Here is a 144,179-nt window from a genome sequence, read left to right on the forward strand (position 1 = left end):
GTGGGCTAGTGTGGGCTTGTGAGGATAGTATGGATAGTGTGGATAGTGTGGATAGTGTGGATAGTGAGGATAGTGTGGGCTAGTGTGGATAGTGTGTGCTAGTGAGGATAGTGTGGATATTGTGGATAGGTAGGATAGTGTGGGCTAGTGTGGATAGCGTGGATAGTGAGGATAGTGTGGATAGTGAGGATAGTGTGGGCTAGTGTGGATAGTGTGCGCTAGTGAGGATAGTGTGGGCTAATGTGGATAGTGTGGATAGTTTGGGCTTGTGTGGGCTAGTGTGGATAGTGTGCGATAGTGTGGATAGTGTGGGCTAGTGTGGATAGTGTGCGATAGTGTGGATAGTGTGGATAGTGTGGGCTAGTGTGGATAGTGTGGATAGTTTGGGCTAGTGTGTGCTAGTGTGGATAGTGTGCGATAGTGTGGATAGTGTGGATAGTGAGGGTTCCTGCACCAAAACAAAACAGTATGTAAAATTATGAAATTATAAAAAATAAACAAAAACAAAATTCCAGGCGGAGTGGTGTGACTCGCCTGTGTACCCGTGACGTGTGTTTGTGTATGTGAGTATAAGATAGGTGATTAAAATTCAGATCCATGGTTCTGTTTCAGACTCTGGAGATGTAATCTTAAAGAGAAGAGCTGCTTCTATCTGGCCTCTGCTCTGACCTCACACTCCTCAAGTCTCAGACTGCTGGATTTAACTAACAATGAACTGCTGGACTCAGGAGTGAAACTTCTATGTACAGCTCTTTTTCATCATAATTTCAGACTGGAGGAACTACAGTAAGTATCAGTGAGTTTGGGAGAGAAAGAGTGTGCATGGCGAAAGGCAAGTGTTGTTCCTAGCTTACACCCAACACAGTGATCATCAGGGTTCTAAATTAACTTTTTTGATCACCAGCCAATGTGGCTGGTAACTTTCTAAAGTTACTAGCCAATTAGAATTTCTATTAGCCATTTTTTTTTCCGGTGAAAATAAGAGAATTATGAGTTTATGAGATGAGTGTCACTGAATGCATTTGGTCATTGTATTAACATTGTTGCCATGAATACATACCACAAAATATACACAGAAGTGCACTTCACTTCATTTCATGTTTGGGATCTATCTATCTATTTCTCTGTCGATATCCTCATCCCCTGCTTCATTCCTATTCTCGCCCCCATCAGTCTGTACCAACCACTGCCGCATTTAGTTTAATCTTAACTTAATAAAAAGGAGATATCAATTATCATCAACAATGACAAGCCAGCTAGAACCTGCCACTCGTTTTCTCTCCCTCTCCTGCACACTCAGACGCATTCTCAATTAAATGGAGTAGCATAGGGCCTATGTTCAAGTTCGATCGATCTTTATAGAGAGGACCCGAAAAGTATCATCTTTATGTAACATGCTGTTGGTGCATGTTGACATTGTATACTTTCTCTAACAAGAGTGAAAAACAGTTTGCAGTACAGCTACTGTTTATTGGCTAAATATTGGTCCCTCTTCTGTCTCTTGGTGCCCTATGCACAGTGCGTGATGCGTGTGGTGGTGGTGATAACTGATCAGGCTACCTTTTTAAAACTGAAAATGTTCGCCTACAAGCTCCTCACGTTCCATCTTCAGCTAACTCCATAGACAATAAAATAAACGATCTTGCTGCTTCAGGTTTTGCGGCCTCCGTTACATGACATCAGCCTCCCACAAAGGAAATAGGTAAACACAATGCGTTAATTGCGTTAATATTTCGTAATGTATTATGCATTTGTGTTATGTACATGTGTTAGGTATACTTTTTACTTTACTTTACTGGCTAACTCCCTCCTCTTTGAGTCTATGCTCCCTGCTCTGGCTCCGCTCGTTCTTCTAATTCCTTGTGTTTTCTGGTAGACGCTCCGTTCGTTTCCATGATCTCTCGCGCTGGTTTCACTGCAAACTGCGTGCAGCCGACGTAGCATACGGCACAGTGGTCATGGGAAATGTAGGAAGTACTGCCGGGGATATATGACCGAAACAGAGCCTTACTGTATGTATCATGCATTTAATGCCTTATGCATCACCGGCCAAACTGGCTAGTAAGTTTTTATTATCACCCGCCAAAATGAATTTTAACCCGCATTTGGCGGGTTGGCGGGTGTTAATTTAGAACCCTGGTGATCATTATGCCATCAAGTGCACGAGTTGACAAGCTGTCAAATGAACTTTGCACAAGTGTGGACAGGCACATGATCAAATTTTTTTAACGCTACTGATAACACCACTGGCCAAGAAAAACCTGGTCTAAAGTGAAAGGCGTATAACCCACAGCTATTTTGCAGGTACACTGTCATAAAAACGTAATAATTGTCCTAGGCAACAACCGGTCTGCTTGGATCGGATTTGTCCTTACTCATTTTTAGTCAGTCATTTGAATATTATTAGTTTAAGTTGTGCTTTTTCAGGCCATGTTTTTGATTGTAACCCCATGTCAGTCAGTAGAGAGTAAATAAAGTAGATAACTAAGTGTAAGACTTAGACCTGTACTCTGCCCATGTCAGTCAGTAGAGAGTAAATAAAGTAAATAACTAAGTGTAAGACTTAGACCTGTACTCTGCCCATGTCAGTCAGTAGAGAGTAAATAAAGTAGATAACTAAGTGTAAGACTTAGACCTGTACTCTGCCCATGTCAGTCAGTAGAGAGTAAATAAAGTAAATAACTAAGTGTAAGACTTAGACCTGTACTCTGCCCATGTCAGTCAGTAGAGAGTAAATAAAGTAAATAACTAAGTGTAAGACTTAGACCTATACTCTGCTTGTCTCACACGCATATTTTAGGAAAAAAAGCTTTAGTAGAATCATGCTGTTGCATACACGGTCTTGCGTGCACATAGAAACCTTCTGCAGCGATGGGCTCACTTGTCGTCAAAATGCCAACACGCTGATTGATTTTGCGCCCCTTGTTCTTATAGAGAATGGCAGATGTCACTCCCTTTGATTACTCCTAAGACACCAACCATTTTGAACTATACACCTGACGCATAGACAGCTTTCACCGTTCTCAAGATACAGTAGCATGTTTCGATTCAGACACGCCTTAAATGATCATGAAGACAGAAAATGGAGGAGTGTCTATGTGTGTGTGGGAGGGAGAGAGTGTGTGTGTGTGTATTTTTGGTGTGGCGGGGCAATGTGTTTTATTAAGGAGAGGGGTGTTCATTTGGAGAGTGAGGGGTAGCTGTACTAGCACTTTTTTACACGGCGGAAATATTTCGGCACAAAATAGACGTGCGCTTTCATGAGCAGTTTTCGTACATACAGTACAGGGGAATGGCACTGATTACACTGCGTTCGCAAATGTTCGTAAATAACACCCTCAGTACAGGGAGTGTAGGGAACAAATGTTCGTAAATAACACCCTCAGTACAGGGAGTGTAGGGAACAATTTTGGGAAAATGTGTAATGGTGACAAATTTTACTATTTGATTTGTAATATAAGCTTTGAAAGTCAAGCTGCAATTTTAATATTCACTATATCAGTGTTTCTTAACTGGTGGGTCGGGACCCAAAAGTGGGTCGCGGAACCATTCTGGGTGGGTCGTGGAGCTTGTGGGTAACAAAATAAATAAATAATCACCCATTTTAAGTGCTACTTTGTCAGATCTACAGTACTATCTTAATATCCTGAAGACTTCACAAATGTAATGCCAAACATCAGCATGTTCTAAACAAGTACTACAGGCACTTTGCGTGTCTTACCATGTAGCTCACCTTATCTGTTGGCTTGAACACTAAAAAAAAAATATGGGTCACGACTAGTGTTAATTTTGTCACCTATTTTTAATTTAGTCTTGTGATGAAATGTCCTTTTTAGTCTTTGTCATATTTAGTCATTCAAATATCATTTTTGTTAGTCAAGTTTTAGTCGACTAAAAGTCTCGTCATTTTAGTCTAGTTTTAGTTAAAAGAAAACTAAAGCTATCTTAGTCTTAATCAGTTTTAGTCAAAACATATCTTTTTTTATAACAAATTATTTCTGATTACCATTTCAGTCAAATAGTGTTTCACACATCTCAATTTTCTAACAATATTGTGTGTCCACAGGGCTACTCGACTGTTATAATTACTCATTCTGATTTTTTTGTCAGTCAGTACATGCACAGGTAAGTCGAGCTACAGTTCTAGCTCGGCTGGGATTTAGCCATAGACAGTAAAAGATTTGACTGGACCACTGTCATGATCTTCATAGACCAGTGTTTCACAAAGTGTGGTCCGGGGACCACTGGTGGTCCGCAAGCTATCCCAAGTGGTCCACGAGCAGACGTGGTAAAATATAATATAGATGAGTTGTTTGCAATGTTGAACCAACTTGTATGTAAATTCAAACTGTTCTACAACACTGTCTATGTCAGATATGCCAGTTTAAATCATATGAATCCTCTGACACAATTAAACAAAGTGCAAAGACAATAAGCAAGGTGGTTCAGTGAGTATTGTGTAGGCTAATATACTGCTAGGTCTATTTTTTTTTAGCTAGGTGGTCCGTGCGTTTCTTTTTTATTGATTAGTTAAGTGGTCCTTCATCTGAAAAAGTTTGAGAAACACTGTCTTGGACCCAAGTATGAATGTTTTACTCCGCCACGCTAGATGGCGATATGCGCCCAAACGCAACACAAACTCTCAATCTTAGCTAACTTGCTAGCGAACTTTTCATATTAGCTTACTTGCTGGCAAACTTTGCATCATCAGTGTAACTAGTTAAATAGTTGACATTACTTGCTGAACATTTTCGTATGGACATTCTGGGGGATGTTAATTTGTATATGTATGAGAGAAGCTTCAACTTCTGGGTATGTAGCATTGTGGCATAAAGCCTAACTCTGGCAGAAATCTCCGGTGTTCTTGTTCCATGTAGTTTCCTGCTGCAGCCACAGGGTTGCAGCAACAGCACGTAGACTAGCCTACAGGAAAGCTGCTGCGTATGAACCATGAACTCATTCGGAATATTTTGAAAAGGTAACAGCTAGATATTCTGTCTTCTCATTTTGTAGACGAAAATGGAAGAGAAATTTTATCTTAGTTTTTATTTCATGCAAAACATTTTAGTCTCGTCTTTTTTCGTCAACAATAATGCATCTTAAGATAGTCTTAGTCAGTGTTTCAGGACATTAGTGCAGTCTCGTCATCGTCTCCTCTTAGTCATGGAAAAAAAGGTTGTTGACGAACATTTTTCCTCTCGTCTCGTCTGATGAAATTAACACTAGTCGCGACTAAATGAACATGGGAAATTGTGGGTCCCAAAGCCAGACCAGTTAAGAACCATATAACAAATTACAAACTACCCCAAGACCAGCACTGCTTCTGCTGGCCCTTTTTACTTTACTTTACAATCGTCATACATGGCAAGATGCCTGTGGTGCTTCACTATGTTGCATTAGGACAGATAGATGCCTGTGGTGCTTCACATTGGGCTACATTCACTATGTTGCCTGTGATAGTAGCGTTGTTTGCTTGTTTGTACAAGCAAAATACTCACAAATAATCAAATAATAAAGTTTGCTTGTTTGTACAAGCAAAATACTCACAAATAATCAGACTTGAGCTGCATGACTACAGTATTGCAACTTGCTAGTCGGGTTAGATAGATAGATAGATAGATAGATAGATACTTTATTGATCCCCAAAGGGAAATTCAAGGTCTGGAAGAGTGTGTGAGGTGGGGTGTGTGTGTGTTTGTGACAGAGAGCGAGAGAGAGAGAGAATAAGTGAGAGAATATGTGATTAATATTCTGATCATTCTATTTCAGCCTGGGTGTCTGTAATCTGACAGAGAAGAGCTGTTCCTATCTGGCCTCTGCTCTGATATCACACTCCTCAAGTCTCAGACTGCTGGACCTGAGGGGCAATGAGCTGCTGGACTCAGGGGTGGAACTTTTGTGTTCTGCTCTTGGTAATCAAAACTGCAAACTGGAGGAACTACAGTAAGTATCACTTCATGCAGCCAATTTGTGTGGGGGGCAAAACAGTGTGTGTGTGTGTGCTTGTGTGGGTACAGGACACTCCCTGTGGGGCTCCAGTGGTGGTAGTGGAGGTTGTTACAGACCCACTCAAAATGAGTGTGGCCTGATTGACTGTGGGAGTTTCCTGATCATCTGAGGGCGCTGGACGGTGTTGAAGGCACAAATGAAGTCAATGAAGTTACCAGTCATCTCCAGGTGATGCAGGAGGGAGGAAAGGAGCCACAGCATCCTCAGTCCCCCTTTGGCCTTGTAAGTGAACTGATGAGAGTCCAGTTGAGGTTTGCCACAGCATCCTCAGTCCCCCTTTGGCCTTGTAAGTGAACTGATGAGTGTACAGTTTGATGGAGGGAAGGGTCATTTTGAGCATCGCTCTTTCCAGGAAGCAGCCGACTGTGCCAAACTAAGGTATTATTTAGGTCCTCAGATAATAAGTTTAAAAAAATGAGTCTGTGAGTTTTTTTTATTTTCGTAAAGGCTTGTGTGTGTGGGGGGGGGGGGGGGTAATTAAGGATTGTGTGTGTGTGAGTGTGTGGGGGGATCCTTAGGATATATGAGTGTAAGGAAGTAAGGAAGGGAGTTGTGTTAGGTGTGTGGGGGGGGGGGCGAGTGTGTGTGTGTTTGTGAGAGTTGTGAGAGGAGGAAAAAGGTGAGAGAGAGAAAATCTGTGATTATTATTCCAATCATTCTGTTTCAGCTTGATTGGCTGTGATCTGACAGAGGAGGGCTGTTCCTATCTGACCTCTGCTCTGACCTCACACTCCTCAAGTCTCATACTGCTGGATCTACAGGGCAACAATCTGAGTGAATCAGCTGTAGCACAGCTCTCTGCTCTAGTGAAGGACCCACACTGTAAACTGGAGAAACTAGAGTGAGTAAATATCTAAACTCTGTTACTTAGGTCTTTAGGACACAAGACTCAAAACCTGTTTTTTATTTTGTGTCCTCTCTGTCTTTTTTCCTCTATGTTGCTCTGCTTTTACTCATCCATTCATCTTCAATCTCTCTCTCTCTCTACTTCTCTCTCCCCTTTCCTTGCCCACCCTCTCTGTCTCTATTCAATCCATTCTATTTCTGACTGATCATATTTTGTTTTTATTTCTTTCTTTACTTTATCGTTATCACTCTCTGAAAATGGTTGTCTAATGGCCTGAGCAATATGGCAAAGATCTTCTTCATCTTTTACTCCTCATGTGTGTGTGTTTGGTTGTGTCCTCATCAAGGTAGGAATTTCACGGCGGCCTTGACGGCCATGGCCGTCGTTGCCCCTTGTGTTGGCCGTGATGCCCCTTTGAAAATCAGAGGTTTACAGGCCACAGTGGCCTTGGTGCCTCCTTCTTTCAATATTCTGCTTTGTGTCCGACTAATCGCGATTTTTATTTAGCCTATGGCCTGTCAAAATAATCTTAGCATTCACAGCGCAAATTAATTGAATCTTTTACGCAGTGGAGAAAGTGACAGCGCACGGCAAGAAAGAAAGTGCGTCCAAATTCACCCATTCTTCTCAGTTGAGCTACTGGCGAAGTAGCCTACTCATCAGACAGACATCACAAGTATCACATCACATGAAAGAGCTTTTTCTCAGCTTTTAAACGATGTTAGCCGCTAATTGCTGTGGTGAACGGTTTTCGAGAAAAGTAAATAATATGATTACATTGAATCATAAATTCTGCATAAGGTTCTGTGCCCATCTCCCTACCCATTCATCTCGGTGGAATACTTCACAAACCCTTCGTTCAACACATGACAAACCATGTATCAGAATAAACAGCAGACCTTACCGAACACAAGGTGTAAAGCAGTCCCCTATACAGTTAGCCATTCCAGAGTAATCCGGTTTTGAATATGCAGCAAATATTGACATGCATGTCTACAAATTTGGGCTTTAAGTTTCACAATGACAAATTGTTCTACATGATTTCATAATAGGCCAAATACAAAATAAATGTTACAAATATCCCTATCGGTAAATATTAAAATCAGATGATGTACAGCTGACTTTGAGTTTGTAAAGTAGCCTTAATGTAGCCTGGGTGATCTCGCGATCTTGGTGATCTTGATTCACACTGCTAAGGCAGCTTGGAAACTACCGCCCTAATTTTTGCCTCAGATAGGGAACCAATCACAGAACAGGGGGGAAAGCAAGACGATGATGAGCTATGCACAGACGCATTTGATAAACATCCGTGGCACCCAATAAACGGATCTGGGCATTTTTTTTTTTTAAATACGAGAAAATGAACGTTTGGTTCCCAGACCACGTCTCATTGAGAAGTGGTGGCGCTAGCCAGGCTAGCCTTAATGATCACAAAATGTTAAACATGCATCTAGGCTATTTGAGTTTCTTGATGTCGAGCTGTGCTTGATTGGAGCTGTGCTTAAATTGCTCAATACATGATTTCATAACAGACCAAATCTAAAATAAATGTTAAATATAGCCTAGATATCTGTAAATATGAGATGATCAGATGATTTACAGTTCTATGTAATATGTCATGTTTCATGTTATGGTAATGTATCATACAGTGAGGCAGCTCTACTGCAGTGAATAGGCTAAATACAACTTTGATCATGTTTATAGGCTACTTCTGTATAGTTAACTTTGGCCTTGGTGTCCTGACATGTGGCCTTTGTGCCCCCCACTAAATATGCCCAACTGAAGGCCAAGTGGCCTTGCCCCTAAAATGGTGAAATTCCAAGCCTGGTCCTCATCTTGTACTCCTCATATGTGTGTGTTTGGTTGTGTCATCATCTTTTATTTCTCTTGTGTGCGTGTTTGGTTGTGTCCTCATCTTTTATTTATCTTGTGTGCGTGTTTGGTTGTGTCCTCATCTTTTATTTATCTTGTGTGCGTGTTTGGTTGTGTCCTCATCTTTTATTTATCTTGTGTGCGTGTTTGGTTGTGTCATCATCTTTTATTTCTCTTGTGTGCGTGTTTGGTTGTGTCCTTCTGCTTCAGTCCCCGCCACCCTTCCTCTTGTCATTCATTTCTTTCTTCAATATTTGTCTTTCTTTCTGTCTGTCATTCTGTTTTTTTTTTTTGAAATAACAAATGTTTCAGTGTAAACACAAATCCAATATGCTGTAGAGCCAGTGATAGTCCTAATCCTATAGATCTTTAATGTGTCAGGCTCTGATACCCAAGGTCACAGGTTCAAGTCCAGTGAGGGACTGTTTAACACAAAGCAGGTTACAAACACCATGAAGGGAATGTGCAGTCAAGTTACACTGGGCCCAAGTTTGGTGGCAATGTCTCCATGTCATAAAGGCTTTTCTCCCGTTGAGGTTAGATTCCCTGGAGATAACCCATGGAAATAAATCTAACATAGGGGTGTGTTATGCCCTGTGTACTTTAACATTTATTTATTTATTTATTTATGATACATTATTTTAAGGAACATTTATTTATTTACAATACATTCTACATTCAGAAAGAAAATTGGTGTCTAAAAAAATTTTATTCCTCTTTTTAGTCAACTTTAGCATGGGTGTGTAAACTCATGCACACCACTGTAGATGAACAGCCTGGTCGGATGGTATTTAACTTAAAAGCTACAACAATGTTTTCATGATTTTAATTGTTTTTGAAGAGCAGAATAAACACAAGGCCTACATATTATTCTTTGAAAAAACTATTCAGATGCACAATAATGGGATTTCAAAGATATCGTTTGACACATTCCATATATAGGTATTGCTCAAAACTGATATTGGTGGTCAGTTCATCAAAACATTTTTTTTAATTGATTCTAACCTGGCTCAGCCCACTTATTGCGTTTGATCACACCTTCCTGCTGGCAATTTTCTGGTGCAATACTACGCATGCTCTACCATATTCACCAATAATACCACCTCGGCGCCTAAAAGTGCTTGTGATTAGACCAGTGGTGTTGGGCTTTTTAGCTCCACCCTTACTGAGTCGGACGCCACTCTCTAAGTGCTTGTGATTAGACCAGTGGTGTTGGACTTTTTAGCTCCACCCTTACTGTTTCTGCTGCAGTGTGTCAAATGTGTGAATTTGTTTCTTATGGCTTCTGTTAGTGATGTCACAATAGAGCCTTCTGTCTCTCATGCAGTCTGGCTCACTGGGAGACGGTTGTCATGGACACTGATTGATGATCATCTTCTCTACTTTATTCTACAGATGGTGTTCTTTGTGAACAGACACACATACACACACACACACACACACACACACCACACACTCACCAGCAGCATACAGGAAACAGCCTTTTTCTGAGGTGAGCACAACAGACAGACACACACACACACACACACACACACACACACACACACATACACATACACACACGCACACACACACACACACACACACACACACACACACACCAGAAGCACACAGGAAACAGCCTTTTCTTGACTCACAACAGTGAGTTAAATGGTGAATGGAGGCGTGTCTTGATCAGCCAGAGATGATTGACAGCATGCAGCATGGACTCGCAGACAGATGAGGACCAGTCACTCTTCAACATGTGCACAGCTGGACATATGGACCACACAGACTGGAGAGGACATGTTATGAATGTCAGTATCTGTTGTATGTATTTAATATTGTCTTGGCATGTATGAAGCCATATGGACACACACTGCCAGTTCCTACAAGGGCAGGGACATCCCTCTCCATTTTCAAAAAACTCCTGAAGACCCAGCTCTTTAGAGAACATCTCCTCTCATAGCAACACTTACAACAAGTCTTGCTGTTCCTAGCACTCACCAGCCGTCTTAAACTGACACGTAACTGTTAAAAACAGCACTCACTGATGCACTTATTCTTACTGTACTCTAATGTTTTTTTTAAATTGTCCTAATATTGTTGAGAATTGCTCTAAACTTAAACTGTTTACCATGTTGTTAGTCGCTTTGGCTAAAAATGCGTCAGCCAAATGTAATGTAATGTAATGTAATGTAATGTAATGTAATATGGAATAGGGTACACACTATATTAAAGTGCCCATATCATGACTATTTTTCAACAAGTTAAAATAGGTCTACAAGTTCCAGAAAACATGTTTCTGTATGAAGCTGCTGCTGTTGATCCACACAGGATGTGGGGAAGGGGGAGCATCTAGTGGCCATGGAGAGACTAGCACAGGCCAGCAGCATTACCATGACACGTGATGAAGACGATGGAGAGGTTACTATAGGCAGCATTAACATGACACATGATGAGACCATGGAGAGGCTAGCACAGGCCAGCAGCATTAACATGACACGTGATGAAGACCATGGAAAGACTAGCACAGGCCAGCAGCATTAACATGACACATGATGAGACCATGGAGAGGCTTCTATAGGCCAGCAGCGTTAATGTTGTGTGATGGCTGAAGGAGGACAAATTGTCCTCGATGATCTTTGGCTCCAGCTCCAATCCCAGCCCCTTGTCGTCCTCCGGTGCCAGCCCCATGCTGTGAAGTCCCTCCGAGCTCCAGTCCCGAGTCCCTGCGCTCTCTAGCGCCTCTGAGCTCCAGTCCCGAGTCCCTGCGCTCTCTAATGCCTCCGAAGCTCCGTCCTGAGTCCCCAACTCCCGAGCCAGACGGTCTGGCCTGCGGCATGGCCGCCCTCCCAAGCTACCCCGACGGTCTGCCCTGAGGTTTGCCTGCCCTGAGGTTTGCCTGCCCTCCAGAGCGGTTCCGCCGGTCCACCCATCACCCTGGTAGTCCACCTGAGCTGCCCAGCCAGAGGGCTCCGGCCTCCAGGCTCCCTCTACCCAACCTGTTTGGACCTAGTTTTTGCTTGGGACGTCTGGAAGCCCTCCCTTAAGGGGGGGTACTGTCACGGTTTGGGGTTTGTGTTTTGATTTTGGGACTCTTAGTTTATAGTTTGATGTGTTTCTTTTGTTTACTTCCTGTTGTCTTTGTTACTTCCTGTGTCCTGTGCCATGTGTTTTTGTTCCCTGTCTCTTGTCTCCGCCCCTCAGTTATTAGTGTTATTAGTGGCTTGTTCCATATTCACCTGTGTCTCCTTGTTTTTGCCCTATTGTCTTTTGATTACCTTCCTGTGTATTTAACGTCTTGTGGTTGTCTTTGCCTTTGCTGGGTCATTGTGGTATGTTACGTGGTGCTTCTGTTTCTCTTGTGTGACTAAGTAAGTAAAGCCTAGCCGGCATCCTGACAACATCTCCATTACTCTTGAGAGTTTTTCTTTCTTTGAGGCCCTGCTCACATGAATCACAGTCACACACACAGCTCTTCTAGTTCTATGTTAGTCTCAGTGAAATACATTTAGAACAAGTAGAACACACACAGCTATTCTAGTTGTACAGCAGGTGTTCTAGTTCTATTCTAATTCTACTGCAGGTCTAATCTGATATCTTTATGAACTAAAGCCACACCGATACAGCTATTCTAGTTCTACTGCAGGTGTTCTAGTTCTAGTTCTATTCTAGTTCTACTGCAGGTGTAATCTGATATCTTTATTACTCTTGAGTGTTTTTCTTTGAGGCCCTGCTCACATGAACCAGTCACACACACAGCTATTCTAGTTCTACTGTAATCTCAGAGCAACACATTTAGAACAAGTAGAACAAGAACATTCAGGCTGCTGTAGACCTCCACCCCTATAATTGGTCAGAAGTAAGAAAGTGAAAGAATCAGGACTGAAGCTGAAGGCCCCACGCACACACACACTGATTATTGCACTGATTGGTGCTGTTGTGAAACTGCATTTCCCATTGGGATGAATAAAGTATTTCTTATTTTATCTTTAAGAGCACCTCTAGGGGAGAACTCCAAACTGCAAAGGCATACCAGTGTAGAGAGTGCTGATGAGTGTCCCTAGTGGCAAACAGGGAAGAGAGTGCTGAAGAGTGTCCCTAGTGGCCAACAGGGAAACTGCAAAGGCATACCAATGTAGAGATTGCTGAAGAGTGGCCCTAGTGGCAAACAGGGAAACTGCAGAGGCGTGCCAGTGTAGAGAGTGCTGAAGAGTGCCCCTAGTGGCAAACAGTGAAACTGCAAAGGCATGCCAGTGTAGAGAGTGCTGATGAGTGCCTCTAGTGGCAAACAGGGAAACTGCAAAGGCATGCCAGTGTAGATAGTGCTGATGAGTGCCTCTAGTGGCAAACAGGGAAACTGCATAGGCATAGGCATGCCAGTGTAGAGAGTGCTGAAGAGTGCCACTAGTGGAAAACATGGAAACTGCAAAGGCATGCCAGTGTAGAGAGTGCTGAGGAGGAAGGAATGGATGGAGGAAGGGAGGTTTGACCAATAAGAAGGGAGGAGTGGAGGAAGGAAGTGAGGTTTGACCAATAAGAAGGGAGGAGTGGAGGAAGGAAGGGAGGTTTGACCAATAAGAAACATGAGAATAAGCTGTTTTGTCTACTGACAGTGATTTTTACAGCTCAGAAAATCATCGGCTGCTCTCTCCCCTCCCTAGAGGACATCTACAGTACACACTGCCTCAGAAGAGCATGCAGCATCCTCAAAGATCTATCTCACCACGGACATCACCTGATTTAACTGGAAAGAGTTATAGGGCAATTACACCACAGACGAACAGGCCGAAACATTATGCCATAACTGCACTTAATATGAACTCACAACTTACAATATGAATAGTATCAGAAAACAGCATCAATATTTATTAATTTATGTATTTTAATCCGACTTTTATGCAGCCTGCTCTGGTGAGGACAAATGCCCCATTTCACAGATACAGACACACACACACACACACACACACACACACACACACACACACACACACACACACACGCCATAAACCAACCCTTTGTTCATCTGATCAGATCTGAGATCAGTAGCAGTGTGTGCCTGTAGGATTTAATCTGATCTGACTGAAGGTGAGAGACTGACTCCAGACCAGCCTGGGGTGACATTCCCCCTAATACCCTTCAACACAGTGATATGTGGTGCCTGTGTGGATTGCTGATTTTGGTGTTACTGTGAGAGGGAACCCAAAGGTTCAGTCCCAAACACCAACAACACCTACACCATGTTACTATGAGAGTGAATGTGATCTGTATACCCAAAGGTTCAGTCCCAAACACCAACAGCACCTGCACCATGTTACTGTGTCTTTAAGCAAACAATCTCGAGGCTGTCGGATAGACTTTAGCTCTCTAGTCATCTAAGCTGTAAAACCTTTTACGACTTGTTACAGGAACATAACGTTCACTCTGAAGAAGTACAGGTGAAAAATACCTGCGTAGGTTCAAATGATCACAAGGTAAGTGTGTTTACTTGTTTACTTTGTATAGGAGTTTATATATATTGGAGTATCTCGATACATTCTTTTTTCTGTAGTTTTATGATATAATAAAGTGCAAGAGTCTAAACTAAACACCAAAGAAAGGTCTTCTCAAAAATTGTAGGCTAACCAGGAAGAAGCTCTCAGTCAGGAATTGGCATATCAGAGTAAAATATTACTGCAAGGCTGGCCAACAGCATTGTCTCTGACCCATACTACTAAATTATGAATGATAATCAATAGTGTCAAAACGGATACATGGTTCAGAATTGAACACCATTGCACCATTGATATCATCATAGCATAACATGCTGGATATATTAACATGAAGCAACATGTTCAGATTATTGTTACTGTCAGCTATATAAAGACATGCTCTTAACACAATCTGAGACGGTCAGGGTAGATGAATGCCCACTGATGGAGGTTTGCATTAGCTCATGGTATGTGACGTGTACATTAGCTCATGGTATTTGACATATCCATTAGGTGTACATTAGCTCATGGTATGTGACATATCCATTATACTGTAGGTGTACATTAGCTCATGGTATGTGGAATATCCATTAGGTGTACATTAGCTCATGGTATGTGACATATCCATTATACTGTAGGTGTACATTAGCTAATGGTATGTGACATATCCATTATACTGTAGGTGTACATTAGCTCATGGTATGTGACATATCCTACAGAACTTACAGTACCTGCTCCAGCTTCTAGCATTCAGGTTTCAGTAGTTCAGTGTGTACTAGTATTTTAGATGTTTCAGGAACTTTTTTTCTGCTGTCACTTTTTTTTTTTTTTTTTTTTGCTGCGGTAACAATGCAGTTCTCAGCTACGGAACAAATAAAGGATTATCTTCACCTTAAATAGGTCTCCACTTTAGTACATGGTTATGTCTGGTGATTAGGGGAAGGTATCAGTATGGCTTTCTTATATAGATGTTGAGTAAAATTCACACAGTATATTGGGTATAGATTCAACCCAAACCACTGGGTTTCATCAACAGAACTGCTAGTTAAAATTACCAGTTGTCGGGTTTTCCAAACCCAGTATTTGGGTTGCATTGAGAGAAAATGGCCAACAAATAGCCATGCAATGAAATAAAACAGTTCGACATAATTATTTATTTGACAGTTTACTTTATTTCTGAACGGATAGCCTACTCTAAAAGCATGTGATAAGTTACTTCCATGAAGGCAGCTAGATTCCACAGTCCATTTGGGGGTCAGCCCTGTCAATCAAAGAAAGAAAAAGAGTGAATTAATCACTGCTATTGACAGAACTTTATATCAAGACTTTCACGAACCATTATTAGTGAATGATGTTGACAAACATTAAAAATCCCCCAGGAGACAAATATTAGCGCAACAACCTCGGACACCATAACCACCTCATGGAGTTGTTTAACATTAGCAGACTGACAAACATACTGTGACAGAGTGCACCGTGTCACTGTCACTGGGCCTGGCGCATTCCCGCCAGTTGTAGAACAATGGGACCGGAGTTTGTGTTAAAAAAATGGACATTATATACGGTTACGGACTGGTGCGGTGGATGTTTCTTTGATGCATGTGGAAAAAAAGAATGATGATGTATTGTATTGAAATGTCATACGCGGTCATGGTATCGCTAAATGGTCTGATGCAAAGCATAGCGTTGGGGCGGTTGTGAGGGTTTCATGTGCGCACTTTGTACATCTTTGTGAGATCGCTCCAACTGTGCCTGTATGTTATACTAAAAGTAGAAATTTGGAGCAGCACAGATGTAGTAGCTATAAACTTTAATTAAGGTGCACAAAAGGGACTAACGTTTCGATGCTTCATGCATCTTCCTCAGAGTCCTTGCATAGCATGGACAGGAGTGCCCATTATGTGAAAACAGAATCACAATCAGGTGTAGAAGGCGTGGCAGATCTTGGGCCTCCCTCCAAGGGCTGCACTCAATAAGTACGTTAGCCAAAAGAAAAATACAAGTAAAACTTTTTTTTATACACATAAGCTTTACAATGAAACAATGACTAAATGAACCAACAAGAGAAACAAAAGAAAAGGAAAAGAAAGAGAAGACACTAGTTGCTAAACATTTCATGGGGATGAGAAAACTCGCTAGTAATTTTAAAAAGACTACTTTTCAATCTATTTTATTTTTATTTTTATTTTAAGAGAGTCAATGGCTAAATTGTGACTCTGTTTTCACATAATGGGCGCTCCTGTCCTGTCACGCTGTGCTGAGGTCAGTGCTGTGTGTCTGTGGGAGCACCAGAGGAGAGAAGCCGACTCCCAGTTAGCATGGTGACTCACATAGTGTCTTGCCTTGCCATGAGAGAGTCGGGAAGGATTAAGTGCTGGTAGACAACAGCACACTCAGGACACTATCAGTTATGGAACTCTGCTTGCTGCAGGATCAATATAACACATTTAAGCAGATGTATCTTAAAACAAATGTGTGGTGTGTAAAAAAGGACAACAAGCTATGCAATGTAGACCTACAATGGGCCTTCACAGAGTAGACCTGCCCATTTCTCGTAGACTGACGAGCCAGACCCACATTAAAATGTAGGGTCTGGGCACTCACCGTTCGCAGTGCTCAGTCTAAGGGGCAGGATAATCGGTTGTCTTTCAAATTCCCTCTGCACGCAATAGGACAGCCCTGAGTCCCATGCGTTTTCCCACCAGCGGAGCTAGTTGGCTAGTTCAAACTTTTGCCAACTTAAAACAAGCTTAACTCGTGTCACACTGTCCGGCCAACAGGAACATCCATCTTATTTGTTTTTTAAGTAGCAGGGAATTCAAGCCAAACCGTTGCAACTCTGCCATCAATCATTATGTTAAGCCCGCCTAACGACTCTATACACGATTTGATTGGCCTGATAGAAGTTTAATTTTTTGAGCTCACAAGTCAACGGAGAGTTGCTAGACTAGCCCTGGAAGCAAATGTAATTTGCTGCCGCTAGGGTGCGTCTAGATTTCTAGGCTACATTTCTCGATGATGTAAGTTGAGAAATAGCCGAGAACATGGAGACACATCAGGCTATCCTCACTTGAAAGAGAGAGCAGGCCCACAGCGCCTCTCACATAGATGATCTCAGCTGTTTTCCTGTTGATTGTGTGTGAACAATGGACAGACTGGTGAAGAGTTAAATGATAATGTTATTATTACAAACTTGATTAATCTGACTCCATTTAATTAATAATTTGTATCTCAAATTTTACCAAGTAACTAGTTTATCAGCTATGGCAGAGCATGGCATGGTATACTATGAGAATGATAGATATACGATTGGTAAGCAGGTTAACAATTTGTTTAGGCATTAAGCCATACATGGTAAATGTAATCGATATGACTTCAGTTAAGTGTAAAGGTAAACTCACATAGTCTACTGTAACAAGTAAAGTAACAAAGTAGCAAACAGTAACAAAGGGAAGTTAACCAACTCACAGAGGTAAACATAACAAATAACAAGTTAAGAATAACAGATACAACAGATAAAAAAATATACCAAATAAGATTACAAATCCAACTATTAAAGGATAGAAAGAGAGAGGGAATGAGAGGGATAGAGAGAAAGAGAGGAGGAAGAGCCAGCGAGGCAGAAGAGCAAGATCAAGAGCAAGAGTGTGAGCTTGACAAGATTTTTCTGTTTTATCATTCACTTGGGCCACCCCTGACTCATCAGGACCTTTGTTATCTGAGGGAGATGGGTGTGGCCCAGGTGGATATCATACCTTTAGACTATAGTGTAGTTCTTAGTCTACAACTATGCACAGATATGTTAAATTTGAATGAAACCATGATCAGACTATTGCCCACATTGCAAGTATTAATTCAAGACCAAACATGAATTATTCACAACATAGATTGACAGTAATTTCAGAGGTAACCATCAAGTTTCCACTGTATGAAGAAATGAGATGAGAGGTTGCTTGGTAGAGGGCTAGGAACTGAAGCCAAATGGCAACACTGTATGCATGAGCGGCGGATCGAACACAAGTACCCACACAGATGTAAATTGACTGCAAAAGGCATTCTTTAGAAATGCAAAAGGAGTGACCAAAAAGCTGGTCTTGGAGGAGAAGCTATGTGTATAGAGCTATGTGTTGGGTGTGGAGGACAAGCTATGTTTATAAAGTATAAAGCATACATACTCTTTTGATCCTGTGAGGGAAATTTGGTCTCTGCATTTATCCCAATCCGTGAATTAGACACACACAGCTCACAGTGAACACACAGTGAGGTGAAGCACACACAAACCCAGAGCAGTGAGCTGCAGCGGTGCTCGGGGAGCAGTGAGGGGTTAGGTGGCTTGCTCAAGGGCACTTCAGGCGCGGATGTGGGCATGGGAGAGCAGTGCTCAACCACTTCCCCCGCCCACATCGAACTGTGGGGATCGAACCGGCAACCCTGCAGTTACAAGCCTGAAGCCCTAACCAGTAGGCCACGGCTGCCCCTATAGAGCTATGTATTGGGTGTGGAGGAGAAGTGATCATTAAACAAAAAGGTCTTGAGATGTGCTTTGAAGAAAGGAAGACAAGGACAGTCACAAAGAGGTTGGCGGAGGGAGTTCCAGAGTTTGGGGGCCAAGGCACTGAAGGACCTGCCACCCAGGGTGGAGAGTCTGGTGCGGAGGATAGCTAGGAGATTTTGGTCAGAGAATCTGAGTGAGCGGGAAGGTGTGTAAGGGGTCAAGAGGTTGCAGATGTAGGGAGGAGCAAGGTTGTGAAGGGCTTTGAAGGTGAGTAGTAGTATTTTGTATTTAATCTGGGATGGAACTGGTATCCAGTGGAGTTGATGGAGAATGGGGGTGATGTGTGCGGAATGTTTGGTATGGATAAGGAGCCTGAGTTTTTAATATGTAATCTTTGAAGGGATTTAGTGGGGAGACCAAAGAAAACTGAATTGGAGTAATCTAGATGGGAGATGATGAAGGAGTGAACCAAAGTCTGTACATCACTAATAGAGAGGAAGGGTCGGAGGCGTGCAATGTTACGGGGGTGAAAGAAGGCAGTCTTAGTGAGTATTTGATATGAGGATCGAAGATAAGGGTGGAGTCAAGTTGTATGCCAAGGTTTTTTGACAACATGAGTAGAATAATGTCTTAATTATCAGAAGAAGAGCAAGACACACACACACGCAATTCATGTTTCAAATTTATTCACAATCCTAAAATATAAGTACAACCAAGCCAACCCACACAACACAACCTGGTCTACAACTTCACTATGGGCAATTTATATTAGGGAGGGGACTGGCCATTTACCCAGGCCGGGGGCTAACTGAACCTAGACTACAGTGAATTACCAGCTCAAGGGGAGTAGGCTACTGAAGCAGCCCGAAGGCAAAAGTTCAATAGTACAGCGAGCGTTCAAAATGGCAAATGTCCAACAGTGAGAACTCCATGGCCTACTATACAGCATAAGTCCACAACGCAAGTCCAGGGCATGGATTCGCATGTCCGTACCATAGTCCATCGTCCTACCCCCGCAACCTGGTTTCAGCTTGTGTTTTATCTCACCACAATTACTGGCAGCAAGCCTCCGGTGTGCCACTCACCTGCGGCCAGTCTGTCAGTCAATCAATCAGTCTGTCAGTCAGTCAATGTGGGCGTGGCCGACACGACCAGTAAACAGAGTTTACTACACTAGAGTGGACAGGTGAACCATTGATGTTGAGAGTGAGACTGTGAGATTTAGAGAGCATGCTTTTAGGGCCATTCGGCAGAATTAGCATAATTGTGTCTGTGTAGAAAAAAATCTTTTGCAGAGAAATTCTTTTGTAGAGAAAATTCTTTTGCATCTATAATTTTAAGTCAGTGAGGGAGCGTGCTGGGGGGTCAGAGGGAGAGGGAGTGGTAAGATAAAATAAGGTAAGATAACAATGTTTTTGAGACCATATATGCTGTTACTCAGTTGTTGTGGATCTGAAAGGACTTGTGCATGTAAACTGCACCTAATTCAGAATATTACCTCAAGCAGAATATGGACTTGTGCATGTAAACCGCACCTAATTCAGAATATTACTTCAAGCAGAATATGGACTTGTGCGTGTAAACCACACCTTATTCAGAATATTACTTCAAGCAGAATATGGACTTTGCACAGAATACGGTGAGCAGGTAAATGTAATCATTGACAAAAAACTTCAATAAGTTGCAGGCTTTTTAAACATCTTCAAAGCAGGATGCTTTGAAAAGTAGCACTGTCAAGCCCTGAAACACTAATTTATTTTAAGAAGTCAGTATAATGTTGATGTGGCCTATAAGCCTTCCCTAATCAACTGTCCTAAAGCCATATGCTAGAGTGGCAGAAGCCCTCAATCAGTACTAAGGAATTAACTTTGGCCTATAGGCCTACACCCTAACATATAAAGTATTTTGGGGCAGCCGTGGCCCACTGGTTAGCACTCTGGACTTGTAACCAGAGGGTTGCCGGTTCGAGCCCCTACCAGTGGGCCGCGGCTGAAGTGCCCTTGAGCAAGGCACCTAACCCCTCACTGCTCCCCGAGCGCCGCCGTTGTAGCAGGCAGCTCACTGCGCCGGGATTAGTGTGTGCTGCACCTCACTGTGTGTTCACTGTGTGCTGTTTGTGTTTTACTAATTCACCGATTAGGTTAAATGCAGAGACCAAATTTCCCTCATGGGATCAAAAAAGTATATATACTTATACTATACTTAAACAGGTATTAATATTGTGCATAATAATCATGGCGTTATATCTCATGTAGAGATTTTAGAAAATAGGTTTTAGGGTGTTTAATCTGTTTTCCCTGGACAATAATAAAATATATCCCCTTTACACTAGATTCGCCTATACAGCATAGAGGGCAATGCATTGTGTATTCATGGAGGAAGATGGGACATGTCTTAACTGGTGTTATATCTCATCTGCAGGTTATATGCTTTCAGAAAATATATACAGTAGTTTAGGATGTTTAATTTGTTTCTCCTGTACTGTACATGCCAAAATGTATCAGCAGAGTATGCATTATGCAAGGTGGGGTGGAAGATGGGAACATAAGTTGATTGATGTTATTGATGTACAGGGTATATGCTTTTAGAATATATATAGTTCTGGTTGTTCTATGACTTTAGTGAACCATAACCCATGCATAGGCATGCATTATATATTTGTCACATCAAAAATATATATTTGTCACAAACAGCTCCTCAGAACATACACATTTACATGCATATACACAGAAACAGAAGACATATGCGGTAGAGGAAGAGTGAGACCTGGATTCTGATATCAGTGTTATTATGACCGCCGCGCAGCGAAGCGGCGGTCATATAGGTTTAGTCAGATTTTTTTTTCCGCATGCCCAAATTTCCGTCAATGATTCCCGGGACACTGAAAGACCGGGGTACACGAAACTTGGTGGGCATGTAACCCCACATGGATAGCATGGAACCATCGTTTTTCGTTTTGATCTGTAGCCCCCCCGCTGGACTGGACCCCCCGAAAGGAGGGTAGGGCAGACACAGTTTTCTGTGAATATCTCGAAAACCGTAGGGTTTAGGAGGACCATTTTTTTTTTGTATGTTGATCTCAAGGGGCCATGTCAACCCATTCCATAACCACTCATTTCATGTATAGCGCCACCTAGTTAAACACAAAAAAGTAAAAATGAGGTGTTGTAATTGAAGGTATCTGTGACCTAACATAGTCAAAACTGCACGAAATTGGAAGTGTAGGATCATTATGACACCCTCTGAATGCACGCCAAGTTTCGTGGAATTCCGTTCATGGGGGGCCACACAATAAATTAATTTATGTTACTATACACCAACTGGCCTGTAGGTGGCCGGAGACCGTTTTCTGTGAATATCTCGAGAACCGTAGGGCCTAGGAGGTCCACCTTTTTTATGTATGTTGGTCTTAAGGGGGCACGTCAACCCATCCCATTACCACTTATTTAATGTATAGCGCCACCTAGTTAAAAATTCAAAAGCAAAAAATTAGGTGTTTTCATCACAATATCTCTGGCTGACAAGGTCAAAACTGCACAAAATTAAAAGTGTAGGATCATTATGACACCCTCCGAATGTATGCCAAGTTTTGTGTACTTTCGTTCATGGGGGGCCTTACAATAAAATAATTTATGTGTACATTTAGTGACGTACACCAACAAGGATTCCCGGGATACTGAAAGACCGGGGTACACAAAACTTGGTGGGCATGTACCCCCACATGGATAGCATGGAACCGTCATTTTTCGTTTTGATCTGTATCCCCCCCGCTGGACTGGACCCCCCGAAAGGAGGGTAGGGCAGACACAGTTCTCTGTGAATATCTTGAGAACTGTAGGGCCTAGGATGACCATTTTTTTCCGTATATTTGTCTCCAGGGGTCATGTTAACCCATTTCATGTGCACACATGTGCACAAACAGATACACACACACACACACATTCACAGTAATCATACGTATGACACATACTCACACAGTAGACATATGTACGCTTGCTTGCACAGGCACATACGCAGGCACACACACAAGCACGCACACACACACACACACACACACACGCACACACACACACACACACACACATAACATAAACATAACACAAAAAGTCAAGAATTTCTCAGAATTATGAACAGGCAAGATGGAGATGGGGTTGTATAAAATGAATTTTACATGTGAAATCTATGAACTAATCATGTTTTGGTACTTGTTGTCTAGCAGATACCAGTGAGAATTGAGTGTGGATAATGCAATTTAGTGAGACAGTTAGAATCATATAGGCCTTTCAGCGTGATTTCTTTTTGTGGAAAAAATGTGCTGGACTGGGCGGCGGTCATATTTTGTACCGCTCTGCGGTACATCTTGTTTTCATTCATACAGTACTTGCTATATGACTATAACTAGAAGAGACAAATGAATGGGAAGGAAAGAGTTAAACATTCATGACAACATGAGTTGCTTTGTTGTTAATCGTATCAACACACCTTAACCTCCTGATACAGAACAAGTCCAGCCAGTTCTCCACACGGAGCGTTTGAGACTCAAGGAAATGACAAGAGAATAAAACTCTAAACTGTAAGTTCCTTCGTTTACTATATATGACGTGTATGCACTATACAATTTCTCTTGAGTTTTGGAGATGTTTGTATGTAACATGTGTATGTAATGTTTGTATGGAGTCCTATTTGTGGCCCTAGCAGTTTAAGGTAAGAGCAGAATGGCAATCTCAGTGTCCATACATTTCCAAATATTGATCCTGTTATAGAATACAAAAGCAACATGGTCACAGTGGTTAGATCTATTAGTACTTCACAGAAAGAAGTCTGAGTTCAACTCTACCATGTAGATGTAAATGTGAAATGTTAAATGTAAATCAGGTTTATATAAGTATACTTGCATATACAATCAATTTGGTCTCTGCATTTATCCCATCTGTGAATTAGTGAAATACACAGAGCACACATTGAACAAACAGTGTAGTGAAGCACATACTAACCTGGAGCAGTGAGCTGCCTTGCTACAGTGATGCTCGGGGAGCAGTGAGGGGTTAGGTGCCTTGCTCAAGGGCACTTCAGCCATGGATGTGGGCATGAGAGAGCAGTGCTCAACCACTTCCCCCGCCCTCATTTTTCCTGCTGGTCTGGAATCAAACCAGCAACCCTTTGGTTTCAAGCTTGAAGCCCTAACCAGTAGGCCACGGCTGCCTACCACCTATTGTTTTGAATTATGGAAGATGCAACCTGTGTAGTTGTTCTGATAGTTCCTTAATGTTATTAAAATGTATTTTTTTTATCAAACTCACTGTTACTTGATCAAAATGTGTGGCATAAAAAGAGGGTGTTAGAGAGAGGATGTAAATGATAATGATAAGGAGGGCGGAAATAAGAACAGCACATTTTCATGGTGTGTGTGATGTGATTTGTCAGTCATTTGTGTGAGGAAAGAGTAAAATATTCATGACGAGATTTTGCTCTCGCTAGTATCACCACACCTGACCGAACAAGTCCATCCAGTTCTCTACAGAACTGTGAGATCCCTCCCTTCATATGAGTTGTAGACGATGTTCAGCACATTTCTCTTGAAGTCTGTTTGTAATTAAAGGTCCTATTTGTGGCCCTTTTAGCAGTTTGAAATAAGAGCAGAATGGTATAATACACTTTCACTTGGATGGTTCTAGTCAGACTGTACAGTTTCAGAAATACACCTTACAATTAAGTATAGTATAAGTATATATACTCTTTTGATCCCGTGAGGGAAATTTGGTCTCTGCATTTATCCCAATCCGTGAATTAGTGAAACACACTCAGCACACAGTGAACACACAGTGAGGTGCAGCACACACTAATCCTGGCGCAGTGAGCTGCCTGCAACAACAGCGGCGCTTGGGGAGCAGTGAGGGGTTAAGTGCCTTGCTCAAGGGCACTTCAGCCGTGCCTACTGGTCGGGGCCGGAGTGCTAACCATTGGGCCACGGCTGCCCAAAGACAATTAAGGCAATTTTCAGTCAGAAAACTTTACTTTGATTTTTAGTTTGTTTATGTTTGCTCTCTGTTGCTTTATGTCAGTGTTGCACATTCACAAGTCAGCAGCATACAGACATCACACACAACATGCACTTACAGCAGAACAAGTTATATAAGTATATAAATAGGAACCTTAGAATGAAACGAGACATTGTGGAAACACTCAGCTGTCAGTGAAAAGTCACTGGAGTGGAATCAGACATCAGTTTAAACACACAGCCTTGGTCCCTTATAAGTGGAGTAGTGGAGTAAGACATCAGTTTAAACACACAGCCTTGATCCCTTACACATTAAGGGGCTTCTGAGTCGGCTACATTATAACAGCCTAAGCTCTAATCAAAGATCCTTGATTACTCTTGAACCCTCTCTTATTTTACACCTGCTCGTGGACATTCCTCTCTGCTCTAATGTCCTGACCTGGACAAATCAGTCCACTATTTCACATGTTCCTGTTTCTGTGACTTGTTGTTGAGCTTCTTTCGTAATTTCATATTTGTTCTGTTTCTTCACCTTGTCACAGTGCTAAAAACAAAGATGGTGGTTTATGTTTAGCTACAGCTATAATCTATAGTATGCGGTGACACATGAAACAAGACGTAAAGCTGCATTTGTCTAATTTACATTCCCAGAAAGACTCTCCCACTGCTGCTAGGATGAGTGTCTCTCAGGAGAGAGAGGAGGGTGCAGGTCACAGTGAGACACTCAGACCAGAGTCTGCAGCACACAGCTGTGTGCAACAAAGCAGCAAACCAACACACTCTGATGGAGGGTAAGTTAATCCACAGATACAGTACACATCATACCTGTCCCCACACACTCTGATGGAGGGTAAGTTAATCCACAGATACAGTACACATCATACCTGTCCCCACACACTCTGATGGAGGATAAGTTAAAGGAGAAGTTTGGTGTGACATTGACAAAGTGTGTTCAAACAAGACACCAAGTGTGAACTTTTGTCTCATAGCTCATTTCAGCTTGTCCCCTGCACTCGGCGCTAGGTAGCCGATGCTACCAACAGGTTTTCAATGGGGGTGCCTCGGGCATCAGGCTAGCCATGCAAATAAATCACTGTTTTACACCATTTACGAGGCTCAAAGTAGCTCCACACTTCATTGGTAGACTTCGGAGGGCCCTGACATTTAAAACGAGACATTGAGAACTTTGAAAAAGCACTGGTAGTTTATTTACAAGATTTATACAGACAGTACCTTCAGGAAATTTACCGTTCGCCGCCATCTTGAATTTAGTCAAGATAAGGCGAGCGATGAGTACGAATGAACAGGTATGATAAGGGATCAGATTCCAAAAATAATTCAGTGGAAATGCATGGATTGCAGTTGCTTCCAGTAGCTACTATTTTGATATTCTATCCTCTTATGGTGTTACTTTTAATTTGAAAAATGTGCAAAAACAGATAAATGGACTGGATTAATTAACTGACAACACCACAAGTTTTGATAATTGGTTTGTCTGCCTTGATTCATATATGTTGATCATGCAGTAGTAATACTAGCCTGGAAAATCCAGACCCTGGTAATCTAGAAAGATTAAGGGTTTGACCATGCACAAGGGGCGGTAACAAGCATGCATTTAAAAATCTCACTGCAAGCAGTTGGATAACACTATACCATGTTTACTCTGAATGATTTCGGTCTTCGACGCAATCGGATAACACTACGACCAATGTGTACTAGTGTTGTCACGATACCAAAATTAATGTTTCGATACCGATACCAAGTCAAGAATTGCGATTTCGATACTTCTTCGATGCTTTTTAAAAAAATTATTTGATTTGGGGGCCCCACCACCTTGACATCATCATCAGTAATATTGAATATACTGTAGTGTGATCATTCACACCAGTGGCTATCCCAGATTCTGCTTGACTCTCTCCACACAAACACACATGGAAAATGATGGCTTATGTCATATTTTATATATTCTGCATAATTACTAGTAAATATATTTAGCAATTTGAAAACTATTCTAAAACTATAACCATTTTTAAACTATTACACTTAGGCATATGGGTGTGTATGTCTAATTGAGTGCACATTGGTGATGTAGGTGTAATTGAGTGCCTGTCACTTTAAGAGATAGGCTACGTGAGAGTAATTTACCTTGTCTCACGGTTTTAGTCTAGTGAATAAAAGTTGCACATAGCGCATAAGGATATGTGGATGCAATTAATTATGTTTTGTATGTCATTAGATAAAATAAATGTTCAGAAATGTACAAGAAAATCTTTCTGGGATCATAGAAGAGATAAGTGTCTTGCAATGTTCATTAATGATTTTAGCGAGCACTATTGTCAAACGTGACCTGAGCTAGCGGGATAGTTAGCAAGGATCTCTCTTCAGATGTAAAAGTTTGCCATGGTTGCTTAGCCTATTTCTAAATTACATTGAACCGAAATAGTAGGCCTAAATGACCAAAATCCCATAGCTTAGGTAGGTAAGCAACACAAACTTGAGAGATGCAAGTGAGCAAATCAACTTGATATTAGCCTATTATTATGTGTTACCATAGCATCACTTGAACTAGCAGCCATCTCTCGCTGTTTATAGCACGACAGCTGCGCTTACGTGTGTGAGGAGAAAAGACGCACAGCTACAGGTTAGGGGAGGAGGCGCTAGAAGCATGCCTTGTGCACACGCATGTTACTTCAAAAGAACACGGTCATTCTCAAAAGTATCGATACTAATAAAATTAGGCATCGTAACATTTTTAATTTCAGGGTATTGCGATACTTTTGTAGTATCGGTGCACCGTGCAACACTAATGTGTACTGTCCTCCTTGCAGCACTGTCTTGATCAGTTTAGCTGGTTCCCCGGAATGCAAGGGGTAAAAGTAACGTGCATCATTGCCAGAGTGTCTCGCAGAGACAATTCCATTGTGCTCTCGTGAGAACTCTGGATTTCCAGGGTAGTGAAATACTATATTAGGCCTACTATCTGTGGATAGGCTGGTTGGAAATAATATAGTGAACTAACGTTGTCTATGTATGGGTTTTGTAGCCTAGCCTATGTTTTAGAATACGGAGTGTCTATTCGTACCCCTGGTACGAATAGCCTTGGCCACACAACTGGGCTATTCACACCCTGTTACAGGGGCGGACTGGGACCAAAAATCGGCCCTGGCATATTTGGCCCAAGTGGCCCTCAAATCGGTTGGGCACACCTAATTAAATACACAATCTTGCATTACCCTTAAATATGCATATATGTTCAAGTGTCATGGAGCACTGAAAGTGATGTAGGCCTCACTGGCTATCACCCTGACCGATGAGAGATAGCCATAGAGCACATGATCTCCATATTCAAGTAGGCTATATAACCAATTATTAAATAAGAGTTTCTGCTTGAATTCAAAGTATCATTTCAAATTATTCAATAGGCTACATTTAAACTATACAATGCTCAATTAACAGCAGCACCAAACAATTACTGAAGCCTATGTGTAAATAACTACCTAGACTGTCGTAGACATTAATGTAATTTATACCAGTTATCACTGTAGGACAACTGAAACAACACGAAATAAACAGGGCTAGCCTATATTGCTGGTACATTTTGGAACAGTATGGAACAACTAATGTCTTCCAGTAGCCTATCGTATAGTTTATATAGCTTAGTTGGCTCGTGCATGAATATGACTTGTAAGTAAGTATGTATGTACTACAGTCTTTTAGCCCATCTTTACCATGATACATCTTCCAAGATAGAACCCTTTCGACGCTCTACTTTGAGAGACCAACCACCACTGAGACCGGGGTTCGATTCCCGTGTGATGCATTTTGGCGGAGTGAGTGTGCATGTGTACCAACGTCTCTGGAGAGAAGGCGCGCAATTTGAACAAGAAATCGGTTCTCGAACGGAAGTTTTGATTGCAACAATTAGCTAGTTCATGCACCAGGGTGTAAATAGCATGCAGTACTATAAACACCTGGGTACAAATAGTATCCACTTCTAACTGTACATTGATGCAAACAGCATACCTTATTCAGAGTGTCTATTACACAGCTGAGCTATTCACACTCTGTTATGTAACAACAACAAAAACATGTTGCTTGTTTTTTTTTTTTTTAAATATTATTACATTGATCAATATGCCAGATTAAATGCACAAGGGTGCAAATAGCATACACTGATATTTGTACCAGACGAGGTACTAATAGAACACATTGCTGTGTGCACCGGGGTACGAATAGCATACATTGATATTTGTACCAGACGAGGTACTAATAGAACACATTGCTGTGTGCACCGGGGTACGAATAGCATACATTGATATTTGTACCAGACGGGGTACTAATAGGACACATTGCTGTGTGCACCGGGGTACGAATAGCATACATTGATATTTGTACCAGACGGGGTACTAATAGGACACATTGCTGTATGCACCGGGGTACGAATAGAACTTCTTATTGCACCAGGGTACGAATAGCATACACTGCTAATTGTACCAGGGGTGCAAATAGCCTTACCCTTTAGAATAACATACTTTCGAGCGCCTGCATGTTCTCATGCACCTACACTGCAAAAAATGAAATCTAACCAAGTGTTGATAATCTTATATTAAGATCAAAAAATCTATTTGGTATTGTTTTTAGTATGAAAAGACTTACCTAGCACTCTCTCAAAAGATCATTTTGACTTAATTTAAGAAGACTTTGACTTATTTTAAGGAGTCTTATCAAGACAAATTTGCTCAACGCACTGGCAGACAAATTTGCTTGTTTTTAGAACAAATTTGCTTAACGCACTGGCAGACAAATTTGCTTGTTTTCAGGATGAGATGTCTTAATTTAAGAAAAGTTTGACTTATTTTAAGTCAAATGATTTCATGAGAAAGTGCTAGGTAAGTGTCTTTATACTAAAAACAATACCAACTAGTTTTTTGTATCTTGATATAAGATTATTAACACTTGGTTAGATTTTGTTAGATAAGCAGTTTTTGCAGTGTACTGTTTTGCAAATGAAGCACTTAGGGGGGAATTCTCCCATGTGCGTAAGTAAAAATAAGCGTGTAACTACGTGCATTTCGCACACGCAAATTCACACCTTCGCTTAAATCTGTCATTTACACGTGATAGAGGGAGTTACACGTTTTGGGAGGTGAAACTCCAAAATCTGGGTGTGTCTTATGTACAGTATACAACTCTTCTGCGCATTCTGCCATGGCTTAAGCACCTTTGTGCTCAGGAGGACTGTATTAAGGTTGAGAGCCACTACAAGGTGAAACAGCATATTTCTCAATTCTAAATACATGTAGGATACACAGAATGTAAAAAATTAACGTGAAAATTTCAAATTTTGTGAAGTCAGTTTTTTGTTAGGCTATGTGATGGCACACCATTTTACTGTAGGCCTTTACTATTCAGTTCACCATGCTTACATTTTCAAAATCAAAGACTGTTTTGTGTTCTTTCTGGATTTGAATGGCATTCAGAAGGTCACCGTCCACCATAGGCGTGCATAGATAGACACTAGGTGGTGCTAAAGCACTAGGAAGTTTGCCCTTTCTCAACAAAAATGCCCTTTTGAAACTTTTTTTTTTTTTTTAATTATTAATATTAAGATTTTACTGAGGTCGGTTTTGAAATGATCTTTTGAAAACCTGAGCAATTAAAAACGACTGAAACAATGCCCCGAAATGAGCCACCTCCTTTGCGCACACCCGACCAGCCTATCTCTCTTCCTTTGTCACGTTAACTCGCGCGATCGCGCGCACGGCACGCCAAATGCGCAGCAGCACCATAGCAGTTCAGTAAGCGTCTTCAGATAGCAGGCATGGTCGCTGACAGGCTGCTTCTCCCGTGCCCCATCAGCCAGGTAACACACAGATCAAGCAAAATCTTACAGTTTGCCCTCTAAGCCCAACATGTAATAATTTTGTTGTGCAGTAAAATGTCTCATTCAGCACCAAACAAGCATTTTTGCCGACTGGTCACCTGATAAATTAGATGAAGCTAGATAAAGTTTTACGCTGTAGCCCAAATCAATGACAGATAACGTACGACCACATTCAAATGATTTCGGTAGATTTTGCAAATGTATGTGTTAAGAACGTTTTCTGTTTTGTTAGGCAACATGTATTAACACATTCATTTGTGACAGAAGAAACGGGAAGTTCCCCATTACCTGTGAAAAATGTCCATCTGCATTCATGTAATAGAGTTGTAACAGTCAGTAGCCCACTATAACTCCTTCTTGTACTGTTTGGTCTCTTTATTGTCTTACAGATCAAGTAAAATCGTACAGTTTGCCCTTTAAGCCCAACGTGTCATCATTTTGTTGTGCAGTAAAATGTCTCATACAGCATCAAACAACTAAGCATTTTTAGCCAACTGGTCACCTGATAAAGTTTTACCCTGTAGCCCAAGTCAATGACGGATAACGTGAGGACGACCACATAGGCTACAAATAATTTTGGTAGAGTTTGCAATCGCAAATCTATGTGTTAAGACGAACGTTTTCTGTTGTATAGGTTTTGTTAGGCAACATAAATTAACACATTTGGTCTCTTCATTGTCTTAATTGTATATTGATTTACTGATTGCAGCACAAGTCAATTTTCATTCAACATGTGCGTGTAATTTTTTTTTATATATAATTAAGTGTTCCACGTGCGCTAAAAAGTGCCCCCCCCCCCCCCCCCCCCAAATGTCTGTGCACGCCACTGGCGTCCACGTTACACATTTTCATATCAACCTAAATTAACAAGGTGGTGATTTACGCGCAAATGGGAGAATTTCCACCTTTCTGTATGAATGGAGGACTTTAAGTTTGGGTGCCAAGCCAGACTTCGAGGTCATTCCGTTTCCCATCAAGCGATAATACATCTGTCACCAGACTAGTCGTAAGGCTGCCCGTGACCAGACAGCAATAGGTTAACCTTTAATTTAAGATAAACGGCAGTAGGCAGTGCAATTAATCAATGAGGCAAAGGGGCTCAACTCGTATTACAAATGTATTAAATTAAATATAAATAAACAAAGTCAGTTAGACTCACAAATTCACAGTTAAAATGTACACCAAATACAATACTGTAATAAAGCGAGACCACAGCCAGTAATACCGCCGCCAGCCACCAGCAGCGCCAGACGCCCCACAACAGTCCCCACAGTCAGCACAGCACAAGCACAGCACAGCACAACAGTAAACAAACGAGCAGGCAAGCAGCAGGCGAGTTAGTAGCTTCAGTGTTCTCCGGCCTAGCTTAGCCAAGCAGTCATCCGCACGGCAACCCACAAATGTTCCAATCGCTCGGTACCTTCCCGTAAGTCCTCCACAAATCGTAGGGTACTCAGCTCTCACCCGATCACCAGCAGCGACGTAATCGCTCAGCTGAAACAAAGGAGACTTTTGGCAGTACGGAGCAAACTACCACTGCTAATACACGTTAGGTTGTTCGAGGCAAAAAGGGAGCTACTCACATTGCCGGGTGCTGACCAAATCTGCCACCGGAAAATAGCTTTTTGCGTGGATGCCGAAATCCTGGAACTGCTCTGCTGTGTGTCCGGTTGTGTGTCTGCCTGGGTAGGCCACCTCTGGCTCGGCCGCTGTGTCCTTTGCAGTTCTGACTTGATTTCTCCTCTGTACCTGTCGATCCTGCAAATATATAGAGAAAAACTCCCACACACCTGTTCCCCCTCATTGAATTAAGCAGCCCCTCTCCCATAGGTTCGATTGTGAGTCTTTGAGTCTTTGTTAATTGTCAGTCTGATTGGGACAGCCGTGACTGGGATATCAAAAGTCCACACGTGAAGCAAAACAAAAAACACAGGACACAATTAAATGTGTTAAAACACTACAAACGTGAACATGATACTTTGCACACTGTGACACATCCATATATTTGGAATTTGCACAGCATACTAGATACCAGTAAAATTATGTCGTCTTATAGGTTATTGGAAACAGAGGGTGCGGATATTGGTAAAGCAGGAGCACCAGCAAGCAGTGGCTTTGACCTACTATTTCTATTATTCTCTTGAACTTGAACTGTCAGTTTGGTAGCCAAACTTGCACACAGAATCTTGTTATTCTAACAAAAAATGCCATAGGTAATTTATGTGGCGTCTGACAGCCATCTTATATTAGCAACACACACACACACACAGACACACACACACACACACACACACACACACACACACACACACACACACACACGCAGTGCCATCCGAGGTCCAAAAAAACATGGCCATCCAGTTTGTTTTTCAGCCCTTGTTTGCAAAGATTTATCTGGGTTCTCTGTATGTTTTAATAATATTATGTCCTGTAGATGATGAGCTCCCCCAAACACTTCACAATTTCATGTTAAAAAACATTCAAATTGTTTCATCATTTGTGCACACAGGTTTACACAGAGTGATGAATACCCCTACATCTTTACTTCAAAGAGACCCTATCTCTCTGGGATGCTCTTTTTCATACCCAATCGTGTTGCCAGTTACCCTAATTAGTTGTGAAACATTCCTTCTTTTGTTTTCTTCATCATTACACAACTTTTCCAGCATTTTGTTACCCCCATCCCAACCGTTTTGAAACATGTTGCTGGTATCAAATTTAAATTTGACATATATTTTCCATGAAATAGTCAAATTTGTCATTTTCAACATTTGATATGTTGTCTGTGTCCTTTTTGCAACTAAATACGAGTTTAAGAGATTTGCAGATTATGACATTTTGTTTTTATTCACATTTTACACAACGTCCCAACTTTTTCTGTTTTGGGGTTGTTGCGTTGGCGAGACATTGCACTCTGTCTGGCATCATGTTTTTGTTTGTTTTTGTGTTCCTAATTTTATGTAATGTTTTGTTCATTTTTGTATTTATTTGTCTACTTAAATGTATTCACTCTATTTATGTTATTTTTTTTGTTTTTGTGTTACACAAGCACAGATACATCTACACGCACTCACTTTCTCACACACACACACACATAGACACACACAGGCCTGTAGACACACAGATGCCGAGAGAGAGTGGGGGGGTATTGTTGTAATATTATTGTAAGTATGAACAAATGCAATGACTCCATAGAGTTGTTATTCAATTTCTTGTGTCTCTTTATGTAACCAGACCACTGACAGACAGACCTCCATCTCCAGTGCCCAGCTGTGTTTCCATGAAGAGTGATCAGTCCATGGATGATATGCCCACCTTCAGCAGTGAACCAGTTCCATCAGGTCTAAAGTGAGTAATCATCAGTCTGTAGACAGTGGCGCAAAAAGTGGGTATGCGCTATATGCGGCACATAGGGGCGCAGCACTATGGGGGCGCCAAAGCCATGGTAAAAAAATAATAAAATAATAAAATAATAACTATGCTATACGATATATATGGTATTTTTTATATGTAGCTACTGCTGTGCGTTTCTAAAGCATTTCAACATTTTCTCAATGTTATATAACATTTTAGATGACTAACAGACTAAAGTAGGCACCCTCTCTCATAAGGTTCCATCATAGAATTTTGACATAGAAGAGGGGGTGGGGGCATCGTGAGCGCTGGGCGAGCAGATAGGCCTACGAGTAGTGAGTTGCCGTCTACGGAAAAAGATGGATACAGCAAAAAAAGCTGTCGGCGGCTAAAAATATAGAAAGAAAGAGGGAAAAGGAGATGGCATGTCAAGGAATGCAACAGCAGTTAAATAAGGCAACAGGTAGGATTTAAAGTGATGATGTCTGTGCTTGGAGGCTTGCAAATATTCCTGATAACAGACTAACTAGAGTTTGTTAAGCAAATGGGCAGCCGTGGCCGACTGGTTAGCACTCTGGACCAGTGGGCCGCGGCTGAAGTGCCCTTGAGCAAGGCACCTAACCCCTCACTGCTCCCCGAGCGCCACCGTTGTAGCAGGCAGCTCACTGCGCCGGGATTAGTGTGTGCTTCACCTCACTGTGTGTTCACTGTGTGCTGTTTGTGTTTCACTACTGATTGGGTTAAATGCAGAGACCAAATTTCCTTCACGGGATCAAAAAAGTATATATACTTATACTTATAAATGCCGATTGAAACATGCTCATACTGCACTTTTAATGGCAAACGGCAAACAGAAATGTCACGCTAGCAACAACTCATTACATGTTTCCATATCCTAACAATGAAGGCTCCTTTTAATAACTTAATATTGTGTTGTCAATGTGGTGCAAACAAACAAGGCTAGAGTAGTCCTATCAGCCTTATCTTTTGTGAGCAATAGCTGGCAAAAGGACGTTATGAGAACCGTTTAGACTCTCTTAAAGTGACAATGCACCATTTATCAATACTTCATCAAGTTTAACATCAAATTGGCAGCATTTCTTTAATATTTATATATATTATACACACTAATGTACAATAATGTAAATTATTGGCTTTTTGTTTTGCTTTAGTTGTTTATGTGGTAACGCTTTAGAATAACATGTGCTTATTAGGTATTAACAGTGCATAATAAGCAGTTAACAATTCATTACTAACAGTTAGTTAACTGTTGTTATCCTTTAATAACATTAACTAACTGTTAACATGCAGCTTGTAAGTGTTAATTAGCAGCCTATGTTAATAAGTGTGAACAAATGTAATGACTCAATAGAGGAATGAGTTGTTATTCAATTTCTTGTGTCTCTTTATGTAACCAGACCACTGACAGACAGACCTCCATCTCCAGTGCCCAGCTGTGTTTCCATGAAGAGTGATCAGTCCATGGATGATATGCCCACCTTCAGCAGTGAACCAGTTCCATCAGGTCTAAAGTGAGTAATCATCAGTCTGTAGACAGTGGCGCAAAAAGTGGGTATGCGCTATATGCGGCACATAGGGGCGCAGCACTATGGGGGCGCCAAAGCCATGGTAAAAAAATAATAAAATAATAAAATAATAACTATGCTATACGATATATATGGTATTTTTTATATGTAGCTACTGCTGTGCGTTTCTAAAGCATTTCAACATTTTCTCAATGTTATATAACATTTTAGATGACTAACAGACTAAAGTAGGCACCCTCTCTCATAAGGTTCCATCATAGAATTTTGACATAGAAGAGGGGGTGGGGGCATCGTGAGCGCTGGGCGAGCAGATAGGCCTACGAGTAGTGAGTTGCCGTCTACGGAAAAAGATGGATACAGCAAAAAAAGCTGTCGGCGGCTAAAAATATAGAAAGAAAGAGGGAAAAGGAGATGGCATGTCAAGGAATGCAACAGCAGTTAAATAAGGCAACAGGTAGGATTTAAAGTGATGATGTCTGTGCTTGGAGGCTTGCAAATATTCCTGATAACAGACTAACTAGAGTTTGTTAAGCAAATGGGCAGCCGTGGCCGACTGGTTAGCACTCTGGACCAGTGGGCCGCGGCTGAAGTGCCCTTGAGCAAGGCACCTAACCCCTCACTGCTCCCCGAGCGCCACCGTTGTAGCAGGCAGCTCACTGCGCCGGGATTAGTGTGTGCTTCACCTCACTGTGTGTTCACTGTGTGCTGTTTGTGTTTCACTACTGATTGGGTTAAATGCAGAGACCAAATTTCCTTCACGGGATCAAAAAAGTATATATACTTATACTTATAAATGCCGATTGAAACATGCTCATACTGCACTTTTAATGGCAAACGGCAAACAGAAATGTCACGCTAGCAACAACTCATTACATGTTTCCATATCCTAACAATGAAGGCTCCTTTTAATAACTTAATATTGTGTTGTCAATGTGGTGCAAACAAACAAGGCTAGAGTAGTCCTATCAGCCTTATCTTTTGTGAGCAATAGCTGGCAAAAGGACGTTATGAGAACCGTTTAGACTCTCTTAAAGTGACAATGCACCATTTATCAATACTTCATCAAGTTTAACATCAAATTGGCAGCATTTCTTTAATATTTATATATATTATACACACTAATGTACAATAATGTAAATTATTGGCTTTTTGTTTTGCTTTAGTTGTTTATGTGGTAACGCTTTAGAATAACATGTGCTTATTAGGTATTAACAGTGCATAATAAGCAGTTAACAATTCATTACTAACAGTTAGTTAACTGTTGTTATCCTTTAATAACATTAACTAACTGTTAACATGCAGCTTGTAAGTGTTAATTAGCAGCCTATGTTAATAAGTGTGAACAAATGTAATGACTCAATAGAGGAATGAGTTGTTATTCAATTTCTTGTGTCTCTTTATGTAACCAGACCACTGACAGACAGACCTCCATCTCCAGTGCCCAGCTGTGTTTCCATGAAGAGTGATCAGTCCATGGATGATATGCCCACCTTCAGCAGTGAACCAGTTCCATCAGGTCTAAAGTGAGTAATCATCAGTCTGTAGACAGTGGCGCAAAAAGTGGGTATGCGCTATATGCGGCACATAGGGGCGCAGCACTATGGGGGCGCCAAAGCCATGGTAAAAAAATAATAAAATAATAAAATAATAACTATGCTATACGATATATATGGTATTTTTTATATGTAGCTACTGCTGTGCGTTTCTAAAGCATTTCAACATTTTCTCAATGTTATATAACATTTTAGATGACTAACAGACTAAAGTAGGCACCCTCTCTCATAAGGTTCCATCATAGAATTTTGACATAGAAGAGGGGGTGGGGGCATCGTGAGCGCTGGGCGAGCAGATAGGCCTACGAGTAGTGAGTTGCCGTCTACGGAAAAAGATGGATACAGCAAAAAAAGCTGTCGGCGGCTAAAAATATAGAAAGAAAGAGGGAAAAGGAGATGGCATGTCAAGGAATGCAACAGCAGTTAAATAAGGCAACAGGTAGGATTTAAAGTGATGATGTCTGTGCTTGGAGGCTTGCAAATATTCCTGATAACAGACTAACTAGAGTTTGTTAAGCAAATGGGCAGCCGTGGCCGACTGGTTAGCACTCTGGACCAGTGGGCCGCGGCTGAAGTGCCCTTGAGCAAGGCACCTAACCCCTCACTGCTCCCCGAGCGCCACCGTTGTAGCAGGCAGCTCACTGCGCCGGGATTAGTGTGTGCTTCACCTCACTGTGTGTTCACTGTGTGCTGTTTGTGTTTCACTACTGATTGGGTTAAATGCAGAGACCAAATTTCCTTCACGGGATCAAAAAAGTATATATACTTATACTTATAAATGCCGATTGAAACATGCTCATACTGCACTTTTAATGGCAAACGGCAAACAGAAATGTCACGCTAGCAACAACTCATTACATGTTTCCATATCCTAACAATGAAGGCTCCTTTTAATAACTTAATATTGTGTTGTCAATGTGGTGCAAACAAACAAGGCTAGAGTAGTCCTATCAGCCTTATCTTTTGTGAGCAATAGCTGGCAAAAGGACGTTATGAGAACCGTTTAGACCCTCTTAAAGTGACAATGCACCATTTATCAATACTTCATCAAGTTTAACATCAAATTGGCAGCATTTCTTTAATATTTATATATATTATACACACTAATGTACAATAATGTAAATTATTGGCTTTTTGTTTTGCTTTAGTTGTTTATGTGGTAACGCTTTAGAATAACATGTGCTTATTAGGTATTAACAGTGCATAATAAGCAGTTAACAATTCATTACTAACAGTTAGTTAACTGTTGTTATCCTTTAATAACATTAACTAACTGTTAACATGCAGCTTGTAAGTGTTAATAAGCAGCCTATGTTAATAAGTGTGAACAAATGTAATGACTCAATAGAGGAATGAGTTGTTATTCAGTTTCTTGTGTCTCCTTATGTAACCAGACCACAGACACACAGACCTCCATCTCCAGTGACCAGCTGTGTGTCCATGAAGAGTGATCAGTCCATGGATGATATGCCCACCTTCAGCAGTGAACCAGTTCCATCAGGTCTAAAGTGAGTAATCATCAGTCTGTAGACATGTCAGTCATATGCAATTCAACATGGCAAGTGATATGAAGGAGCAAAGGAAAACACACACACACACACACCTGCACACACACAGACACAGTCATACACAGACATACACCTACACACACACAAAGACAAACACCTATACACACACATGTACTTACACCTAGACACAGACACAGTCACACACAGACATACACCTACACACACACACACAAAGATAAACACCTACACACACACATGTTCTTACACCTAGACACAGAAACACAGACACACACACACACCTACACACACACACACACATATACAGAGACATACAGCTACACTCAAACACACACACACACACACACACACACACAGAGAGAGAGGCATACACCTACATGCACACACACACACAGAAACATACTAAAATGGCTAACATGGCTAAAAAATAGTATGCCGATATTTTAGTCTATTTCACTAGATCGTAACATTCACTAGATCGTAACACCTCCAATTATCACCCATTTTGTCTGAAAATTCTAAAACAACAATGTTTTTTAATACTTCAAAATAACATTTTGAATTATAAATAAATAAATTATAAATAAATTAATTAACCTTACAGTACATTTTTCAGCAGCCATAGGTGTGTAGATTTGAACAAAATCTGGTTTGGTTCTTACCGGGGCTTTTACTGCCTGAAATATCCGATTTTGTTTAGCGTGCTCAGAGGTTAGTGCTGGCCTGGTGGGTCGTCTACTTCCACCCTTTCAACGGCACATGAACGGTTAGACTGAGAATTCTCGTCGCTACTTCAAAATTCCACTGGAGCTCCAAGCGGATTTGTGCACGCAGCCTTATAAGAATGTTTACAGCTCTTCAAGTCACGGTAAAATTATATTTTTGGTATAAAGCTAATTTAGATACACTTATGGTGTGGGTGCTTGCGTTTCTTTAGGAATCCGCCGTCTTGGTTTGTATAGAAATTAACATTAAGTGACACATACGTACACGTAAGAGGACGGAAACACGGGACTGGTGGTAATAGGGGGCATTCTGATATATTATATTCTGATATTTTGAAATTTTCTCAAAAAATGTTTATGAATTCTTACTTTAACATATTATAACTTACCGGTAACGCTTTAGAATAACATGTGCTTATTAGGTATTAACAGTGCATAATAAGCAGTTAACAATTCATTACTAACAGTTAGTTAACTGTTGTTATCCTTTAATAAAATTAACTAACTGTTAGCATGCAGCTTGTAAGTGTTGATAAGCAGCCTTTTAAGTTACTTACAAGCATATTTGTTAACAGTTGTAAGTGTTAACAAGCAGCTTGTTAATGCTTGTCAATGGTGTATAAGACAAAGAGGTGGATAACTAATACGCTTATAAGACCTTTCTTACCTATTTGTAGTAAATTTTGCAGCCCCCCAATCTAAAGCGAGGACCATGTAGCCTATAGTTCCACAAGCCCAACCTTCTATCTCTTTATATACTGTATATCTCTATCTAGCTTAGTTTAGCTGTGAGAAATGCACCTTCAAAATTGTTGCAGTGAGCAGGAATCGAACCCCGGTCTCCCACGTCAAAGAGTGCATCGCTAACTATTGAGCTACACTACTTTTCTTACATTGCTGATGAAATTGTTTATGTTGATTCTATATTCCGATGTGCTATATCACACTAGCTATGCTTTTTACAAATATGTTTCTGATGGAAAAGAGGTGTTTAATTAATGCAGAAACAGACCACGAATGTTCGCCTCTGTTCAAGGCAAACATTGATCACGAACGTTCGCCTACTGTATGTTTGCAACTTTGAACCAGAGCTTTGAACGCACCCACTTATCGTCTTTAAGCCTCGGTTGCTAGGTAACCAACTATATACAAAGCAAAGATTCTAGAGCGGAGCTCTGCTCTAGAATCTTTGATACAAAGCTGGCATATCTTTAGACTGCTGACAAACTGTTTTATGCGTTCACTGAACAAAGATTATGGAAATTAAACACCACTTTTCCATCAGAAACATATTTGTAAAAAGCATAGCTAGTATGATATGGAACATCGGAATATAGAATCAAAATGAAAATTTTCATCAAAGAATTAGGAACAGTAGTGTAGCTTAACAAGTAGTGATGCACTCTTTGACGTGGCAGACCGGGGTTCGATTCCTGCTCCCTGCATCAATTTTGAAGGTGCATTTCTCACAGCTAAACCAAGCTAGATAGAGATATACAGTATATAAAGAGATAGAAGGTTGGGCTTGTGGAACTATAGGCTACATCAGGGGTTCCCAAACTTTTCAACCCGCGACCCCCAAAATAGCCGTGCCAGAGACTGGCGACCCCCACTATCCCTGGATGTGATTCAAAAAATAAAATAAAATGTGCGCACCCGGCCATACGCACTAGGCTTATGCAAACACGGGCTTAACGACAACACAAAAGAACAGAGCAGCATGTTATGATTTTACATATAGAACTTTACTATATGATAAAAGCAGAATACCTTAGTCAAAAAATAATATCCATGAGTGCACATTATTGCTGTCATGTGCAAACTTAACTTTGAAACATTACTTTAATTTCCATTTTAAAGCAACACCAAAGCACTTTTCCTGTCGCACGCACGCTTGTTTATCCAGCACTGGCTTTGGAAATAACGATGTATACAGACAAGGTAGAGTACGTTGCATGATTTTATGAAAGTATAATGTATTGCGACATAGGAAGCAAGTCAAATTTGTAGTTTCTTATGTCTCATTCCATCGAACTACAGATCCGCTACCCGATCTGGCAAACTTGCATATGTGCGGTTATAGCCGATAGAGGGTCGCGAAGAGAATGCAGAAGTGCCGTTCACCCTGTTACGAGTTGATGATTTTGGAAACAATATTTTAATGTACAAAAAATTCTTTGGTGTTGCTTTAACAGAAGAATATCTCAGTCAGGGTAATGTCCACAAACTGTTGTAAACATATGTACATTTTTGCTGCGCAAATTTACATTTTGGCAACTACGTTTCAGCGTTAATCTCATCTGGATGTGCGCTATGCGCGGAACACAGCAAGTCCATTCTTGGTTTAATTGTGGAGACGGCCACACGGAGATCATCCTCCACATTTAGACGGGATCTGTATTTGTTTTTAATATATGTCAGTGCAAAGAATGGCGTCAGTACGTCCATCGCGGTCCTTGGACGTCCTTGGATAGCTGTGGATATTCCCTCTCGACTGAAATCCAGAACTCAGCAATCGTGTTGGAATTAAAATCTGTCTTTAAAGCGCGGTCACAAGACAGCTCAACCAGTGCGTCCTCCATGCCGGCTGACAGATGACTTGCGGTGGTTACAGTGAATGGTGATCTTATCCAGTCATAATTTTTCAGAATTTTATTTTTTCCAAATTTATTTGATTTATGGAAATCATTTCGCGACCCACCCCTCGCCGGCGACCCCCACTTTGGGAACCCCTGGGCTACATGGTCCTCGCTTTAGATTGGGGGGCTGCAAAATTTACTACAAATAGGTAAGAAAGGTCTTATAAGCGTATTAGTTATCCACCTCTTTGTCTTATACACCATTGACAAGCATTAACAAGCTGCTTGTTAACACTTACAACTGTTAACAAATATGCTTGTAAGTAACTTAAAAGGCTGCTTATCAACACTTACAAGCTGCATGCTAACAGTTAGTTAATGTTATTAAAGGATAACAACAGTAATTAATTGTTAATTGCTTATTATGCACTGTTAATACCTAATAAGCACATGTTATTCTAAAGCGTTACCAACTTACCTACTGAATCCTCGGTTATCGCTTAAAGGAGAATTCCGGCGTGATATTGAACTAAAGTGTGTTGAAACATGATACCGAGTGTGAACGTATGTCTCATAGCTCATCTCGGCTTGTCCCCTGCACTCAGAAATCTGGCGCTAGTTAGCCGATGCTACAAACAGTTTTTCGATGGCCTAGCCATGCAAATAAATCACTGTTTTACACCATTTACGAGGCTCAAAGTAGCTCCATACTTCATTGGTAGACTTCCGAGGGCCTTGACATTTAAAACGAGACATTGAGAACTTTGAGAAAGCACTGGTAGTTTACTTGCAAGACAATTTATACAGACGGTATCCTCACTGAGTTTAGCATTTGCAGCCATCTTGAATTTAGTCACGGTAAGTCGAGCGACGAGTATGAATGAACAGGTATGATGAGGGATCAGATTCCAAAAATAATTCTGTGGAAATGCATGGATTCCAGTTGCTGCTACTGGAAGAAACTATAATCTTTTTTTGCGTGCCTGCCCTACCCCCACCTCCCAGCCTCCCAGTCTCTCCAGCTCTGCATCCCGGTGACACCCAACGACCTAAGCCACCATTACCTCATGCCCTGCCCCCGCCTGATGCCTCCTTGCCTGTGCCTGTTGAGGTGTCCACAACTCTGGCAGCCTTGACAGGGACATCAAGGAGGTGGTCATCCTCCAGCCCCCACCCCCACTCCCCCTCAATACCAGTGCAACACTCACCTCCACCATCACAGGCTATCGTACCCCCACCATCACTGGATATTGCACCCCTCCCCCACATGGCGATCACGAACATTGAGGTGACAACGACCTCAGTCAACAGCCATCAAACACACAGATACCAGATGCAACCCTCGCCCTCCCCTCCCCTTACACCTCCATCATCACAGCAGATCAAGTGAGAGCTAAACTAAAGTAACAAAAATAAGGCAGCGGGGCCTGACAGACTGTGTCCAAGGCTACTCAAGGCCTGTGCTGCTGAACTGGGGGAACCACTGAAGCACATCTTCAATTTGAGTCTACGCCTTGGACACTTTCCAACACTGTGGAACACATCATGTCTCACCCCTGTCCCTAAAAAGCCACACCCTAGTGAGCTTAATGACTACAGACCTGTCGCTCTAACATCACATATGATGAAGACAATGGAGCGACTGGTCTTAGGTATGCTCAGACCCCAGGTACGCCATGCACTAGACCCGTTACAGTTTGCATACCAGGAGAAAGTGGGCGTGGACGATGCCATCACTTATCTTCTACACAGGACACATTCTCACCTAGACAAAGGGAAAAGTGCTGTGAGAATCATGTTCTTTGATTTCTCAAATGCTTTTAACACCATCCAACCCCTCAGACTGGGAGACAAACTCTTGCAGATGGGTGTGGATGCTCACCTGGTAACCTGGATTACAGATTACCTGACCGAGCGACCACAGTTCGTCAGATTGAAGAACTGTCTCTCTGACACTGTGATCAGCAGCACCGGAGCGCCAAAGGGAACTGTGCTCTCTCCAGTCATGTTCACCCTGTACACATCTGACTTCTGCTACAACACCGAGTCATGCCACATGCAAAAGTTTTCTGATGATACTGCAATTGTGGGGTGTATCAGGAACGGGCAGGAGGAGAAGTACAGGAGCCTGGTGGAGGACTTTGTGCAATGGTGCAAACTTAATCATCTTCAACTCAACACTTCAAAGACCAAGAAGATGGTGGTGGATTTCCGCAGGTCTAAGCCCACTCTGCTACCAGTCTCCATTGATGGGGTCAATGTGGAGGTACTTCCTGAGGAGGCTGCGGTCCTTCAATGTGTGCAGCAAGCTCCTCAGGATGTTCTACCAGTCTGTTGTTGCCAGCGCCCTCTTCTATGCAGTGGTATGTTGGGGAAAGCTGGCTCTGTAGTGGGAGCTGAACTGGAGTGCATCACTTCAATATCTGACAAAAGGACCCTGAACAAACTTATCAACATCTTGGACAATGAGTGTCATCCACTCCACAGCACCATTGTTAAGCAGAAGAGCCTGATCAGCTGGAGACTTCGCTCACTGCCTTGCACAACAGACAGACTGAGGAAGTCATTTGTTCCCAGGGCCATTGAACTGTTCAATGCTTCACTTAAGGGAAGAGGAGAAATAGACTTCTCCGCATAGTCTGTCTGCCTCTTCACCCCCTCCATGTTTTGAACTGTCTGTCCACTAGCCACTTTTTACCACTGTCTTCTGCCTCACTGTTTGCGTGCTATATTAGCACATATGCATAACCCCTCCCTCCATGCCACAGCCGAACTGTGGCCACACTTATACCTTTTCTTAATATAGTTATATAGATATAGATACATAGACTTTATATAGATATAGATACATAGACTTTATTCTTGCACTGTTGCACTGTTTGACTTGCACCATCACCATGACACTCACTCACACAGAGCACCTTACCTTACCTTACTATGCACCTTGCACAGAGAATCACAGGCTCAGTCCCTGCCTCAGTCATTGCAAGCGCCTCTTGATTGATTAATCACCCACTATGTGGATACTGTTTTTTAGAATTGATTTAGATTAAGTGTTATTTAGTATAATTTATATTTTAGTATATTTAGTATATTCTTTATCGTCTACTGTCCTTATTGCTTAGTTGTGTTTTTTTATATTATATACTTTTAATTACTTTTTCTTCTGTTAGTGAATGTGTGTGTGTTGTCTGTATGCTACTGAGACCTTGAATTTCCCCTGGGGATCAATAAAGTATCTATCTATCTATCTATCTATCTATCTATCTATCTATCTATCTATCTATCTTTGTCTGTATGTTAAGTGGTTAGAGCTAGGGATGCACGATATATCGGGGGCCGATATATTATTGGCCGATAAGTGAAAAAATTAAAATATTATTATCGTTCCGATAACCGTTAATTCCGGCCGATATTTTTTTTTAAAGCCCTAACTTCCTAAGTAGGCGTACAGTACCCTCCAGAATTATTGGCACCTTTGGTAATGTTGACTAAAAACAGGTATATAAAATAATCTTTTGATGATTCATTGTACTCTCACAATGAAAACAACAAGGAAAAATCCACCCTTGAAGGGGAGAACATTTATTCTGAGAAAATCTCATTAAGAAATAAATATTTTTAACAAAAACATGTTGCTCACAATTATTGGCAACCCTAGACAATCTTATATACAAAACCTAACAGAAGCATGTCCTTATCTAATTTCAACTTTGTTAAGTTAATCAGAGTGTCTGTGAACTTTCAGAGGTAGTTCCTTACTTTGTTTTTCGCTAAGGTATGAAACTAAAGTGACACAGAGGTTAAATCCTCGTCATTTTTCAACATCAGAAAGACAAGAAAATACACTAAATTTAAATAAAAAAGTGTTGTGACATTTGTAAGTCAGGGAATGTCTATACAAATTATGAGCCTCATACATGGTTTAGTTCTTGTGCTATGGGCTTGTGAACTTTGACAAAAAAAGAGGCTGAACAAAATCGACACCCCCTCCCCCTGTAAAACTAGCTGTATCTTGGAAAGTATTGATCTTACATAAAAGTCATTTTACAGTGTGTCTCCTGGATAACATAGGTACACATGGTATTTTTTTTCAGAATTTTTTGAGACTGAAGTGCATGGGCCCTGGTTGAATTGACGTGGAATGACCCACCATCCTGTGCATGTAAACAAACACAGCACCCTCAGGTTTTAGGTCAGGACGCGTCCTGGATACAGACACTACAGCACCCTCAGGTTTTAGGTCAGGACGCGTCCTGGATACAGACACTACAGCACCCTCAGGTTTTAGGTCAGGACACATCCTGGATACAGAGGCTATAGCACCCTCAGGTTTTAGGTTACCCACAGGTAACTTTATAACTCAGGTCTCATGCCAGTGCTGCTGTACCTGAGTGCAGACCGATGTGGCAATGTTCAGTACTCAAAACATAATTGCAAAAGTGTTCTTGACCGTTGTAAAAAGAAATGGCTGATCTTTAAAGCAATATCTGCAGTGCCCACTATCAGCAACCATTCATCCAATGTTCCAAAGGCACATTCTGTTTACTAATCTGATATTATTTTAAAAGTCTAACATTGGAGAACCCTTTTGCAATTATGTAAGCACATAATGTAATCTGAAAACTGCTGCCTTGATTAAAAAATCAATGCAACTGATCTCAGCTGGTATTCTATCTATAATGGAGCGAAATGGAACTTTCTAAGTGACCCTTCTAACCGGTAGTGTATGAATATGAACATTATACATTTGTAGACAAAAAATGAGAATAGACATTATATTGAATATCATACACCATAAATGACAAAAGGAACCTACACATGAAATATTACAACAGTTAATTATCTGCCTTCATGTTCATTTCATGTATCCTTCAGTCTGACTCATGATCAGTCCAGCTGTGAGCAGGTACTGAGGGACCCAGCCATCACCACCCATGGACACCTGTGCAAACAAGGTGAGCTCACTGACCACTGTCACAGGTATTTGATCATACCTAACTGTTCAGAGCTAATGGGGACTCTTAATTAAGACTCTTGAGTGTGCAGAAATATATAATGATAAACTGGACAGTAACTAATTACTTTAAAGTTGCATTGTTCAATTTTGCCAAGCAGGTGATGAGGTCCTGAAGAGAGTTATAGAGACTCATAAAGCCAGTCTGAAGAGGAGGTTTGAGAATATATCTGAGGGAATCATCAAACCAGGAGCTGAGATACTCCTCAATAAGATCTACACAGAGCTCTACATCACAGAGGGAGAGAGTGAAGGGGTGAATAAGGAACATGAGGTTTGGCAGGTCGAGTCAGCATCCAGATCTCAAAACACAGAAGACACACCAATCAACTGCAATGACATTTTCAAGCCCTTACCTGGACAGGAGAAGCTCATCAGAACTGTGATGACCAAAGGTGTTGCTGGTATTGGAAAAACAGTCTCAGTGCAGAAATTCATTCTTGACTGGACAGATGGGGTAGCCAATCAGGATGTAGTTTTTATGTTCCCCCTTTCTTTCCGTGTGCTGAATTTAGTCAGGAATGATCAGTACAGTCTTCACAGACTCCTGCTTGACTTCCACCCTGAACTGAAGGAGCTGAATGATGGTGAAGGATACAAAGACTGTCAGGTTGTGTTCATCTTTGATGGTTTGGATGAGAGTCGGTTGACTCTCGATCTGGAACAGAACAGTAAGTTGTCTGATGTAACACAAACATCATCAGTGGATCTTTTGATGACGAGCCTCATTCGGGGAACTCTGCTTCCCTCTGCATTAATCTGGATAACCTCACGACCAGCAGCAGCCAGTCATATTCCTGCTCAGTTCATTGACCAGGTGACAGAAGTAAGAGGATTCAATGACCAACAGAAGGAAGAGTACTTCAGGAAGAGAATCAGTGATGAGAGTCAGGCCAACATAATCATCTCCCACATTAAGGCATCCAGGAGTCTCCACATCATGTGCCACATTCCAGTCTTCTGTTGGATTGCAGCCACTGTACTTCAGCAGACGCTGGAACAGGACAACACCCAAGAAATTCCCACAACTCTGACTGAGATGTTCATACACTTCTTGATCATTCAGACCACCAGGAAAGATCAGAAGTATAAGCAAAGTGGTGAGGTTGACAGGGAAAAGCTGCTGGAATCACAGAGAGAATTAATAATGAAGTTGTCAGAACTGGCTTTCAAGAATCTGAAGAGTGGCAATCTCATGTTTTATCAAGAAGAGCTGGAAGAGTGTGGCATTGATCTCAGTGAAGCTTCGGTGTATTCTGGCATGTGCACTGAGATCTTCAAGGCAGAGTCAGTGTTTCACCATAAGAAGGTCTACTGCTTTGTGCATCTGAGCATCCAGGAGTTTCTGGCAGCTGTGTATGTGTTTTACTGTTATGCTGTTGGACAGGTGGAGGGACTGAAAGCAAACATACATGCTGTACATGGAGATCTGTGTGGGCTCCTGAAGAATGCAGTGGACGAAACATTGAAGAGCAGCAATGGACACCTGGATCTTTTCCTTCGCTTCCTTATGGGCATCTCAGTGGAAAAGAACCAGGGACTTTTGCAAGGCCTACTATGCTACACATACAGCAGCTCAGAGAGCATAAAAGAGATATGTAATTACATTAAGGACCTGAACAGAGACGATATCTTTCCTGAAAGATGTATCAATCTATTTCACTGTTTGCTAGAGATGGACGATCATTCCATCCACAATGAAATTAAAAAATATCTGGAGTCACCAAAGGATTTCAAACGTCAGCTGTCTCCTTCTCACTGTTCAGCATTGGCCCAAATGATTTTGATGTCTGGGGAGGTGCTGGATGAGTTTGACCTGAAGAAATACAACACATCAGATGAGGGGCGCAGGAGACTCGTCCCAGTTGTGAAGAGCTGCAGAAAGGCACGGTGAGTTTCTGATGCTAGTACATTCTGCTAAATACCCAACTTGCAAAATAAGTGACAGCCGAAGGTTCCACATATTGTGGCTTGTGTGATCCTTAACAAATCACCACGATAAAACAATAGGCCAGCAATTTGTATCTGATCAGGGAATGGAAGAGGCTGTGGTTCTTACTCTGTATAAAACTTTAATTTACCCAATTCTCTTTATTTTTGGGAGTCAGTTACTTTACTGATCCAATGTTGTTTAATAACTATGTCCACACGTACGGGGGTTTAAAACATAGATTTTTCCTTCATATTGCAAAATAATTCCATCCACACACAAAAACAGCTGTTGAAGGAGGAACGCGTCAATCAACAATATTGCCCAAATTATCTATTAGGTGGCAGCAAGGTTCTAAATTAACTTTTTTGATCACCAGTCAATGTGGCTGGTAACTTTCTAAAGTTTGAGGTAAGCAAGGACAGCACTCTCAGTTGTTTTTCAAACTTTTAACGGACGTTTCAGGCTGTGCGCCCTCCTTCAGCGTATAATGGCGATTTCACCCATTAGTGGTAGGTGTTCCCTAAATAGGGTGTTCACCTTTGACCTGTACCTACACACCTTTTTCCCCAACAGGGGGAGCTCAAAATGTAGGCAAACCAATTACAGCATCCCTTAAAAAAACATTTCTCAGAATATAAACATACACTGATATACTTATAAAATTCAAAAAAGAAAAAGCATGACATCCAGAACAACACTACTTAGGCTATGTCATGTTTGCATAAAGTTATACCCAAGTTACAGAAAACAGTTAAGGACCAATTCTTCATTCATGCCAAAAGGAATAATTGTACCCAGAAAGTAAATCCAATACGCTTCTCTCTAGAGACAAACTGTTACTAGAGAAGCATATTGGGAAATGGGAAATGTAGGAAGTACTGCCAGGGGGATAAATGACCGAGAACAGAGCCTTATGTATCAAGCATGTGGCTTGATACAAACTGGCTAGTAAGTTTTAGAATTGAGGTCAAAAACAGGATCTAGAATTACAATTTGAATTTGAATTAAAGGAAGAATAATTGAAATTCTATGAAATTCAAAGAAATTCATATACATAATTTAAGGGTAATGTTTAACAATGAAGCTTCACAGTATATGTCAGATATGATTGCATCAAACACACAATTTGTAATGTATAGCAGTAACCAATTACATTTCCAAAGTAACCTTCCCAACACTGAGTGTATATGAGATTCAGGTCAGAGTAATTTTGCGTTCATTCATTATTCTATCTTGGAAGTGAAATGGAAAATAAAAAAACATTTGGTATATGACTTTTTGGTATATGAGTTGGTATATGAGTTCTATAGCACTTGCTAAATTAAAATTATGCCGTATTTTCACCAATTTCAGGGATTAGGCTAGGTTTACAAATACAACGTTGACTTATTGTGTTGGATAATGTAAAATGCAAAATGCAATAGATAGATTACTTTATTCATCCCCAGAGGGAAATTATGGTGTTACAGCAGCAATTAACTAGATGTACCGCAGAGCACACTCAGGGTACAATTTGTTGGAGGAGGATGGAAGGGGATCAACCCCCCCTCTGTTTTTACCTCTGTTGAATGAATTTTATTCTCGGGGGGACAACCCCGTCAATGATTAACCAATTGAAATAACAGGTCGGTTGTGATAGTTTTCTTACACATAGGCCTATAGCTTACATTGGCACAAACTTTCACCTGACAATCTCTGAATTCATGAATGCATATGCACCTACATTTCTGTCTGAGTAGGCTACAGTAGCCTAATTTGCGAGGGCAGCAGCCTACCCGAAATTCAGCCTATTGTGCCAATTTGATATAACCCAGCGTTTTGTTAGGATAACTCAATGTGGTGTTGGTCCAATATTTAACCAGCCGCTGGGTTATATTTGGGGTATTTTTAACCCAACATTTTTTAGAGTGTAGGTAAGTGCTAGATTTAGCATGTCCAGCTGTTGGTACTGCCAGGAGAGGAGGTAGTCTCTAAATAGCTCTCTAAAGAGTCTTCAGGAGCTTTCTAGACGAGAAAAGTTTGGATTGCCCTGAGCGTACGGGTGGCAAAGCCAGCCGCCATTCATTGGAGGAATGCAATGCTTGGGAGGTAACATAATCCTGTATAAGGGTGCACAACCAGAGACTTGTTTATAGGCAAGCATCAGCAATATTAATGTGATGCGGGCAGCCAGTGGAGTTCAGTGAGCAGTGTGGTAACGTGCCATTTGGATCATCTGAAAGCGTTTAACTGTGCAGGCTGGGATGCTTGTCAGGAAGGCAAGTAATTGAGTTGCGAGACGACAATAGACTGTACAGAAGTTGGGTAGTATATTGAGTCAGGTACTCTAAGTATGCCGTTATGTGAGCACATAAAGAATGAAAACACCCATCAATCGATATGGCAAGTCCAAGCGCACTAGATGCTTCTTCTTCACAAGAACCGGTACTAGTGCTATTGATGTTAAGTTGAGTTAACAAAATATATAGTTTATGAATTCCAAAATATGAAATAGATTTTTTTTCGTGTGTGTGTGAAGAGACTTGGATCGCCACTGATCACACAGTATTCTATATTACTGATGGCGTCAAGGTGGTGGGGCCCCCAAATCAAATCAATACGGTCATTTCCGGTCCATGCTCTGACAACAGCTCAGACATAAAATGTATTGGGTGCACCTACATTTTGTTCTGGTGCACCTAAATAAAAAGCTTAGGCGCACCAGTGCAACCAGTGGAAGAAGTTAGTCTGGAGCCCTGCCTCTAGTCTAACGGTGACCGTGTCTACTGACTTCAAGGAGTTTTGGTGAAGGAAGCTCAAATAATTGAGGTCGTGCTACAGTTTGACCGTCAAATCAAAGAGGTGGCACAGATTGAAGACCCAGTCAGTGACATCACAATATGCAAATTTGTTTAGATTCATACCTATTAGGGGTGTAAAGATTAACCGATACGTATCGGTATCCGTTTTTAACGTGTAAGATACGGCTACATCGATACTTGAAGCCCCGTATCGGAATAAAACTGAAATGAACTGGTCGTTATATCGATTTCCTTGTTACGAATCGGTTCACAACCTTTTCTGCTTGCTCAGACTCTCATTTACGTTCCAAGCAGCGCGTTCATCCCACGTCCGGTTTTGAAACTATACGTGGCACGGAATTGTGGCAATGCTGTTCGTTTTTGGCTACACAAGTTGTCAAATGACCTCATTACCCATACATCTACTGCAACTTAAGCATGTGACAACTCGCACTCGGTCGTTTGTTGTACAGTTTTTACTCTTTTGTTTTTCAAAATCCAGCGTGAAATTAAACACTAAACAGCAACGATAGTCTGTAGAGTATAGCCTTACGTTTGATGAAGGGATTTCAAAATCCAGCGCGAAATTAAACACTAAACAGCAACGATAGTCTGTAGAGTATAGCCTTACGTTTGATGAAGGGATTTCCTTAATGTTAAATAATAATTTGGCTCTTGCTAAAACGATGCACAAATTATTAGCCAATTATTTTGTTCATAGGCTATTCACTCAGACTTGTGGCATTATAGGTTTCTGCATTAGGTCTACCGTTGGAACAAAATAAACCCAGAGAGTTCATTGATATGTAGGCAGAGGCGCACCTTGTCAACAGGCAAACCAAGCAACTGCTTGGAGCCCCGAGCCGCTAGGGGGCCCCCGACCTGGTCTTAGCGCGTTTGCCGGTGGGACAAGTGAGATTTTCGTCCATAAAGATTGAATGATGTATTTTGCGTGCTCCTGTCCTGTTGTTGTACAAACAGTACATCTGTACATCTGTAGGCCCTATGGTATGGCCTTATAAACAGTGGATCTGTGTTCAAAAGAGTTCAAAGAATCCGCACATATTTTGGCTACTGTGGTAAACGTCAATCGAGGGTGCAGTGATGACGGATCAACATCTAACAAAATCTCACCAAGTGTTATTAATCTTATATCAGGATAAAAAAAACTAGTTGGTATTGTTTTCAGTATAAAGAGACTTACCTAGCGCTTTCTTGTGAAAACATTTGACTTAATTTTAAAAAAGTTTGATTTTTTTAAGACATCTCATCCTGAAAACAAGCAAATTTGTCTGCCAGTGCGTTAAGCAAATATGTCCTAAAAACAAGCAAATTTGTCTGCCAGTGCGTTGAGCGAATTTCTCTTGATAAGACTCCTTAAAATAAGTCAAAGTCTTCTTAAATTAAGTCAAAATGTTCTTTTGAGAGGGCGCTAGGTAAGTCTTTTCATACTAAAAACAATACCAAATAGATTTTTTAATCTTAATATAAGATTAATAACACTTGGTTAGATTTCATTTTTTGCAGTGTTGGCATTTAGCCTAGGCTACTCAATGAAGTTATAGGCTAATGTTAATTGGCAGAAAGATTGAACATGGTTTGCTACATCTACGACAGTTACAACTAGTTAATCAAGGAGATGGTTAACGTTTCTATGTTTGTATTAGGGCTGTCAGCCATAACATGTTAATTGCGATGCAGTAAGGACCAAGCATACACGTTAATTTTTTTAGAACCCGATTGACGCAAAGTGCGTCAAAAAACACACCCCTTCTTCTTTGTTACATTGCTCCAGAACTGTTCATCGCAGCGAGATGAAACATTTATTGCGCGACAGAGCATAAGTGGGGCTTTCCAACGAGACTACGTACTTGTCTGTACGATGAAGTATGAAAAAAATCATGAAATTAAATCAAATTGCATCATATTTACAGTCTACTTCTCTGCGTTCACCTGCGCACCCATTACTCTCGTTTGAATTACTCGCGGACCCGTGATCGGATAGATATGCCACGCTGTCAGGCTGGAGTGAAGAGCACAGTCGCAGATGCAGTTCAGGTTTTTAATAATTTTAGTAACTTAGAAAGTGGTCAATAGACAAAGTAAACTCAGCAGTTATCAAGTAGAACCACAAACACTGGATCAATTTCAACAGAGAACAAAAGGCAAACTCAAAGTTCATCAAACAACAGTTTGTTCAGGGTAATCCAAATCAAGGTCAAAGCACAGTCCACGGTCAAAGCACAGAAAGCAGTCAGCGAGGCAAAGGTTTCCAGACAGGGCAAGACAATAGGGAAGTTCAGAGACAAGTGGGGTTCAATACCGTGAAACAAAGAGAGTCCAAGCAAACAGTCCAAAACGCGATCCGAAATCCAAAGTCCAAAGTCCAACGTCCAAAGGCAAACAGGGTCAAGCGCAAATAATTCGTCTTGAATAAGGTTCCCCAAGAGTAGCTTCCGTTGCATGCGAACATGAATGAGCAAACAATTCAGGGTTCCTTTTAAGCATGGCTGCTCACTTCCTCCCTGGCTTGGCTGAGTCGTGACACACGCATATCGGATGAAAGAGGAGACACAGAGCTATCATTTGATACCGCGTACATCCTTCTGGGTTATAAAACAGACGAAGTGACCGCAAAATAATAACTTCATATAGCTGGACTTACCCCACGTTTTTGTCTGTTTTTGTGGCAAAGCATGTTTATAATCCAACGCTATCGTGTGTTTGTTTCTCTATGGCAAAGCATGTTCATAATCCGATTTTGTAGATCCTAGCAAATTCCTGCATGGCATCCAATTCAAGGCTCACATTGCATCCCAATTTGTTCAACAAAGAAACCCCTTTTTGCCTCTACTTTGTTCATGGCAATGCAGTAAAAAGTTGTTGAATCATTATGAGTGCATACACCATAGACACACACAGGCTAACACGCAAACTCGGGTCAAGTCAGGTCAGATCAGTTCATGTCACAGATATGGAGCGCAGAAAGGTCATTTTTCATCTCTAAATAAAAAAAATGCCATTTATTTCTGTAAGGCGCACACCACATATGTCTGTAAATTGCTAAGCCCCAGAGAATCCCTCCACCATGGCAATAATATTGCCAGATTCAGGACAGTCTGCTCTACACACACATGTAAGGCAAGTCGAGCTGCCAGCTTGCAGTGGTGAGATACATGTCAAAATATAAGAATGTTTATAATACGCTTTTTGTATTTGTATTATTTAACATAATAACCTAATGGTGGTATAACATAATGGTGATAACACTTGTCGGTAGGGCCCCCTTGGAATTTTTGCTTGGGGCCCCCACAGACTCTAGAATCGCCTCTGTATGTAGGCCTGTTTTATTCTTGTAGGCTATATGAGAAAAGGCCAAGAGTGTCTTAAGCACTGTTTTATAACAAGGCTACAGCTCCATGAAAACAATCAGATATAACTATAAAGTCTATAAAAACTATGTTGTATTTGGCTGCTGTGTTTGACTGAAATGTAGACTATTCTTTTTTTTATTTCAATACAGTACAGTATATGAAACAAACCTCAGTTTAGATAATCATATTCGCACATTTTTTTGCCTAATTTTTTTTTGCCTTGACAACCATGACCATGATAACTGATCATATAAAATTAATGTGCACCTTGAGCAAATGATAAAAAATCTTTCAGAATGCTTTCCATTCTTGAAATGCATCAAATTGCATCGAATCGCATCACATCGAATCGTACTGAATCGTTTTTTATGAACATGTATCTTTTCTTGTATCAAATCGTGCCCATGTATCTAGATGCGAATCGTATTGTCTTTTACATGAGAGATTCACACCCCTAATACCTATGTAATCACCATTACCAACATTTTACTTTTTTTTACTTTGAATCTTGAAAAACCTACCTACTGACCCATTTTTTTGGCTGTTATTGCAAACAAGAATATTTTTAGGGATGGCCTAATTTGCACTTTCATAAATAACAGATGCTGTAGGCCTATTTTCAGTTTTATAGCTGATTGTCTTATTTTGTTTGAGTCTGGAGATGATGTGGGATAATTATTGTTTATATCTTACTTTACACACTTCAGGCTGTTGCACCTTAGCCTAGAAATCTAGACGCACCCTAGTGGCAGCAGGGCTAGTCTAGTAACTCTCCGTTGGCTTGTGAGCTCGAAAAATTAAACGTCTATCAGGCCAATCAAATCGTGTATAGAGTCATTAGGCGGGCTTAACATAATAATTGATAGCAGAGTTGCAACGGTTTGGCTTGAATTCCCTGCTACTTGAAAACAAATAAGATAATGTTGCTGTTGGCGAACAGGGTGACACGAGTTAAGCTTTTATTAAGTTGACAAAAGTTTGAACTAGCCAACTAGCTCCGCTGGTGGGAAACGCATGGGACTCATAGCGCTGTCCTATTGCAAGCAGAGGGAATTTGAGAGACGACCGATTATCTCGCCCCTCAGACTGAGCTCTGCGAACGGTGAGTGCCCAGACCCTACATTTTAATGTGGGTCTGGCTCGTCAGGCTAGTTGGCTAGCACAGGGTAGAGACTGTATGACACTAGGTGGCACAGCCTAAGACATGCACAATAATAATAAAAATGCCTTCTGCATTTTTGTTTTGCTTTTCCCTCCATTGTTCCGAACTCGTACCGAACCGTGATGTCTGAACCGTGGTATGAACCGAACCGTGACTTCTGTGTACCGTTCCACCCCTAATGTATATCATTCTTTTACGACATTTAGTCAATTTGATTTATAGTAACCTTGTGTAATATGTTGAATTTTGTCATAATTCTGTCAAATGCTGTTGCAGATTTGCTGATTGCAAACTCTCAGAGAAGTCATGTGGAATTGTAGCCACTGCTCTACAGTCACCAAACGTCCTGAAAGAACTGGATCTGAGCCACAATGACCTGAGAGATTCTGGAGTTCAGCTTCTCTCTAAGGGACTATCTGGTCCCCACTGCAAACTGCAGATATTAAGGTTTGTGTTAGAAATATCTTACTTATAAAGGATTATTATTATGTTTTTATGACTGGCACAGCACATTCATAAAGGTTTTGCCCCCCCCCCCCCCCTCTCTCACAGGCTCAGCAAGTGTGGTATCTCAGACAAAGGTTATGTTTGTCTGATTCTGGCTCTGATATTAAACCCCTCCTGTGTGAAAGAGCTGGATGTGAGCAACAATCATCCTGGAGGATCAGCACAGAAGCTGTTATCTGCTACACTGGAGGATCCCCACCGCAAAGTTGAAGCACTTCAGTATGTACTGTAAAGAAAAATAAAACATAAATTGTGTGGATATTTATTTATGTATGTATTTATTTATTTAGACAGATGCATTCGCATAAATCATGATACGTTCATTAGTCTAGCTCCAATATATATATATTTTCCAAACAGAACAGTACACTTTCATTGGTAGAAATAAAGAAACGCTCTTAATGTGAATTTATAAAAAGCCATGAGGAAGCGAAACCCAGGAATTAATGCACCAATGTAAGTCTAGTGCTGTTAAATAAGTACAGTATGTGACCTGTTATTGAAGAGGACTCTGTAGGTTCCCTTTATACTACAGGTATTAGAAAATCATGGAAAAGTTCATTTTCGCCCTGTAAAAAATTGATTTGTCGTCACATAGGCTATTCTATAGAGTCATTACACCTTAAGTGAAATATTTCAAGGCATTTTTAATCTCGATGATTATGGCTCAAGTCAGTAGGTCAAAATGAACTTTTCCACAATATTCAGATATTTTATGTGCACCTGTATATAAGTTATTTGAAATTTTGAAAATCAGCCTACCACTGGCTTACATGTAGCATATGAATCAATTATTGTGTGAGCTAATCTAAATTCAGCATCAAGTGAAAGTCAACACCTGTTGAATAGTTAAAGAAATACTGTGTTTTACTCTTTTATAATTCTCTGTGCATTTCACTACATTTAATTTGATTCATATTAACCTTGCATAATATGTTGAATTTTTGAATAATTCTGTCAAACATTGTTTCAGATTTGCTGACTGTAAACTCACAGATAAATCCTGTGAGATTGTGGCTTCAGTTCTACAGTCACCAAACTCCCTCATAGAGCTGAACCTGAGTCACAATGACCTGGGGGATTCTGGAGTTCAACTTCTCTCTAAGGGACTGTCCAGTTCCAACTGCAAAATACACACATTACGGTGGGTGCAGACATTTCTATGTAGTGGGCCGGATTATCATGACCACGGGCCCTGGGCACAAAATCAGAATGCCCCATGACCCCCCCCCCCCCTGTACACATGCATGCACGCACATACACACAGGCAAATAGTAGCCTGCTCCATACATAATTTTAGTAACATTTCAAGTTATTTTTAGGGCTGTCAAATTGCTGAATTTCTATAGTTAATCATGAATAATTGCATATTTTGTCACATGATTAACCCTCTAGGCGGCAGGCTAGATGGCAGACATGTCATACGTCATCCCCGAGTCCAAAAAAGGGCATGCTTTAAACAAAACCTTTGCGCTACAGCGCATTGAATCAGTGCGTGCAATACCGGAGCTAGTGTGCGTGTGAGCCACTTTATCAGAGCGATATTGTCAACGTCAGCGAGTATTTGCATTAGATTATTGTCTAATGGCATCAAAAAAGTTTACCCGAAATGAAGTGTTATGTCTTCTATTCGCGGACCCTGATTCTGAAGGGAATATCTGCCTTCAGAAAATGACGGTGATTCGTTTAGTGAGGCTTCAGATGCGTCCGTGCCTTGCAATGATGCAGCTTTACAAAGTGAGAGTTTACTCCATAGTTTAGCTTACACCAAGCACAAACGTTGAATCGTTTGCCCAATGTCACTGGTGGGAATAATGTTTCACGGGTTCGGAGTGTTCATCGGGAAATTAGCAGGGTGTTAGTGGTGTGGCGAACGAGGCTGGAGGTAGCCTAATGTCCATGTAGCGCTAGCTTCTGTCTTCTGACCGTGTGCCTCTCCGCAATCGCGGCGACAGTAACGTGGTGGAGCCTTTGTCTAATGCCACTGGGTATGTTAGACGAGGTCGAAGTGCTCATAGGACAGTTAGGGGGGAACATAGAGGCAATGTGGGGAGTCGCAATGAGAATGACAGTAGGCCTAGTCCGAGCTGCGCAAATTCTCTCCACTCGACGCGAGCGCGAGGCAGATCTGGCCATGCTGCTCGCAACAGGAGCAGAGGTGGTGACACGGGGCAGGAGAGCCATTAGACCATACATGGGCAACATACGGCCCGCGGGCCACATCCGGCCCGTGGGCTTTCCCTGACCGGCCCGCGTAAGGTCCGTGAAAGAACAATAGTCAAGAGCCTAGCATAGAGATAATGCACGCAAATCAATATCGTTGCTTTTATTTTGAAAGCGACTGCATTTGTACGCCCATACATTTGTGCGTAGATGCATACGATGTAAACACCCTCACTGATGTGCTGGTGAATAGAATTTGTGCTTCTGCGTCGACACAATGCAGTTGCCTTTAAGTCGGCGTAAACCTTACAAAGTTTTGTCTCTTATGTCTGCGTCGCTCTAGCCTAGAAATCTAGACGCGCCCCTAGCGGCAGCAAATTACATTTGCTGCCAGGGCTAGCGTCGCTCACCACCGCAAAGGTTGTCAGAACGAACTCCTGCTGTTTGTTGGCGATACGAAGTGTTAATTTCAAAACGTTACTGGCAGATAGACAGTGTACATTCGGATAACCCCGTCACTGTAACCAAAATATGTCTGAGTTTATTTGCAAAGCTTATGTTAGCGAACTAGTATGATGCTACTACCCACAGGTTGCTTGAAGCAGCCGACTCAACACACAGGGCGAGTTGACCAATCACAGTTTTGTGCATAAAGTTAAAGCAAAAACATAGCCTACATTTTTAAAATAGTTTTCTTTGTGCATGTTGATTAACTAATGACAGCCTACTATTGTCTGCTTCACATTTTCATAGTCTAATTCTGCATAGAGTTAATTTAATGATGGTAATGATTTAATGATGAAATATTGCTGAGTGTTGATGAAATGGTGGCACAGGCCTATGGTTGTACTGACTCCTTCACATTTTCATGGCCTAGCCTAATTATATAGATATTGTAGTACTTTTTTATATCAGTCTTTGAAAACTGAAAAAAAAAATGTCAATGTTAAAAAGAGAATGAGGATTAAATACTGGACATTAAATTAACCCATTTCCGCCTAAAATCCTGCTAAAAACGCCTATAGAATCCTATGGCATTCTAGACTAAATAACCTTATTTCCTGAGGGTTTTCTGAAAAAATACTAAGAATTGTCAACGTCTACTAAAACCTTAATATCTAAGCCTCTGTAGCACCTAGAAACATGAAATAAAAAGCATTGTAAAGGTAAGAATCACAGGTTTATTCCACCATGCTCCATTAGCACTACCATACCAACACATTTTTTGAAACATTCTCAAAATCATTATAATTCATCAAAATCAAATATATTATATAAAATACAATAAATACAAATTTTAAACATGTCAACATCGAACAAGGCATCTTGTTATGAGGGAGAGGTGGGGAGGGGTGGGGAAAGTCCTGAGATGGAACAGGGAACAGTCTCAGACAGACACACTAACTAAATAACTAACTGCTTAACTAACTAACACACACAGACAGACAGACAGACAGACACACACACACACACACAGTGTCATTTATGCCGACCAACGTGGTGCATGAAGCACTCGCGGTGAAGAGCAATGTTGCACTGCTTGCACCCCATCAGAGTTGACCCTGGACGAACGTTGGTGCCGCTGTGCTTCAAAGAACACTCTCTGCAGGTCTTCCTCTTGTTATTGATCTGCACCAGATCATGTTGAGCTGAAGCTCCTGTTGGGCTGGTGGGGAGCACACAGGGAGCACTTCTCACTGTCACTGGGATGATCAGCTCCTGGATTAGATCCTCTAGCCAGTCCTTGTAGCCGCCTGTCCTGTACGTCCACTCGGGTCCTCCAGCAGACTTGGCAGCGACAAAGGCGTTGTAGCCCGCCACAGTAACAAAGTAGAAGAAGAGCCTCCTCCACCACTTAGTAGACCGATGATGGACCTGGTAGTAGCCCACCATCTGGTCCAGAAGATCAACCCCCTTCATGTGCTGCTGATAGTCAGCAAGGCAAGCTGGCACCCGAACCACTGTCTGCCGCTGACCATTGGCTTTCCTCCTCACTGACCCATGAGCAGTTGGGTCATGATAGTTGGACAGGACCATCACTGTCTTGGTGTCCTGCCAGACGCAGAAGGTCAGGTCATCCCGCTGCGCCACATTGAATTGGTGTTTGCTCAGGTCAGCCTTCTTGGTAAGCTCCTTATTTTTGGGGAGGTCCTTCCTCAAGGCACGCACCGTGCCACACGCTTGCACCCCCCTGACCTTCAGATCCACCAACAACTGCACACTAGTGTAAAAGTTGTCCATATACAGTACAAGCACAAGTTTGACCCAAAGTAAGGTTTAGCCAGGTCTGACACTACCCGGTAAGCCAGGCCTGTCTCAGTCTTACCCGCAATGGCCCCCGTGTACACCTGGAAATTGCTGACGTAGCCGGTGTTGCTCTCCGCCATTACCCACACCTTGATTCCCCACTTCACCGGCTTCATAGGGAGGTACTGCCGGAAGGCCAGGCGTCCCTTGTATTTGACCATCGACTCATCCACGCTCACAAAGCCATTGACCTCGTACAGCGCCTTAAATCTAACCAGGAGGAGATCCATGAACCGCCGGATCTTCCAAAGCATGTCAGATTTATCCAAGGCAGAGTCCAAGTTATCTTGTAGGTGGAGATATCTGAAAATACATATGATAAAGAATTTAACATGTATTTCCATCATTTTATTTATTTACATGTATTATGTTATTTATAGTGTTTATATTTATTGTTATTTTTTGTATTACTATTTATTATGTTATTTATTCATTATGTCATAAATGTATTACTATTTATTATGCTATGCATTAATTCCGCCAGTATTGTATTTATAATTAACATCATTGTATTTATTATTATCATTATCAACCATCATCACAATTAGTAATTGCTGTAGCACCACTATCATTACTGGCCATTCCGTTTTCTAAGAGAAGAGAACGAAACTCGGAAGGGAGCACAAGAAAACAAATAAACATAATAATTACCTCCAGATCATGTCAAAACGGTCCCTTGACATTGCCTTGGGAACGTTGGTTTGATATAACCATTTAGTCTGCCTCCAGTAGTCTCGGCGTGTTGGCAGCTTTAGGATGCCAAAAGCGAGACACAGCCCGAGAAATGTTTTCATCTCCGTTTTTGAGACTGGTGTCCACTTTGAGTTCGTGGGGGTCTGTCCTCGCGCCTGTTCCGCATAGCGATTAGTTTCGGTCACCAACGTATCCCACAATTCATCCGTAAATATCAACGAGAAGACATCCAGGGGGCTAGCATCTACGGGGATCGGTTGCTTCACCCCGGGTGTGCGAGTGAATTGTTTCTTAGTCCGAGGCTCGTAATTCTCGGTTCTCCAGTCAACCTGGAATCCTCGAAAGTCATCATCCCCCTCTTCGTCGGAGTCCCACAGATCCCACTCCTGTGCCCTATCTAGAGGATCATCCGGCACAAAATCATCCTCGTCCTCCCTCTCATGATCAGGTACCTCACAATCTACTTCAATATCACTGCCCTCGCTGTCAAAATCCATTGCTACTAACTACTCAAATTGTACTACAGTAGGCCTAGCTACTCGCTAATTGTCACTAGCCAGCCGGTCACTAAAAACATAAACAAAACCGCACGTGTATGTCTGATTTATTGACGTGATTTTCAGCAAACCACAGCACATTTTGGTGGTACGTGGTCTTTAACAAATCAACAAGACCCACCTCATGTGTATTTGAACCAATGACAGTGAGTTAAATGCCGCACTTGTCATGAAAGCGAAGAGGCAAAAATAATGCTGCGCTATGCAGCAACCAGCAGGAGATGCAATGTTGCGCTATGCAGCAACCAGCGGGAGATACAATGTTGCGTCGTGCTGCATCCGGCGCCAATGGGTTAAATAGCCTATTGCTGTTTTTCATTGGTCTCCCTCACATTTTCATCTGTTCTTACGAGTAGTAAACAAAAGATGATTTACTTAATGTTATACAAGAACAGAATAGAATTGGACAGAATTGAGTTCAGAATTGAGTTCGGTATTTTCTGTCCGGCCCTCCTCAACAGTCCCAGTTTGTCATGTGGCCCCTTGGGGAAATTAGTTGCCCACCCCTGCATTAGACCATGCATAGTCTATCACAAGATGATGGGAATGCCGGCCCTGTATGGATAGGATATGGATATGGATAGTCATTATCTCTACAGCAAAAGGCCTGCTACATAAAAAAAAATTGTCAGCCATTTATTAGTAATGATTTACACTGTTGATTATCTATTTCCCTGACCATTTAGGACATATATGTGTTCTTTTTTGTGTGTTCATGTCCTTGTGATGCGTGTGTCTTTGTCAGCTAAGAAAAAAAAAAAAAAAAAAACATCAACAAAAACAACAAAAAGAAAACAAATACTAACATTGTCTCTTGTCTTGTCTCGTCATCTCACTCCTGATCTGTGCCTTGCCGTGGCAAGTGAGCTTTTGAACTAAACAGGTCTTGTCTACTTGTGTTTGTGTGTTGTCTGAATAATATATATGTGCCCCATACATGGAATCAGAGTGCCTACTGTATGTAGTAAATAGAAAATCTCTACAGCAAAAGGTTAGCCTACCGCTAGATGCATTTGGTTTGTTTCTGCCATTTATTAGTAATGATTTACACAGTTTGTTTACTACTTAGTACCTGAGCATTGAGTATTGTGCAATATAGCATACAGAAGGTGAGGGACATTTTGGGGGGAAAGAAGTGGTGCATTTTATCATTCAAACATGCGACTTTTCATGAAAATTCTATAATCCAAGATGGCCGCCACCATATGACGTCATAATATACAAATTATATATAAACATTTAATCCCTACATAAACTTTGGGTCATCCTTAATATTTCTCTAATTTACAGAAAGTCTCTATCTTATCACTTTTAAGATATAGCCTTTTGAAATTAAGATGTCAAAATCGAACGTTTCGAAAAAAAAACTCTGGCGCCTAAAGGGTTAAAATTCTAGACTTGGGAATCGGTTCCAGTTTCCATCAGAATCGTACACGTACACACGTTAACGATTCCACAGTATGCGAAATCCACAGTATGTATCCACAGTATGCGAAATTTAGAAATTTTAAAGCATTCAACTTCTGCAGTGTTTCCCCTACAATGTAAGCTAGTCAGCAGCGCCACTCCTAGAATTCAAGCGCTGCTGCAAAAAAATTGGCTAATTAAAAAAAACGCACGCAAGTGAACTTTTTAAATGGATATATGTTAGATATATGTTATATGGTAATAAATATGACCATGGGTGACATGAGATGTCATGATTATCAACCAGTGATCAGGGTTGTGCACAATTTGAATTGCAATTCTGCTTCCTGTTTGCTACCTAAATTAAAATGCAAGTGAAATTCAAGAATTGAATTGGAATTTAAGAGCCAGTTTCAATTAAATTCTGGAATTTTGCACAAGCCTGCCAGTGATGGGTGTAACCACTATTATGCTATTTATTGGCATACCCGGAAAAACACATTGACTGATTTAAAAGTTTCCTTCACATAACCTAATAATCATTTGAATTAAAGTAATATTCTGCACTCACCCCAATAGATTAGATTAGAGTAGATTAGATTCAACTTTATTGTCATTGCAGAGTACAAGTATGAAGACAACGAAATGTGGTTTGCGTCTAACCAGAAGTGCAAAAAAGGAGAAAAGTGCAATGTGATATACAAAGTATAGACAGGTTTAGAGTAATATAAATATGTGCAGTGTATTAGCAGTTACCTTATAAGAGCAGAATAAATATGGCTATGTAATGTGAACAATGTATGAACAACATACATTGGGGGGGGGGGGGGGGGGGGTCTGCCTCCTTGTTGTCCCTGTCAAGGTTGCCATGGTCATGGACACCTCAACAGGCACAGGCAAGGAGGCATTGGACAGGGGTGGGTGGGGGGGGGCTTAGTTGGTTGGTTGTCACTGGGATGGAGAGCTAGACTTCAGCTGCAGGAAAGAAGCTTCCTCTGAACCTGCTGTGCACCTTATGCAAGCATCGCTTGCCCTGATGGTGCAGGGGTAGAAGTTCACCAGGATCTGAGGAGGCCGGTGGACCTTCTTTAGCCTCCTCAGATAGAAGAGATGCTGGTAAGCCTTCTTGATCAGGGTAGAGGTGTTGAGGGTCCAAGAGAGGTCCAAGAGATGTGGACACCCAGAAATCTGAAGCTGGTGATACACTCCACTTCAGTCCCATTGATGATAATGGGTGTGTGTGCTAGCTTTAGACTTCCTGAAGTCCACAATGAGCTCTTTGGTCTTCAATAATTCTGTTAACAGGACTTGCAGGAAATTGTGGGAACATATGAATTTGTTGATTATATGCAAGCCTAATGCTGCCCACTACAGCGAAGTCTGCCTTCATCCATGAATTGTGACTGGTTTCAGAAACAGCATCCTCTGAACAATCTACAGAGAGTAGCTCAGTGCAATTAACACACACATTGGATAGCATCTTAATAGATGGCATGGCTGTTGTGCAGGAGACGGTTGTCAGGAAAAGTGACATAAACTGTTGCCAAGATCTGGCAGAATGCTTCTTTGAAAATGTTGAAAGTAAGGCACGAGGCTACAATGACATATACTTATTATTTAACAACTATACCATCACAAACTCCATGAAAGACAGCACAAGACGGGTCCATACAATGGGAAAAGCACATGATAAGGGATAGAAAATACAAGACTCTACACCAATCAAAGACTTTAAAGCTTTCCTGGGATCTAAGGAAACCAAAGCCAACCTCATCCTCTACCTTGGTCATAAAGCTGTTGAACTATGTAAACTGCCAGTCACAGTTCACACACACAAAGGTGGCAGTAGCAGTAAGTCATTTTGGCAAAACCCCATATATCTACATGTCACACAGATGTCTTGGTGCTTGCCCTTCGCAGGGTACCAGACATCAACAAAGACAGTTTCATTATCGTGGGCACTGGAGAACATCGACAAAAGATACAGCCTAGAAATCTTGACGCACCCTAGCGGCAGTAAATGTAATTTGCAGTCAGGGTAGTATAGCAACTCTCCGTTGGCTTGTGAGGTGGAAAAAACAAACTTCGCTCAGGGCAATCACATCGTGTGTAGAGTCGGTGGACCTATCGGGTATCCTATTGTATCCTATCCTATCAGGAAATTGAAAGTCAACCGTTTGTCCCGCCATTTACCGTTTATCCCGTGGGAAAGGAAAGGTTTCTGTTTCAAGTCAATCAAGTCATGATGGTGTCATTAACACACTTTGTAGGCTTGTAGTAGGTCCTCATCCATCTCCAGACGTGTTAGCTGGATGTGAGAAATTTGTGTGTCAGCTCCTCAAAACATGGTTTTCAAACAGCTAAAGCCCTTCGGTGGAACATGTTTAAAACTCTAAAACCCAACCAGGGAGTGGAAAAACTCGGGAACTAGGGAAATCCCATCCCTATGATTGCCCTACCATCGCCTATTGCTGTCCCCATGCTCGGATTCCTGCCCGCGCAGCCTAGCGACCCACTATTTGCCCGATGACAACTCTTAATTCCTATGGACAATTCATCCCCTACACTGGACTATTTCAACTTAACACTAAATAGGATTCATGCATTATCATACTGGTTATGTAACCATCTAACCCCTTTGTAACATATACCTCAGGTGGCTCTAAATACTGTTCTATTCTCTGTATATAGACCTTACTGTCCTGTAACTGACCCCAGGCAGATGGGTCAGGCCCTTGAGTCGTGGATCTGCTTGAGGTTTCATCCTATATGTTTCTCCCATTCTTGGGAGTTTTTCCTCGCCCCTGTTACTCATGGGCTCTGTCTGAATGTTTAACACTCTGTAAAGCGCCATGAGACATGTGTAATGTTTTGACGCTCTATAACTGAAATTAAATTGAAATTGAAATTCTGAGAGCACACAGGCAAGCAAATGTTTGGGCACAAGATACAGTGTCTGCTCAAAAAATTCTTGACTCACTATCACTGGGATGGAGACAAATTGTTGATGGGCAATGGGCTCCTGTTCTGTCAAAACTTCCACCAGCACCAGAGGCTGTTGTGGAACTTGTGAAGTGTTGTTGTCCTGCCAGCCAATGCAGTATAAGGTGTTCTTGCAAGAGTAACAACTTACCATTCACACAACTTTGCAGGTGTGAAGGCTCTGAGGAGATGTACACCAATATTAAAAAGACCACAGTGGTGAGGATAAATACTTGAGTGACAATAACAATGTTTTGTTGAACTCTTCAATAATGAAACAAGATGCAGATTTTTTTTCTCTTTTTTAAATTTTTTCCATTTTTTCTCCAAATTTTTTGGCAAATGATGCAATACATCTTTTGAAAATAGTCTGTATCTCACTTGTCTACCTTATTAGGTGTATATTTATCAAAAAGTTGACCACTTTAAGCCTTTATATTATTTTTCTGCATATATTGTCCGCCATCTTGAATTTTGGCACTGAAAATGAAGAAAACAATTGGAAACAGGTTGTTTTGTATTCAATGGGGTCCTAGCAAGTAAAAAAACACCAGTTGCAAAAATCTATATGAATCGTTCCTAAAATAACACAATTCCCCATACTATGCTGCATTAAATGGATCCATAATCCAGTCATACTGAGCACTGCTGGTTGGGAAATATTTTTGAAATAAACTTTGCAGGGATGTGATGTAGGCCTACTGTTTAATACATGGGATCACAAGAGTGCCTCCCAATCAGACGTTTCAGCGATTTCGCTCAGAAATCTCAAAGGCATAATACTGTCGCGATCGAGGCACCTGTCCCATACTCAAGTTTTTTTGGTGAATGCAGTAATCTTATTTTCTAGGTGAGGTAGGTGCTTGTCTTTGCCTTGTAATTGGACATTTAACTCAAATGTATCGCTAAGATATATCAAATATATCGCTAAGATAGGCTAGCTTCGTCAAGAAATGTTCATTAGTGAACGTGCTTGCAGATTCAAACATGCGCTCTTCCTCCAAGAAGAGGCGACTCGGAGCTCAAACACGCGCGACAGCACTTTACCTCGGGAAAGCCACCTTGCCTCGCTGTGAAATGGTACGGTATTCACGGTATTCCCGCGGGTTTCTCGCAGTACGGGAGTAAATTTCACTGTTGGTAACATGATTGGGACGGGAAAGGAAATAATAAACGGGAGCTGGCGGGAAGCCAGAGATTATTAACTTAAAAAAATTACGCTGCAATGCAGTGAGTGCGCCCAAAGACGTGAGGCATTTCGTTTTAGAAAAGAGAACCAATTACAACCCATAATACGTTTGTTGTTGATTGGTAGCCTATCAGAGCAAGACAAGCAGCTGCCCTCTTCACAATCAATCAGCTTCAGCGATAGGCCCTAAGGCAAAATGGATGCAAAGAAACAGTTACAGGCGTCAGCAAAGGACAGCTCTATTCAATTGCACGAGCTGTCCGGGAAAGCGATTCTCGTTGAGATTCTCGTTCAATGTTGGGGCATGGCACCTCGACGATCGCATTCCTCAATATATTTATCGCATAACCCTGGCGGAACACAAAACATAGTTTTGTTTACTCATACCAGCTTCGCTGGTTTAAGAACGGTGCAAACTTAACTGATGGGATGAGATCTAACTATGAAATGATTTAAGCATAGCCTACAGCAAAGTCCTGTAAAATATGTAATTTTAATGTAGCCCAAAATGATCGGCTATTAAAGAAAAGTTAGACAAGGCTTTCTGCCCTAGCCTACCAAAATGTATGGTCACCGCACGCTACTGTAGCCTAACAGTCCGATAACTTTAGACATCAACATAGGGAGCGGGACGGGATTCGGGAGTCTTTCTCTCGGGATTTTGCGGGACAGAATTTTTTTGGGGGGGCTGTCACGTGATCGGGATATGACGGGAGTATTTGTGCGGGCTCGGGATGGGACGGGAGTGAAAATTGCTTCCCATGTCACCCTCTACTGTGAAACAGTACAGCCTTTTGGTCAGCTACCATCTCTTCGCAAAGTGTGGAGAATAGACGCGTTTTTAAGGGCCGGGTTTTGATGAAATTCACCACTCTCACAACAACGTTCAAAATCTCATGTAGGTCGGGACTAACTAAGCTGCCTTGACACGAGCGCTTCCCTGTGAATATCACAGTGCGTCCATTGCGCATCGGGTGCTACCTGGCCCAGGCTACAGATACAAAATAAATTTAAAAAACTCCTGTTTTTCACGTCAGTTCACGCCCCACCTGGCATGTCTCCGCGACCCAGTAGTGGGTCGCGACCCACAGTTTGAGAAACGCTGCAGTAGCCTATTCCCAGATAAATTCCACGCATTGTTTTGTTTTTGTTTGTTATACAGTCAATGCTTTCAAGCCCTGTGTTGCTAACATACCTAGGCTGTGAAACTAAGGTCTAGCCTATTGGTGGGTTTAATTGAATTTCGGTAATAGTATATGCAACCATTTACATCTGGAGATAGTTTGTAATTTCCTGTAGAGCTCACCAAAATCATAGAAATGATACAAAACACTTATCTGCTATAATCCAAGATAGATTTGCTTCAAGTTGTTAGGCTTTTGAGCATTTATTTTACCAAATGACATGGAAAACACAATTAATTTCATCCATATATCCTTATGCACCATGCACAACAACGCTACTAAGTTAGCTTAAAACTGTGAGAATCAAGCAAGCCCCTCTGGCCGTCACGGCCTCAAAGTGACAGGCACTCAATTTGGAAAAAAGGAAAAATCAAGCCTTTAAGGACATCAATTTTTTGTGAATGTATCATGTATCGTAAATAAATAAATGTTATTATATAAATAAATGTCTTAACTTGTGCACAGCACTGTACATTCTAAATAGTAATAGTTTGTACAGTGGCCTGTGATTAAGCTTTATTTTTTGTCATAATTTGTAACTCAATCTGTCAATTTCTTTCGACAAAATCCACCAGAAGTCATCATTTAAGGAGTCATTTTTTCAAAATCTTCTGGGGTAGGGGGGGGGGGGGCTTCCTACGATCAACAGCACCGCTGCTGGAAAAAATTCTAGGGGAAACACTGTTCTGTATTGATATTGCAGCCTTGGTGTATTGATATTGCATAAATTAGACATTCAAAGCCAACAACTCTCAAAGCCATCCTATAAGTGTTCAGCAAATTGTACAGGAATCAATATGGGAATCGATAAGGAATCGCATCGATAAGCAGGTCGACAATGGCATCGATATCGATAATTTCTTAACGATGCCCATCCCTATAAAATTCTATTATTTTGCATTTCTGAACTTTCCAGAAGTCCATATTAACAATATAAAGCAATTATTACGAGTGTATCTTGATTGGGATTCAAATGAAAGCAAAGCAAGTTACTTTAACTTAAAGTTAACTTAACCCTTTAGCCGCCAGGGTTTAAAATGATAAATTGGATTTTACATCAAAATTTGAAAAGGCCAATCCCAATCACATGTAAACCAACAATAGTAAACTATTACTATAATCACAAACCCTATGCTACTATACAATAAAGTAGCCTGGTCAAATCCGTTCCTATCATAGGTGACTTTGTAGTTCTTCAGAGCCCTATTTTTACAACCCCTGCTGCCTATACCACTTCCATTACGGACACTATCATCACTATTGCCACTGGCACCTCCAGCTATGTTGGGCAGAGGGTTGAAATAAACATGTTATGCTTAGTGGACACTGTCACAAAGACGCACCTCCATTCACAGACGCACCGTGACTATCAGTCAATAGTAGGGTGACCAGATGAGATTGGCTGAAATTCGGGAACTCAAAATGTCATTGTGGGGAAAAAAACAAAAAAAACAATGACTGCGTAACAGTGCAAATCAGACCTTTCAGAATAAGGATAATAGCCTAACGCTAATAACAAGCCTTGCCAAAATTATGGGTCATTAAGTAAGAATACAAAATAATTGTTAGATTAAGTAGATTATGTTAAAACGACATGGACATTAGACCGAACTTCCGACGTATTTTTTTTTGCACACACGCTGGCTCTGCCTGCTGCGCTGCCTGCACATTCAATGTCCTCGGCTTCGCGAAATCAGTGCATATTCGCACCTAATTATAGAACGTCAAAAATAAACAAAGTAGCCGGGCTGCATCCACACACTTAGCTGCCGTCGGGGGCTGCATGCAGTCAACTCAACCTCTCTACGGACAGTTTTTAATGTTTATCAGAAAATAACTACTCAGTATTCTGATTGAGTATAATTTTCGGGCAGATATAATTAGGGCAGGATTCGGGATTCGGGACAACTGCTTGGATATCGGGACTGTCCCGAATTTTTCGGGACGTCTGGTCACCCTAGTCAATAGACGATCGATCATATTCTCTAAAAGGCAGATATTCTCCTTCAGAATCAGAATAGGTGAATAAACGATCCAAGACTTCATCACACGTGAATTTTTTTTTTCTGCTTCAATTTGTGCAAAACTATGGCCCGCATCGCTTCCGCGTTATGGAGGAAATGCACGTCTTCTTCGTGTGTTTCTCGTGTTCTCACGTGCTTCCTGAAAACGTTGAAAAAAAAGGTTAAGCTTGAATCGAAGCTCTGGGTGTCTGCCAACTAGTGGTCAAGAGTACAAATGAGATTTTACACTGTACTCGGGTCTATCGTCTGTTTTATTTAGTAATGACGCTTGTCGCAATATTGCAACATGGGCGGTTAGAGGGTTAACTTTAAGACGTAGGTTTATTTGATTGTTTCAAAAGATGTGCAGCAGACCTGAGGCAACACAATGTATTCTTCAGAAATATAGCTGATTAGCCTGGGTGTTCCCATGCTGCCTTGTGCGCAATTTGATTCACGCTGCTAAGGCAGCCTGGAAACTACCGCCCTAATTTTTGCCTCAGATAGGGAACCAATCACAGAACAGGGGGGAAAGCAAGACGATGATGAGCTATGCACAGATGCATTTGATAGACATCCGTGGCACCCAATAAACGGATCTGGGCATTTTTTTCAAATACGAGAAAATGAACGTTTGGTTCCCAGACCACGTCTCATTGATTAGTGGTGGCGCTAGCCAGGCTAATAGCTGATATATATGGAGCTAAATTTGTCTCAATAATATTTGTATATGCACAGAGGGGCATCCACAAATATTTCTTGATTTGCATGTGTATTTTGATATCTACAAATAAAAAAATCATATTTGTAACTCGTATATTGATTTTTACAAATAGAGATGTGCATTTGTAAATAAAATGCCATTTGTAAAACCAAAAATTTCATTTGTGAAATGTGATTCTGCATTTCTTTCTGCAAAAGCTTAGTCATATTTCTATGTTCAGTTCACGTGTAACAGTGTGAGTGTAAACAGGGACGGATTAAACAGATATGGCCCCCTGTGCACAATATCAAAAAAGCCAGGGCAGCCAGCCAGCACGTCTCTATTTGCTGCCGCTGTGCAGGCTGCATGGTGCACAATTCCACACAATGAAAATGTAGCATATTGTGTCATATATTATAACACAGGCCCACACAGAAATGAATTCCAGCAGCTGTTTTTATTATTAGGCTGTAATCTCCCTTTGCTGTCCAAACAGTCTACAGCAGGGGTTCCTAAAATATTTCATTAAACGGACCGGACAACAGTCATATTTCTGACGGATCGGTAGCAGGGACATTGATAGTATTTTGTGAGAGATGGTGCTGATCATATTACGGGGGGTTTGGGGGTATACACCCTTTTAACGCAGTTTGGAAGGGGCATACAAACTTTAACAGAGCAAGCAGGGCCCATTTTCTGTCTGACTTCATGGCATTTTTTTTTTTAAATCCCAGGGCCTCTGTGCACGTGCACACTTGCCACAAGCCATGATCTGTCCCTGAGTGTAAACAATGTTTAGCTTGTAGGCTAGATTAAAGCTTAAACTTGAAGTGCTTCGGTGATATTTTAATTCCATGTTCACTAAGCGTGCACTGTCACTTGCCACATGCATCAGCGCCAAAGTTTTTACTGCCAAACACTGCATGAACAATGGATTTTATTGGTGCGGCACCAACCAAATAGAACTGAATCGTGATTTACACGGCGGCAAAGGTTGGATTTTTCCTCATTTTTTTTCATTGTGAGATTACAATAAATCACCAACAGATTTTGTTTTATACCGGTTTTTAGTCAACTTTAGCAGAGGTGACAATAATTCTGGAAGGTACGGTAAATGACATGTGTTAAACGTTAATTCAAAGCAGTCGTTAATTTACAAGGTCATCTTATATGAACCAATGAATTAACTTGATAAGTCTGAATAAAGAAAAACAGACATGATTCATGGATTAAACTAAGGTGCAAGTGTGCCCGTTCACATGGTACTAAACGTCATTAACCACCTTAGTCCAGACTACTGAAGTTTGGAAACTGTCATGGTCCAAACATACAAAGTACTATGTAAGTATGGCAGTTTTGGGAAACATTCATAACTTAGATGTAGGTTAGTTGAATGTTGCATTGTAACATGTTAGTAAAAAGCTAACCTCCGTAGTTGTATGGGAAAAGCACCTCTGGATAGTTAGGGAACTACTGTGTTTTACACGTATATCATTCTTTTACTACATTTAATCAATTTGATTTATAGAAACCTTGTGTAATATGTTTTGTCATAATTCTGTCAAATGTTGTTGCAGATTTGCTGATTGCAAACTCTCAGAGAAGTCCTGTGGAATTGTAGCCACTGCTCTACAGTCACCAAACGTCCTGAAAGAACTGGATCTGAGTCACAATGACCTGAGAGATTCTGGAGTTCAGCTTCTCTCTAAGGGACTATCTGGTCCCCACTGCCAACTGCAGATATTAAGGTTTGTGTTAGAAATATCTTACTTATAAAGGATTATTATTATGTTATGTCACAATGACCTGATGATTGAGTTGTATCGATGATTGCATTTGTTTCGCTCAAGTAGTAGTGGAAACTATTTGCAGACTTGTGAACCTAGTGAGAACCTGTTGTGTGTACGCTAGCCTACTGAGTTGTGTAGGCTACTCTGTAGTAGCCTAGGTCTGTGGTTGTGACAGGCATGGTTTTGTGGGTAGGGATGTAACAATATGAAAATTTAACCTCACGCTTATAGTGACCAAAATTATCATGGTTTTCGGTATTATTGCGGTATAAAAAGACGCAGAGTGACTACATGATACAGAACACGTTTTGCGGTGAAAATGTTCCGCCTTTCAAAATCAGGTGTAACCTAATCCGAATCGCAGTTAATTACATCAATTAGTCAACAGAATCAGTAGGGTACCAGTTTTTTTCATTGTACCAGGCCTACTGTATGTCAAAAGCAAGGTCAGATGAAGCTGGGAAGGATTAAATACATGGTTTCCACACCGTGGTAATCAACTGCGGTAATTATGATATTTGAAATGAAAACGGTAAATGTCATCGTCAGCATTTTTATCACGGTTTACCATTATACCGGTAATCGTTACATCCCTATTTGTGGGTAGACGTTTTTTATGGACTGTAGGCTAGGCGTTTGAGTTTTGATTTGTTTATGTAAGCTGGCATAAAATAACATGCTGTTTACTTTAAGTAAATAAATGCACGGATGTGCCGCTTGTAGCAACCATAGACTTGCAACACTAAAACAAGGGGCTACATTAAGATTTTTGGAGGAAAAGATCAGGCAGGCTGCCGAGAAATCTGCCCCAATAGGAGGCATTGGACCATTAAACTACACAATGATCAAAAACATACAGCCAAACAAGGCAAGATATGTTAACAGAGAACAATATCAACATTTTAGAGTGGCAGAGGCAGAGTCCATACCTTAATCCGTCAAAAAAGTGAGCACAAGGCCAGAGTGATGGCAAATAATCATAGACTCAAAACCCGGATTGCTCTTAAAAAGGTACAATCTAGAATCATTGTGGAGCCATGAAGAGGCTTGGTAGGTATTATATGAATCATTTTGAGAGCTGTGAATGCAAATAAAGATGTTTCTATTGATTATTTAAAAAGGGTATGAATAATTCTGGACATGCCATTTTTTTATAAAAATGTTGAAAATGATGAAAAAGCTTACTTTTTTGATGCAGCAATGTTTCTCCCACATTGTCTTGGAACCTTTTGGCATGTGACAGTGTCATTTTCAGTCAGAATAAACATATTGAGCAAGAGAAAACGAACATCTCACAATTAAATCAATATTGGCCAGGGGTATGAATAAGTTTGTTCTTAACTGTATGTATTTATTTATTTAGACAGTTGCATTCGCATAAATCATGATACGTTCATTAGTCTAGCTTCAATATATATTTTCCACACAGAACAGTACACTTTCATTGGTAGAAATAAATAAACGCTCTAAATGTGATTTTATAAAAAGCCATGAAAAAGCGAAACCCAGGAATTAATGCACCAATGTAAATCTAGTGCACTTAAATAAGTACAGTATGTGACCTGTTATTGAAGAGGACTCTGTAGGTTCCCTTTATACTACAGGTATTAGAATAACATGAAAAAGTTCCTTTTCCCCCATATTTTTTTTTTTTCATATAGGCTATTCTAGATTCATTACACATTAAGTGAAATATTTTAAGGCATTTTTGAGCTTGATGATTATGGCTTACAGTTCATGATCAAAAATCAGTAGGTCAAAATGAACTTTTTCACAATATACAGATTTTTTGATATGCACCTGTATATGAAGTTACTCATTTGGAATTGTATATTTTAAACATCAGGCCGGTGTGTATGAATTAAAGAGTAGTAGCCTACATATGTGAAAATCAACACCTGTTGAATAGTTATGGAACTACTGTGTTTTACACTTTTTTCATTCTCTGTGCATTTCACTTTGATTCATATTAACATTGCATAATATGTTGCATTTTTAAATAATTCTGTCAAATATTGTTGCAGATTTGCTGACTGTAAACTCACAGATAAATCATGTGAGATTGTGGCTTCAGTTCTGCAATCAACAAACTCCCTGCTACAGCTGGACTTGAGTGACACTGACCTGGGGGATTCTGGAGTCCAGCTTCTCTCTAAGGGACTGTCCAGTTCCAACTGCAAAATACACACATTACGGTGGGTGCAAACGTTTCTGTGTAGTCTAAGATTTTCTCATTTGTTAGAAGAACCATGACAACATAACAGTAGAACATCAACTGGTCAGCCAAATTAAAACGTAGCAATTAACATCCTACCCTGCTCATATCATTGTGCAGGTGCAGGTCATTATTTGTTTATGAATGTGATACAAACATACACATTAACAGCCTCAGCGCCGAAACTGAATGTGATACAAACAACCGAGAAAACAGCCTCAGCGGCGAAACTCTTCATTGGTCTAGACATGTCAGTGCTCAGTGTTGCCAATTTAGTGTCTTTGTTGCTAGATTAAGCGACTAATTTTGGCCATCCCTATCGACAGAAAATATCATATAACAACTAGAGAGAAATTGGGCGACGTGCACAACGATTGCAAGCTCGGTTTCATAGTTGAATCATCTAAAAATCATCTCCCTTCTCATGCCTGTTTCGTTTATGAACATCGCGTCCAACCAAAGCGTTACTCCATTACATTAATACACAGGATTAGATGTTAAAATCCCTTGTGCCAAAATCCAAGGTAAAAACACATTCAGAAGCCCCTGCTCAAGTTTAACTTTAAAAAGCACGCTACCCACAAATCTGCCAACAAATGGTCACAAACACTAGTCACACGGAGCTAGTGTGCGTGTGAGCCACTTTATCAGAGCGATATTGTCAACAAAAAAGTTTACCCGAAACGAAGTGTTGGGTCTTCTATTCGCGGACCCTGATTCTGAAGGGGAATATCTGCCTTCAGAAAATGACGGTGATTCGTTTAGTGAGGCTTCAGATGCATGCCTTGCAATTGCAATGATGCAGCTGGACAAAGTGAGAGTTTAGCTTACACCAAGCACAAACATTGAATCGTTTGCCCAATGTCAGTGGTGGGAATAATGTTTCACTGGGTCGGAGTGTTCATCGTGAAGTTAGCAGGCGTGTTAGTGGTGTGGCGAACGAGGCTGGAGGAGAAGCTGGAGCTTCTGTCTTCTGACCGTGTGCCTCTCCGCAATTGCGGCGACAGTAACGTGGTGGAGCCTTTGTCTAATGCCACTGGGTATGTCAGACGAGGTCGAAGTGCTCATAGGACAGTTAGGGGGGAACGTAGTGGCAGTGTGGGGAGTCGCAATGAGAATGACAGTAGGCCTAGTCCGAGCTGCGCAAATTCTCTCCACTCGGCGCACGCGCGAGGCAGATCTGGCCATGCTGCTCGCAGCAGGAGCAGAGGTGGTGACAAGGGGCAGCCAGGCAGGGGAGCCATTAGGCCATGCATATTCTATCACAAGATGATGGGAATGCCGGCCCTATATGGATAGGGACTAGGGAGTCATTATCTCTACAGCCAGTGGCGCAAAAAGTGGGTATGCGCTATATGCGGCGCATAGGGGCAGCACCATGGGGGCGCCAAAGCGATCGTAAAAAAATAAAATAATATATTTGGTATTTTCTATATGTAGCTACTGCTGTCCGTTTCTAAATCATTTCAACATTTTCTCAATGTTCTATAACATTTTAGAGGACTAACCTAGAGTAGGCGCCTATATCTCATAAGATTCCATCATAGAATTTTGACATAGAAGAGAATGGGGGCCCCATCAGCGCTGAGCGAGCAGATAGGCCTACGAGTAGTGAGTTGCTGTCTATGGAAAAAGATGGATATAGCAAAAAAGCTGTTGGCGGCTAAAAATAGAAAAAGAAACAGGGAAAAGGAGATGGCATGTCAAGGGATGCAACAGCAGTTAAATAAGTGGACGGTGAAAGGCAACAGGTGGGATTTAAAGTGATGACGTCTGTACTTGGAGGCTTGCAAATATTCATGTTAACAGACTAGCATTTGTTAAGCATAATGCTGATTGAAACATAGCCTATTCCATTCAGATAGCTAGGTGGCTACAATGCTCATACTGCACTTTTAATGGCCAACTGCAAACAGAAATGTCACGCTAGCAGCAACTCATTACATGTTAAAATCCCTTGTGCCAAAATCCAAGGTAAAAACACATTCAGAAGCCCCTGCTCAAGTTTAACTTTAAAAAGCACGCTACCCACAAATCTGCCAACAAATGGTCACAAACACTAGTCACACGGAGCTAGTGTGCGTGTGAGCCACTTTATCAGAGCGATATTGTCAACAAAAAAGTTTACCCGAAACGAAGTGTTGGGTCTTCTATTCGCGGACCCTGATTCTGAAGGGGAATATCTGCCTTCAGAAAATGACGGTGATTCGTTTAGTGAGGCTTCAGATGCATGCCTTGCAATTGCAATGATGCAGCTGGACAAAGTGAGAGTTTAGCTTACACCAAGCACAAACGTTGAATTGTTTGCCCAATTTCAGTGGTGGGAATAATGTTTCACTGGGTCGGAGTGTTCATCGTGAAGTTAGCAGGCGTGTTAGTGGTGTGGCGAACGAGGCTGGGGGTAATGTCCATGTAGCGCTAGCTTCTGTCTTCTGACCGTGTGCCTCTCCGCAATTGCGGCGACAGTAACGTGGTGGAGCCTTTGTCTAATGCCACTGGGTATGTCAGACGAGGTCGAAGTGCTCATAGGACAGTTAGGGGGGAACGTAGTGGCAGTGTGGGGAGTCGCAATGAGAATGACAGTAGGCCTAGTCCGAGCTGCGCAAATTCTCTCCACTCGGCGCACGCGCGAGGCAGATCTGGCCATGCTGCTCGCAGCAGGAGCAGAGGTGGTGACAAGGGGCAGCCAGGCAGGGGAGCCATTAGGCCATGCATATTCTATCACAAGATGATGGGAATGCCGGCCCTATATGGATAGGGACTAGGGAGTCATTATCTCTACAGCCAGTAGCGCAAAAAGTGGGTATGCGCTATATGCGGCGCATAGGGGCAGCACCATGGGGGCGCCAAAGCGATCGTAAAAAAATAAAATAATATATTTGGTATTTTCTATATGTAGCTACTGCTGTCCGTTTCTAAATCATTTCAACATTTTCTCAATGTTCTATAACATTTTAGAGGACTAACCTAGAGTAGGCGCCTATATCTCATAAGATTCCATCATAGAATTTTGACATAGAAGAGAATGGGGGCCCCGTCAGCGCTGAGCGAGCAGATAGGCCTACGAGTAGTGAGTTGCTGTCTATGGAAAAAGATGGATATAGCAAAAAAGCTGTTGGCGGCTAAAAATAAAAAAAAAGAAACAGGGAAAAGGAGATGGCATGTCAAGGGATGCAACAGCAGTTAAATAAGTGGACGGTGAAAGGCAACAGGTAGGATTTAAAGTGATGACGTCTGTACTTGGAGGCTTGCAAATATTCATGTTAACAGACTAGCATTTGTTAAGCATAATGCCGATTGAAACATAGCCTATTCCATTCAGATAGCTAGGTGGCTACAATGCTCATACTGCACTTTTAATGGCCAACTGCAAACAGAAATGTCACGCTAGCAGCAACTCATTACATGTTTCCATATCCTAACAATGAAGGCTCCTTGTAATAACTTAATATTGTGTTGTCAATGTGGTGCAAACAAACAAGGCTAGAGCAGGCCTATCAGCCTGTGAACAATAGCTGGCAAAATGACGTTATGAGAACCGTTTAGACTCTTCGTTTAAAAACATATTCAATACACACTAATGTGTGGGTTTTTTTTGTTTTTTTTGGGGGGGGGCGCCAATATTGTTGTTGCATATCCTTCAAAAAATGGGTAGCTGCGCCCCTGTCTACAGCAAAAGGCCTGCTACATAAAAAAAATTGTCAGCCATTTATTAGTAATGATTTACACTGTTGATTTGCTATCTATTTTCCTGACCATTTAGGACATACACTATGTGTTCTTTTTTGTGTTCATGTCCTTGTGATGTGTGTGTCTTTGTCAGCTAAGAAAAAAACAACAACAAAAAAACATCAACAAAAACAACAAAAAGAAAAAAGCTCACTTGCCGTGGCAAGTGAGCTTTTGAACTAAACAGGTCTTGTCTACTTGTGTTTGTGTGTCATCTGAATAATATATATGTGCCCCATACATGGAATCAGAGTGCCTACTGTATGTAGTAAATGGAAAATCTCTACAGCAAAAGGCCAGCCTACCGCTACATACATTTGGTTTGTTTCTGCCATTTATTAGTAATGATTTACACAGTTTGTTAGTATTTACCTGAGCATTCAGTATTGTGCAATATAGCATACAAATGGTGGAATATCCCTTTAATATTTGCATTGATTTGATATTGATTTTTAAATAATACAAAGACAAAAAACATATTATACAATTCTTACATTTTCACAAATTACATGTGGTGTGTGCCTTACAGAAATAAATGCCATTTATTTTATTTAGTGATGAAAAATGACCTTTCTGTCCTCCATGTCTGTGACACGAACTAATCTGACTTGACTTGACCCGAGTTTGTGTGTTAGCCTATGTGTGCACTTACGATGATTGTCTACTATATTTTTTTACTACATTGCCATGAACAAAGTAAAACAGAGGTGTTTCTTTGTCAAACAAATTGGGATGCAATGTGAGCCTTAAATTGGATGCCATGCAGGAATTTGGTAGGATCTCAAAACTGGATTGTGAACATGCTTTGCCATAGAGAAACATATGATAGCGTTGGATTATGAAAATGCTTTGCCACCACAACATACAAAAACATGGGGTAAGTTGAGCTATATGAAGTTATTATTTTGCTGTCACTTCGTCTGTTTTATAACCCAGAAGGATTGACATACTTGGTACCAATGGATATCCCTGTGTCTCCTCTTTCATCTGATATGCTTGCCATATCTATGCGATCACGGGTTTGCGAGTAACAAGAGTAATGGGTGCGCAGGTGAACGCAGAGTAGTATAGACTGTAAATATGTATTTTTTTTTTTTTTTTTATACTTGATCGTACAGAGAAGTGCGTAGTCTCATTGGAAAGCCCCACTTCTGCTCTGTCACACAATACAGGTTTCACCTCGGATTGACAGTTCAGTAACAATGTAACAGAGAAGAAAGGATGTGTTTTTTGATGCACTTTGCGTCAATCTGGTTCTAATTAAAAGGCAGGCAACGTATTTTCCCCTCGGAAAATGTATGAAACTGAACATGTTTGAAAATATTGGTTGGCAAATATGTAAACATTTTTTGAAACACGAAAAATATGTTGATTTAAGACAAGGGACAGCAACCTTCACTTTCAAAAGAGACATTTTGACCAAAATGTTTAAAAAAATACTTTCTGGGGCCTTTTTAAATGCAACTAGAATGTAATGCCAGAGGAATTACAATAGTGGATGGAAAGCTGCTGGGTTAATGTTGGTGGGGAGATTCCTGAAAAAAAAAACATTGAATCACTTAATCTTTGAGTTCATACAAACCCTTGTACCAAAAAACCTTGTGCGTCAGGCATTCTTGAGATATCACACTCAAGGTGGGTTTGGCCTTGACATTTGACTTAATCATTCCATACAATCCATACAAATGTTCACACCAAATTTGAAGCATGTTCGTCAAGCCGTTCTGAAGTTGTGACACAAGCATGAAAGCTGGCCTTTGGAAAATGTAATTCAGAGTATGCAATGCAAGACTACGTACCTGCAAAACGGGGCTTTCAGTTGGTGTTGATGACTGCTCATTCTGCAGCCAGCTAACAATTACTTTGTCAACGTTAAAATAATTGAATCAACGTCGCACTGCCACATTTATTCTACATCACTTTTGCACCCTTCATTAATATTAAAGCAACGTTGAAATTCTAACTACAGATCAATGGGATTTCAATGGTATTTCCATTTAAATGAATATTGAAACAATGTTGAAATTACAACCAAACTAAAGATCAACGTGATTTCAGTGGTATTTCAATTGATATTAAACCTCAGTAAACCACTATTAGCCTAATCTGGCAAAATATTGGGAAATTCATATCCTGCTTTATCTACAGCCAGGATAAATTTGGCTAGGCCTAGGTATGTCTTGTTTAGGCTACACAAGCTTGCATAAATAACCATTGACAACTTGTTAAGTAAGTACATTTATTCACTCTTCATCTAGAAATTCGTGTGTACTGTGTTTTCCTGCCATCCATAGCAGTTGCAGTCAGCCTGATCCTTCAGTGGCAGAGTGAAGCGGCACCTAACAGAAATAGAAGAGGGGGGGGGGGGGGGACAGCTGTTAGATAAATATGTTCAACTGAGCAACAAACTAACAGCTAAGCCTACAATCAAGTTATTTTACGCCAGTGGTTCTCAAACTTTTTCTTTCATTCCCCACTTAGATCAAGGGGGCATTTTTAAACCCCACCTGTCCCTCATCGCTCTAAATCAGACGTTTCAGCGATTTCACTCAAATTCTCAAAGGCATAATACTGTCGCTATCGAGGCGCCTGTCCCATACCTGAATGCAGTAATCTTAGATCTGCTAGGTGAGGTAGGTGCTTGTCTTAGCCTTGTAACTGGAGATTTAACTCATTGAGCCACTCATACAAACGTAGTTCAAAACGAAGGCCAAGTTTCAGCCAGTGATTGTTTGCCATTTCCCTCGTCAGCTGGCAATTTGAGTGCTTAGCTAGCTGCTACCGCCTCCACTGCACACAACCGCGAACCTAGAAACATGAACTTATGTTGCTAAGCTACAAGTTTGAAGCTAACGCCAGCTTGCTTACTTGATTAGCCGAGTCGTTTTAAACAGACTTCACACACTCCATTCAAATACAAAACACAAATAATTAACTTACATTGGGTTTGGTAGGAAAACGTCCGTTTCGTCGTCGTTTGTTGGACGAACCAGACAACAAGAACGTAAACTTTCTTCAAGAGGATGCTTGACAGCAGCAGTGCCTGTAGAATCGGTAGGAATCAGAGGCAAGGAGAACGCTACTGCGCATGCGCACAAGTTAATTACGGGATGTGTAGTTTTAGGGAGCAACAGATTGTATGCATTAGGAGCTGAGACCGTTGAATTCACAGGTGACACCTGTGCCAGTGTTCTAATTTGCCCGGGAAATTCTCTGGGAGCTTAACAAGCGCAGCTGGCTTTAGGCATGGCTTTAGGCCATTATGACATCACAGCCATACAAGTCTATGGGGGAAAAATTAGCTTTTTGTCATTTTTAATCCCCTATTTCTCAAAAAGTATAAACTTTTAAGAAAATCTAAAAAAGTTACTCTGTTGTCCAACTCCAGACCTACAAAACGGTTATTTCAACATGTCTGTACGTTAAGCGGTTAGAGTCGCATTAATTCTTGAAAAGGTAAAAAGAAAAAAAGGCTATAATAATAATAACTAGAAAAGCATTTCCTGAAGGAAATACAGTGCATGAAAATGCAAAAAATATGATGTAAAATATCATACAGAGTAAAAACAAACTATATTGGTTGCTAGGTAGATGAGGTTTAATATAGTTGGAGTGACTGAACAGTTAAATAGGTGGATAGTTTATATGGTTAAATGATTTGCTTGGTAGATAAGGTTTAATATAGTTGGAATGATTGAACGGTTAAATAGGTTGATAATACTTAACTTAGTTAACTTAGCTAATGTTTTCATTTTTAGTAGTTATGCTAACTAGCATGTTAGCAATGCTAACTATGTTAACCATGTGACTTAGCTAACCTAGCTAATTAATTTTATCAGTTTTGCTAACTATGCTAACTAGCATGTTAACATGCTAGCATGTTAACTATGCTAACCATTTTACTTAGCTAACTTAGCTAATCATTTTTAGAAGTTTTGCTAAAAATGCTTACTAGCATGCTAACATGCTAGCATGCTAATTATGCTAACCATGTGACTTAGCTAACTTAGGTAATCGTTTTTAGTAGTTTTGTAAAAAATGCTAACTAACATGCTAACTATGCTAACCATGTGACTTAGCTAACTTAGCTAATCATTTTTAGCAGTTTTGCTAAAAATGCTAACTAGCATGCTAACAAGCTAGCATGCTAACATGCTAACTATGTTAACCATGCTAACTAGCTACAGTGGGTAAGAGTAGTCATAGTTGATGACAAGTAACAGTTACAATGGCTGAACAGTTAAAAAGTTCAGTAGTTTAAAGGGTTAAATTGTTTAACAATGAAATATTGTAGTGAGGACTTTTATTTTGAAACAGTTTTTGGCAGAGGAAGCAGTTGGACAGGATGTGTAGTCTTAATAGGGCCAGTTTGTATGCTTAAAGCCTGAGACTGGCAGTTGAGATCCAGGTGGCCCGAACACCTGCCATAGGATTCTAATTGCTTAACGGCTCTATTGTGATGTCATCAGCCCATGTTAAGTCTATGGGGAAATTTTGAACAGTTTTTAATTAATAGTTTAAAAAGTATAAAAGTTACAAAGATGAAAAATACAAAGCCCACATGTCGTAAGTAAGACCTACGCAACGCAGTTTGAATGAAGTTTCTACGTTAAACGGTTGAAGCTGCATTAACTGCGTTAGAAGAAGAAGAAGAAGCCTAGGAAGAACAGTACAGTGCATTTTCATGCACTGTAATAAGAAGAAGAAGCCAGGAGATTTCAAGATAGTGGATTCCATCCACTATAATTAGTCTGAATTAGCAACTTATCAACATCAAGGGAATCAAGGGTTAGCAAATACGTATTAAAAAATTATTTCCGGGTTTCTGAAACACCAAGGAACATGAAACTTAGTGGCCACTCCTACACCGCGCTAGACCCCTCAGAACCCGAAAAATGTAGTTTTTTTTGCTAAATAACTACCTGAACCTTTGCACCCAAGATGACAAAATGTTTATGATATGTTAGTGTCAAGAGCCCGCACCAACCACATAGGACATACCCACTCATTTGTGATTTGCACACATGCATGCACCACACACACAGACAATCACATACACATGAACACGTACAGGCAAGCACAAAGCACACACACATAAACACATGCACAAACACACACACACATAAACACACACCCACACGAATGCACACACATAAACAAATAAGCATGCATATACATGTGTGCCTGCTCAAACACACACACACACTTACACACAAACACTCACACATAATCACACAAACACACATACACACACACACACACATCATTACCCCCCTAACATACACACACACTCACAAGCAAACACACACACACACACACACACACACACACACACACACTTATGCACAAAAGAAAACTCACACATGCACACCCTCATTTACATGCACATGAGTTGCAAGAGTAGGATATGGAGACAAATTGACAAGCATGATTGTTTTTTTTTTGTGGAGAGAATGTGCAGGACTGAGACTGATATGTTGTACCGCTATGCAGTACATCTAGTTTATTGTTGATGTTACTCATGTTAATCTGTAGCTACAGAGGATCTGACACTTCCAATTCTGGTATATTGTGTTGTAAATAGTGGTGCATCACATTTCAAATTAAACAGACGCAAATTATGGGCTGTACACATCTGCAACAGAAAGAGGTTGCTACATTAACTCAGCCGTCCTCACCAGCTAACACGATAATCCAGTTACAACAGCATGACAATTATGGGAAGATAATGGCTCTGATTTTTGTTATTAGGCCACTCGAAAATAGGCTATGTCAATCATTGGAGGTATTTTAATATCTCTGAAATGTCATTTGGAAACACTAAGGTGAAATGTGTTTAAAACAGGCATGCAACCAGAACAGACGTTTATCAGCTTTGAGGTGAAATAAAATCTCCATTCTCCATTCCTGTAAATTCACATCATGTGACACCCATAACGTCACATCCATAATAACGTCACATCCATAACGCACCATTTATGGTTTTAAAAGTAAGAAAGGTGTACAATTTGTTCACCACACTTTACATTGATGTAAATCAGCTTTGCACAGACACTTTGGACATTGTCGCATCAACACTGTATGTGTAGCATAAACTTTTCCTAAAAAACTTTATGGATGTAATATGGCCACGGAACTTGTTGACTTATGAACAAGAGCCTTACAAATTTAAGGAACTGTGCTTTTAAGCCAAGCTGTGCATACACATTGCTTTACCATTCCCTTGTTAATCTAATGATAACAATTTTTGGAACCTTTTTGGAGTCCAATTATCCATTGCCATGTGAAACATTTGGTTTCTGTATGGTTGCACACCATATTTATGATAACAAAAGAGTGTACATTTCCATCAAATTCAATCAGATCAGTTACAAACAATAAAATATAGACCAAAATTAACATTTTAAAAATAGTTCTATTTGTCTGTGCATAACTTTTTTCACCATGGTAAGGAAGATTTTTGCATGAAATTGTCCATCAATAAACGGAGTGATTATTTGCACCCCTGGCACAATTAGACTTGGCCACACAGCTGGGCTATTCCCACCCTGTATGATGTGTAGTGCTGGGCGGTATGACCAAAAATGTATATCACGGTATTTTTCAAAATTCTTACGGTTTCACAGTATATGACGGTATTTTTTTTCCCCATGCTAATCAGATGTTCATAGCATTTTCTACAGGTTGAGAGAGGAATTGCTGCAGTACACTGACTAGGATGGTCTATTTTACTGTCATGATGTAGAATAACTCCACACTAGTGGTAATGCAGTTTTGCATGGCCCCAGAAAATGATGCTGTTTACATAGATGATTCTAATGAAGAATCTAATCAGAATGCAAAGACAATTGCAGTCAAAATACAGAACTTTTACTGTGCAAAATTCACAAACATCTTAAAACCAATACAAAAAGTAGTGCAACTTGCAATAATGATACTTTTTTGAACATTATACAATTTAAAATAAAACCTCTCTGCTAATATGCTTACTCTGTCAAATAAGCCTATCAGAAACACGCCTTATTGTTATTGTGTGGTTTACATGACGTTAGTGGTAGGCTAACGTTAACTTCATGTGGATGTGGATGTCTTGTTAGCCTGCCATGAGCTTCGGTTCGGTTCGCTAGGCAAAACATTAACAAAAAAGTTCGTTTTGGTGCACTGATGACAGTCAGGATCATTTCTAATTAGCCAGCTAGTATTGCTCAGTGCATGTCTTTAACATGCTTTACTTGCTACCTGGATAATTTCATCGAATATTCTTAAGGTGAGATGAATGATAAGAACATTAAACTTCACTGTGTTCTGTGGGTTGCTAACTAACGACATCACCTACTAGCCAGCTAGTCACAGCTGTTGAACAATCAGGCGGCGGTGGCAGCGGTGCTTCTGGAGGGTCAGACGCACAGGCCATGTCAGGGGACGGGGGTCTTGGACGTCGCTGCCAGACATTAAGCCTGGGAGCTGGTAAAGAGAAGTTGTTCCACGAAAACAAGCAGGGAACGACACCTTCAATCGTTTTGGCCCCTCGGTAGTGGTAAAGTCATCCGGGAGGAAGTGTCTGCTGCAAACCCGAGTCCCTTCTGTAGGAACAAAGTTGTCCCGTCGTATCTTTACCAGCCATCTTGCCTTTACCTCAGGATCGGCGGGGAAACGGTGGAAACTCAACTGTGAGTTAAACCTCGAAGAATTTGTACACTGTGGTACACAACAGTGTAAGGACGTTTTATGTATTTGGCGTTGAAAAGTAAACCGCTTTCCCTTCACACTTAAAAGGCTCATGACTGTAGGCGAACGAATGAATGATGAACGATGCTAACCAGGCTACTATAACAGACGCTAAGCTAAGTACAACCGGAAATGGCCCCGCTCACCAAAGAACCCGGAACTACTCAACGTTCTAATCGTGCAAGTACCGAATAGAATTTCCGTGACGGTAAATCCAGAAAGGGTTAAATCGGAGCTAGTAATCGAGGATCTTTGGTAAATCCCTTTCAGTGCAGTATACCTTAACGTTTTTCCTTAACTAAAGAAACAATTTAAGGTATTCTGTGCAACACCCTTAAATAAACCCCTTATCTAAGGAGAAATTAAGCCTTAAGGGTCATACTTCAAGGGGAAAAACTTATGGTGTTTTGTGTTTACCCTCACTATGCCTTGCAGTGGCACCATGCGTGCGTGTGAAAAAAGTCCCGTTTGAACTACTGTTGCGCGGCGCAGCGTTCCAAACGTTGTGTAATCAAATACACCGGTATGGCAGTATATTAAAAATTCATATCATAACGAAAATATACACTGGTATACGGTGTGAACCAGTATACCGCCCAGCACTAATGATGTGTGAAAAAAAAAATGCATTGATGTATTGCACATGCACAAACAACATGGCGGACATTTTTTTTTCGTCAGCAGAAAGAGAAGAATTCAGAACGATTTTGGAACTAATATCTGTTTTGATCAATTTTCTTGTGTAAAAGTTGTGTTTTATTCTCATTATCTTTGTTCAGTGAGTACAACCGTCAGTTTGTTGGTTAGCAGCAGTCTCATGATTATGGCAGTCAGTTCTAAATTTGTCTGCAAACTTCCAACACGATTCGATTCGCATCAAAAGTGTTTTCGCCAGAGTGAAAGTAGCTACTGGTATTTGTGTCCCTAAATATAAGTGTGTATGTGTACCAACGTCTCTGCATTGTACCAGGGTGAAAATAGTCTTTGCCCATCAGTATTTACACCAGGGTGTAAATAGCACACATTGCTATACACCAGGGTATGAATGGCATCCACTTCTAATTATACACCAGTAAGAATAGCATACATTGATTTTTGTACCGGTTTAAAATAGCCTTTGCCATGAATAAAAAAATAAATAAATATGGCCATTAGAATAAATAAATCAATGATGTAAAACAAGATAGATAGCTGCAGTGACAACATGAGAATCTACTAAATCAGTGTAAGTCTTTGACCAGCTCACCAGCTGCTGACCAGAGTATGGCGACAGTAGTGATCTGATCTGATGTTCTGTTCTTATGTAGGTTTGCTGATTGTAAACTCACATACAAATCTTGTGAGATTGCGGCTTCAGTTCTACAGTCACCAAACTCCCTGCTACAGCTGGACTTGAGTGACAATGTCCTGGGGGATTCTGGAGTTCAGCTTCTCTCCAAGGGACTGTCCAGTTCCAACTGCAAAATAGACACATTAATGTGGGTGCAGACATTTATTTGTCTTATATTTCCTCATTAGTTAGAAGAACCATGACAACATAACAGTAGAACATCAACAGATCAGCCAAATGAAAAAGTAGCAATTAACAGATTTACATAGGAAAAAAATAGTACTAAAAACGTTCTAGTCGAGGAATCTAATCTTTGGTAGGGCTCTGCCCCACCTGCCCAAAAGGAGCAGCCGTGCCTGTATGTCCATCTATGGAAAAGCAGAAAGTTGCAAAGGGTTTAAATGAGAACTCTGGGCGATTTCAACACATAGCTCTGTTGTTTTGGTCACAGAGTGCTGACAGTGAGTAAAATAGTGTTGCCTACAACAAGTTATGCTCCTGTTAGAGTTCACACCCAGGCGGCTTTAAACGTGCTTTTAGCCTGTTTAGCTTGTGAATATGACTGCAGTAGTTGTGAAAGAAATGCAAAAAAAGTTGTGCTAATTCAGCCAGTGCACATCATTTATTGTATGGTTAGCATTCTCCTACAGATATTCTAAATATATCACATAGGTGTTGTCAAGCGTTGCAAGTTTTTTTAAGTATATTATCCGTAACTACTTGTCTAGCATTCTAACCACAATTGTTCACACAAGCATTTTCTTCACTCAGTTCCAATTGACATCACATTTCTACTCAAATATGATCATATTTCATGGCACGATTATGTTCCAAACATAATTATACTCAAATCATGTTTATATTAATTGCATGATTATACTTTTCAAGATTACATTTTTTATACTCATATATATTTCCATCACACCTTAATCAGCTTTATTTTTTATTTTACAAAGTTGAACTCCAAAATTGAGATACTTTATTTCTTTCATTATCTTTTCTTATCCCTTGTATTTCAAACAGTTGTTTATTTACTCACATTTAATTGTTTCCGTGGCCTCCAGGACAAAATCCCTTATACCTCACTTCCTGATTGGCGTGGGTAATGCATTGTACATACGAAAGTTGTTCATTTTGGGGAGATACACACACCTACCAAATTTGGTGTGTCTAGCTGAAAGTATATGCCAACCACGGCATCAGCCACCTAAGGTGGCGCTAGCGAGTCCCTGGGCCATGCCCGGCGCCAAGCTCTTGTGTGCCAAATTTCAAGACTTTTCACCCATCTTAACCACCTCAAAAAAGGAAAACACTCTGAGACAAAGTTAAAATCGTAATAATAATAATAATCCTTACAAAAACAATAGGGCCTTGCGCCCTTCGGTGCTCGGGCCCTAATGACTGAGTTGACATACAGCTAAGATCTGTCTTAAAATATAAACGTATTAGTAAAAGATATAGAAGCGTATAATCGTCCTGCTAATTACCGTACAGATGCCCCAATGCTGATGTTCTAACATATATGTCTGTAAAGGGGAGGGGGTGGGAAAAACTATATACATAAAGCTAGGCTAGCTTCTAGCATGCTAGTGTTAAAACATATCTAAGTGAAGCAAAATATCAGAAGACGTAGCCTAGCTAATCTTACATTCCAAACATTTCAAAATACCTTCTAGTGATTAAGGACCATGAGACTGACCATTGCTACATCACTTGCAACTTGCAAGTGATGTAAGTTCATTCCTTCATGTCCACTAAGTTGTCTTTGGCGTGTGGAAGATCCCTGTTGTTCTTCTCTATGGTTGAGTTCGAGGCTGCAGCAGTAGCTCCACCATTGCGCCATACCGGTATAGAGGTGGACCTCCGTGGAAGAGAGTTGATGAAATCTTCGGCGGCCTGAGGGGAGTCGAACATCTTTTTTTCACCTTTGTACTGCAGTTTAATCCCCGCAGGATAGATGAGGATTGGCTCCAAGCCCATGTCTTTAGCTTTCTTCTTGGCAGAACTGAAGCTCTTTCTCTTTATGGTTGTCGCTGGACTGTAGTCGGGGAAGGACAGGATAGTATTAACTGTTGTTGCTGAAGCAGTCGGGGACCGGGTGGTTCCATTGGATGTGTACTTCACCGGATAAACTCGACGTGCCCCGTTAAGGATAGCCGCTCTGTCTTGCCAATGCAGTAATCTGAAGATTAGGGTGCACGGCTTGTTGGAGTAGCCTCTCCTCCATCATACACACGATGTGCCCATTCAATGTCAATGTCTTGGTCCACCAATGGGGAGATTATCTTTCAGATAGCCGATTGCATCCGAACCCTCCACTGCTTCCGGGAAGCCAACCAGCCTTATATTATTTCTTTGTCCCCTGTCCTCCAAGTCTATCAACTTTGTGGTGAGCTGGTCTAGCTGTGTCCTTAGCTCGATAACCGATCGCCAGTCCTCTCATGCAGCCGCCTGAATGGAGTCCACTTGGTCTTGAGTCCTTTTAGTAGATTTGGCTACATTCTCAAATTCACTGCTAATCTCCTTCACAGTTTCATTAGTCTTTTGGATTTCCATTCGTAAATCACGCAGTGCTGGGACCAGGATAGAGTCCACAGCTTCTCTGACAGCGGAGGCTACGGCCATATCCAGACCACGTTGTTGTTCTTGGAGGGCTTGGAGGGATTTTTTTCTTTAAAGGCGATAGTTCGCAGAGCTAAAAACTATGCTTGCATCGCTGTCGATGGGTCACGTGATCTCAGCTTAGTTGTGTTTCTAAAATCATATTAAGTGATTAATAGAGGGCTGAAATGTGGTCAGATGCTTGTATAAGTATAGTATATAAATATATAGATACAATTAGGTAGGCCAACTCATATATTTTTAGAAAGCTCATGATGAGTAGATTGATCCCGTGAGGGAAATTTGGTCTCTGCATTTATCCCAATCCGTGAATTAGTGAAAAACACTCAGCACACAGAGAACAGACAGTGAGGTGAAGCACACACTAATCCCGGCACAGTGAGCTGCCTGCAACAACAGCGACACTCGGGGAGCAGTGAGGGGTTAGGTGCCTTGCTCAAGGGCACTTCAGCCATGCCTACTGGTCGGCAGCCCTCTGGTTACAAGTCCGAAGTGCTAACCAGTAGGCCACGGCTGCCCCCCTTGTTATCCAGCAGAAAGAAAAAAACAATATTCTAGGCTCTGTAACTCTGTGCCAGTGCTCCCTGAGAAACTACAGGATCTTAGCTTTCTAAAGATATCCAGCATTTTATGGTATGCCAAAAGAGGTGGAACACACTGCCCTCTGAAGTAGGCACAGTGCAATGTTGGGGGGAAGCCTAAAAATTGCCCAACAGGTAATAAGGGCAAGTTTTAAAAGGAGAGACTGGCACTTTACACTCTAGTAACATTTGTGTGGTCCAGGTACCATTGTGTTACAAGAGCACAATGGAATTGATGTAATGATGCACATTACTTTTTCCCCTTGCATCCCGTGGAACCAATCAAATCGTATTTGATATAGGCGGGCCAGAGGCGAGCTTAACTGATGACGACAGCGCTGCAACGTTGGAAACATTGATCATAGTGTTATCCAATTGCGTCGAAGTCCGGAATCATTCAGAGCAAACATTGGTCTAGTGCAGGGGTGCCCATACTTTTCTGAATGGTGATCTACCTTTTAAGTGACTGGGTCAGAATGATCTACTACTCACATTACGTGTCTTTTTTAATGTATCAAAACGAACACACAGTGTCATATTGGCTGCTATTTTGCTTTAATGTTTCACACTTAAATCATTAGTAATTTATGGTTGAGTTTAATTTCCCTACCAACAGTAGAAATACAGTAACAACAGTAACATAGTCCACAATAGAAGCTACTAATCAACATGCATATGATTTCATACACAGTGGCACTTACATTACATTTCCCATACAATTAAGTACATTTACATCAAAATCCACACATTGAAATGTAACTTTACCTATTCAGGTAACACACACACACACACACACACACACACAGACAGACAGACAGACACACACACACACACTCACTCACATTGAAATGTAACTTTTTTTAACACTAGGATTTTTTTAACATACATACATATACAGTGCCATTTGGCCTACATCACACTACAATTCACGGTTCAAACATTGAAACTTTCAGACAGTGAATTAACTTTATGTACAATAAGTTGCATGTCATTTTCTTGCATACACATTGGCATGTTCACATCAGTGGTCAGTACTTTACTCAGATGATGACTTGCATTGGATAGAGTCCACTAGGGATGCATAGTCCGGGCAATAGCTACTGATAGCCAGTCTAAGACAGGCCTCCAAATGATCGTCGGTCAGGGTGGAGCGGTATTTTGACTTGATAAATTTCATATGTGAAAAGGTCGATTCGCACAAGTAAGTAGACCCAAACATTGCAGTCAGTGATGCTGCACATTTTCTCATGTTGGGATACTTTTCTTCTGTGAGTAAACTCCAGAATTGTTCATGGGCCCTAGACTTCAAGTTAATATCCGCTTGCAGTGTCAAGATCTCATCCTCAACTTCAGCAGAACTGAGCTGAAACATTGTTGCGATCTTAGAAGCGAGGACATCGACCTCAGCATTCTCCCGAAAAGGGAAGCACATAAACGTGCCAACTGGCTCAAGTAGAGCAAAGTCTTGAAATCTCCTGTCAAAGTCTGACAGGACTGTGCCAATCTGTTCTGCATAACATGCACTGTCAATCTCCGTTAAGTCCTTTCCTTGATTGTTCAGCTCAGATGCAAGGTTTCCAAAGTTCCCCAGATCATGGCGTTGGATCTTTGAAGAAAGCAGTTTAAGTTTTGCCTTGAAGGCGTTCACTGAGCTTATCATATTGATCACGGTTTTCTCTTTGCCCTGTAATTCCACGTTCAGCTCATTGAGCAAGTTCGCCAGATCAGTTAAAAACGCCAAATCAAGCAGCCACCGATCATCGTTAAGTTGCGTGTATTCCGCATGTTTTTTGTCATGTAGGAACTGCTTTATCTCGGGAAGGAGATCGCGGAATCGTTGCAGGAATTTCCCCCTACTCAACCACCTTACGTCCGTGTGAAGCAGTAGGTCTGTGTGGTCGCTGCCAGCCTCCTCAAGATGCAAGCGGAACAGTCGTCTTTGAAGAGATCTAGCACGGATAGAGCAGGCTACTTTGTTTGCTACGTCCATGATCTCTTTCATGTTCAACATTTTCGCACACAACGCTTGTTGGTGTATGATACAATGATAACTTAAAAAGTCAGGAAATGCTTCATCCTCTCGGCATTTGGCAACAAATCCATTAGTGCGGCCGATCATGGAAGGCGCACCGTCGGTGGTGATTGACACCAATTTGCACACTGGAATCTTATTCTTGTCGATAAAGTTTTTGAATATTTTAAAGGTGTCATCCCCTCGTGTGTGTGCGTTCATTATGTGGTACCCCAAGCTGCTCTTGTTGTCCCACTAGGGCAAACCGTCGCCGGATCCCCTTGGGTAAGGTCGTGGATGGAGTGTACTTCACCAGGGCTATGCTGGAAGGGCACTAGGACCCTGGGGAGGTGCTCTGAAGACTAGGGACGGCAGCACGTCCACTAATTGGAGTCCAGCTGCAAATGGTTAGATTGGCTCTGAACAGCACCTGAAAAGACCGGTTGTTAGAGAGACAAAGGGGGAAGCAGGGCTGTGGAAGAAAGACACATATAGCTTTTGTCCTTGGCTTAAGGCAGTACGTTGTCTGTTTAAACTGCTTCAAGTGTGATTGTTTGTGCCCAGGAATTTTGAAGAGCGGAGTGGACTGCAGATCAGCCAGGAGGGCCCGTCCATCTTCCAGACTCAAGATCCAAAGCAGACCGAAGAAGTTTTCGTTGCATTTTGTGTACCTCAGTTTGAGGCTTTATAAGTTAAATAAAAGAAACCGTCTGCTGAAAATCACTCTCCTCGTGTCGTTGGATCCCTGGGAGTTCACATTTGGTGGAGAATGCGGGCAAGGTGACCCAGCTCAGCGAAAAACCCAAACCATGGATCCAGCGCTAAAAGAAGTTTTGTCCACCATCGTGCAGACACAACACACGCTACAGAAAGCTCTTGCGGAGTTCTGCAAACACTCATCGCCGAAGACCCCTGACAAGGTATTGACAAAACTAACAGCTGAAGATGATGTAGAATCGTATCTGGAACTCTTTGAGCGAGTCGCCGCCAGAGAGAGATGGCCGAGAGAAGACTGGGCCCATATTTTGACTCCTTTTTTAACGGGGGAGGCCCAACAGGCGTGTAGAGATTTATCTATAGCCGAGGCAGCTAATTATACCCAGCTCAAAGCCATAATTTTGGCACAGTATGGCTATAGTCTCCCAGCAAAGGCTCAAAGGGTCCATCAATGGGCCTACGATCCCAGCACACCTGCACGCCCCCAGATAAAAACTCTCCAGCGGCTAGTGAGGACGTGGCTCACGGAAGGCGATGGCCCTGCAGCGATTGACCGAGTGGTGCTGGACCGGTGTGTTAGAGCACTACCCAACGACGCAAAGAAATATGTCGCCCAGCAGGGAGTTCCCGACCTGGATCGGCTGATTGCATTGCTAGAAAACCACCGAGTGACTCAGGATCTGATCAAACCAATGAAGATAGAGGGTCGAAGCAGTCCGGCGAAACTCGAGAGAACCAGCCTCCCCCGACCGAGTGGAAACAGCCCTAGGAGAGGAGTAGGAGAGCTGCCAGGTGTCAGGTGGGGTAGGTCCCCTGCCCGAAGTCCCCTGTCAACAGAGGATCGGCGTTGTTTCGTGTGTGGTAAAGAAGGCCACTTTGCAAGGGAGTGCCCTGAGAGAGATGAGTCCATGCCAACAGCGGGACCTGCCATGTCGTCGTTCCCATGTGGATACCTCACCACAGATTGGATGGAAGCCTATGAGTCTGCTCCAAGGTTCCCCATAAGAATCATGGGACAGGATACCGAGGCCCTGCTGGATTCGGGAAGTGTCATTACCCTTGTCCGCCCCGAGTTGGTGAAAGATGCCCATGGGGAAGCAGTGGCCGTGGCATGTATACACGGAGACACTAAGAGCTACCCAACAAGCCAGGTGAGAATTCAATCTCCCAGAGGGACGGTGTTCACAAGAGTTGGGGTGGTTCCTGGCCTACCAGTACCAGTACTGATAGGCCGAGATTGTGCCCTGTTTGCGAGATATTGGAACACTCCACAACAGGCCTGGGGAGTAGGACCAAAGAAGGCAGCCAAATCAAGGAAGCCACCGAAGATCCACCAAGCATGTGCAGCCCCCTCCAAGGAGGGTTCCCCATCCAGCCCTGGAGAACAACAGGACCCCCACCAAGGCAGCGTTGGTGGAAGCCAGGCAGCAGAACCACAAACGCCAGAGCAAGGTGAATCGTCTGGAAGTAGAGAAGGGGCCACTGCTGAGCGTTTCTCTGACTTCCTCCAGATCCACAGTGAGGCTCCAGGGGGCGCCACAGAGTTCAGCCGGAAGCAACATGAGGATCCAAACTTAGCCCAGGCGTGGAAATCGGCGGTATTCAGCAGTGAGGAACAAGGCGAGGTGAGTCGACTTAATCTTCCATGTTTTTCAGTGAAAAATGGGTTGCTGTACAGAAAGGTAAAAAAAGGGGAGGAAGTGGTTAGTCAGCTCCTGGTGCCAAGATCCTATGCCTCTAAAGTGCTTTACTTAGCCCACTCCCATGTCCTCGGAGCTCACCTTGGGACTGAAAAAACCTATGAACGGATAACTTCCCGATTCTACTGGCCAGGTGTAAAGAGAGCGGTAGAAGATTATTGTCGTCATTGTGCTGAATGTCAGCTCCACAGCCCAAAAGTGACCTACCGCAGCCCGTTAATTCCCTTACCGATAATTGATGTTCCCTTCAGGCGGATTGGGATGGACATCGTGGGGCCACTCCCTAAATCGAGCAGACGACATTGCTACATTTTAGTTATCCTTGATTATGCTACGAGATACCCAGAGGCCATCCCTTTAAGGGCAGCCACCGGTAAGGCCGTGGCCAAGGAACTATTCCTCCTATGCAGTAGGGTCGGTATACCAGAGGAGATACTAACCGATCAGGGGTCGTGCTTCATGTCAAATGTAATGAAAGCCTTCTGTCACCTCCTGAAAGTGAAACAGGTCCGTACATCTGTCTATCACCCACAAACGGACGGCCTTGTTGAGAGGTTCAATAAGACATTAAAGCAGATGTTAAGGAAGATGATAGTTACAGATGGGAAGGATTGGGACCAGCTCTTGCCCTACCTTATGTTCTCCATTCGTGAGGTGCCTCAAGCGTCCACAGGTTTCTCGCCGTTTGAGTTGTTGTACGGTAGAAGACCACGAGGTCTGTTAGACTTAGCCAGACAGGCATGGGAACAACAGCCAACACGACACACCACGGTGATAGAACATGTGGAGAGGATGCACCAGCGGATGAGTCAACTGTGGCCGATGGTAAGAGAGCACATGCTAAAAGCTCAGAAGGAACAAGCTAGGCTGTATAACAGGGGTGCACAGGTGAGGGAGTTCAGTCCAGGGGACAAAGTGTTAATCCTCATTCCCACTCAAGAGTGTAAATTCTTAGCTAAGTGGCATGGGCCATACGAGGTGATTGAAAAGCTGGGCCCCGTCAACTATAGAGTGAGGCAGCTGGGGAGAAGACAGAGCAGTCAGATATATCATATCAATCTGATGAAAATGTGGCATGAACACAATCAGGTCGATGCACAGGCACTGTTAACTCACCAGACTACGTCCGGACCTCCGCAAGTTCCCATGGGCGATCAACTGGCGCCACATCAAGTCCAAGACCTGACCCAGTTGCTGGGCCGGTACCACAATGTTTTCTCCGACAAACCGGGAAGGACGACGGTCGTGGCCCACGACATCATCACGGAGCCGGGGAAAAAGGTACGACTTAGACCTTACCGAATTCCAGAAGCCAGGAGAGAAGCCATCCGGGAGGAGGTTAAGGCAATGTTGAAGATGGGGGTAATAGAGGAATCCCATAGTGCCTGGAGCAGTCCAATTGTCATTGTGCCCAAACCTGATGGTACGTTAAGATTCTGCAATGACTTTCGAAAACTTAACGAGATCTCAGCATTTGATTCTTATCCGATGCCCAGAGTAGATGAGCTGCTAGAAAGATTGGGACCTGCCAGGTTCATCAGCACCTTAGATCTTACTCGTGGGTACTGGCAGGTGTCACTCACAGACCAGGCTAAGGAAAAAACCGCCTTTGTAACACCTGATGGGCTGTTCCAGTACAAAGTGTTACCATTTGGCATTCATGGGGCTCCCGCCTGTTTCCAAAGGCTAATGGATAAGGTCCTTAGACCTCACAGAAATTATGCTGCAGCGTATTTGGACGATATAGTCCTTCATAGCACTGATTGGCAGACTCACCTGCAGCACTTGGAAGCCGTTCTGGGGGAGCTGAGAGATGCAGGGTTGACGGCTAAAGCATCAAAGTGCCGCCTTGGGCTAGAAGAAACAGACTACCTGGGCTACACAGTTGGAAGAGGACGTGTACGGCCACAAGCATCTAAGGTGGAGGCTATTACCACATGGCCACGGCCGGGCACAAAGCGACAGGTACGAACATTTCTGGGCCTTGTTGGGTATTATCGTCAGTTTGTGCCCAACTTTGCTTCTCTAGCAGCTCCTCTTTTCGAGTTGACCAAGAAGGATGGGAAGAGCCGCCTACAGTGGACCGAAGAGGCAGAGGAGGCCTTCGGGAAGCTGAAGGATGCCCTCTGCAGGGAACCTGTCCTGGCAACGGTGGATTTTTCTTTGCCTTTTGTCTTACAGACGGATGCTTCTGCGGTGGGACTGGGGGCTGTCCTGTCTCAGGTAAAAGATGGAGTGGAACAACCGATTACATACATCAGCCGTAAACTGTTAAAGCATGAGAAAAACTATGCAACAGTGGAAAAAGAATGTCTTGCCATAAAGTGGGCTATAGACAAACTGAAATATTACCTGATCGGAAGAGAATTTGCATTAGTTACTGATCATGCACCGCTGAAATGGATGTCTGTCAATAAAGACAGGAACTCTCGAATAACCCGTTGGTTCTTGGAGCTGCAAAATTACAGGTTCAAGGTGGAACACAGAGCAGGCAAGCAACAGGGGAATGCAGACGCTCTGTCGCGAAGATCGGAGTGCCTGTGGTCCGTTTCCCCCAGGACTGGCCTGAAGTTGAGGGGGAGGGTATGTGGTACCCCAAGCTGCTCTTGTTGTCCCACTAGGGCAAACCGTCGCCGGATCCCCTTGGGTAAGGTCGTGGATGGAGTGTACTTCACCAGGGCTATGCTGGAAGGGCACTAGGACCCTGGGGAGGTGCTCTGAAGACTAGGGACGGCAGCACGTCCACTAATTGGAGTCCAGCTGCAAATGGTTAGATTGGCTCTGAACAGCACCTGAAAAGACCGGTTGTTAGAGAGACAAAGGGGGAAGCAGGGCTGTGGAAGAAAGACACATATAGCTTTTGTCCTTGGCTTAAGGCAGTACGTTGTCTGTTTAAACTGCTTCAAGTGTGATTGTTTGTGCCCAGGAATTTTGAAGAGCGGAGTGGACTGCAGATCAGCCAGGAGGGCCCGTCCATCTTCCAGACTCAAGATCCAAAGCAGACCGAAGAAGTTTTCGTTGCATTTTGTGTACCTCAGTTTGAGGCTTTATAAGTTAAATAAAAGAAACCGTCTGCTGAAAATCACTCTCCTCGTGTCGTTGGATCCCTGGGAGTTCACAATATGCAGAACTGCTAAAAGTTCCTCTTTTGCAGTCATGTCGTGGAAGACCATTCGAATAAAAATGCACAATTGGGCTTTGTCTGTGATGTCCGTAGACTCGTCCATCTGTAGCGAGAAGCACTCGCAACAGTCAATGTCCTTAGCAAGCTGCTGCACTAAGTTGTCGCCCATCATTTCGCATCGCCTGGTCACTGTATTTCTTGTCAACTGAACAGCTTTGACTGCAGATATTATTTCTGTTTTGTTCGTAAAGTCTTTAAACAAAGAATCAGCTGCCTCAATGAAGGCTTCCTTCACCATAACTCCATCCTGAAAAGACTTTTTGTGCCTGACGATTGTCCGACTCACCCGGAATGATGCCTCTGTGGCGGCCTTCGCTTTCGCTGTTGGCCGAGTGAAAAGAGACTGCTGTCCAAGAAGCTGAGACTTCAACTCCCTCACCTTTCTCTTTCTCAATTCACTGCTTGGGGGAAAGTCTGTATCAAAGGTTCGATGAACCATTCTAAAGTGTCTCTCTACATTCCCCTTCTTTGGAAGTGCAATGCTGGATCGACAGATCAGACAGACACACTTTGAGTATGACATTGTGAATAAGAAGTCATCTTCCCATTCCTGATGGAAATGGTAAGTCTTTGCTTTTTTGATTTCTTTCACTCCCTCATTCATTGTGGTATCAATAAACGAGCAATAGCGAAAACGAAAAGCAACGGTAAAAACGAAAGCAATGGCTTTTCTGTAGTGTCCACTGAGGCTAGCTCTACTCTAGAATCGTCTGTAGTTTATGGTTGTTATGGTAACGTAGTGTAAAAAAAAAAATAGCAACCAGCAGACTGGCCTGTCTACACGTCAATCAGCGGGCACATGGTAATATAAAGACATGATAGGATGGATTGCTTTTCTGAAAAGGCGCGTTTTTTTGTTGTTTTTTTTTGCTGAGTTCTGTGAGCTACCGTCATTGGCTCTGCGATCGACCAGTCGATCGCGATCGACCTATTGGGCACCCCTGGTCTAGTGTTATTCAATTGCGTGCAGTGAGATTTTCAAATGCATGCTTGGTGCTGCCCCTCAAGTTGGGCCATTAAATTGTTCGTTAAGTTAAGTTTTTCTCTTAAAATCTGATTTAAGGGTCCTTTAAAATAAAAACGGTTGCACAAACACCCTTAAGTTTTCTCTTAAGATTTCCTTAACATATTCCCTTAAGTATTTAAGGGTTTGTCCTCATCTTCTAATTTAAGGGTTTGTCCTCATCTTCTAAGAAATCCCTTAAACTGTTGCACAAACGACCTTAGTAGTCTAACTAAGGGGAAAAACCTAAGGGACATCTGACTATACCTTAACCATATTATTAACTGAATTAATGCTGATAAATGAAGTATATTAACTACTTTTGACAATTCAAAATAAAACCTCTCTGTTAATATGCTTACTCTGTCAAATAGGCCTAGCTTCTATCAGAAACATGCCGTTGTTATTGTGTAGTTTACGTAGGCTAACGTTAACAATTCATGTGGATGTCTTGTTAGCCTATGAGCTTCGGTTCGGTTCGCTAGGCAAAACGTTGGTGCACTGATGACAGTCAGGATCATCTCTAACTTGCCAACTAGTATTATTCAGTTCATGTATATAACATGCTTTACTTGCTACCTGAATAATTTCCGCGAATATTATTAAGGTAAGATGAATGATAAGATCATTAAGCTTTACTGTGTTCTGTGGGTTAACGGCATCGTGGCAAAGGCAGCTAGTACAGCTGTTGAACAATCTCCGTGGAAACTATAGAATTTGTGTGCCGGAAAATCCCTTTCAATGCAGTAAATCGCTTAACGTTTCTCTTAACTAAGGAAACATTTTAAGGTATTCTGTGCAACACAGAGTACCTTAAAATGTAAATCCCTTACCTAAGGAGAAATTAAGCCTTAAGGGTCATACTTAAGGGAAAAACTTAAGGTGCTTTGTGCAACCGGCCACTGACCCTTAATCTTTCTAGATTATCAGGGTCTGGATTTTCCAGGCTACCATTACATAAAAAATGGTTGTCATTTCCAAGACTACTTTTACTTTTAATACTTTAAGTAAATTTCCAAGCCTGTACTTTTTTACTTTTACTTGAGTAAAGAAGTTAAATCAGTACTTCTACTTTTACCCATACCTGTCAACATTTAGCTTTCCAAAAACGGGAGATTTTTTTTGGCAATTATGTATCCACCAGCTGCCTGCCTGCAGCCTACTTCCAAAACTCCAAAGCTGCAGCTGTCAGATTTGGTTCCGAGGGCACAAGTTCAGTGTATCAACAACACTCAATAACAGTTGATGTGATGTGTTAATCAAATAAATTCCCAACAATTTCAAGACAGCTAGTTCTGGAGTAGGCCTAGGCCATTCAAGTAGCCCGCTTGCATGACGAGACTCAGGCTGCGCAGTCGGCACCCGCTTCCTTATTTGGGTTTTGGGTTGCCTGGTTTTAGCCTATGACAAAAAACGGTTGAAATTGAAACTAAGTGATCGTGTATATGTAGGGTGTATTTCATACACAATCTGGCAACCTGGGAGATGTCAGACTAATAGAAAAAATGAATGGATCAATGATTTTAAAATGAAGTTTGATGGCCATGCAAATTACGGGAGTTTTCCGGGAGAAATAACAAAACGGGAGGGTGCTGGGAGATGACCTTGAAATACGGGAGAACCTGGGAAAAACGGGAGGGTTGACAGGTATGCTTTTACCACTGTATTTTTTAACACAAGTATCTACTTCTACTTGAGTACGGTAAGTGAGTACTTTTGCCATCTCTGGTGTGATGTTATGAAATCGCTGCTGTCTCACTTTGAATTAATGAAATGTTCACATTCAGAACAAAAAGTTGAAATGTCCTGAGATATCGCCATTCAAGAAATGTCTCTTGTCCAATCAGAAATTAATAAATAGTTTAACTAGACCTATCTGTTAAATAAATTAATAACTTCAGATTCACACAATGTCACCAGATATATGTAGGAAAGAACAATTGAAAAGACAATCTCTCTCTCTTTCTCTCACAGGCTCTCTGATTGTCTCATCTCAGAGAAAGGTTGTGGTTTTCTGGCTTCAGCTCTGACTTCAAACCCCTCCCATCTAAAAGAGCTGGATCTGAGCTACAATCATCCTGGAGCATCAGGACTGAAGCTGTTATCTGCTAGACTGGAGGATCCTGTCTGTAAACTAGCGATACTTATGTATGTTAGAAATTGTCTTCATTGTGGAGAGCATAGTTATTTCTTCATACCATGTGTAGTGGCCTATTTTCAAATGTGTATTGTAATAGCTGCATTACACTAAAGTATATTTGTTATCTTTTTTGATGCACCATCCAATAATGCAAATATTTAGAGGTGCGTTCAAATTTGCAAACATAGCCAAATGTTTAAGAACCTTTCCAAACATTTGTGAACACTCATTGGAGCTGGGCAAATGGTCACTGTTAAAATGGCCTATTTACACCAAATTGTTTCAAATCTAACTGTTCAGAGAAAGCATATTTCATTTCAAAGATGGCACAAATAGAAATACAGCAGTGGTTGACACCTGCGAAATGGTACATGTATGTGACATTTTGTCTTTCTTACAGAACTGACCATGCTTCTGTAAGCAGAGCACGACTACGTTTGCTGAAATGTACGTTTTTTATTGTTTATTCAATATTTGTCATCATTCGCATGTTTTAGCATATCGGTATGCTTGAATGTGTGTGTATGTGTGAGTGTGTGTGTTTTAAAATGTGACGTTCAAGCACACTATGGTTAAGTACCCTCACAGCAGGGTACCAAAGAATACTGTGCTTGAAAGTGTGTGTGTGTGTGTGTGTGTGTGTGTGTGTGCCCCTCTCCATATTCTGATGAGGATGTTCTCATGTTCTCTCCTCTCCTGTTGTCTGCAGATGCCTGTGAGCTCACATTAGACCCAAACACAGCACACAAAAATCTCTCTCTTTCTGAGGGGAACAGAAAGGTGACATATGTGGATGAGAAGCAGCCGTATCCTGACCACCCAGAGAGATTTGAATGTTGTCCTCAGGTGTTGTGTAGAGAGGGTCAGTCTGGACACTGCTACTGGGAGGCTGAGTGGAGTGATAAAGGAGCTCGTATAGCTTTGGCCTATGAAAGCATCAAGAGAAAAAAGGATGATGACGTCACAATGGGATGGAATGCCAAATCCTGGAGTCTGTTCTGCTCTCCTGGTCACAGTTACACTGTCAGGCACAATAAGAAACACACTGACATACCTGCCCCCTCCTCCGGCTCCAGAAGAGTAGGAGTTTACCTGGACTGGCCGGCCGGCACTCTGTCCTTCTACAGCGTCTCCTCTGACACACTCACCCACCTGCACACGTTCCACTCCACATTCACTGAGCCCCTCTGTCCAGGGTTTTGGGTTTGGCCTGGCTCCTCAGTGTCCCTGTGCAGGATCACATGAGCTCCTCCTCCAACAGGTACATCCACCTGTCACCTGTTCATACAGCAGCAGATCTAACTGGTCTACACTCTCCACTTCTCTCTGGCTCTGTTCAAAATGGAAGAGCTGTCTCACTAGACATAATTTGCTAGATATCTTCGAACTCTCTTTTTTTACATAACGATAATGTGTGGCGTCATCACGTTGATGTCTCTACCTAATCATTACAGTGGGTCCCATTTAGAAGTGGCCACTTAATTCGCTCTTTCCGTGATTCACGCAGCCGCGTAAAATGTATTAAAACTTTTCGCCACGCGGTGGCAGCTCAAGTCCGCTGTAGCATTGCCGGTAAACAGGGCAGTAGACTGCATTCAAAGGCGTTGCAAGGGGCAGTGTGATCGATACTGTAAGCCATTGGTTTCCAAAGGAGATTTTATTTGGGTTGCCAGCATAGCCTAGTGACAATTTATATTGTGTAATAGGTTATAATAGCTTATTACATAGCTTTAGAAAGCTAACATCTTTCTATTAGGATCTAGTTTGTTAACTTTTACGGTTTTGTCATAACTCCCTCTGTGCATTTTTGCAACACAACATAGGCTACAACAACATCTATCTTTAGAAATACAGAAGCAGCTTACTCTATGCTGAAGAGTGATGACTGTGTAGCATGCCAGAATATCCCCAAACTCTGAGCCAGACCTGGTAGGCACTAGATATCTATCCAACCACTTAGATAGGCTATGGCACAATAGAATGGTCATAGAAAAGTTTGAGAACATGTGGCCTAAAACAGACGTTTTGGTAATACCGGTAATTCACTTTCGGATTGTTTGATTATAGTGCTAACTGTTGGGACTGTTGCAGGAGACATAGTGTAGGCCTATCAGCCATCAGCTCATCAGTCGAACAACTGAAAAAACGTTGGGTAGGCTAAATATATGGTCCATACTGTAGCATAGGCCACTCAAAGCAGTTTTGTATCTATAACAGCTTCGTTGTATCCTTAACTCCTCTGTCCAGAGTTTAAGGCAGGCTTGACTCTTCAGTGTTCGTGTGCCAGATCACATGACCTCCTCATGCTGCAGGAACAGAGGAGTCACACAATCCTGTTCATCCACATGTGTGATGCTGAGATGCTATTGAAGTATTGATATGTATATTCAATGTATAGATTACGGCTTTAGTGATGCTAAACAAATGCTGATATTGCTTTCTTCATATTTTGTACTTAATGTTAATTAATGTGTGGATTATAAGAATGTTTCAGCAACAGCAAAAATATGTATTCTGTTCTCAAATTTGTTTAAATTAAATGAAATTTTGATTTGCTGGTCTGGGGTGTCAGTGTTTCTATATATGTTTACATGCTTGTTTTTCTGATTTCAAATATGTAAATGAAATTTGTTTCTGACTTTAAAATTCAAAAATTCTGAAAAGACATGTGGTGAATCTGGTGTCATTTTCTTTGTTTCATTGTATTCTATGCCATAACAAAATAGACTATGTGATTTCTTTTTTTCAAACTCTCTTTATTCTTTTTTGTAATCAAATGTTTTATTAGGTAATGTCACACAGGATTATAAAAACACCAACATATTGTCATATTATAATTCCTAATTACACACAATATGCCCAAGACATAGGAACGAGTCCCAGGACAAAAAACACAGAGAAGAAAAACGGGAATGAGGGAGACATAAAAACACCACAATATCAAAAACTATGGACTAGCACAAACACACAGACAAAACAAAAAAGAAAAGAAAAAACACTTATACACTTATAAAAATTAAACATAAAAAAACAAACCCTAGTAGTGAGCATGCATGCTTACTTACTTACTATTTACTTACTTACTAACAGTGTTGGGAAGGTTACTTTCAAAACGTATTCCGTTACAGAATACAGAATACATGCCCAAAAATGTAATTTGTAACGTATTCCGTTACGTTACTCAATCTGAGTAACGTATTCTGAATACTTGGATTACTTCAGCATTGAATTGCATTTTATAAGTGTAGGAATGCGGCCATCAAATCCTGCTTACTAAACAGGCCTATTCTGGTGTGTTCTTCTTTTCGAAATGGCTGAAGTGTTAGGCCCACATAGGAGAATGTAAAGTCAACTAAGCTACCTGATACAACTATAAAATAGCAAGGTGACCACTAAAACTACAGCAGGCGACCAGGTTAATTAAACAAACAAAATAAATAGGCTACTTTAAGGGCGTAGCCAAAAATTATAGGTGTGCCTGTGAGATTTTTCGGTGGCATCAACCCAGTACAAGTGAGGGGCGCATATGACAGGAGGACCGCAAATGACCTGCAAATGTAAACACTAGGCTACTTACTGTATCAGTGCTCTGAAAATGAATGTGATCTCGTAATGCCAATCAAAAACCGCACGTTAAAATATGCTACTCGCAAGAATAATTCTTCAGAGGCTGCACCATATACAGTAATTCATTTTAAAACGTAAATGTAGATCTACTTAGAAAACAAACAAAAAAAAATCCATAAAGCTATTTTAAGTTAGAATAAAAAACTTAGAATGCAGTGCCTATTTTAGACATGGGTTTTATTGTACGTCTAAATAAACATGTGAACTAGGCTTTGTTTATTGATTAGCAAACTGTGTAACCGATTGGCCGAAGTAGCCTGAGCTATATTAATACTTGGGAAAATATCCTTTGAACAGACATCAGGAACCAATCAGTGAGGAACAGGAGTTTTATTTACTCCTAATTTGCTGTGCAAACAGTCATTTCAGGCCAGGGTCTCAGTTGACGCGTCCATAACACGCGCTGGATGCGTTTTGACGGGCGCAATGTGAGGCTAGTGCAAGACGACGGGGCTTGGATTTAAACATGGAAACAATTTCATCATAGATTGCTTTCAGGAGCTTCTGGGAAATGGAGTTGCCTTAATTTATTTAGAGAGTGAATTAATTTATGAAACAGAGAAGTATCGTCATGTAATCCATTGATTTCAACAATGTAACTGTATTCTAAATACCAACTATTTAACTTGTAACTGTAACGGAATACAGTTACTCATAATTTGTATTTTGAATACGTAATGCCGGTACATGTATTCCGTTACTCCCCAACACTGCTTACTAAAGTCACCTTGCCTACACAGCAAATGCCAGAGTGTTCACTTGTCAGTGTGTTTTAAATAGTTTTAGCGGTGTCCATTCTTTTGCCAGTGTTGGTCCAGAGTTTATTTTTACTGCACAAACTCCCAGGGTGTCTATAATCTGATTGAGTCCTTAGAGTTTGCATATTACGTCATTACGTCGTCGGACGTCTCTGTCTGGATAAGTGAAGTCGCCTGAGAACAATGGCTGCCTGACTTCGGCGAAAGAAAGGTAAGGTGAAATGCAAGATGTAGTTTGTCTGAAGAGTTTTCTTTGCCCAGCATTTGTAACTTTTTTTCGTTCCTGTCGTGCATGTTTAAAGTTAATGTTTGTGCTAAGGATTTACTGGGTTCACGAGGTGGAATTACCGCGTTAACGTTACTAACGTTAGAACTAGCTTAGCAGCTAATGGTAAGTTAACTTTAATGTTAGCGCACTAGCAAATTTTGGCACGCCATATCAAATCTGACCAAACTCTTTTTCTGATAAATTTTGGAATTCGCTCACCATGATTAAATTAATTTGACGTTCATGCCGTCAAATACTGGTGAATATGTTTTACTTTTTTGTAAGAGACTGGGTTAACAAAGCTAGCCTACTGTGAAGTTTCCAGGTTATTTTAACTTAAGGTAGCACGCTAGCATAACGTTAGTTAGCTCACCGTCAATCTTATATCAAAGCTAACAAACTTTTCACTTAAAAGTTAGCATTCACCCCCACCATCACTTAGTTAATTTGAAGTCTGTGTTGTCAGTACAGGTGTATATAACCGCTGGTCAAGTTTTAACTTGCCGTTTTCACAAAGGTTTCTTTTTTAAATGTGTTAACGTCTCCTATTTTTTTTTTTAAAGGATAACATCTATCAAGATAGAAGTGGTGGACTGGATGAAGCTGGATGATGGACTTTTCTAATCAGGATTTCTGGAGCAAGGTAAGGTCCTAAATTATATGAATATCTCCAATTAAAATTTGATACCTTTTTCTTTTTTCCTGTCAAAGAATCAGGAATTACAAGAGGTAAAGCAATGCATTTTTGACAGCAGCCAGTAAATGTAGACATATATTAGAAAATTTTAAACTATTAAGTGATGTATAAAACATTTGATCACTGTATTTTATTTCAAATGACCTTGTTTTGACTTAACTCTTGTTTTGTCTGTCATGGTGATTGTAGGTGCTGCAGGACTTCCAGCTACTGTTTGGAGAAGATATTTCCTCTCAATTTATGGAAGTGGGGAATTTTTCTGAAGCCAGAAATCATCAAAGGATCCAAGAACCTCACCAAGACACCCATGTTGGATTCTTGATTCCCAAACACCACTTTATGATACACCAAAGTCCTTTAGGCAAGTCCCTCCACTCTGTGGCCATATTGCAACGCATTCTGGGCCTTTATCGGGCATCTATTTCGGGCAGAACTGTGCGTGTGCAAGGCTTCACAACACCGGCCTTGCTCCAGCGGCGAGATCACAACACATGATTGGTACCGTATATTCACAACACATCACATGATTGGCACGATGTATTCACATGTCACATTCACATGTTGCATAATTTCTGCACAAGAGTAAGTGGTACTATCAAAATCTGTATTTCTTTATATTTTGGGGATAAATATTATCTTTAAAGTGGTACATTTTACCTTATCAGGTGCTGAAAGGACACTGAATCAGAGTTTTTATTTTATTATTTCAGTGTTGCAGTTACTATTACAGGTGTCGAAGTTACTCAAAGTAGTGTCAAATGATGCCTCTGAAAGAGTGCATTTGAACACTTGTAGTGTTAGAAATTTAACTCTGTGATGGTGTTAATATTTTAACTCTGGTGGACCTATATATACACCGAAACGGGTGTAAAATGTACTCCTACAGAGTATCATTTACACTGTTCAATTGTTGCAGATTTGCTGACTATAAACTCACAGATAAGTCCTGTGAGATTGTTGCTTCAGTTCTACAATCATCAAACTCCCTGCTACAGCTGGACTTGAGTGACAATGATCTGGGGGATTCTGGAGTTCAGCTTCTCTCAAAAGGACTGTCCAGTTTTAACTGCAATATGCACAGAGCCGGACAGTAACAGAGTAAATTTACTTGAGTACAGTACTTGAGTACAATTTTGAGGGATCTGTACTTTACTCGAGTATCATTTTTGGGGAGTACTCATGACTTTACTGAAGTACATTTGAGAGGCAAATATTGTACTCTTTACTCCACTACATTTCTATGCATAACTGTGAGTACCCGTTACTTCTTCTAAAAAAAGGAAAAAAGAAAAATCTCGGAAACCCTCAATTTGTTGTCTCCCTCTCAAACATGATTGGATTGTGCAGGCGCCACTGATTGGGACAGCCTATCAACAATCACCTTCAGCTTTCCGCCAAAGTCAACTCCATGGTCAGATTTAGATAAGAGACGAAACCATGGACAAAACGATGGATAAAGACGCAGCAGGTTTCTGGATGCAGGGAATGTGCCAACCTGTGGGCCACCTCGCCAGACTATTTCAATTTGCTGAACAAGTTAATGATTGTTTTCGCTTCAGGTGTTTCAATTACAAAATAGTATTTTGTATTTGAAATACATATTTTAAATACTTGTATTAGAAATACTGCCCATCCCTGGAAATATGGTAAAAAGATGAAAATGACTTGATTTTACTTTCAATTCCTTTTCCAAGGTATTAACATTTTTCATAACTCCAGGACGTTTCTGTACATAAATGTAAGCACTGTGGCAGTAGTAATGCAATATTTAGAAAATGTAGGCCACTTTTGTACTCTTGATACTCAAGTACTTTTAAAAACAAGTACTTCAATACTTTTACTTAAGTAGACATATGACTGTTGTACTTTTACTTGTACTTGAGTAAATTTTAGCAAAGGGTATCTGTACTTTTACTCAAGTTATGAAGCTGTGTACTCTGTCCGCCTCTGAATATGCATACATTAAGGTGGGTATACATTTTATTATCATCTTAGATTTCCTGATTAAGGAGAAAAACCATGAAAATATAATATCAACTAGTCAGCACACTGAAAAAGGAGCAATGCACTTGCTTATTCTTATTGCTTATGTAATTGCATTTGTGTAGTCCAAACTTTGAGCCGATTTGTTTCAAAATCTGTTTCTGAATTGGTCTAATCCAGTGTTTCTCAAACTGTGGGTCGTGGAAACATGCCAGGTGGGGTGCGACCTGACGTAGAAAACAGGAGTTTTTTTATTTATTTTTTTATCTGTAGCCTGGGCCCAGGTAGCACCCGATGTGCAATGGACGCACTGTGTTATTCACAGGGAAGCGCTCGTGTCAAGGCAGCTTAGTTAGTCCCGACCTACATGAGATTTTGAACGTTGTTGTGAGGGTTGTGAATTTCATGGTAGAGGAGATGGTAGCTGACCAAAAGGCTGTAGGCCTACTGTTTCACAGCGAGGCAAGTTGGCTTTCCCGAGGTAAAGTGAGCTCTGAGTCGCCTCTTCTTGGAGGAAGAGCGCATGTTTGAATCTGCAAGCACGTTCACTAATGAACATTTCTTGACGAAGCTGGCCTATCTTAGCGATATATTTGATATATCTTAGCGATACATTTGAGTTAAATGTCCAGTTACAAGGCAAAGATAAGCACCTACCTCACCTAGCAAATAAGATTACTGCATTCACCAAAAAAACTTGAGTATGGGACAGGCGCCTCGATCGTGACAGTATTATGCCTTTGAGATTTCTGAGCGAAATCGCTGAAACGTCTGATTGGGAGCCACTCTTGTGATCCCATGTATTAAACAGTAGGCCTACATCACATCCCTGCAAAGTTTATTTCAAAAATATTTCCCAACCAGCAGTGCTCAGTATGACTGGATTATGGATCCATTTAATGCAGCATGTTGGTATTTCATTGAATATATTGTACAATGATGTAAAATGGCCTATGCTTCCTAATATGTTGCTGGAAAACAGAAATATGTGTGTTATGTATTTATTTATTATTATATCTGCAGCACCAGCTGATTTTAACTCTGTTGAAGAGGATATATTTATAACTAGTCATTATTTCAATAAATATGACAATTTTAAGCTTGACCTACCACTTTCTTAGAGCGATGAGGGACAGGTGGGGCTCGAGAATGCCCCCTTGATCAAAGTGGGGAATGAAAGAAAAAGTTTGAGAACCACTGGTCTAATCTGCATCATTTAGCAATTAAGCCATATGGCACGAGTGAGAGTAGCAGATATCACCATGTCTGTGATTTCAAATTAGGCACGAGGCCAGAGGCCAAGCACATTGTGTTTTACATGCACTGTAAAAAAAAACCCGTAAAAAAAACGGTAAACGGCACGGCAGCAAAAGTTGCCGCTTGGTTACCGTAAAATTATGATAAAATACCATACAAGGAATTGCCGTAAAATTATGGCTTTCCCCTGTATATATTGACTGTAATTTTACGGCGAAATTGTAGTAAAATCACAATGAAATTGTGTGATTTTTACTACAATTGGCCATACAATTACAGTGAATATAGAGCGGAAAGCCGTAATTTTACGGCAATTCCTTGTATGATATTTTACCATAATTTTACCGTAACCAGGCGGCAACTTTTGCTGCCGTGCCGTTTACCGTTTTTTTACGGGGTTTTTTTTTTTTTGCTGCTGTACATTTTAATGTTTTTTTTTTAAATATATTTTCTCTTATTTCAGACATTTTACATGGTCAAACCATATACCATAATAAAAAAAAACATCATAAAAATACACCATAAGTTAGTTCCAAAAGTTATAAGTTTATTCTAACATCAAATGAGGCATTGCATTTCTACAGTTTCCAATTAATTTACAGTGCATTGTAAAACAAAATATTATTCCTCAAAATATTTGAGAAAAACGATGGCTTAAAACTACTTTAACCATTCTTGTTGTGACAACTTAAAACTTTGTTGTAGCTACTCAATTCATTTCAGGAAACCGATTGCCTTAAACCTTTTAATTTGGTTTTAACACACTGAACTCATATCTAAACAGTTTATTTAGCTAAGTGCCAAACACTCATAACTGAATACATTCATTCAATACAAAACTCTGTGATTTGAAGAGTTTTAGGCAATGCAAGCCAAATTATAATTATTAAGGCAATCTACAAAACCTGTTAACTTCACTCCAGATCATTTGTAGCTTGGGTTTAATGGCTTTCTCCCAACATTGATCAAAATTGAAGACGATAACCTGAATGAACTCAATGAAGCCACTTTGCTCCTCAGGGTATCTCAAAAAGGAGAGCACAAATCAGTTCCATTATTTAGACAATCAGAAACACATCCCAACCCTTACAATTGAGTGGAATAAGATGTGCTATTAAAAAAAGACAAGAGTCTAAAAATACACGAAAATTCAATATCAAACTCTAGCAAAAGCCAGCATATTGTTCAGGAGAGGGTGCTCAATAAAGTAGACAGTGGAGGCTGCTGTTAGCCCCTTTTCAACTTCTGGACCTTACTTGACAACAGGATGTTCTCATATCTTACATTCAACAGCAGTGGTGTCCTCACATATGACAGCAGTGGTAAGATGTCTGCTGGAAGCAATAAAATGCAAACACAAACTTCAGAATTAGGATTTTCCAACCACACAAATGAACGGCCTCATACAGATTGTGTAAGGGCCTATTTAGACCGCAAGCATGGCGACTGTGTGTCAGCTGCGTTACCTGTCTGTTTTTTTTTTGGCACCGATGTTAACAGGTTAGAGCGTACACTGCCTGCGTGACTTGAACCACGCTGAAAACGTGTGTATGCTAGAAATAGGACTGGCGTGTATTTTTCAAGCGATAGGCAAATGTGTAGAATGCGCTTCCATTCAAAAGAGACAGTGAAGAGATGCTATAATAGGCAGACTGCCCACAGCAGCGCTACATCTGAGATGTCTCTGGTATGAATGCACAGATAAAACACAATGCAGCAGCCATGGAACAGACACGCAATGCACATGCCACGTTGACGCTCTGAATAGGCCCTAAAAAACGTTGTGTAATACATTGATGCTCACCTGTCATAGATATTGCAAGTTCTGTGGACTGTCCAACACTTCCAAACTCCTAAAATTACACAAAATACCAATATAACAATAAAATAATACAAAGATAGCACCAACCAATATGAATGACATTACTCTTGGACAAAACAAACATAATAGCATTTTACACAAGTAATTTATGAATGCAATACATGTAGCTTAACATTAATAAGAAAAATACCACAAGTATAATAGATAAAAAGGTGTGTTAACTTACATAGCCATTAGATCCAAGGTACTTTCATTGTTAGCACTTATTCTGCTCATATTCGGCATTGGAGGGACAGAAGAAGAAACATTAGGTTGTTGAATAAAGCTGTATTATACAAACAGATCTCTATTGACAACCTATGTTTCTCTGTATTGCATCACATTACAGCAACAGTGAAATGATAAACTGGTGAACATAGACAACTAAATAATTTCCACATAAACATAATGCTTACAGGATTGTTTAATCTGCATTTACCACAAGCCAGCCTTTATGGAAACTTTTAAATAGCACGATGCTAAAAACGCTGTGCTATGCTAGTTAGCTAAACAATAGCTAGTTGGGTTCTACAAACTTACAAGGACAAAGATAGGTAAAATACACAACAGAGTCGTCCTCCTTAATCTAAATTATGATAGTCATGCATTATTGAAGGCATGTGAACACCATTTTGAAATATCAGAATTCATGGTTAACATGGGCTAGCACTAGCTTGCTAGCAGCAGCTGTTAACGTACTGTAGCGTTTCACCAAGAGCCAGAGTTTCATGAACTGGTTTATTATCACCAAAGCACTCAATGCAGCATATAACACACAGCGGCCCGTGTCAGGCCCAGAACTTAAAGAGCAGAACTTCCTCGAACCGTAGACTATATTCCTCGGGGGTCCCGCCCCCCTTCTCGCCAGGCTGCCAACCATGAGCGTGCCCGGGGTTACGCATAGCACGGTCGCTACATTACCCCCCCGCATCAAAGTTCCTCGACCCTGAGGGAACAACAAATACACACAACACAACACAACACAACAACTTTAAACAAAGTCTCTCAGATGGGCAGGCGGTTCTCTTCGCCTCCGAGGCCGAGCAGGCACCGCCATGTCACGGGTGGGAGAGAGTGGCACTGGGGAGGGGGGTGAGGTGGGAATGTCTGAATGCGTGTCTGTGTGCCCATTTGTGGGCGTGTGCGGGGCCCGGTGCCCATCCCGCTGAGTGAATGCAGGGTGAGTAGTGTCTGGGAGGGGGCTGTTAGGGGGGGTCTGTGAGGGCCTGTGTGGGAGCTGGGGGTTAGCATCCCCGTGGTAGGGGGCCAACCTGTCTCTATGTATGGCCACTCGTCTGCCACGTGGGGGTAGCTGTACTCTGTATACCACCTCCCCTAGACGCTCCAACACTCTACAGGGGCCTACCCAGTCACTGTCCAGCTTAGGACAACGACCTTTTTTTCTCTGCGGGCTGTGGACCCAAACCAGCTCCCCTGGTTCCAGGTGGCGGCCCTTGTAGTGTAGATCGTAGTTTCTGCGTTGCCTCGCCCCTGCGCTTTGCAGCTGTATGCGTGCGAAGTCGTGGGCTGTCTCTAGGCGGTCCTGCAGTCTCCTGGCATACTCTCGTCCTGGGGGCACAGCTGGGGTGTCAGGAGGGAGGCCAAAGGCCATTGCTGGTGGGGTGCGGAGCTCTCTACCCAGCATGAGCAGGGCTGGTGTGCAAGCTGTAGATTCTTGGACGGCGGACCGACAGGCCATCAGCACGAGCGGGAGGCGCTTGTCCCAGTCGCGTTGATGTTTAGCAGTGATGATGGCCAGTTGCTGGATCAGGGTCCTGTTGAAGCGTTCTACTAAGCCATCGCTCTGCGGGTGTAGGGGGGTGGTGCGAGTTTTGTTTACACCCAGTCTATGACACAGGTCGGCGAATACTCGTGACTCAAAGTTCCGCCCCTGGTCACTGTGTATGGTTTGGGGCGTCCCAAAACGGCAGACCATGCCCTCCAGTAGAGCTTCAGCCACAGTCTCTGCCTCCTGGTTAGGGAGGGCATAAGCCTCGGGCCACTTAGTGTGAAGTAGTCCATTACTGACAGCACGTACCTGTTCCCGCTGTCAGTGACCGGGAGTGGACCGACGATGTCCACCCCGACTCTTTCCATGGTTGCGCCGACTGGAAACTGCTGGAGCTGTGCATGGGACTGTTCAGAGGGGCCCTTCTTGGCCGTGCAGCTGTCACACCTTCTGCAGAAGTCCTCTACATCCCTCCTGGACTGCCCCCAGTAGAAGCTCTGTCGTAGGCGACGGAGAGTTTTGGTGACCCCGAAGTGACCAGCCCCCATGGCCCCATGCACTGCTTTCAGCACGGTCAGTCTCTCTGCTCTGGGGACCACCAACTGCCACCTCAGCTCTCCCGTCGCCGGATCGATCCTTCCAGGCCTGCTGTAGCACCCCATCAGTGAGCCGCAGGCCCTGGAACTTTGCCCACAGCCCTTTTGTCGCTGCGGAGAGCGGTGCCACCTCCTCCCATGGTGGCCGTGTCTGCATCTCCACCCACTGGAGCACTGGCTGTATGTCCATATCGGCCTCCTGCTGTTGTCTCCACTGCCTCGCTGACATCTCAGTGAGCTCACAGCACACCGCCACCGCGGCCCGGCTGATGATGGCTGCCTCCTGGCCCTGTAGCTCCCTGTCTCGTGTCTCCCTCCTGTCGCAGTGGCGGCACCCTTCCTCAGCGCAGGGTCGGCGAGACAGGGCGTCGGCGTTGGAATGGCGAGCTCCCGCTCTATGCACCACTTTAAAGTCATAAGACTGTAGCTCCTCCATCCAGCGTGCTACCTGGCCCTCCGGCTCTTTAAAGGACATGAGCCACTGGAGGGCAGAGTGGTCCGTCCTGACGGTGAACGGTAGCCCACAGAGGTAATATTTGAAGTGGCGGATGGATGATAACACAGCTAGGAGGTCTCTGCGTGTGACACAGTAACGACGTTCGTGCTTGTTAAAAGTCTTACTGTAATACGCCACCACTCTCTCTCCCTCTGGGCTTAGCTGTGCCAGCACCCCGCCCACTCCCTGGCCACTCGCGTCACAGTCCAGGATGAACGGGAGGGAGGGGTCAGCCGGAGCCAACACGGGAGCCTCCCCCAGCGCCTTCTGTAGCGAGGTGAATGCTGTTTGACACTCACCGGTCCACACGAAGTCTTGGTCTGTGTGCAGTAGCCTGAACAGCGGTGCAGCCACACAGGAGAACCCCCTCACGAACCTCCTGTAATAAGAGGCTAAGCCCAGGAAGCTTTTCAGCTGTTGCTGGTCCGTTGGTGTGGGCCAGTCTCTGACCGCTCGTACCTTTTCATCCATTGTGCCAATGCCCTCTCTGCCCAGCCTGTGCCCAAGGAATGACACCTCTCTCTGCATGAAGTGGCACTTTTCCGGGTGGAGTTTGAGACCCGCTGCTGCTATACGCTCCAAGACATGCCGTAAAGACTGGAGAGCTGCCTGGAAAGTGGGGCCATGGGCGAGAATGTCGTCCAGGTACACCACACACTCACGCCGATGGACTCCTGACAACACTTTGTCCATCAGTCTTTCGAATGAGGCTGGTGAATTGCAAAGGCCAAATGGGAGAACTTTGAACTGCCAGAGGCCACGGCTTGTGCAGAAAGCAGTCTTTGGTTTGGCAGAGGGGGAGAGGGGCACCTGCCAGTATCCAGATCTCAGGTCCAGTGACGTGAACCAGGCCGAACCCGCTACCTGGTCCAGAGCCTCGTCCACCCGTGGCAGGGGGTAGGAGTCCTTCCTTGTCACCCCGTTGAGCCGTCTGTAGTCCAAACAGAACCTCCACTGACCGTTCTTCTTTGGGACCATGACGACAGGAGCGGCCCACGGGCTGTCAGACGGCTCCAGAATGCCCGCCTGCTGCATCTCCCATAACACCTTGTCTGCTGCTTCCTGGCGTGCCAGTGGGAGGCGACGTGGGCGTAACTTGATAGGCGGGCTGTCACCCGTATCTATGTCATGCTGTATTAGGTGTGTGCGCCCCACGTCACCTTCTTTGAATGCAAAAATGTCCTTGAAATGCGACAATAGTTGCCACAATTTTTCACCCTGTTGGGGGTCTAGATGAGAACAGTTCCGTCGCCATACACCCCGTACTGCCGACACGACACTTCCCTCCTCCGTTTGGGGGAGCTGGGCTGCCAATGGTTCAGGTGTCCAGCTCTTAGGGGTCTGTATAGTGTGTGCAGGCTGTGGCGCAGGTGAGGCGGCTGGGTGAGGTGAGGGGGGTAGTGGGGGAGGCGGCTGGTGTGTTCTGAGCAGCGGGGGCTGTAACATGCCTCTGCTTAGCCATGAGTGGGGGGGTGGGGGGCTACAGGGGTCTCGAGGAGTGGGCCTCCCGGTCCCTACAACAGGGTCATTGTTGGCTTCAACGGTGTTTGCTGACACAGTGGTTACCTGGGGTGTTGTAGGGTTGAAGCCCAGGGGGGGTGGAGCCATGTTGACAGGCCGTTCCCCCGGAAAGCACAGGGTGGCCTCTGCAAGATCCAGCCGGCAGCCCGTGTTCTTCAAAAAGTCCAGTCCGAGAATGCAGGGGTCCTGGACTGACGCCACCCACACCGGGTGGCGCACTGTTTTACCGCCCACCACAAATGTCAGTGTCCCTTTGCCTTTCATGGGTGACAATTCCCCCATCACCGTCCGCATGTGGACTGCTGTTGGCTCCAACACAGTTCGCCTGGGGAGCACATCGGGCCGCACTAATGTCACTGTAGAGCCGGTGTCAACCAGCGCCACACACGTTACTCCCTCCACAGTGACTGGAATGTGGCAGAGGTCCCCAATTGAAGTCCGGCCCACTACCGCAACCGCCCTCGGGCCAGCCGCGCCTGAGGGTGTATGTGGGGGCTTGTGGTTCGTGGTCCGCGTTGCCCCCTCTATGCGGACCCGGGGTCGTTTCCCTGGTGCCTGGGTGCTTTTGGGCATGAGCGTACCAGGTGACCGGGTTTTCCACAGCCCCAGCACAGTCTAATAGTGCGGTCCGGGCGCTGCTGAGTGCCCAAGGAGGCTGCCCGCACTAGCTCTGTCAGTTCCGCTGCCCATGTTGGTGTTTGCGGAACCTCTGCTGCTGCTCTGACCTGGGGGCTGTTGTGTTCCTGTGTGGGCATTGTGATGTAGGCGCGGGCCGTCTCTCTCTCCGACGCCCTCTCCAACGCCTCCTGCAGGGACCGTGGGTGTGTCAGCTGCACCTCCACACGCAGTTCGGGTGGTGAGAGGGCTTGCATGAACCGGTCGCGGGCTAGCTCGCTTTGTATCGCTGGGGGCATGCTGCTATATGCTCTGCGGGTAAGGCTCTCAATGTCATTGGCTAATTGCCGTAGCGGCTCGCCCTGTCTTCTGTATCTGTTATTTAGTTCATTGCGGAGGAGTCCCGCTCCTGTAAAGTTCCCGAACCGTCGCTGGAGAGACCCCACCAGTGCGCCGTAGCTCCCTCTGTCACCCACGTCTAAGAGCAGCAAGCATGCTAAAGCCTCATCCGTAAGGCACATCGCCAATTGTAACGCTTTAGTCTCTTGCGACCAGTTCAGTGATTTAGCAAGCAGTTCGAATTGCGCATGAAAAGCTTCCCAGCTCACCTTCCCGTTGTATTTTGGAGTTTTCACGGAGCTAGCCGCTACCGCTGTTATTGTGGACTGGGCGCCGCCATTGTTGTTTACATCTGAGCTTCCCGCGCCGGAGGTGACGTTAGTGTCTGCGTCCCCCTCCAGCTTTGGCTTGCAGGTCGCAAAGCGTGCACGCCCTCGTCCATCGAAGCCAGTCTCAGAGGCCATCGCTTCCATCGTGCCCCTAAGGAGGTCTCTGCTGTCCTCCAGCCGTCTCAGCTCCCTTTGTAGATGACCAAACATCCATTCTGCGGCTCTGGCTCCTACTCCGTCACTCATCTCCCCACGCACACTGTGGCGACACGGTCTTGCTAACGCTAACTAAACTAAACTTGGTGACTAACTAATCGTGCAGGGTGCACCCTCGGTCTTCCCTAATCACTCCTTCAATAATTTTTTACTTCTGACACCAGTGTAGCGTTTCACCAAGAGCCAGAGTTTCATGAACTGGTTTATTATCACCAAAGCACTCAATGCAGCATATAACACACAGCGGCCCGTGTCAGGCCCAGAACTTAAAGAGCAGAACTTCCTCGAACCGTAGACTATATTCCTCGGGGGTCCCGCCCCCCTTTTCGCCAGGCTGCCAACCATGAGCGTGCCCAGGGTTACGCATAGCACGGTCGCTACAGTACTTTTAATGTTAGCTAATCATTTGCAGTCAACAGTTTTATTACCACCCGAATATCCTTACATTTTAACTAAACCTTACCTCTGGATAGCTGTGCCTCCTCTTTCACAAAGATTATTCCATCCTGCACACGTGTTTCTCATACTTCAAAAGCTCCTCTGTTGAAAGTTGCTGTGAGTGAGTGAAGAAAAAAGTAACGGTCTTTCCGAGAGTCCGACCAAGCGAACTCCCCTCCCCCAACAACATAGACCTCTCCAGAATATATCCCGCCTCCTAACTTCCGTATCCATCCAACTTCCAGGCGTGGATTGTCTATGGGAAATAACATGGCGTTTTGAAAGATCGTACCTGTCAAACTCTGTAGGTAGCGAAGTAGAAAAAGCTGCTGGGCAGATTGGCCTACACACTTCTGCCATCTAGTTTCCACTGGATTTTTTGATTTTCGGTGCCGTTTGAGTAGTATAGTCTATAGTATACTACTTAAACGGCACCGACAATCAAAAAATCCAGTGGGAACTATATGGCAGAAGTGTGTAGGCCAATCTGCCCACCAGCTTTTTCAACTTCGCTACCTACAGATGTTTTACCGGTATGATATTTCAAAATGCCATGTTATTCCCCATAGACAATCCACGCCCGGAAGTTGGATGGATACGTAAGTTACGGAGGCGGGACTTATCCTGGAGAGGTCTATTTGAGTGAAATGTGTTCAACTTTTTAAACTGCTGCAGAGCGCCAGCCAATCAAATTGCAGTTATGCTAATGAGCAAAAGCAGCTCTCAAAGTAAATCAAGCCGGAGTTCATAAGATGGTCCGAGACGCCATATTTGCAGATAAAAGTCATTTGTTTGTTTTTTTATACCTGGATTTTTTGACCACTAGTGAGAAATAGATGCTGCACATTATTTAAAAAGCTGTTATTGTAATCCCAAAACCTGAGCCTATAGCCTACACCATCTAACATTAGCAAGTTAGCAGTGAGTGGTTAAAACACCAAAAAAAAAATTTCACAGTATTTTTACACTGATAACTACTAAATGAAAAGTCTAAACCATTTTAAAATGGTACAACTGTGTTAAAAAACGGTGGATTCTTCTCATTTAAACATTACAGACTTTGTCAGTGCTTTTACGGCAGTCTTCTTGAAAAAGCTGATTTTACTGTATTTTACAGGTATATTCTCTTATTATTAAAAATAGAGTATAAAACCGTATTTTTTTACGGTAAATGTCAGCTAAAAAACTTTTATTTTTTACAGTGGTGTCTGAACATTTATTCAGCGCATTGGAGCAGCTCTGTAGTTCATTGATATTAATAATGTGTTATTTGTTTTGAGAGACCTGCACACCAAATCCAATTTTTCAGATGATATATTCATACAAAATTAAGCAGGTTACCAAACACATTAAGTCTAAATATAGCTGCAAGCAGCAATGAGGGGGCCAAGCAGAATAGGCCGGAGTAGCCACGGCGACAAGATAGAACTCAGCAGACACCCGCGATCAACACTTTCAACAAGTGTCACATCAAAACATAGCTGATTTTGTAGGGCTGAAACAGGGCTGAGTATTGCCACCGCCTCCGCCAGCCAGCCCCCCTCACCTAATCACCCCTGCCCGTCCCACCCCGTCCTGCCCCGCCCTTGCATGCACGCACGCATTAGAATGAACTGGATGGAACATGTTGTCATCAGTTTCACATCAAAAAGTAAAAGATCAATAAAACACATCAGCAACTACAGATCAAAATGCAATATTGCTAATTGCAGCACCCCCTACAGGTCAAAGGTCACCAAAGTTTTTGAGCGTCCTCCTAATGGGGTCATGAATCCATGTAGTAAGTTTGGTTATGATACATGGCAGGGTTGCTGAGATATGAGCTCACTTCCTGTTTGGCGGCTTCACCACCAATTTCGATTGGCTGTTACGGGCGAATGCTTCTGTCAATTGTTCCAGAAAGCAATGCACTGATAAGGCATGGTCTGAAGATGGTCTCTGCCAATTTTGGTGAGGATCCGCTGAAATTTGTGACCTGCGAAAACTTGTACGTGTTTTTGATTAAATCCAATATGGCGGCCGAATCAATTACGATGACATCACAAGTTGGCTTGGGTCGGCCTAAGGACCTCCAACAGCATTACCAGTTACCACTAGTGCTTTTTAATTCTAAGCACAACTGCAGTTACAGGCCAAAAGGCATGTTTCTTAATTACAGCGCCCCCTAGAGGTTAAAGGTCACCAGATTTCTTGAGCGTGCCCCTAATTGGGTCCTGAGTCCATGTACTAAGTTTGGTTATGATAGATTTATGGGTTGCTGAGATATGAGCTCACTTCCTGTTTGGCGGCGTCGCCGCAAATTTCGATTGGCTGTTACGCGCGAACTGTTTTAGTTCCGAAGACGAAAAGGAGTATATATTTTTAGGCTTAGTCTGAAGATCATGTGTGTCAGGTTTGGTGACGATCGGACAAAATTTGTGACCTGTGAAAACTTTGTAGTGTTTTTGATTAAATCCAATATGGCGGCCGAATCAATTACGATGACATCACAAGTTGGCTTGGGTCGGCCTAAGGACCTCCAACAGTATTACCAGACACCACTAGTGTGTTTTAATTCTAAGCACAACATCAGCTACAGGCCAAAAGGCATGTTTCTAAATTACAGCGCCCCCTAGAGGTCAAAGGTCACCAGATTTCTTGAGCGTCCCCCTGATTGGGTCCTGAGTCCATGTACAAAGATTGGTTATGATAGATTAATGGTTTGCTGAGATATGAGCTCACTTCCTGTTTGGTGGCTTCGCCGTAATTTTTGATTGGCTGTAACGTGCGAACGGTTTTAGTTCCGAAGACGAAAAGGAGTATCTTTTGTGAGGCTTGGTCTGAAGATCATGTGTGTCAAGTTTGGTGACGATCGGACAAAATTTGTGACCTGTGAAAACTTTTTAGTGTTTTTGATTAAATCCAAAATGGCGGAAAATCCATCATGGCGGAAAATGACGTCATAGGGTGCGTTGAACTCGGCTTGGTCAAAGGATTCCAACGATATCTCATTTTTGACAATTGGCCATACGGGTCAAAAGTTACGTGCGTGAACGCATGTCCAAATTTGGCCTGTTGGTGGCGCTAGAGTGCTCAAGGTGCCGGTATGAAACTTGGTGAAATTATTCATGAGACTGTCCTCAATCAGTGTGCCAAATTTCACAACTTTTCACCAGACGGTTCTATGGGCTGCCATAGACTTCCATGGCGGAATAATAATAAATATAGCTGCAAGCAGCAATGTGGGGGCCAAGCAAATAAGCAGAAGTTGGGATTGGACTGGACTAGACTAAACTAGACTAGACAAGGCTGGACTGGACTAGACTGGACTGGACTGAATTGCATTGGATTGAATTGGACTGGATTAGATTGGATTGGATTGGATTGGACTGGACTGGACTGGACTGGACTGGACAGGACTGGATTGGATTGGAATGGACTGGATTGGATTGGGATTGCTGAGATATGAGCCTACTTCAAGTGATTGTTGATTGGATTGGATTGAATTGGACTGGATTGAAATGGATTGGGATTGGACTGGACTGAATTGGACAGGATTGGATTGAAATGGAATGGACTGGACTGGACTGGACTGGACTGGACTGGACTGGACAGGACTGGATTGGATTGGAATGGACTGGATTGGATTGGGATTGCTGAGATATGAGCCTACTTCAAGTGATTGTTGATTGGATTGGATTGAATTGGACTGGATTGAAATGGATTGGGATTGGACTGGACTGAATTGGACAGGATTGGATTGAAATGGAATGGACTGGACTGGACTGGACTGGACTAGACTGGACTGGACTGGACTGAATTGCATTGGATTGAATTGGACTGGATTAGATTGGATTGGATTGGATTGGACTGGACTGGACTGGACAGGACTGGATTGGATTGGAATGGACTGGATTGGATTGGATTGGATTGGGATTGCTGAGATATGAGCCTACTTCAAGTGATTGTTCATTGGATTGGATTGAATTGGACTGGATTGAAATGGATTGGGATTGGACTGGACTGAATTGGACAGGATTGGATTGGAATGGAATGGAATGGACTGGACTGGACTGGACTGGACTGGACTGGACAGGACTGGATTGGATTGGAATGGACTGGATTGGATTGGGATTGCTGAGATATGAGCCTACTTCAAGTGATTGTTGATTGGATTGGATTGAATTGGACTGGATTGAAATGGATTGGGATTGGACTGGACTGAATTGGACAGGATTGGATTGAAATGGAATGGACTGGACTGGACTGGACTGGACTAGACTGGACTGGACTGGACTGAATTGCATTGGATTGAATTGGACTGGATTAGATTGGATTGGATTGGATTGGACTGGACTGGACAGGACTGGATTGGATTGGAATGGACTGGATTGGATTGGATTGGATTGGGATTGCTGAGATATGAGCCTACTTCAAGTGATTGTTCATTGGATTGGATTGAATTGGACTGGATTGAAATGGATTGGGATTGGACTGGACTGAATTGGACAGGATTGGAATGGAATGGAATGGACTGGACTGGACTGGACTGGACTGGACTGGACTGGACAGGACTGGATTGGATTGGAATGGACTGGATTGGATTGGGATTGCTGAGATATGAGCCTACTTCAAGTGATTGTTGATTGGATTGGATTGAATTGGACTGGATTGAAATGGATTGGGATTGGACTGGACTGAATTGGACAGGATTGGATTGAAATGGAATGGACTGGACTGGACTGGACTGGACTAGACTGGACTGGACTGGACTGAATTGCATTGGATTGAATTGGACTGGATTAGATTGGATTGGATTGGATTGGATTGGACTGGACTGGACTGGACAGGACTGGATTGGATTGGAATGGACTGGATTGGATTGGGATTGCTGAGATATGAGCCTACTTCAAGTGATTGTTCATTGGATTGGATTGAATTGGACTGGATTGAAATGGATTGGGATTGGACTGGACTGAATTGGACAGGATTGGATTGGAATGGAATGGACTGGACTGAATTGGACAAGACTGGATTGGAATGGACTGGATTGGATTGGATTTGATTGGACTGGATTGGGATTGCTGAGATATGAGACTACTTCATGTGATCGTTGATTGGATTGGATGGAATTGGACTGGATTGGATTGTACTGGACTGGATTGGAATGGATTGGACTGGATTGGACTTGAATGGATTGGATTTGATTGGACTGGATTGGGATTACTGAGATATGATCTTACTTCATGTGACTGTTGATTGGATTGGATTGGATTGAATTGGACTGGATTGGATTGGATTGGATTGGGATGGACTGGACTGGATTGAATTGGATTGGGATTGGGATTGGACTGGACTGAATTGGACAAGACTGGATTGGATTGGAATGGACTGGATTGGATTGGATTTGATTGGACTGGATTGGGATTGCTGAGATATGAGACTACTTCATTTGATAGTTGATTGGATTGGATGGAATTGGACTGGATTGGATTGGATTGTACTGGACTGGATTGGAATGGATTGGACTGGATTGGACTTCAATGGATTGGATTTGATTGGACTGGATTGGGATTACTGAGATATGATCTTACTTCATGTGATTGTTGATTGGATTGGATTGGATTGGATTGAATTGGACTGGATTGGATTGGATTGGGATTGGACTGGACTGAATTGGACAAGACTGGATTGGAATGGACTGGATTGGATTGGATTTGATTGGACTGGATTGGGATTGCTGAGATATGAGACTACTTCATGTGATCGTTGATTGGATTGGATGGAATTGGACTGGATTGGATTGTACTGGACTGGATTGGAATGGATTGGACTGGATTGGACTTGAATGGATTGGATTTGATTGGACTGGATTGGGATTACTGAGATATGATCTTACTTCATGTGACTGTTGATTGGATTGGATTGGATTGAATTGGACTGGATTGGATTGGATTGGGATGGACTGGATTGGATTGGATTGGGATTGGACTGGACTGAATTGGACAAGACTGGATTGGATTGGAATGGACTGGATTGGATTGGGATTGCTGAGATATGAGCCTACTTCAAGTGATTGTTGATTGGATTGGATTGAATTGGACTGGATTAGATTGGGATTGCTGAGATATGAGCCTACTTCATGTGATTGTTGATTGGATTGGATTGAATTGGACTTGATTGGATTGGGATTGGGTCTTGAGTCCATGTACAAAGTTTGGTTTCAATCCATGAAAGCGTTAGTAAGATATGAGCCTAATTCATGTCATAGTTTTCCCTAGTGGTCAAAAGACACCAAATGTATTGTAGCTATTCAGGATGTGTTCATGAGTCCACGTACCAAGTTTGGTGTTGATACGAGAAAGTCTTGCTAATTATAGCACCCTAGTGGTCAAAAGTCACCAAATGTATTGTGCGTCCTCAGGTTGTGACCACGAGTCCACGTACCAAGTTTGAGGTTGATACGAGAAAGTATTGCTAATTATAGCGCCCCTAGTGGTCAAAGTACACCAAATGTTTTGTGTGTCCTCAGGATGGGGTCCCAAGTCTATGAACCAAGATTGGTTTTGATATGTGAAAGCGTTGCTGAGATAGGAGCTAACTTCCTGTAACTCTAGCGCCCCCCTAGTGGTCAAAGGTCACCAAATTGATTGTGTGTCCTCAGGGAGGGGTTCCAAGTCCATATACCAAGTTTGGTTTTGATATGTGAAAGTGTTGCTGAGATATGAGCCTACTTCCTGTGATTATAGCGCCCCCATAGTGGTCAAAAGTCGCTAAATTTATTGAGCCTTCTCCTAATTGGGTCCTGAGCCCATGTACCGAGTTTGGTTTTGATACATGAAATCTTGGCTGAGATAACAGTTCACTTCCTGATTGGCGGCTTTTCAATTTTGATTGGTCGTCACGGCCGACCTGTTTTGAATAAAGGTCAAAAAAGCAATGCGTTTGTGAGACATGGTCTGAAGATCATCTGTGCCAAGTTTCGTGAAAAATGGATGAAATTTGTGACCTGTGAAAACTTTTAAAGGTTTTTGATTAAATCCAATATGGCGGTCCAATCAATTATGTTAATGTCAAAAGTTGATATGTTATAGCCTAAGGCCCTCCCAAAGTATTAACAGAGATAACTAATATGTTTTAATTTCAAACACATCACCCCATAGAGGCCAAAACGTACTTTTGTTAATTATAGCGCCACCTGTAGGTCAAAAGTCATCAAATTTATTGAGCCTCCTCCTAATTGGGTCCTGAGCCCATGTACTGAGTTTGGTTTTGATATGTGAAAGCCTTGCCGAGATCTGAGTTCACTTCCTGTTCGGCGGCTTTGCCGCCAATTTTGATTGGTCGTGACTGGCGACCAGTTTTGAGTATGGGTGTCAAAGGCAATGCAATTATGAGACATGGTCTGAAGATTATCTGTGTGAAGTTTCGTGAAAATTGGATGAAGTTTGTGACCTGTGAAAACTTTTAAGTGTTTTTGATGAAATCCAATATGGCGGTCCAATCAATTATGTTAATGTCAAAAGTTGATATGTGACAGCCTAAGGACCTCCCAAAGTATGAATAGAGATAACTAATATGTTTTAATTTCAAACATATCACCCCATACAGGCCAAAACGTAGTTTTGGTAATTATAGCGCCACCTGTAGGTCAATAGTCATGAAATGTATTGAGCCTCCTCCTAATTGGGTCCTGAGCCCATGTAGTGAGTTTGGTTTTGATATATGAAAGCCTTGCTGAGATCTGAGTTCACTTCCTGTTTGGCGGCTTCGCCGCCAATTTTGATTGGTCGTGACTGGTGACCAGTTGTGAGTATGGGTGTCAAAAGCAAGGCAATTATGAGACATGGTCTGAAGATCATCTGTGCCAAGTTTCGTGAAAATTGGATGAAGTTTGTGACCTGTGAAAACTTTTAAGTGTTTTTGATGAAATACAATATGGCGGAGGTCCAATATGGCGGAAAGTACCGTAATAGGAGTTATTGAACTTAGGTCCGTCTAGGGGTTCCAACTGTATATCGATGTTCAAAATTGGACATGCGGTTCAAAAGTTAAGTGCATGGATGCAACGCCAACTTTGACCCATTGGTGGCGCTAGACTGCCTGGGGTTCAGACTTGAAAATTTGTGAAATGGAATATGGGAATGTATGGAATGAATGTGCCAAATTTCACAACTTTTTACTGTACGGTTCTATGGGCTGCCATAGACTTCAATGGCAGCGGAAAGATGTGTAATAATAATAAATATAGCTGCAAGCAGCAATGTGGGGGCCAAGCAAATAAGCAGAAGTTGGGATTGGACTGGACTGAATTGGACAGGATTGGATTGGAATGGAATGGAATGGAATGGACTGGACTGGTCTTTACTGGACTAGACTGGACTGGACTGAATTGCATTGCATTGGATTGAATTGGACTGGATTAGATTGGATTGGATTGGACTGGACTGGACTGGACTGGACTGGACTGGACTGGACAGGATTGGATTGGAATGGACTGGATTGGATTGGATTGGGATTGCTGAGATATGAGCCTACTTCAAGTGATTGTTGATTGGATTGGATTGAATTGGACTGGATTGAAATGGATTGGGATTGGACTGGACTGAATTGGACAGGATTGGATTGGAATGGAATGGACTGGACTGGACTGGACTGGACTGGACTTGATTGGACTGGACTGGACTGGATTGGATTGGATTTGATTGGACTGGATTGGGATTGCTGAGATATGAGACTACTTCATGTGATCGATCGTTGATTGGATTGGATGGAATTGGACTGGATTGGATTGTACTGGACTGGATTGGAATGGATTGGACTGGATTGGACTTGAATGGATTGGATTTGATTGGACTGGATTGGGATTACTGAGATATGATCTTACTTCATGTGATTGTTGATTGGATTGGATTGGATTGGATTGGATTGAATTGGACTGGATTGGATTGGATTGGGATTGGACTGGACTGAATTGGACAAGACTGGATTGGATTGTAATGGACTGGGTTGGATTGGATTTGATTGGACTGGATTGGGATTGCTGAGATATGAGACTACTTTATGTGATCGTTGATTGGATTGGATGGAATTGGACTGGATTGGATTGTACTGGACTGGATTGGAATGGATTGGACTTGAATGGATTGGATTTGATTGGACTGGATTGGGATTACTGAGATATGATCTTACTTCATGTGACTGTTGATTGGATTGGATTGGATTGAATTGGACTGGACTGGATTGGATTGGGATGGACTGGATTGGATTGGATTGGGATTGGACTGGACTGAATTGGACAAGACTGGATTGGATTGGAATGGACTGGATTGGATTGGGATTGCTGAGGTATGAGCCTACTTCAAGTGATTGTTGATTGGATTGGATTGAATTGGACTGGATTAGATTGGGATTGCTGAGATGTGAGCCTACTTCATGTGATTGTTGATTGGATTGGATTGGATTGAATTGGACTGGATTGGATTGGGATTGGGTCTTGAGTCCATGTACAAAGTTTGGTTTCAATCCATGAAAGCGTTAGTAAGATATGAGCCTAATTCATGTCATAGTTTTCCCTAGTGGTCAAAAGACACCAAATGTATTGTAGCTATTCAGGATGTGTTCATGAGTCCACGTACCAAGTTTGGTGTTGATACGAGAAAGTCTTGCTAATTATAGCACCCCTAGTGGTCAAAAGTCACCAAATGTATTGTGCGTCCTCAGGTTGTGACCACGAGTCCACGTACCAAGTTTGAGGTTGATACGAGAAAGTATTGCTAATTATAGCGCCTCTAGTGGTCAAAGTACACCAAATGTTTTGTGTGTCCTCAGGATGGGGTCCCAAGTCTATGAACCAAGTTTGGTTTTGATATGTGAAAGCGTTGCTGAGATAGGAGCTAACTTCCTGTAACTCTAGCGCCCCCCTAGTGGTCGAAGGTCACCAAATTGATTGTGTGTCCTCAGGGAGGAGTTCCAAGTCCATATACCAAGTTTGGTTTTGATATGTGAAAGTGTTGCTGAGATATGAGCCTACTTCCTGTGATTATAGCGCCCCCATAGTGGTCAAAAGTCGCCAAATTTATTGAGCCTTCTCCTAATTGGGTCCTGAGCCCATGTACCGAGTTTGGTTTTGATACATGAAATCTTGGCTGAGATAACAGTTCACTTCCTGATTGGTGGCTTTTCAATTTTGATTGGTCGTCACGGCCGACCTGTTTTGAATAAAGGTCAAAAAAGCAATGCGTTTGTGAGACATGGTCTGAAGATCATCTGTGCCAAGTTTCGTGAAAAATGGATGAAATTTGTGACCTGTGAAAACTTTTAAAGGTTTTTGATTTAATCCAATATGGCGGTCCAATCAATTATGTTAATGTCAAAAGTTGATATGTGTCAGCCTAAGGCCCTCCCAAAGTATTAACAGAGATAACTAATATGTTTTAATTTCAAACACATCACCCCATAGAGGCCAAAACGTACTTTTATTAATTATAGCGCCACCTGTAGGTCAAAAGTCATCAAATTTATTGAGCATTCTCCTAATTGGGTCCTGAGCCCATGTACCGAGTTTGGTTTTGATATGTGAAAGCCTTGCCGAAATCTGAGTTCACTTCCTCTTTGGCGGCTTCGCCACCAATTTTGATTGGTCGTGACTGGCGACCATTTGTGAGTATGGGTGTGAAATGCAATGCAATTATGAGACATGGTCTGAAGATCATCTGTGTCAAGTTTCGTGAAAATTGGATGAAGTTTGTGACCTGTGAAAACTTTTAAGTGTTTTTGATGAAATCCAATATGGCGGTCCAATCAATTATGTTAATGTCAAAAGTTGATATGGGACAGCCTAAGGACCTCCCAAAGTATTAACAGAGATCACTAATATGTTTTAATTTCAAACACATCACCCCATACAGGCCAAAACGTAGTTTTTTTAATTATAGCGCCACCTGTAGGTCAAAAGTCATGAAATTTATTGAGCCTCCTCCTAATTGGGTCCTGAGCCCATGTAGTGAGTTTGGTTTTGATATGTGAAAGCCTTGCCGAGATCTGATTTCACTTCCTGTTTGGCGGCTTCGCCGCCAATTTTGATTGGTCGTGACTGGCGACCAGTTGTGAGTATGGGTGTCAAAGGCAATGCAATTATGAGACATGGTCTGAAGATCATCTGTGTCAAGTTTCGTGAAAATTGGATGAAGTTTGTGACCTATGAAAACTTTTAAGTGTTTTTGATGAAATCCAATATGGCGGAGGTACAATATGGCGGAAAGTAACGTAATAGGAGTCATTGAACTCAGGTCCGTCAAGGGGTTCCAACTATTTATCAATGTTCAAAATTGGACATACGGTTCAAAAGTTAAGTGCATGGATGCAACGCCAACTTTGACCCATTGGTGGCGCTAGACTGCCTGGGGTTCAGACTTGAAAATTTGTGAAATGGAATATGGGAATGTATGGAATGAATGTGCCAAATTTCAAAACTTTTTACTGTACGGTTCTATGGGCTGCCATAGACTTCAATGGCAGCGGAAAGATGTGTAATAATAATAATAAGAAAAGGTAGAATCACTATGGGTTGCCGCGCAGCTTCGCTGCTTGGCCCCCAAATATAGCTGCAAGCAGCAATGTGGGGGCCAAGCAAATAAGCAGAAGTTGGGATTGGACTGGACTAGACTAAGATAGACTAGACAAGTCTGGATTGGAATGGACTGGATTGGAATGGGATTGCTGAGATATTAGCCTACTTCAAGTGATTGTTGATTGGATTGGATTGAATTGGATTGGATTGGGATTGGACTGGACTGGACTAAATTGGAGAGGCCTGGATTGGATTGGACTGGACTGGACTGGACTGGATTGGACTGGACTGGACTGGATTGGGATTGGGATTGCAGAGATATGAGCTTACTTCATGTGATTGTTGATTAGATTGGATTTAATTGGGCTGGACTGGATTGGATTGGATTGGATTGGATTGGATTGGACTGGATTGGATTGGATTGGATTGGATTGGGATTGGACTGGACTGGACTGAATTGGACAGGACTGGACTGGATTGGATTGGACTGGACTGGACTGGACTGGATTGGACTGGACTGGATTGGGATTGGGATTGCAGAGATATGAGCCTACTTCATGTGATTGTTGAATAGATTGGATTTAATTGGGCTGGACTGGATTGGATTGGATTGGACTGGACTGGACTATATTGGATTTGATTGGACTGGATTGGGATTGCTGAGATATGAGACTACTTCATGTGATTGTTGATTGGATTGGATTGGATTGGATTGGTTTGGATTGAATTGGACTGGACTGGACTGGATTGGATTGGATTGGATTGTACTGGACTGGACTGGATTGGATTGGATTGGATTGGATTGGACTGGAATGGAATGGATTGGATTGGATTGGGATTGGACTGGACTGAATTGGACAGGACTGGACTGGACTGGACTGGACTGGACTGGATTGGATTGGACTGGACTGGACTTGACTGGATTGAATTGGGATTGGACTGGACTGAATTGGACAGGACTGGACTGGATTGGATTGGACTGAATTGGACAGGACTGGATTGGATTGGATTGGACTGGAATGGAATGGAATGGAATGGAATGGAATGGATTGGATTGGATTGGGATTGGACTGGACTGAATTGGACAGGACTGGATTGGATTGGACTGGACTGGACTGGACTGGATTGGATTGGATTGGGATTGGACTGGACTGAATTGGACAGGACTGGACTGGATTGGATTGGACTGGACTGAATTGGACAGGACTGGATTGGATTGGATTGGATTGGAATGGAATGGAATGGAATGGAATGGAATGGACTGGATTGGATTGGATTGGGATTGGACTGGACTGAATTGGACAGGACTGGACTGGACTGGACTGGATTGGATTGGACTGGATTGGATTGGATTGGATTGGGATTGGACTGGACTGAATTGGACAGGACTGGACTGGATTGGATTGGACTGGACTGTATTGGGATTGGGATTGTAGAGATATGAGCCTACTTCATATGATTGTTCATTGGATTGGATTTAATTGGACTGGATTGGATTGGATTGGACTGGATTGGATTTGATTGGACTGGATTGGGATTACTGAGATATGAGACTACTTCATGTGATTGTCGATTGGATTGGATTTAATTGGATTGTACTGGACTGGATTGGATTGGACTGGATTGGATTTGATTGGATTGGATTGGGATTGCTGAGATATGAGCCTACTTCATGTGATGGTTGATTGGATTGGATTGAATTGGACTGGATTGGATTGGGATTGCTGAGATATGAGCCTACTTCATGTGATTGTTGATTGGATTGGATTGAATTGGACTGGATTGGGATTGGGTCTTGAGTCCATGTACAAAGTTTGATTTCAATCCATGAAAGCGTAAGATTTGAGCCTAATTCATGTCATAGTTTTCCCTAGTGGTCAAAAGACACCAAATGTATTGTAGCTATTCAGGATGTGTTCATGAGTCCACGTACCAAGTTTGGTGTTGATACGAGAAAGTCTTGCTAATTATGGCACCCCTAGTGGTCAAAAGTCACCAAATGTATTGTGCGTCCTCAGGTTGTGACCACGAGTCCACGTACCAAGTTTGAGGTTGATATGAGAAAGTATTGCTAATTATAGCGCCTCTAGTGGTCAAAGTACACCAAATGTTTTGTGTGTCCTCAGGATGGGGTCCCAAGTCTATGAACCAAGTTTGGTATTGATATGTGAAAGCGTTGCTGAGATTGGAGCTAACTTCCTGTAACTCTAGCGCCCCCTTAGTGGTCAAAGGTCACCAAATTGATTGTGTGTCCACAGGATGGGGTCCCAAGTCCATATACCAAGTTTGGTTTTGATATGTGAAAGTGTTGTTGAGATATGAGCCTACTTCCTGTGATTATAGCGCCCCCATAGTGGTCAAAAGTCACGAAATGTATTGAGCCTTCTCCTAATTGGGTTCTGAGCCCATGTACCAAGTTTGGTTTTGATATGTGAAAGCTTGGCGGAGATAACAGTTCACTTCCTGTTTGAAGGCTTTGCCGCCAATTTCGATTGGTCGTCACGGCTGACCTGTTCTGAATAAAGGTACAAAAAGCAATGCGTTTGTGAGGCATGGTCTGAAGATCATCTGTGCCAAGTTTCGTGAAAATTGGATGAAATTTGTGACCTGTGAAAACTTTTAAGTGTTTTTGATGAAATCCAATATGGCAGTCCAATCAATTATGTTAATGTCAAAAGTTGATATGTGTCAGCCTAAGGCCCTCCCAAAATATTAACAGAGATAACTAATATGTTTTAATTTCAAACACATCACCCCATAGAGGCCAAAACGTACTTTTGTTAATTATAGCGCCACCTGTAGGTCAAAAGTCATCAAATTTATTGAGCCTCCTCCTAATTGGGTCCTGAGCCCATGTAGTGAGTTTGGTTTTGATATGTGAAAGCCTTGCTGAGATCTGAGTTCACTTCCTGTTTGGCGGCTTCGCCGCCAATTTTGATTGGTCGTGACAGGCGACCAGTTGTGAGTATGGGTGTCAAAGGCAATGCAATTATGAAGCATGGTCTGAAGATCATCTGTGTGAAGTTTCGTGAAAATTGGATGAAGTTTGTGACCTGTGAAAACTTTTAAGTGTTTTTGATGAAATACAATATGGCGGAGGTCCAATATGGCGGAAAGTAACGTAATAGGAGTTAGTGAACTCAGGTCAGTCCAGGGGTTCCAACTGTATATGGATGTTCAAAATTGGACATACGGTTCAAAAGTTAAGTGCATGGATGCAATGGCAACTTTGACCCATTGGTGGCGCTAGACTGCCTGGGGTTCAGACTTGAAAATTTGTGAAATGGAATATGGGAATGTATGGAATGTATGTGCCAAATTTCACAACTTTTTACTGTACGGTTCTATGGGCTGCCATAGACTTCAATGGCAGCGGAAAGATGTGTAATAATAATAATAAATATAACCGCAAGCGGTGATTTACGGGGTCCGAGCAAAACGAACATGATGGCATAGCTTTTTAGTTTTACATATGCTTTGATTGTTTGGGCACAATTGTTCAAAAGAAACGTGATCGGATTTCGGTTATCGGATTTCAGTTACCGGATTTCAGCTATCGGATTGGATCAAATCTTGAAAATGGGTTGTTCAAAGGGAAACAAGGATCCTGAAATTGGATTAGATCACATAATCTATTCTTGGTTTTGATCTGGATAAAACCTTCACTTTGTGTCGTTCAAAACTTTTGAGTTGGATTGGAATAAATTTGATGCATAACATTAGGATTACCCTGTGCTGTAACATTATAGTGTGCTAACCTCCACAACCAAACAGTATTCTAACAATACTTGATTCTACAGGACTATTTATTTGTTGTGGATAAGATGAAGGGTTTGATAATGGAAGGCAGTGTTTCCCACAGAATTGAATTGTATTTGTGGTGGTGGGTTCTGTGTCGGAGTCAATAAGATAAACAGCGTATAATTATACAGTTATACTTGCCTTGCACTACAAGTCCATATTGACAAGTAGCTGTAATGCTGTAATGTTATAGTGTGCTAACCTCCACAACCCAACAGCATTATATTCTAGTATGCTAACCTCCACAACCCAACAGTATTTTAACACTAATGCTTCAGGTGGGATTTGAACACTCAACATAAGGATGACCAGTACAAGGCATTATCCCACTAAGCCACTGTCAATCCTACATCTTTGCCAGTCACATTCACATGGTGAAAATGTGTATTGGTAAACACACAAGAAAAACTCCAAGTATACATTTGACAATAAAATGAAGGGCTTTCCTGAAAGAGAACACCTGAAAACGTTTGGAAATTCTGGGACAATTAGACATTTGTAGAGAAGAACAGTAATGGATGAAATATAAATATGATAGACTTAATGATGAAGGAAAAATAGTAAACAAAGAAGTTCCCCTATATGTCTTCGAGTGTGTCGGCATTCTGATTCTTGGCAACTAATGAGTGTGAATGTTGATTGCCTGATGTCATTCGGGTGCTGTTCAATGGTGTGACTCTTCAATAACCAATAGCATGTGCATCTTGAGCCTAAAGCTCTAGCAGGATTCGAACTCTCAACCTAACAAACACCAGCACTAGGCATTATCCCTCTGAGCCACTAACAATCCGACATATTAGGCAGTCACATTCACATGGTGAAAATGTGTGTTGGTAAACACACAAGAAAAACTCCAAGTATACATTTGACAATAAAATGAAGGGCTTTCCTGAAAGAGTACACCTGAAAACTTTTGGATATTCTGGGGCAATTAGACATTTATAGAGAAGAACAGTAATGGATGAAATATAAATATGATAGACTTAATGATGAAGGAAAAATAGTAAACAAAGAAGTTCCCCTATATGTCATAGAGTGTGTCGGCATTCTGATTCTTGGCAACTAATGAGTGTGAATGTTAATTGCCTGATGTCATTCAGGTGCTGTTCAATGGTGTCAATCTTCAATAACCAATAGCATGTGCATCTTGAGCTTCAAGCTCTAGCAGGATTCGAACTCTCAACCTAACAAACACCAGCAGTGTGTAATGAGTGTGAATGTTAATTGCCTGATGTCATTCAGGTGCTGTTCAATGGTGTGACTCAGAAGGCTCAATGGTATGGAGTGATGACACGGAGATGGCAGGTTTCGGTGCAACACAAGTTAACTTTATTTGAGTTTCAATTCATCGGTTCTTTTGTTCTTTACTTGTATGTGTGCTGCATCAAAGAGGAAACAAACAGAAAATGGAGTAATCAGTGAAATGGGGTAAATCAGTACAGATCCCAACTCACAAACAAACCAATTGACATTTGAACAATAAACTGAAATCATATGGCTATATAAGGTACAACTAAACAATACTTGACATCCCAAGTCAACCAACATCACCTAATCATCTCTCACATGGGACTCAAACACACCAAACCAACAAACAAAGACCTTAACTTTACACATGATTGCAGAGCTACTCTACAAACTGATAAACATCACAAAAGTCATAGTGAGGGTGATTAAAGTGATGACTTACGTTAACTCAAAGACGCACACAGAGCAGGACACACTGGAGTGCTGGGTTGAGATGAACAAAAGAGCGAACTGAGGGCGAGCAAACAATTTATCCTGGTCTGAGCCCCTGCTCCGGAGCTACAGGGTTTCCCAGCGGGTAAACTTTGGAAATATTTGCAAAGATTTGGAAAAGATTTTTGAAAGACTACAGTCTCAGACCCTCTCACATCTAAAGACAAGTAGTAGAGTTTTAAGTCACAGACTATGATTTTGCAATGACTAGGGATCTTGCAGGGTCACTATTTACAAGACTGCAACATGATTCCTTTAAATTATTACCCATTGTGCAATAGATAAACAGGAACTGAAAATTATAGCCTACTAAACTCAAAGTCGTATTTTCATGTTTCTGCAGCATTGTTTCATGCGTGACATCCTTAACCGATATAGAGTTGTTCTGTCAAGTGGAAGAGCCGACTAAATATGTATAAGAAATGACAAATATTATAAGAATAACAAATAATTATAGGCTACAGCTTATAATTATACAGTAATACTTGCCTTGCACTACAAGTCCATATTGACAAGTAGCTGTAATGTTATAGTGTGTTATCCTCCACAAACCATCAGCATTCTATTGTAGTATGCTAACATCCACAACTCACTAATGCTTCAAGTGGGATTTGAACTCTCAACCTAAGGATCACCAGAACAAGGCATTATCCCACTGAGCCACTGTCAATCCTACATGTTGCCCAGTCACATTCACATGGTGAAAATGTGTATTGGTAAACACACAAGAAAAACTCCAAGCATGGAGGGGCGATTAGACATTTGTAGAGATGAACACTAATAGATTAAATATAAATATGATAGACTTAATGATGAAGGAAAAATAGTAAACAAAGAAGTTCCCCTGAATGTCATAGAGTGTCTCGGCATTCTGATTCTTGGCAACTGATGAGTGTGAATGTTGATTGCCTGATGTCATTCAGGTGCTGTTCAATGGTGTGAATCTTCAATAACCAATAGTATTCGAGCTAGAGCCTAAAGCACTACCAGGGATTCGAACCCTCAACCTAACAAACACCAGCACTAGGCATTATCCCACTGAGCCACTGACAATCCGACCTATTGGGTAGTCACATTCACATGGTGATAATGTGTGTTGGTAAACACACAAGAAAAACTCCAAGTATACATTTGACAATAAAATGAAGGGCTTTCCTGAAAAAATACACCTGAAAACTTTTGGATATTCTGGGGCAATTAGACATTTATAGAGAAGAACAGTAATGGATGAAATATAAATATGATAGACTTAATGATGAAGGAAAAATAGTAAACAAAGAAGTTCCCCTATATGTCATAGAGTGTGTCGGCATTCTGATTCTTGGCAACTAATGAGTGTGAATGTTAATTGTCTGATGTCATTCAGGTGCTGTTCAATAGTGTGACTCTTCAATAACCAATAGCATGTGCATCTTGAGCCTAAAGCTCTAGCAGGATTCGAACTCTCAACCTAACAAACACCAGCACTAGGCATTATCCCGCTCAGCCACTGACAATCATACACATTGAGCAGTCACATTCAAATGGTGAAAATGTGTGTTGGCAAACACACAACATCAAGAAAATTCCTAGCATACATTTGACAATAGAATTAAGGGCTTTATAAAAAAGAGTACATATCTGAAAATGTGCACTGTTAATGGTATCCACCCAATGATGGTTGTATGGTTGTTATCCAAGAAAAAAAAATTACTCATATAGGAATATAGGTGATATAGGAGAAATGGGCTGAGTGGTCGAACTTTATTGGCCTATATCTCTGAAATGGAACAACGTATCCAAATTCTTTTGATAACTTTTGTGAGGCTTTGTCTAAACATTGTCTGTGAGAATTTTGGTGAAGATTTGATAATTTTTGAAGCCTGTGAAACTTTTTATGATGTTTGGCTTTTCTCTGAAATTGTGGGAAAAGTACAAATTTTTAGAGCATAAGACCAGGGTGAAAAAGATGCATCTGAATGTAGAGATTAATATGATGAAAGAATTTTGAGTCTAGGTGAATCTGGTAAGGAGAAATAAGCGTTTTTGACAAGAGCGCCACCTTTGGGTGCAGTACCCCAAATTTGGGTTATGGGTAGTGGGGGGTACTGGTAACAATACTTGAAAATGTCAAGTTTCTAGGACTTACGGTTTATAGGAATATAGGTGATCTAGGAAAAAAGGCCTAAGTGGTCTAACTTTATTGGCCTATATTTCTGAAATGGAACAAAATATCAAAATTCTGATCGATAACTTTTGTGAGGCTTGGTCTAAACATTGTCTGTGAGAATTTTGGTGAAGATTCGATTCTTTTTGAAGAGTGTGAAACTTTTTATAATGTTTGGCTTTTCCATGAAATTGTGGAAAAAGTAAACATTTGTAGACCATAAGACCAGGGCCAAAAAGATGCATCTGAGTTTAGAGATTAATATTCTGAAATAATTTTGAGTCTAGGTAAATCTGGTAAGGAGAAATAAGCATAATTAACTTTTTTTTTCAATAGCGCCACCTTTGGGTGCAGTACCCCAAATTTTGGGTTATGGGTAGAGGGGGGTACTGGTAACCATACCTGAAAATTTCAAGAGTTTTGGAGTTACGGTTTAGGCTGCAGTATGACTTTTACAGAATTTTGGCCAAAAAATGAACGGTACAGAAACAATAGGGTTCCTGCAGCTACGCTGCTCGGACCCCTAAATATAACCGCAAGCGGTGATTTACGGGGTCCGAGCAAAACGAACATGATAGCATAGCTTTTTAGTTTTACATATGCTTTGATTGTTTGGGCACAATTGTTCAAAAGAAACGTGATCGGATTTCGGTTATCGGATTTCAGTTACCGGATTTCAGCTATCGGATTGGATCAAATCTTGAAAATGGGTTGTTCAAAGGGAAACAAGGATCCTGAAATTGGATTAGATCACATAATCTATTCTTGGTTTTGATCTGGATAAAACCTTCACTTTGTGTCGTTCAAAACTTTTGAGTTGGATTGGAATAAATTTGATGCATAAAATTAGGATTACCCTGTGCTGTAACATTATAGTGTGCTAACCTCCACAACCCAACAGTATTCTAACAATTCTTGATTCTACAGGACTATTTATTTGTTGTGGATAAGATGAAGGGTTTGATAATGGAAGGCAGTGTTTCCCACAGAATTGAATTGTATTTGTGGTGGTGGGTTCTGTGTCGGAGTCAATAAGATAAACAGCGTATAATTATACAGTTATACTTGCCTTGCACTACAAGTCCATATTGACAAGTAGCTGTAATGCTGTAATGTTATAGTGTGCTAACCTCCACAACCCAACAGCATTCTATTATAGTATGCTAACCTCCACAACCCAACAGTATTTTAACACTAATGCTTCAGGTGGGATTTGAACACTCAACATAAGGATGACCAGTACAAGGCATTATCCCACTAAGCCACTGTCAATCCTACATCTTTGCCAGTCACATTCACATGGTGAAAATGTGTATTGGTAAACACAAGAAAAACTCCAAGTATACATTTGACAATAAAATGAAGGGCTTTCCTGAAAGAGAACACCTGAAAACGTTTGGAAATTCTGGGACAATTAGACATTTGTAGAGAAGAACAGTAATGGATGAAATATAAATATGATAGACTTAATGATGAAGGAAAAATAGTAAACAAAGAAGTTCCCCTATATGTCTTCGAGTGTGTCGGCATTCTGATTCTTGGCAACTAATGAGTGTGAATGTTGATTGCCTGATGTCATTCAGGTGCTGTTCAATGGTGTGACTCTTCAATAACCAATAGCATGTGCATCTTGAGCCTAAAGCTCTAGCAGGATTCGAACTCTCAACCTAAAACACCAGCACAAGGCATTATCCCACTCTGCCACTAACAATCCGACATATTAGGCAGTCACATTCACATGGTGAAAATGTGTGTTGGTAAACACACAAGAAAAACTCCAAGTATACATTTGACAATAAAATGAAGGGCTTTCCTGAAAGAGTACACCTGAAAACTTTTGGATATTCTGGGGCAATTAGACATTTATAGAGAAGAACAGTAATGGATGAAATATAAATATGATAGACTTAATGATGAAGGAAAAATAGTAAACAAAGAAGTTCCCCTATATGTCATAGAGTGTGTCGGCATTCTGATTCTTGGCAACTAATGAGTGTGAATGTTGATTGCCTGATGTCATTCAGGTGCTGTTCAATGGTGTCAATCTTCAATAACCAATAGCATGTGCATCTTGAGCTTCAAGCTCTAGCAGGATTCGAACTCTCAACCTAACAAACACCAGCAGTGTGTAATGAGTGTGAATGTTAATTGCCTGATGTCATTCAGGTGCTGTTCAATGGTGTGACTCAGAAGGCTCAATGGTATGGAGTGATGACACGGAGATGGCAGGTTTCGGTGCAACACAAGTTAACTTTATTTGAGTTTCAATTCATCTGTTCTTTTGTTCTTTACTTGTATGTGTGCTGCATCAAAGAGGAAACAAACAGAAAATGGAGTAATCAGTGAAATGGGGTAAATCAGTACAGATCCCAACTCACAAACAAACCAATTGACATTTGAACAATAAACTGAAATCATATGGCTATATAAGGTACAACTAAACAATACTTGACATCCCAAGTCAACCAACATCACCTAATCATCTCTCACATGGGACTCCAACACACCAAACCAACAAACAAAGACCTTAACTTTACACATGATGGCAGAGCTACTCTACAAACTGATAAACATCACAAAAGTCATAGTGAGGGTGATTAAAGTGATGACTTACGTTAACTCAAAGACGCACACAGAGCAGGACACACTGGAGTGCTGGGTTGAGATGAACAAAAGAGCGAACTGAGGGCGAGCAAACAATTTATCCTGGTCTGAGCCCCTGCTCCGGAGCTACAGGGTTTCCCAGCGGGTAAACTTTGGAAAGATTTGCAAAGATTTGGAAAAGATTTTTGAAAGACTACAGTCTCAGACCCTCTCACATCTAAAGACAAGTAGTAGAGTTTTAAGTCACAGACTATGATTTTGCAATGACTAGGGATCTTGCAGGGTCACTATTTACAAGACTGCAACATGATTCCTTTAAATTATTACCCATTGTGCAATAGATAAACAGGAACTGAAAATTATAGCCTACTAAACTCAAAGTCGTATTTTCATGTTTCTGCAGCATTGTTTCATGCGTGACATCCTTAACCGATATAGAGTTGTTCTGTCAAGTGGAAGAGCCGACTAAATATGTATAAGAAATGACAAATATTATAAGAATAACAAATAATTATAGGCTACAGCTTATAATTATACAGTAATACTTGCCTTGCACTACAAGTCCATATTGACAAGTAGCTGTAATGTTATAGTGTGTTATCCTCCACAACCCAACAGCATTCTATTGTAGTATGCTAACATCCACAACTCACTAATGCTTCAAGTGGGATTTGAACTCTCAACCTAAGGATCACCAGTACAAGGCATTATCCCACTGAGCCACTGTCAATCCTACATGTTGGCCAGTCACATTCACATGGTGAAAATGTGTATTGGTAAACACACAAGAAAAACTCCAAGCATGGAGGGGCGATTAGACATTTGTAGAGATGAACACTAATAGATTAAATATAAATATGATAGACTTAATGATGAAGGAAAAATAGTAAACAAAGAAGTTCCCCTGAATGTCATAGAGTGTCTTGGCATTCTGATTCTTGGCAACTGATGAGTGTGAATGTTGATTGCCTGATGTCATTCAGGTGCTGTTCAATGGTGTGAATCTTCAATAACCAATAGTATTCGAGCTAGAGCCTAAAGCACTACCGGGGATTCGAACCCTCAACCTAACAAACACCAGTACTAGGCATTATCCCACTGAGCCACTGACAATCCTACGTATTGGGTAGTCACATTCACATGGTGAAAATGTGTGTTGGTAAACACACAAGAAAAACTCCAAGTATATATTTGACAATAAAATGAAGGGCTTTCCTGAAAAAATACACCTGAAAACTTTTGGATATTCTGGGGCAATTAGACATTTATAGAGAAGAACAGTAATGGATGAAATATAAATATGATAGACTTAATGATGAAGGAAAAATAGTAAACAAAGAAGTTCCCCTATATGTCATAGAGTGTGTCGGCATTCTGATTCTTGGCAACTAATGAGTGTGAATGTTAATTGTCTGATGTCATTCAGGTGCTGTTCAATAGTGTGAATCTTCAATAACCAATAGCATGTGCATCTTGAGCCTAAAGCTCTAGCAGGATTTGAACTCTCAACCTAACAAACACCAGCACTAGGCATTATCCCACTCTGCCACTGACAATCATACACATTCAGCAGTCACATTCAAATGGTGAAAATGTGTGTTGGTAAACACACAAGAAAAACTCCAAGTATACATTTGACAATAAAATGAAGGGCTTTCCTGAAAGAGTACACCTGAAAACTTTTGGATATTCTGGGGCAATTAGACATTTATAGAGAAGAACAGTAATGGATGAAATATAAATATGATAGACTTAATGATGAAGGAAAAATAGTAAACAAAGAAGTTCCCCTATATGTCTTCGAGTGTGTCGGCATTCTGATTCTTGGCAACTAATGAGTGTGAATGTTATTTGTCTGATGTCATTCAGGTGCTGTTCAATAGTGTGAATCTTCAATAACCAATAGCATGTGCATCTTGAGCCTAAAGCTCTAGCAGGATTCGAACTCTCAACCTAACAAACACCAGCACTAGGCATTATCCCACTCAGCCACTGACAATCATACACATTGAGCAGTCACATTCAAATGGTGAAAATGTGTGTTGGCAAACACACAACATCAAGAAAATTCCTAGCATACATTTGACAATAGAATTAAGGGCTTTATAAAAAAGAGTACATATCTGAAAATGTGCACTGTTAATGGTATCCACCTAATGATGGTTGTATGGTTGTTATCCAAGAAAAAAAAATTACTCATATAGGAATATAGGTGATATAGGAGAAATGGGCTGAGTGGTCGAACTTTATTGGCCTATATCTCTGAAATGGAACAACGTATCCAAATTCTTTTGATAGCTTTTGTGAGGCTTTGTCTAAACATTGTCTGTGAGAATTTTGGTGAAGATTTGATAATTTTTGAAGCCTGTGAAACTTTTTATGATGTTTGGCTTTTCTCTGAAATTGTGGCAAAAGTAAACATTTTTAGAGCATAAGACCAGGGTGAAAAATATGCATCTGAATGTAGAGATTAATATGATGAAAGAATTTTGAGTCTAGGTGAATCTGGTAAGGAGAAATAAGCGTTTTTGACAAGAGCGCCACCTTTGGGTGCAGTACCCCAAATTTGGGTTATGGGTAGTGGGGGGTACTGGTAACAATACTTGAAAATGTCAAGTTTCTAGGACTTACGGTTTATAGGAATATAGGTGATCTAGGAAAAAAGGCCTAAGTGGTCTAACTTTATTGGCCTATATCTCTGAAATGGAACAAAATATCAAAATTCTGAGCGATAACTTTTGTGAGGCTTGGTCTAAACATTGTCTGTGAGAATTTTGGTGAAGATTCGATTATTTTTGAAGAGTGTGAAACTTTTTATAATGTTTGGCTTTTCCATGAAATTGTGGAAAAAGTAAACATTTGTAGACCATAAGACCAGGGCCAAAAAGATGCATCTGAGTTTAGAGATTAATATTCTGAAAGAATTTTGAGTCTAGGTGAATCTGGTAAGGAGAAATAAGCATAATTAACTTTTTTTTTCAATAGCGCCACCTTTGGGTGCAGTACCCCAAATTTTGGGTTATGGGTAGAGGGGGGTACTGGTAACCATACCTG

At 41.7% G+C, this 144,179-nt stretch overlaps 2 protein-coding genes and 1 long non-coding RNA gene across 3 annotated transcripts in view; all 3 read left to right on the forward strand.

Annotated features, from left to right (window-relative positions):
• The window catches only part of LOC143116724 (protein NLRC3-like), a 12,565-nt gene extending 11,775 nt beyond the window's left edge, over positions 1–790 (forward strand). The window contains exon 9 of the mRNA XM_076278024.1: positions 613–790. Coding sequence (XP_076134139.1) covers positions 613–790 — 178 coding nt within the window. The remainder of the gene's footprint in view (positions 1–612) is intronic.
• A 4,985-nt stretch (positions 791–5,775) lies between these two features.
• LOC143136298 (uncharacterized) lies at positions 5,776–11,086 on the forward strand. Its single transcript, XR_012989298.1, has 3 exons — positions 5,776–5,943; positions 6,677–6,850; positions 10,124–11,086. It is a non-coding gene; the product is annotated as an uncharacterized LOC143136298 (long non-coding RNA).
• A 12,119-nt stretch (positions 11,087–23,205) lies between these two features.
• Positions 23,206–105,058, forward strand: LOC143136217 (NACHT, LRR and PYD domains-containing protein 12-like). The gene is made up of 16 exons (XM_076296811.1): positions 23,206–23,249; positions 25,326–25,465; positions 33,793–33,906; positions 35,331–35,444; positions 36,869–36,982; positions 38,407–38,520; positions 46,721–46,800; positions 46,961–48,749; positions 56,385–56,555; positions 56,661–56,834; positions 57,589–57,759; positions 73,381–73,551; positions 75,618–75,788; positions 102,388–102,561; positions 102,954–103,000; positions 103,263–105,058. The coding sequence occupies exons 2-16, from the start codon at positions 25,350–25,352 to the stop codon at positions 103,796–103,798; spliced, it is 4,056 nt and encodes a 1,351-aa protein (XP_076152926.1). The 5' UTR covers positions 23,206–23,249; positions 25,326–25,349; the 3' UTR covers positions 103,799–105,058.
• Positions 105,059–144,179: the final 39,121 nt, after the last annotated feature.

This window comes from Alosa pseudoharengus, unplaced genomic scaffold (genome assembly GCF_046254945.1).
Source record: "Alosa pseudoharengus isolate Yale_2024_CS ecotype anadromous, Long Island Sound unplaced genomic scaffold, YU_APseudo_1.1 YU_APseudo_1.1_scf_1, whole genome shotgun sequence".
NCBI lineage: Eukaryota > Metazoa > Chordata > Actinopteri > Clupeiformes > Clupeidae > Alosa > Alosa pseudoharengus.

Bases quoted from the DNA above. Each gene is read 5' to 3' on its own strand.
- LOC143136217 (XM_076296811.1), top strand. From the start codon at position 25,350: ATGAGTGTCTCTCAGGAGAGAGAGGAGGGTGCAGGTCACAGTGAGACA. The intron at 73,552-75,617 runs GTTTGTGTTAGA...ATATTGTTGCAG, and splicing joins TGCCAACTGCAGATATTAAG to ATTTGCTGACTGTAAACTCA. The intron at 103,001-103,262 runs GTACGTTTTTTA...TGTTGTCTGCAG, and splicing joins ACGACTACGTTTGCTGAAAT to ATGCCTGTGAGCTCACATTA.